At 40.2% G+C, this 118,084-nt stretch overlaps 10 protein-coding genes across 18 annotated transcripts; 2 read left to right on the top strand and 8 right to left on the bottom strand.

Annotated features, from left to right (window-relative positions):
• Positions 1-26,559: 26,559 nt before the first annotated feature.
• On the bottom strand, positions 26,560-30,309 carry kcns3b (potassium voltage-gated channel, delayed-rectifier, subfamily S, member 3b). Its single transcript, XM_086263727.1, has 2 exons — positions 30,106-30,309; positions 26,560-29,634 (listed from the first exon to the last, which is right to left on the bottom strand). Exon 2 carries the CDS (start codon positions 29,628-29,630, stop codon positions 28,134-28,136), a length of 1,497 nt encoding a protein of 498 aa, XP_086119853.1. The 5' UTR covers positions 29,631-29,634; positions 30,106-30,309; the 3' UTR covers positions 26,560-28,133.
• Positions 30,310-31,851: 1,542 nt separating this feature from the next.
• Positions 31,852-37,980, top strand: LOC147312778 (uncharacterized). The gene is made up of 21 exons (XM_086264447.1): positions 31,852-32,001; positions 32,081-32,139; positions 32,224-32,310; positions 32,429-32,550; positions 32,703-32,846; positions 32,991-33,089; positions 33,173-33,343; positions 33,644-33,746; positions 34,055-34,269; positions 34,544-34,694; positions 34,782-34,993; positions 35,074-35,188; positions 35,279-35,478; positions 35,553-35,667; positions 35,737-35,906; positions 35,994-36,088; positions 36,293-36,423; positions 37,086-37,275; positions 37,389-37,527; positions 37,627-37,720; positions 37,884-37,980. Exons 1-21 carry the CDS (start codon positions 31,979-31,981, stop codon positions 37,952-37,954), a joined length of 2,706 nt encoding a protein of 901 aa, XP_086120573.1. The 5' UTR covers positions 31,852-31,978; the 3' UTR covers positions 37,955-37,980.
• A 4,613-nt stretch (positions 37,981-42,593) lies between these two features.
• zpax1 (zona pellucida protein AX 1) lies at positions 42,594-47,296 on the bottom strand. The gene is made up of 21 exons (XM_086264445.1): positions 47,142-47,296; positions 46,982-47,058; positions 46,814-46,909; positions 46,610-46,734; positions 46,265-46,408; positions 46,104-46,184; positions 45,864-46,028; positions 45,678-45,774; positions 45,388-45,605; positions 45,156-45,312; positions 44,872-45,080; positions 44,668-44,785; positions 44,401-44,600; positions 44,175-44,289; positions 43,936-44,105; positions 43,771-43,859; positions 43,551-43,681; positions 43,261-43,450; positions 42,976-43,111; positions 42,766-42,895; positions 42,594-42,689 (listed from the first exon to the last, which is right to left on the bottom strand). Exons 1-21 carry the CDS (start codon positions 47,159-47,161, stop codon positions 42,622-42,624), a joined length of 2,736 nt encoding a protein of 911 aa, XP_086120571.1. The 5' UTR covers positions 47,162-47,296; the 3' UTR covers positions 42,594-42,621.
• Positions 47,297-47,413: 117 nt separating this feature from the next.
• Positions 47,414-50,078, bottom strand: ttc32 (tetratricopeptide repeat domain 32). The gene is made up of 3 exons (XM_086264446.1): positions 49,912-50,078; positions 49,536-49,702; positions 47,414-48,266 (listed from the first exon to the last, which is right to left on the bottom strand). Exons 1-3 carry the CDS (start codon positions 50,025-50,027, stop codon positions 48,139-48,141), a joined length of 411 nt encoding a protein of 136 aa, XP_086120572.1. The 5' UTR covers positions 50,028-50,078; the 3' UTR covers positions 47,414-48,138.
• Positions 50,079-53,996: 3,918 nt separating this feature from the next.
• Positions 53,997-59,029, bottom strand: matn3a (matrilin 3a). Of its 2 annotated transcripts, XM_086264018.1 has the most exons (6): positions 58,864-59,029; positions 57,825-58,262; positions 56,762-57,337; positions 55,711-55,836; positions 55,279-55,377; positions 53,997-55,130 (listed from the first exon to the last, which is right to left on the bottom strand). In XM_086264018.1, the coding sequence occupies exons 1-6, from the start codon at positions 59,027-59,029 to the stop codon at positions 55,075-55,077; spliced, it is 1,461 nt and encodes a 486-aa protein (XP_086120144.1). In that variant the 3' UTR covers positions 53,997-55,074. The 2 variants fall into 2 exon arrangements, with proteins under 2 accessions (XP_086120144.1, XP_086120145.1); XM_086264019.1 differs by lacking the exon at positions 57,825-58,262.
• A 698-nt stretch (positions 59,030-59,727) lies between these two features.
• On the bottom strand, positions 59,728-69,636 carry laptm4a (lysosomal protein transmembrane 4 alpha). Its single transcript, XM_086264444.1, has 7 exons — positions 69,408-69,636; positions 65,203-65,323; positions 63,686-63,762; positions 62,555-62,677; positions 61,557-61,652; positions 61,319-61,417; positions 59,728-60,651 (listed from the first exon to the last, which is right to left on the bottom strand). The coding sequence occupies exons 1-7, from the start codon at positions 69,573-69,575 to the stop codon at positions 60,577-60,579; spliced, it is 759 nt and encodes a 252-aa protein (XP_086120570.1). The 5' UTR covers positions 69,576-69,636; the 3' UTR covers positions 59,728-60,576.
• A 1,187-nt stretch (positions 69,637-70,823) lies between these two features.
• LOC147312773 (uncharacterized) lies at positions 70,824-74,789 on the bottom strand. The gene is made up of 5 exons (XM_086263825.1): positions 74,608-74,789; positions 72,365-72,449; positions 72,193-72,272; positions 71,979-72,093; positions 70,824-71,900 (listed from the first exon to the last, which is right to left on the bottom strand). Exons 1-5 carry the CDS (start codon positions 74,671-74,673, stop codon positions 71,731-71,733), a joined length of 516 nt encoding a protein of 171 aa, XP_086119951.1. The 5' UTR covers positions 74,674-74,789; the 3' UTR covers positions 70,824-71,730.
• Positions 74,790-77,847: 3,058 nt separating this feature from the next.
• pum2 (pumilio RNA-binding family member 2) lies at positions 77,848-96,982 on the bottom strand. Of its 8 annotated transcripts, none has more exons than XM_086264436.1 (24): positions 96,703-96,982; positions 94,914-95,277; positions 94,378-94,416; positions 93,207-93,275; positions 91,747-91,852; positions 89,565-89,752; positions 89,300-89,472; positions 88,756-89,053; positions 88,575-88,668; positions 88,350-88,457; positions 88,047-88,192; positions 87,478-87,598; positions 87,105-87,245; positions 85,763-86,068; positions 85,437-85,664; positions 84,966-85,233; positions 84,626-84,755; positions 84,357-84,485; positions 84,101-84,238; positions 83,768-83,893; positions 83,415-83,486; positions 82,367-82,488; positions 79,998-80,190; positions 77,848-79,152 (listed from the first exon to the last, which is right to left on the bottom strand). In XM_086264436.1, exons 2-24 carry the CDS (start codon positions 95,262-95,264, stop codon positions 79,021-79,023), a joined length of 3,678 nt encoding a protein of 1,225 aa, XP_086120562.1. In that variant the 5' UTR covers positions 95,265-95,277; positions 96,703-96,982; the 3' UTR covers positions 77,848-79,020. The 8 variants fall into 8 exon arrangements, with proteins under 8 accessions (XP_086120562.1, XP_086120561.1, XP_086120565.1 ...); XM_086264435.1 differs by having other exon boundaries at positions 84,351-84,485; positions 85,763-86,065; XM_086264439.1 differs by having other exon boundaries at positions 84,351-84,485; positions 89,565-89,656.
• Positions 96,983-97,276: 294 nt separating this feature from the next.
• Positions 97,277-98,759, top strand: LOC147312771 (rho-related GTP-binding protein RhoB). Its single transcript, XM_086264443.1, has one exon. It carries the CDS (start codon positions 97,553-97,555, stop codon positions 98,141-98,143), a length of 591 nt encoding a protein of 196 aa, XP_086120569.1. The 5' UTR covers positions 97,277-97,552; the 3' UTR covers positions 98,144-98,759.
• Positions 98,760-101,849: 3,090 nt separating this feature from the next.
• LOC147312770 (apolipoprotein B-100-like) lies at positions 101,850-116,485 on the bottom strand. The gene is made up of 26 exons (XM_086264433.1): positions 116,336-116,485; positions 115,682-115,726; positions 115,281-115,393; positions 115,031-115,176; positions 114,748-114,895; positions 114,192-114,344; positions 113,791-113,915; positions 113,604-113,689; positions 113,020-113,470; positions 112,788-112,902; positions 112,467-112,613; positions 112,133-112,344; positions 111,799-112,018; positions 111,471-111,644; positions 111,162-111,365; positions 110,899-111,066; positions 110,505-110,707; positions 110,132-110,302; positions 109,702-109,823; positions 109,379-109,580; positions 109,101-109,273; positions 108,844-109,019; positions 108,637-108,752; positions 108,136-108,509; positions 103,328-108,024; positions 101,850-103,214 (listed from the first exon to the last, which is right to left on the bottom strand). The coding sequence occupies exons 1-26, from the start codon at positions 116,391-116,393 to the stop codon at positions 102,096-102,098; spliced, it is 9,918 nt and encodes a 3,305-aa protein (XP_086120559.1). The 5' UTR covers positions 116,394-116,485; the 3' UTR covers positions 101,850-102,095.
• Positions 116,486-118,084: the final 1,599 nt, after the last annotated feature.

The following is a 118,084-nucleotide window of genomic DNA, read 5'->3' as shown; positions in this document are numbered from 1 at the left end:
CACATCATCTGCTCCATGTGGATCACCTGTGGCATAAGCATAAATTTTGCACTGTGATGATGGGACATAAAAAGTAAGCAGTTAATTTCTTGTAGATGAATAATTTCTGAGACCACTTTGGATTCTGAAAGACAGACAAAATATGAAACATGAAGGATACACTAAGTAACATATTTCCTTATAAAACACTAAAACGTTTCTTCTTAAGATCATTAAGCTTTTTAAAGTGTGCAACTTAGGAAACATTAACAGTTTAAAAAGTGTGGCTATGTGTGTGTGTGTGTATATGCAATGAAATGCAGCTGACAGTGTGGTGTACTCACTGTCCTGAGGACTTGTTTTGCCGTGCAAGTGACAGAGTATTACTGGGTTTACAGTGAGGATCAAATGTCTTCCCTGAGCACAGGGCCTGCTAATAAAGCCCCATTAGAAACCCAGTTATATGGATGCAATAAAATAGATTGGGGCGTAGAAGATGAAGATATTACAATTCAGACTGGAGTGGCACAGTGGAGACAAAGGCTAAATGCTAAATCAATGTCATTAAATGTCTGGAAGACGAATGCGGGGATCTGTGGCTCTCAACCAGCAGGGCCAAGGTTAAATCTGATGCAAAGCAGAGAGATTATTAATGTTCAGCCAGTGAGCAAGAAAATATTTTCACGGTTTGACCTGTGCGGCTGCAGGTCAGTTTCATTCTTGTGGTAGCTATATGGAAGGAAACCAAGGCCAAAGTGTATAGCATGCTCAAAAAGAAACTCCTTATAGATGACGCACCATGCAGCAGGCAGTATTTCAAATTGTGGTTCCTTAACAGGCAAAAGCATTCAATATTCATGATATGATTTTTCATCATTAAAAGACATCAAATCTTGTTTGCTGTCTGTGATAACAGTGCTCATTATGACAAATATTTAATCAGCCACTTAAAAAGCACTGAACTATGAAACAAATGGACTACAGCAGCAGAAGACCACACCTGCAGCCTCAACTAAGAACAGGAAGCTGAGGTGATAATTCACACAAGTTCACCAAAATTTGACGTTTTTCTAAAAGATTATTGGAAAAATGTTACCTCGTCTGACGAGTCAGAGTTTCTGCTCTCACATTTAGAGGGTAAGGTCAAAATCTGGCTTAAAAAAAATGAAAGTATGGATCCATCCTGTCTTGTATCAAAGGTGTATCAAAGTTTAGGCACCTTACTATCAACCGAGCTTTATTTAAAGTGAAACTGGTTTCTCAGATGTGACACTGAGTTCACTGTACTCAAATGACCTCCACAGTCACCAGATCTGAGTCCAGTAGACAGACCTGTTTGGGATGTGGTGGAATAGGAGATTTGCATCATGGATGTGCGGCTAACAAATCTGCAGCAACTGTGTGATGCTGTCATGGCGATATGGACCGAAGTCTCTGAGGAATGCTTGCAGCACTTTATTGAATCTATGCCATGAAGATTCGTGTCAGCTCTGACTGCAAAAGTGGGCCCAATTTAATAGTGACCAGCGAATATATAAAGTGAAAATAATGCAAATAAAGTTATGAAAGTAAATATATTAGTTGACAAAGATGGGTAACAATGAGGAGGGTAAGATAGGTATGAAAAATAAAAGTACAGGCTCCACTTCCCTCACTGTCACTCTGATCAATCAATGAAAGGACAGATGAATGACTGACAGCTTTTGTGTTCCTGTCTGTCTGTTTCTGAGTTTCGTTATTGTGAAACTCAGAATCTCTGGCTGTCTGAGAATTTTATGTCCATAAAAATGGAGGAGAATCACATGTTCCAAGGTGACAGTCCATGCAAATGGTTTTAAATATATATGCACAGCAAAAGCGAACTGAAGCATCCTCCCTTTGAGGGGTTAAGGTACCTGACACGAACCTCACTCTCCCTGGATTGTGTCTTCCTCGGCACATTTGTAGAACAGGGGACACGGTGTCTACTGTTTCTCTGTTCTCTACTGCTCCTTTTAAATGAAGGCAAAAAGGTAAAAAGAAAAGATAATCTGTACGTGCAAAATTTTGGCTACACATTTAAAACCTGTTCCCTCAAAAAAATCAGCATTCAGTTTCAATGCATTGTTGAAGACAAGTTATTCGGATTATCGTGATTATGTTTTACCTAAAAAGCCAAGCCGTTGGTTAGTGTTAACAGACTTTATAAAATTACAGTTTGCTTCAAAACTTTCCAAACCAGAATCCAATTTATCTCTTGCGCGTTTCAATAGCACATGCATGCGTCTGGGGCTGGAGCCTATCGCACAGATAGTTGCTTAAATGATTTATGACTCAATTCATTAGTTACAACTTACACATTTGGTAAACAGAGCATCTCATCAGAAAATGGACCAAAAAAAGTTAAGTTGGAAGTGCATGTTATTAAGCAGAAAGCTGTAGACTACATTGATTTATTGTATTTTGCTTGAAAACACCCCGAAAAATTCCATTAAATAATTTGAAGCATTTATAAATCAGCTTGTTCATGATGATGGAGCGTGTGCCTCCAGCTTCCTCTGAAGCTATGATCTATGTACTACACATAATCTCTGCAGCATTGCTTACATCCAGCTGCCCTTGATGCTGAAACGAAATCGCTTCATTTAATGACCGTATTGACCATATAACTGACAAACCACTCGGCGGAAATTTGGTCAGTGGCCTTGAGAGATGTAATCTGCTTAGCTGACCTCCTGCCACGTGTCATCTCTTACTTTGATTGCCTGCACCCGTGTCATCTCCACCTAAAGCTCGGCTTCGTTTTACAGTCTAGAGCCTAGATCAGCTGCTACTCTACTCTCACACAGTAGCTCACTTAATGGAATTAAACCCATCTGTCTGTATTTTAGCAAGAGTCAGCAGCATTACTCACTCGGTTATGTAAATGGTCTTTGACTGGACTCCATTCCTCTCCAGTGCAACTGAGATCTGGTGCATTAAAGCTATGAGGTGTCTGTGACTGATTAATAGAAAAGATAGACTGTACCTTCAAACAGCATCGTGTGTTGTTGCTTCTGTTGCTCGAGGCCCTTCTTATTTTCATATTTTTACATTTTAATCCTTATATTTCATGCTTATATCTATAACAAAAAGCTCTGTATTTGTAAATATGTGAATTTACTTTCTTGTGAGAAGTTAGATGGAAAGATTGGAAACACCAGCCATAAATAAAGAGAAGGAAATGGTAAGGCTTGGTGTTCTGAGAGTATACTAACCACATTAAACCTTCTAGACTTTCACAAGCGTACTAATACACTCTATAAATATCTATAAATAGTGAGTTCTCAAGGTTCTGATGGAGTAATTCTTAACCTTGTGGCAGAGCCAGGCTAGCTATTTATACTATGATTTCACTCATTATGCTAAGCAAAATAAATAAATTTAAAAAAATTGATTCCCAGTCAGAAAGCTCCACCTTCTCTCTAGAGAATAGCCACAGTGCTGATTGTCAGCTGGCTGCTCTCCCCTGAACTCCCTCTGTCTAAGACTTTGGCAGCTTGTGTTCATGTTAAATACACACAAAGACCCAATATTTGACAAGTTAGTATTTAATGACGATATGTGCTCTATCCCCCCAGTCAAGCCAAAGCAGCTTACTTTACCCCAAGTGCAGGCGGGCTTTAAACCGCCAGTATAAACTAGTGCAAACCATAGACTGTATATGAAAGATGGGCAAAGCTATTATAATGCCACAAACAAACTAACTAACATAAAGTTACACCATAAGTAAGAAAGTAATTTTTACTTCTTATTATAGTTGGATTTTATCTATGATGAAGAGATTCAAGTAAAGTATTACAAATTCAAATCAAATCTTTTAAAAATCTTAAAAAAAATCAGGGGGTCAGCAACCTTTAACACCCAAAGAGCCATTTGGACCCGGTTTTCACGCAAAAGAAAACACTGGGAGCCGCAAATACTTTTTGACATCTAAAATGAAGATAACACTATACATATTGTTTTTTACCTTTATGCTTTGTGTGAACAACTAAGGTGTGTTGCTTGTGAAATCCATGAAGTGCTACAGAGAAAATTACATTTATGTAATGAACACATTTTAAACTCTTAAAGAAATATAACCAAAGGTACGGAGCCCCGCAGGGGACATGGGAGAAAAAAAATTAAGACGGACTTTTGCGAGATCTCGCAAAACGTTTAGCCACATTCTTCGGACGCCGGCTCGAAGCCGACCGGGAGGTCGAGGCACGATGTGCCGGGAAAGCGGTGTTCCTCCCGGCTGTAGTAGGTCTCGACCTCCCGTTAGCTTCGAGCTAACGGGAAGAATGCGGCTAAAACTTTTGTGAGATCTTTTGCCAGCATTCTTCCCGTTAGCTTCGAGCTAACGGGAAGAATGCGGCTAAAACTTTTGTGAGATCTTTTGCGAGCAAAACTTTTGCGAGATCTCGCAAAAGTTTTGGTCGAGACCTCCCGTTAGCAAAACTTTTGCGAGATCTCGCAAAAGTTTTGCGAGATCCCGAGATAGTTTTGCGAGATCTCGCAAAAGTCCGTCTTAATTTTTTTTCCTCCCATGTCCCCTGCGGGGCTCCGTACAAAGGAACGATACCCAGCTGGACTAAAATGATCAATGTAGCAAACAAAAACTATTGTGAGCCGCCACCCTTATATCGGCTTTGGGCTTTTGGAGCCTTGACCTGACTTTTAAAAGATAATTGGAAAAAAAAGCACTATGCTGCTGAAAAATTAAAAAGACATATTTGCAAAATTCTGCCTAAATATGTATTTTACCTGGTTAATGTGTGTGGCGGGGCGTGGTCTGCAGGGGAGGCGGACGCACCTGAGCGGCACCCACAATCACACCTCGCCACCCTAACGTCTGTGCTATATATGCTATTGTGTTGTTGTTGGTATGTGTCGGGCTGTGAGCTGCAAAGCTACAGCCAGCTTTATGCGTCAGCAACCGTGTGTGAAAAGTGGTCAATAAAGAGATGCTGAAAAGCATGTTCATGTGAACATCGTGGGGTCTGCAGTGGTATGTTTACAATGGGACTTCTGCTCCTGAACCTCTGCGCATAGCGTCTGCAAATCGGGGCTGTATGAAGTCACTGTCATCTTTATGCAGCACTGTAAGCTGTCATCTGTGAGGCGTGAGCGGTGTTTGTTTTTAACATAGTTCACGGTGGAGAACAGCTGCTGACATAATGTGGATCCGAAGATCCATAATTGACCTACCTGGGGTTGAAAGTCTCGATAAATGCACGGCGTTTCGGCGGGTACACCGGCTTCCGCGAGTATGACGCTTATTTTGAGCGATGAAAAAATAATAAAATATAATTTTTTTTAAATATTTCAATATCACAATAATCTTCCAATTTAGAACTACAAGTTAAAAAAGAACTAACATAAATAAATTACACTTCAGCTAAATACTTCTAATTTATTTTCCCAAACCACGCAGAGCCGCACTATAAGGACTAAAGAGCCGCATGCGGCTCCAAAGCGCAGGTTGCCGACCCCTGGGTTAAACAAATGGAGTAAACAGATGTAGATGTAGAGGAGCACATGTACTTACTGTAAGTGTAGCATGACAGTCTCTCTGGAGATTTTCTTTTCCCCAGACTTTAAACACGTTTAATAGTTCATAAATACACTAAGACATATTTACAAAGTAGTTCCTTGTCTTTCTAAGAGCCTTGATGCTTTCTGAAACCCTGTGCAGTAACCTACTGTATGCAGTCATTGCAGCCTGCAGGTATAGATGCTGGCAACAGTTCAGGCTGCATCATAAGCTCTACAAACATTGACTGTAGAAATAAATGAACCATAAATCATCATAGGTGCCAATCGTAACCTTACTCCTGCCCCGACCCTCTATTCTGGAGAAGGCCAAATCAGAATTTTTTGCACATCAAATATTCTTTGATGTGTGTGAGTGAAAATGATGATTTTCTTTGTTCCCTAATTGCCAAGACTTGATAGAACAGTTTAATGAAAGCAAAAATTACACCCTCGCTTAGGGTTAATAATAATGCAGGATTTTAAAAGCAATTTTAGGGCACTGTAGACTTACTCCTTTATTCTTGTTCTAAAAGGGACCATAAGGTTTTAGCCCAGCAACTAGAACATAAACTACTTATGACAACAGTTACTAAGGTCATAGATTAGGTGAACAGCCTTTTAAATTCTTGTACATCACCTTCACTTTTAAGGTCTAGAAGCTAAATGCATCTTTTATACTGTCTCTATAAACCAGTCAGTGACATCACACCTTGTTATGTCCATCTTTATCTATGTGCTAAGCTTAACTACCCCATCGCTATTAAAGTGGCATCAATTTCCTGACCTACCTCTTTGGGATAAAAAAGGAAATAGGGCTGTTTTATAAAAATGTCAGAATAATCCATTAAATATGACATCGCTGAGGTAGACAGTGGCAATAAAAGGTGAAGATATGCAGATCTTACAGGGAAATGGAAATTTAATCTAGCCTGAATAGTGGGGCACATTTAAAAAGGAGTGATTTGCTATAAATTGCTGCTGTAATAATACGAAGAAGGGGCTGCCTTTTTGCGCTGTACTCTTCAATAAAGCCATTTCTTGTTTATTACTGAGTCTTCCATCAGCCTGACTCTGCAAAAAGGATCAGCTTGGGAGGCCACCTTGCTGAAATTTGAAATGATCTGTGAGTAAAGTGGCAGCTGTAGTCCTGCCAAATTCACTCACTCAGTGTAAGTGCTCTTGATTCAGTCCTCATTTCCCGACTCCTGCCAGTCTCCCCATGAGAGAACAAGAGGTTTTGGCCCATCCTCAGAAAGTCCAGGCTTTAACAATGACAGCCTTTTAGGGCGCTATTTATCGCTCATGCTGCAATAAAACACCATTACTTCTCTTGAAATGAGTAAAAAAATACCAATAATCCCATAAAGTATAGTGACCTTGCAGTATATTTTGTTATAGTGCTTTGAGCTGCTTAAGGTAGAGAATCTTTCTAATAAGGAAATCCCAAAAACTCAGATGTGACTTTATATGTGACACAAAAAAGGAACTGTATTTCCTTAAGAAATTGTAACTGGAGGGGTGATTTAGATTTGTTTATGAAATACATTGAAAGAAATAGGCTTTCTTGTCATCTTAATCTTCCTCCCACTGATGATTACTGATGGATCACCACTGTGATGCCATAAAAACATTCTCCTTGAAGCTACTGTTAAATTGCTAATAAAACTCTGGAAGCCTGAAAATTGAAATGCTGGTTGGGCAGAATTCAGGTGGTTTATGTGTTGTCAAAATTTAATGTATGGCGAATGAACCTCTGCTTCCAGGGGCGTTTACGTCCTATTCTATTTTAAAGATGTTTGTCAAATGAGAAATATGAAAAAAAAAAAAATCCTCCAAGAAAGCCCGATGCTCCACTGAACTCACAGTTAATATGCGCAAACCGCATCAGCATGTTTTCCTTCTGCATGGCGACGTTTCCCTCAAACCCCTGAGCTGACAGTTTTAGTGTGGCCAACGACCTGTTCAGTCTGGCTGTGATCCATCATCGGATCCGATGGCTCCTGAATCAGTCATCCATCAGAAAGTCATCAACATTCAGCCTTCTCCTCTCACAGCGGAGGTGATGTAGTAGCCAAGATGTTCAGATTTATGTCAGTGACGCATGCATTGCGTGATTCCCTGTCCTGTCCATCTCGCCTGCACCTGTCCTGCACCACCCCCACCCCACAGCAACCATGATTAAGCAGTTCTTCTGCATCCTGAGTGCTGGAGTGTCAGCAGGACATAAACTGGAGGATGGGTCCCGATTTGTCGAAATCAGGACATCTTCAGCATTGCGGTCTTGTGATCGATCAAGGCATCCAGCCAAAGCTCCATTAGTGGGCATGCTGTACTAAGAGCTACATGATGGGATTTAAATCAGGCACCACTGCTGTTTCAGAGGGACTTTCCTCAATTTGACAATAACGTCTGCATCATTGTTTATATAAGTATAAGCACAGTACAGTATTCTACTGTAGCATTATGCCTTTATTAAATTATATATGGGCTTTTCCTGTTTTATTAAAAGGTAAAAATTCCAATAGGATAGTACATGCATTTATAAAATCTAGCCACAGCATTAAGTAGCTGCATTAATATTGCATAGATCTGCCTTGTTTCACTGAAACTGCTCTGACCTTTTGAAGGATGAACTCAAAGGGGTGGTGCAGGATACCTGCAGACTGGTATACCTGCAGGCCCTCCATGAATCAAACTTGTTTTTCAGTGACAGCCCACAAATGCTTGACAGACAATTTTAAGGGCAATGTACCCTTTGTTGTGTTTTCTGAAACTGTTGCTGGAAACTTATGCTGAACTAATTTCTCATGACAGGGCTGGAAAGGTTTACAACACTGCAGCACAGAGTTGTCAGTTTGTAGCTTCACTAAGGTAAAAAGAAGAGCTGCACTGGATGAAAAATCAATAAACACCCCAAGTAACGGATAACATTTTGACAGGAGTTTACTGATTGCCCACCATTCCACTCATAAGCACTGTTGATCTCTTTATTTTTGCCACATTTGCATGCAGAAATGAAGAAAACATCACATAAATCTTCTTTTGGTTGCACTTTATTGTGCAATCGATCAATAGGAACATTCTCTCTGGTGTCTGGGAACGATCTAAATCAGACTTATCGTCTCTTAATGACTCTGCATAAGGCTGTTATTTCACTCTCTGGGTGGTGGCTACATTTTGCACCCTGTGTGTTATTAAACAAGACAATTGCTTCGGCCAAGACTGCTTTCTCTGTTTACATATTCAGGTAAATACACTGTCGCTGTCCATTACACACAGAGATTGTTCTTCAGCTCCTTGGGCACTTATTTAAATTGAACTGACAACTCCGGTAACGTCCACATCTGCTCGCCAACATAAACAATGATGCTCCTTCTCCGCAGCTATCACAGATTTGTGCTTGTATCTTTGTATAGATTTCTGCAAACATGTTATGTAACACGCTATTAATGCTGTGAGGATGACATGAAGCGATCTGCACAATTCCAGCAACATCTTTAACTGTCTTCATGATTAAATGCCTGACACATTTCATTATAATAAACAACAGTAAGAGGCTGTCTACTATAGGAAGTTCTTGAAGATATGGTAAACTCAAATTTTATGGGGTAAAAAGTTCATTCTTGTTCATTTCAGTTACACTTTCCTCAAATCTGGCTGTAAGTTTTTTATTGGAAACTTTTATAAATTGATCAGATTACCCAAGAAGATGCGGGCTAGATGCTTTAAATTTCAGGCTCTATCTTTAAAAAAAATGCAGGACCTCTCTGATTAATCACTCGGGCAAGATCTCCCAAAATAATTTAATGGATCATCAGGCCAGAAAAGGAGTCTACGAAGCCCATGCTTTGGTTTAAATGACATTGCTGTTTTCATTACCTTAGGCTAAAAGATTAAATCTACTAAAAAAAAAAAAAAAATTACAAATATCTTTAAAGTGCACAAAAGTAAAGAGAGCTACATTTAAAAGAGACAATTTCTCACCAGCATTAAGATGAACTTTCTACTTTGTAAGACAATTAATATTTGCATTAATCTTTCTACAATAAGTAAATCAATTATCCACAGGGTCATCTTCGGCTAATCAGAGCAATCACTTGGGCACAATTCTACTTGGCAATGCAGCAGCCAATTATTCGCTGAATAATGTCTTCCGTGTTTGGTAAGTGCTTTGGGTCTCACAGCACGGCACAATCGATTTCCATTTTAATGCCAAATTGACAACGCAAAGATACTGATACTACTGACACACCGAAACCTGAAACGAGCAAAGGGCTGTGTGGTAACAATCAGCACAAAAGGAAGCGAGAGGAAAGGAGATTGTAATTCAGAGGCTAATCTGATTCTAAACTTTTTGGAAATGATGGGACATTTCACCCCCATTCACCCTTTTTTTTAATGTGGTAAGTGCATGGGGCGATGCAGCAGATGTATCATATAGTTTGTCACCATTAAAATGGTCAGGTAAATGAACTTTTGCATTGGTGCTGTGTAATTTGTAGGGTGTTTTTTTCATTGTGCAACATTTATCATTCAGTAACAGTAGAGCTGTGTTTTTCCATGGAATAAACTTACCGTACACTTGTCAGCCACTTTTTTCTTTTTTAGCTATGCCTTGCTATTACTGCCTTAATTCTTCATGGACTGACTAAAAAGGCTTCTGGAAACATTCGTCAGGGTGTTGGTCCATATTCACATGATAGCATCACAGAGTTCCTGCACATTTGATGGATGCAAATCTCCTGTTACACCAACTCCCAAAGGTATTTATTGGATTGAGATCTAGTGACTGTAGGGCCATTTAGGCACAGTAAACTCATTGTCACATTCAAGAAACTTGAGCTTTGTGATATGATGTTTTTCAGAAGATGAATACACTGTGGTTATAAAGGGATGGACATGGTCAGCAACAATACTCGTGTAGGCTCAGGCAATTGAATAATGCTCAGCTGGTACTTAAAGGCCCTCAGTGTGCCAAGAAAATATCCCCCACACCATTACACCACCACCGGCAACCTGAGTCATTGATACAAGGCAGGATGGATCCATGTTTTTATGTTCTTCACATCAAATTACTCTACCATCCAAATGTGGCAGCAAGAATGAAGCCCCATCAGACGAGGCAACATTTTCACAGCGTTCTGTTGTCTAATTTGGTGAGTTTGTGTGACTTATAGCCTCAGTTTCCTGTTCTTAGCTAACAGGAGTCGCAACCTGTGTGGTCTTCTGCTCCTGCAGCCCATCTGCTTCAAGGCTGGAAGTAATTTGTGTGTTCAGAGATGCTCCTCCGCATGTCTTGGTTGTAACAAGAGGTTATTTGAGTTTCTGTTAAAGGTATTTAAGGCCAGAGAAAGGTGAGCTCTAGTGCCAGAGAGCCATGTTGGTAACATGTTACTTTCCCTCATCTCCTGGACCCTTTCAGGGGAACGTAACCAGTGGGGGCTTGTCCGGGATGATTGAGAAGGGAGTTTGGAATTAGTGGCGTTTGTTTTGTTTTTTTTTTGCTTTTCTGTAGCGGTCATGTTCCCTTTTGAGAAGAAAGGAAATACACCTTCCCAGCTAAGTTAGGTGAGTGTCCATCTGAGCTTTTTAAGTTCTTCCTTCAGGCACCCGTTTATTATTTTGCCTTTCTTGTTTTTGGAGTAATCCTGGATGGGGATTAGTGAAGAATATAGACAATATTTTGTCTTCTTCATTCTCTGTAAATGCTAAATATAAGAAAATCAGAGTACATGAGCAGTTTCTGAAATACTCAGACCAACCCATTGGCACCAACTGCCATATCTTAAACTTCACCAGGTCATCTCGGCCACTTCAACATGCCTAAATGCACAGACATCCTGCTATGTGATTGGCTGATCAGATACTTGCATTAACAAGAAACTGAACAGATATGTATAATTTAACTTTGCCTCCATTCAAAACTAATCTTTTAGATTTTCTTTTCAGTGAGGGCAGTTGCTAAGTACTAAACGTTAATAGGCTAAATGTTAAAATCCATCAGGTTAACTGCCTTTATTAAAAAGTTAAAGAATTGTTAAGACTTTGTTTGGAAGCTGTAACAGCTGTACAACTGCCAAAAAGGTTCCAAAGACATTTGCCAAGGATGCTGCTGCAATACAGACAAATACAAATGCAAATATAGAGCTCAATAAATAACACAGGTGATTAGAAAGAGATTAAACTTAACTCTAAACTCAGCAAAAGCTACAATAGAATTCTATTAAGGTATAGGTTTCCATTGATTTTTAATTTTCAGACATTTATTGATGTGCTGAAAGGCTGAGTAGACATAATTATATAGCACTTGCATTGTATAAGTCCAGGCAGCTGGCTTCAACAGTCATGGGAAAGAATATCACACTGCAGTAACTTTCAGCCTCAGTCCTGAGAGATTTTAGTAGTGCATCGTTGCGTTTTATGATTATGGGCTACAAGTAATAAAATTATAAATTCATGTGTGGGCAGATTCCTCAGTACTTTAGCTGGATTTATTTTTATATCATGTGAAATTGGTACTGTGGATTTTCTGTGTTTTAAATGCTGTTTATATGTATTTGTTCAGAAAATCTGAGCAAAGTTTCACAGCTGGAACTTAAATTTATCAAGTTGGGTGAATATGCATAAAACTAAAACAAAGCACTAAACTGTAAACGCATTGCCGTACCGGTTGCATACAATTAATACTGAGGAAGAAATTGTAGTGTAGACTTTAATGAATCGGGTGTCCTTGCAGAAATAGTCACTGTGATATGCAACGGGATACAAGAATGGGAATGCAAGGGACACAGACTTGGAGCATTTCAGCCTCCACATCTAGCTGTACATGTTTCTACAGTAGTAGTATATTTCTTTCATTGAGTAATGAGTCAAACACTGGGAACCAAAGATCAGCAACAAAATGAAAGAACAAATCATTTCCTGTGTGGACACACAGCTGGAAAACAGTTTAAACAGGTAAGTTTTGTACAAATATACAAACTCTGGCTTTTTGTACCAGATTGTAGTAGACTGAGGATCAGTTCATCTCTGCAGAACTTGCTTTCATGTCTTTCATCACATGAAACTAAAAGTTCTGGGTATTTCGGGTGAAAATGCTGCTCTTCTCTCCCTCTCTCTTCCACTGATTCATTACCATAACTCTCACCTGCTTTCTTTTACTGCCTCCAATAAATCCTCACTCTCCTCATTGCAGCTCTCCACCGATCGCGAGTGGATCACTTCATCATCCAGGCAAAGCGCTGCAGCCACGTTGTTGACATTTTCATCCTCACTTTATCTTTGCTGGGGCCTGGCCCAGCTCGTCCCGGCTCGGCTCTCTGTCGCGCTGGAGCGCATAAATGGAATGTAAATTTAATTCTTATAATGCTCGTGAGCCCGTGATTAACAGCACAAGAAATACACTATGTCCTAAACTCATAAGTACGCCTGTTTTTCCTGCAGTAGAAGAAAATCAGAGAAAGAAATATTTGTTTAAAAGGGCACTTTTTTTTTTTTTTACTAGAGTAATTAATGAAGTTAGACCACTGGTAATAGTGCCCCATAAAAACAAATTCAGGAGTAATTGTGCATTGTTGCAGAGCTAGTTTCAACTGCTGTGAGTGATTAGCGGTGGGACATTCATGAGCACACCGACCAGTCGTTTAAACCCTAAGCAGAAGCAAGGCAGAGTAGCTGATTGGGAGGATGACAAAATGCAAAGCACAGTGAGAGTAAAACTGCATTTTAGATGAGTAACAATTTTCTCAACTCGATTTTGGCTAAAAAAAAACTTAGTATAATAATCAGCATTACAACCTTATGCTGTGCGGACAAACCTTTATCAGTCACATGAGGTCAAGTGTTGGTCTAAAATATTGTGTTCTGTTATAATTATATTCTCTTATCAAAGGACCTAAACAAGCCAAATGCAGAATAAATGTATTACATTGGCAGACAATGTGGAACAAGATTACTTGAACAGTCTTGAAATCTCAAAAGTTGAAATAAAAAAGGGAAATCTGCAACCTATGGTTAGATTGAAATTGCAATCTGTTCTGTGCATCTGAGCATCACGGTGATTCAAGCTATGGAGCAACCCTGCAGCGTTTAGGTTTTGACCTCAGGTAACTCGTCTAAACAAACAGAAATTGTATCTGCGTGCAAAGGCAAATACCACAGGTCCTGGAGGAGCAAATACTGTCACTGCGAGGGCTAAACTGGAGCTGAGGACTGAGGTCAGGCCCCTCTGAGACGAACAGCAGGCTGCACATGGGACTCTGGATTATCTGCTTATCTCTGCATTCGTAATTACTGAGGGTTTCCTGTGAGTGAAAGGGTAGAGAAGTCGAGGCATGACCAAAAAGGCTTACTGAAATGCTTCAGTCTCCTCGACCTCTAAATAGGATAAGTCACACTGCAGTGATTGAGATGAGGTGAAGGGGAGTTTGGCTGTGGCTAAGAATCCATATATTTTTTTAATGATTAAATTCAGTTCAGTCATGACACAGGAAGATAATATCTTAGTCACTTGTTTTATATTTAACTCAATATTCTTCTTATTGATATTAGGTCATGCTGAGTGCAATAATAAAAGTTCTGTTTTGTGATACAAAATGCTACAGATGCTTCTGTTTGCATACAAGTTACAAGTCTGCTGGTGTGTAAAAGCTCTATATTGAGTGATTTTCCTCCAAAGCTCAGCCAATATCAAAGTATTGTAAGTTTAAAAAATCTATATTAGAAAATGAGGAAACAACACATTAGGTTTTGGATAGATTTGCCATCCACAATGTAAAAAAGAAACAGGAAAAAGTAGTGAACAGAGTGGGAAAAGCATCCTAATGATAGTGTAGAACCCAAATGTAGAACACAGGAAACAAGTATAACAGACAAAGCAAGCCTACATTGGATATACTATATTTTAATAAGGATAAATTACTTGGAAGAATTGAAAATTACTTATTGAGATACAGAAATCCATGTATTTGGCAATTAGACTCCAGGCATTTTTAAGATTTAGGACAGTACACCCCGGAGTCTAAAAGCTGGTGGTGGTGAAGGTAAAGATTGAAGCTTGGATGGAGCTCTAACTGAGGTGTCTGCAAGGTTGAGTTTCACGAATGAGTATTTGAAATGGAGAATGTCAGCAAGCACAGATTTAAACCACACAAAGTGGAGGCTTTTTGGCTCAAAGAAGGGGTGCAGGAAGATTATTGGACTAGAGTAACGATGACAGCATTGAGATTGACAGCGTGGGAAAGTGGTAGTGATGTAAAGAACAGAATAGCAACCTAACACCCAGGAAAGCAGGCAGATGGCTGATTGCAGATTTTCCTTATTGAACGTTCGTATATAAAACATAAATAAATCAATAAAATGGGACAGGAGCCCAAAATAAGCATGAATTGATCTGAAGTGGTATATTACATCAAGAGCAGGTTATGTTCCGAATTTTGCTTTAAAATAATCAACCATAAAAAACATCAAATGAATGCTGTAAAGTTACAGCAGCACAAACTATGCGCACATTGTCACAGGAATGTACTCAAATGGTCTGTAAAATAAAAGTTTTTGTTCGGCTCCCTTCTTCTGCCAAACACCCTGTTTTTATATGACTGCAATTGCAGCTACTGTATTGGATTAAACACTTAATCAGTTAATCATTATGATTAATTCCACTTTGATCTGGTGACAAACTTAAGTGATGTCCACATCTCCTTTATTAGGCTATGTGAGTGTCACACCTTAACACACTGAGTAATTTTTAATGTTTAAATGTATCAAAATGTTTCAGATCTCTAATGTGAAGCCGCACAGAGAGTGCCCAAAGCCCTAAAAAAATGTAACGTGAGATAATATCTTTCTTTTTTTTTCTTGCTGTGCTTGTGATGATCATGAATTCACAAGATTAATGATTTTCTACAGAACTGCTCTTGTCTTCTTGGCAGCAAAAGTAATACATTATACTGCAATATTTTTCTTTATGCTCTCTAAAGATCTTTCTCACCTGGTCATCTAATAATGTTTCGGACTTAAGTAAGGATTGCTCAATTGATCCATTTCCTGTTTAAGAAGAGTCAAATGGCATGTTCAGCACCCCCTTTCATGAGAGCACAGAGTCTGAAGCAGAACGCCTGAGTTAACAAAGACAGGTGAGAACCACTATCATGATACCCATTATCTCTGACTGGGGTTTTAAGCATTGATAGACTTATGCAGAACTTATTTCATCATACCTCTCAGGAGAGTACAAACAGTAGATGTGACAAAGAGCTGGGGAGAGGACACAGATGGAAACTATTAATAGCAGATGAGAAGACAGTGGATGTGACAGACAAAGACAAAGAAAAGGGTTAAACAAAAACAACACATCAGAAAACCAACAATCAATTAGCTATTAGTCATTATTAATCTCTGGCTCTATTCCATAGCGTGTCTTTGTCCTGTCTGCTTCCCTCTCTCCAACTGGTCACAGCAGATGGCCGCCCATCCCTGAACCTGGTTCTTCTGGAGGTTCTTCGTGTTAAAAGAGAGTTTTTCCTTCCCAGTGTTGCCAAAGTGCTTACTCATAGGGGATCATATGATTGTCAGGTTTTTCTCTGTTTTCCTTGTATTATTGGAGGGTCTTTACCTTAAAATATAAAGCATCTTGAGGTAACTGTTGTTCTGATTTGGAGCTATATAAATAAATTTTAATTGAATTGAATTGAAACAGAAACAGAAGTTAGCCAGAAGACAAAATAGTAACACTGGGACATGCAGACATAAACAAGACAGGAATACCAGGAACAAGAAAACGTTAAAAACATTAAAGAAAATATCAATAAAATTTAAAGAGAAACTAAACAAGAACCCAGAACCATGTGAAATACAATTTTACATGCCTGATGATTAAAAAATACGTTTTGTTCACATTTGCTTACAAGTTTAATATAGCTGTTAAGGTAGCTTGTTGAGTCATGAAGATCTTCTACTTCACCATTTGCAGCTTCCTTAGCATTATTATTATTGTTAGTAGTAGCAGTAGTATTTCTTGTCAGAAGCTGTCTAGTCCTGTGGAGTTCCACAGGGAACAATTTTGGGACCCATAAACTTTAACCTAGATATCGTATATCTTTAACTTTCAATTGCTTTTTTTTTCCTTTTTGTAAAAAAACATGTTTTACTATTTTTATGCAGATGACGTTCAGCTTTCTGTTTGACTGGCATCTAGTCTTGGTTGAATGCAAATGTTCTACACTCTGACAAAACAGAAACTCTTATCATTTTCAAAGCACTGGAAGAAGATTTGAAGTTTTTCATGGATGGAACCCACATACTCAATTCTGCTGCTCAACCCACAAATGCATTTCCTTACAAATGTGGTACTATTTGAGGGGAAATAAATAGGCTTTTTTAACAAAATAAGATTTATTGCCAGGAAGCATTGTAACAACAAAGAAAAAATCGACCAAACACTAATTTCTTTACATTTTATGCTAGGTTTATGTAAACAGTACTCACTTACTTACTTATAAAACCTTCCAGTGAAATAATAAAAAAGCACTCATTCTATATTTAGACAGGAAACTATTTGAACCCAGTGTAAGAGGTGCCACTTGTGCAAAAGAGAATTTTAACAAACAATAGTGCAAATGGCATCGATAAATAACACGTACCCTATACATGTGAGAAACAGCAACAAGAAGGTATGATAGAGAAATGTCTAAGTCTATGTGGAAACTTATGACGTGACAGGTGAGTTTACTTGTCACCAAAAGAAGAGCTGACTGAGGAAAATGTCAGCTTTGCAGAGAGCCCAGTATATACTTTCAGCTGCCCATAACATTACTCCACATTGGTCTCAAACCGAGTCTAGTATTCAGACAGAGCTCAAAGTATTTATAATGCTCAACAATTTCAAATTCATGTAGGGTTTGAATATGGACATTAGGCTGAATTATTAATGGCGACTAAATTAATAATGACTGACCTCAAAGTCATCATCTTCATGTCAGCTTAGCATACTACATCCGCCAATGGTATTAACATAACAGCACTGATTGCTTCGAGGAACTGCAGCACTAAGTGAATAAAGCATGAATCTAACTATTGGCTGAGGGAATGTGTCGAAGAATTCATTTTTTAAAACTAATCAGGAGATCAGCAGAAAGAATCTGTAACCCAAATCGCTTGGATTATTTTACACTTTATTTAAAAGAGATTTGTCAGGTGGTGACTAATAAATTTATAATAAAAGATGGAAAAGAGACATGCTATGGAAACTCTTTAAATAATAATCAAGTAAAAATGTTTGTTTTTGTGGTTTACAATAAAGGTTTTCTAACTCTGGAATTAAGTGGTTTTAGGAAACTATGGTTATTTATGTAACTGAAGATAAAAAAAAATTAAAAAAAACCCCCCAAAAAACCCTCAGTTGTTTTTTGAATAAACTGCTGAAGATTTATGGGTCTTGGTGTTAAAAACTAAACCTCTGTCAGTGTAATAAATGATTATAGACTTACATAATAACAACTTTCACTCAGTCTCAGTATCCCTGCACAAGAGGGGAAAAGCAGGAGAGAAATATAAACAAAATTGTTTCTGTGACCTTAGCAGAAACCACTGCTGCCGCAGAGTGAATGTGATGTGGCTGTACTCTGTGGCTGGCTGTACTATGTAATGATTGATCAAAACATTATATATACATTTAAGTGCAAGGGCTAATGGAAGTATTAAAACAGTTTCTCCAAGCTGTCGTCTCTGCAGTTTCTGATTCACACGAGGAACTGAAAAAGAAAAAAAACTCTTCTACTTCTCTCTTCATTTCTCACTTGACAAAATCATGTTCCGGCTCATTAACATTTCACAAATGTGGAAACATTAAAGTTATATATTTATTTTAGAGTTGGCTCATTATGGTGTTGTTGCCCAAGTTACTGCATTAAACTATACCGCCGAATTCTTCTTCTCTCGGCTTCTCTCGCCACGGTGGATCACCTGCCTCCATTTCATCCTATCGCTGGCTTTCACTCCATCCCTCTCTGCATGTCCACTTGTGGTCTTTCTCTTTTACTCCTGCCTTACAGCTCCATCGTCAACACTCTTTCTCCAATGTATTCACCATCTCTCCTCTGCACATGTCCCAACCACCTCAGCTTTGCCTCTCTAATATCTCTTTCCCAATATAGATTTTTATAATTGGCCATCGACCTGCAGGGTAAACAGCATTCAAGCTGATTTTTTGTTAGTAAACACTACCAATTACAAATGTTCTTAAACAGATTTAAACGTAATGTTTTCGTCAGTAAATGCAGAAATGTATCAGTGAATCCAGTTTGTGAAGAGCTGTTCCTCGGTTTTAGAAGGCCAGTAACAACCTAAGTGGATAATTCGTTGTAACTTTGGGACATGGTTTATTACTGCAATTGTTTTTCTTAAATTTTAATTTCTTTTAGTACACTCCCATTCAAATTAAAAAAATTCATGTATGAGAGTGTAATCAAATGTATTACAGATCACTTTTGGCTAAATCAGCCAACATAAACCTGCAATTTGAAATTTAAGCTGTTTGATAGAACATTGAATGAATATGGAGGACCAGAAATAAAACCCCTTTCCCCCTATGTAGCCCATCTTTTGGCACAATTTATAAAGCTTTGGAAACTAAAGCTTGGCTTGAATTTTTATATAAGGTACAACAGGTGTAAGACCTTTATATGAGAGACACAAAATTAATGTAAGATCAATATAAAAAACTATTTTTGTTGACTATTTTAACACTTTAGATGGGTCAGATAAGATAATGCATGGATGAATGTGTCACAGTCTGGAGGAGGTAGACTGTACAGAGTGACGAAGAGGACCCAAAATGCAGACACCAAGGAACGTGGAACAAAACTTGAATGTTAACAGAAAGCGAGCCGTTTATTAAGGCTGGTAAAAACATTACAAAACAAAAGGCAGAGGTGAAGCTTAAAAAATAACCTAAACTGGGGAAACTGAAGGTAAACATAAAAAAGACCCAAAACATGAAACCTGATGTGGGACCATGGAACCGTGGCACAAAGGACAACAGACGACATGACACTAAGCAAAGGAGGACAGAGGACTTAAGTACACCGAGAGATAATGAGGGGATTGGGAACAGGTGGGAACACAGCTGGGACAAATCAGACCTAATGAGACAAGGGGAAGCAAAACTAGACACACTGCACATAGGACAGGGAATTTCACAATAAAACAGGAAACAGAATGGAATGCAGACATGACAACACAAACTTGACAGCATAAGACACGCAGCATGAAACACATAAAAGGTGAGGGAAACTTAAATACAGGGGTAGAAAAGACAAATGGGAATCTAATAAACAAATTAGATTAGCTAACCTAAAGAAGTTAAACATAAACATAAACATCCAAATAAACTAAAACTTAAAATGCTGGGTCAACAGACCCAGGAACGTGACATAATGGATGTTCTGTCACATTGTCAGAGCATTTTGTCACTATATAAGGTTTATTAATGTGCTTATAACTAAACTGACTCGATATGAATAAATAATTTACTGATATTAGCTGCACAACAGTTAACATTCCTACCACAGGACTCCTAACCTCTACAAAAGACCCCATTTGTGTGCATTAATATAATATATATATATAATGTCATAATGTCAGGGAGGGTAAGAAGATCTTGGATTCAAATCCACCAACTGGCCTGGTTGATACTAAGGTTTCCAAAGACAGCGGAGTTAGGTTAACTGGTGATTCTTAATTGTGAGTATGACTGGTTGTCTGTCTCTCTATGTTAGCCCTAAGACAAACTGGCGACCTGTTGCCTTATGGCAGTTGGGATAGGAAGAAAATAATAAAATCAAGAAACAATTATATCATAGAAAAACAAGCTCAGAACTAGAATAACTACAACAAAACAATCAATAATATTAAAAAAGTTTCTGGAAGACAAGAACAAGCCCTGGGACCATGAAATATAATAGCAACTTGATGAATTTATCTAATAGCTACAACCATAATGATTACAGTTTGTGCACTACTTTTATTTTCCTGTGAATTGTAGTGTAAAGTCATTGTTAACCTTGCTACGAGCAGCACTTTGGTAAAGTGACAAAATAAAGAAGGGATGACAAATGGGAAAGCAAGAACCCTCGACGCCTAAACTGAGGAAATTCAGTGGCTCTTTTATGCTTTGAGGGACATTTTGCTGCCGTGATTAGAATCCAGTTAGATCCCTACAGGAACAGGTCACTGAAAAGTTTCTTTAGAATTTTCTAGTTTTTTACTTTCAGGCTTTTCTTTAATTTAATAATTTCTCCATATTTAGTCTTCTTAAGATACGATAAGATAAGATAAGCTTTTTTAGTCCCACACGTGGGAAATTTGTTTTGTCACAGCAGAAAGTGGACAGTGCAAAGTTATGTAGCAAAAATTAGAGAACACTGGAATACAATAATAATAATATACTGTACACAACTGTACAGAATATAATATAATAAAATAAAATAATATATACATCAAAATAAAATAAAATATATACAATAGGATATAAATAGAATACAAATGCTATATACAACTGAGTAAAAATACAACTTTGCACGTATTGCACTTAGTCTTATTGCACATGTGTGAGTTTGTGTGTGTTTGATCAGCTGCAAAAGTCTTTGTTGAAGAGTCTGACAGCAGTGGGAAGGAAAGTCCTGTGAAATCTCTCTGTCCCACAGCGTGGGTGCTGCAGCCTGCTACTGAAGGAGCTGCTCAGTGCTGTCAGAGTCTCCTGCATGGGGTGGGAGATGTTGTCCAACAGGGATGACAGCTTAGCCACCATTCTCCTGTCACTCACCACCTCCACTGGGTCCAGAGGGCATCCTAGAACAGAGTGGATCAGCCTGTTCTGTCTCTTCCTGTCCCCGGCAGAGATGTTGCCGCTCCAGCAGACCACATCATAAAAGATGGCTGAGGCCACCACAGAGTCATAGGCTGTATCCCAATTCAGGGTCTGCAGCCTTAAAGGCCGCATTTTAAGGCCGATTACGTCACAGCGACACGACGAAGGCTGTCCCAATTCGAAGGCTGCTCGAAATGCGGCCCTCAAATGCGTCCTTCATTTCCCTGAATTTTAAGGATGTGGCGGTGTAGACTTCGTGGCCCAACATATCCCAGAATGCATAGCGCAGCGGTGGGTGTGGATAATTTTGCCGCCCGAAGAGTAAACTTTAAGTAAGTACTGAATATTACGTCACTTATTTATGTGCAAATGTTTAATAACGAAGAACATTAGTGACATTAGAGACAGTAGTGACGTTTGTACTAACTTGGTTTTAAAGCCTTTACTTTAAAATATACGCCGTTCAATAGCTGACCTTAATCTTACAGAGAATGATCAAAGCTCATGTAGAAACAAACAAACAAATGAACAAAAGATTTCCTCCTTCATTTCTGTCAAGCAATGCTGTATGAAACGTTTCCAGCTGTTAGTATCATGGTTGCTAGGCAACCTGGGCAGCGCAACAGAGGCTAGACCGTCCCATTTCACAAGCCTCGCACTTCCGGCCCTAGCGGTCTTTAAGTACGCAGCCCTTGAGGATCGTTGAGGCTGCGCACTTTAGGGCTGCAGACCCTGAATTGGGATACAGCCATAGAAGGTCTTCAGGAGTGGGCCCTTCACTCCAAAAGACCTGAGTCTCCGCAGCAGGTACAGTCTCCTCTGCCCTTTCCTGTAGAGGGCGTCTGAATTATGAGTCCAATCCAGTTTGTTGTTCAGATGAACACCAAGGTACCTGTAGCTGTCCACAGCATCAATGTCCATACCTTGGATGTTCAGTGGTTGCAGTGGAGGATGTTTGTGCCTGTGGAAGTCTACCACCAGCTCCTTGGTTTTATTAGTGTTGATCTGGAGGTAGTTCAGCTGGCACCTATTACTATGGTTTGTTTTGTTTTTTTACCTGGTTTCCGTTAGTGTTTGATATTGTTTATATTTTTGATCCCTTGTACTTTAATAGTCGTCCCAGTGTCTTCCACAAAATTTTAAGTATTCGTCTCTTCCCGTTTTATTTTGACAGTCACTGTGTCATGTAGTTTTACTTTCCCTAGCTCACTGTTTTCGATTAGTTTTAGCTGTTTTCTGTTATCTAGGTGTTTCCACTCCTCTCTGATTGCCCTCTGTGTTTCTATGTGTATTTAAAACTTCAGTTTTTATTTGTTTTCTTTATTGCATTGTACTGTTTCCTCGTGTGTTTCATGAGCCACCTGGATTTTGTTACTCTGTATTTCGGGGATCTCTTTGTCTCTGTTTTGTATTTGTATTTTGGGACTTATATCAGCCAAATAAGCAGCTCGTGTTTTGTTATTATCATACAGAAAATGATTACTTCAAGTTATTCCTGTTAAAGGTGGTTCTATGAACTACTGAATTACAGGATGTACTTAATTTTTTAAGGACATCACCTGTGAACATGTTAGGATCTACAAATCTGGACTTTCTTTTTCATTTGGAGCCCACATGCACGTCTACCATCTTTCATTAAGTCTTAACTCACTGTTATTTATATTATAACACTGTTATATATATTATAACACTTCTATACTAGGCTAACTTTAATGCATGGTGGGCTGGTGCAGCATGCCTCAGCAGAATTTCACACCACATAAAAAGTCCCCTTTGCCTCTTGCACATTCATCACTGCATGCAGTGACCTTTTCCTCATGTGAGAGGTTCACTGACAGATGCTGTTATAGACCCAGAGGGTTTTTAAATATACAGATTTAAACTCATACCTAAAAACAAATGTCAGATATTTCAAGTGTAGATTTCTGTTTTTCTCTTTGAAATATCAAAACACAATGAAGCCACACAGATGGATAAGTGTGAAAGCCTGCAATGCTTCTTTCCGCCCTCCATCATTCTTTTCGGTGACTTTTGTTTAACATTAATGTCCACCAGACACTGCTGAAGTATCCCCTCCTGACAGCACTGCCAGCTGAAAGACATCACTGTCTCTACTGCGCACAAACAACTCACTTCAAATTAACATCAAAGTGCTGACTGGCGATTATGGACATAAATCCAGAGGAGGGGGGGAAGCTCCTTAAATACATTTTATTGATTTGCTTTTATTTTTCAGCTAATGAAAGTAGTCACAGAGTTTCTGACAGGAGTTCAATTGTCCAGTGACACCTTTTATCCCAGTACTTTAATACTCTACATTAACTCGGATTAAGATTTTCTTTGGCCCAACAGAAGTATTGTAGTAAGCAGTTTCACTTCAGCCTTAATGTAATGAAGGTGGTTGTTTCATTTAAAATTAAAAAAAGAAAAGCCTAACGGGAAAGTCTGGAACTCCCTGAAACTCACTGTGACATTTCTGCTGACACATTCGATGTGACCTTAACAGGTAAGTGCATTTATTATTTACACCTGCCCAACGTCACCCTGTCCTGCAAAATGACATGTTCCTGTAGTAAATGCATTTACATGCAGTGGAGAATTTCAGTACCTGTTAGAGAGTTCTGCTGGAGTGAAAGTAACACAGTTACATCTATTCAAGGTTTACTTAATGGCTGGATGCAGTGCCAGTTATAAAAAAACCTGCCGAGGCGGTTTAAAATAAATGAGCTGTAGGCATATTTAAATACCAAAATAAAGTTGTATTGATTTATTTGATTCCATGAGAAAAACAGATCACCATAGATTGTTCCTGTAAATGGTAAATGGACTGCTTCTTCTGTAGTTTTTTGTACCCTGCTTGATCACTTAAAGGACTCTATGCAACATGTCTTATTCACCCACTTACACACACATATTCATACAAGCACTTTCCCCCTATGCCTAAGTGCTTTCTATCTAACATTCACACGCATTCACGCAATGTAATGAAAGCATTGGGTTCAGTATCTTGCCCAAGAATACTTTGGCACACCGACTAGAGCACGCAGGGATCGAATCACAGCCGAAGATTAACTAACAAAACAGACAGAGTGAGAGCCGCAAGTTTCAGAAATGAGGGCTCATATTCTAACCAACCCCCCCCCCCCAAACAAACCTTTTAACAGGCTAAAAAATATGTTTTGCGTTGTCAGCCTATAGCTCTGTCCATTTTTAAAGTGCTCATCATCATATATCATAAAGCCACTAATGAACATCAACTTCAACTCTAATGTTCAGCACGCCATCATATGTCAATCAATGGTTCTCCTTACTCCCAGTGCTAGTAGTTTCACCAGCTCACCTCACAGTATAGGCAGCATAAACGACCACCAACCAACAGGCTAAAATGACCCATTTGTAGCTTCTAAGCATGTACTATAGTCATAACACTAACATCTAATTTATATCCACAAAATTTGAAATATGCACGACGTATTATCATCACGTTGCTGAGCAACCACCTAACAATGGCCAGAAGAGTTTAACTGCTCTGATTGCAGAAAGACTTCCACTTGTATAGACGTCTGCAGCTCTCTTGCTCTGTGATATAACTTTACAGGCTCAGTCGCTACCTTCAGGTCATACTGAATAAACCATGATGTTCATTTTGTAAATCATGACGAGTCAGAAAGGAGGAATAGCCAGGGTTAGCGCTCATTAATCCATCCTTTGGTTTCAAAACATCTAAAGCACTCAGGTCAGGGCTTCATGACAGGTCTGCACTAACCGATGGCTGATATATCCACCTTATACTAAGTCTGTCGGTCAGTTGTTTTGTCTGTCATTGCTATAAGTTGCTGAATTTCATTGAAATTTCTCATCACCACATTGCTGCCACTCTGTTTACACCCTTCATATATAGTTAGCTGACATCCAACTATATATATGAAACCTATTATTACTACTGTAGTTAACTAAGGCACTTTTAACAAATTTTCATTTTTGGCTTATTGAGGATAAAATGCTTTCTGCTACACAATCAGTAGCAATCCAGTAGATCAGAATCCCTCTGAATCCCACCTGAAAATCACCCGATGTCACCTCATGAAAGGCTTCATTTTTCAGCTTATAAACAATTAATTCCAGTTGATCTCACCACACAGAAGTTTTGAGGTATCCATCATTTTTACGAGCACATGCAATTTTCTCCTCCAGTAGAAGCCATGACTCCACTGCACTCTGTCTCTATAACTATTCATCTTTACTGTGTTGACCTTTGAGGGAAGGAGTCCAAATAGTAATACAGAAGTATAAAGGTCTGCATAAAAAAATGGAAGCATCTGCAAACAGTTATGAGACAGGTGCTGAATAATAAACTGTTTGGCTTCTGGCAGCCGGTTCTTTCTTGTGAAACTTTCTGGCATCCAGGCATTTACACTAAAATAAAAAACTGTAATATTTGAATTATTTGAGGACTGGAAATGGAAATGCTTGCAGAAATATGTGCAACCTAAGAGCAACATCAACTAAACATTTGAACCTAGGTGCAACTGTTGTCATGCTACAGTGCAAACTTAATAAATAGATAAGAGACACCACCTGCTATGGGAAATGGGCTATATAGGAAGCCTATACAAGATATTGAAATCCACTTCCCTCTTCAAAACCAAAGCCCAAGAAGCCACAGGGCTGTGAGTAATGGTGAGGAACAGATATCTGTGCAGTTATCTGTTGCCAACTGTGTTGCATTGTCAGCTGAATGTCCTGGGGCAGATTTCTTAACACATACAGAGATATACATGCTCACACATACATTGAATAAAGATTACAGATTTGGTTTTCAATTAAATATTGTCCTCACCGACTAAGTGTAAAGACATATATGAGTGTGTACAGGTTTTTCAGTCGTATAAAAAGTCTTTTTTACAAAAACTTTTAGTGTTCTTTTGATGTTTATTTTTGTCTGCATCAAGAAGTCATAAGAAATTGTATCGTGGCCGAATAACGGAACCTCGACTTTAGTATTTTACTCTGTTGAGAGGTGTTGTGCCTTATTATTATCACTGCGCAATATTCACAGCAATCTACATTTCAGAAAAGCAGCACTACCATTTTATTGTAACCATTATTCTAACAGTGCCTCAAATGTATGAGATCGTTACTTCCTTTCATTTTGTTGCAGCGGATGCTTCGGGGCTTTAACGTGAATGATGTTTAACTGTGACCTCTCAGTGAAGGGCATGAGGTGTGAGCAGTTCAAACAAGAATTGAACGGAGAGCAGAAATCGTCCAATATTTCCCTTTATTCATGTGGTGACTCCTCACATGGTTTTTTTTGTTTGTTTTTTAGAAAGATATCCTGACAAATACGGACAGTCGTGCCTATGGAAGGATGCACACTGCATGCATGCCTGCAAAATCACTGTCACGTACTGTATGCCATCAACTGTGCTCTTCACTTGTGCATGTAAATTTATTGATAATCAGTAGGTGTCTGCGCCAGTTCTGTCATTACAATAAAATGCAACTGACAAAGGCAATAAACCCAAAGTGTGGAATAAGCAATATGCTAATCTGGTTACTGAGCACACCTGATACACGAAACCAAGTGATCGAAACTCATTTGTTACTTCTAAGGAATAATCAGACGGTAATGGCGTTTATCTGTTCAGGTTAAGCCTCAGTTAGTCTGTGTGTTTGAACAGAAACCGGCTTCTCGTGCAGCCTTTTAAGGTGCTTTTAAATGTTTTTTCCTCAACCGCCATCAAATTCATGTTTGAATTGTTTCCGTTCAGCTGCATGAGCACCTTTAGACGCCTGCAGAGAAAAGTTTGGTAGGGCAGCGTCCATCCAAGCAGAAATTATAACAGGGGACAGGAGATCAATACATTCAGGGAGAGATAAGGCTGAAGAATACCACAAAAAAGAAGGTTTCTTTGCATTTTCAAAGTGTTGCACTCCTCAAAAATTAAATTCGACACATTGATTACCTGATGTGAGTTTAAACTCGCGAGAAGAAATAAATGCAAACGCCTGAATCTTAAGCTTATCTGAACAGGCACAAATGAGCAGCACCTGTCTTGTGAGTTTTATTTCATGTCCACATGAGTTCCCCTTTCACCGAGATGCCAGAACTGTCCAAAACGAACAAAAACGAAATAAAAACCCGGCACATCAGCGACTTCCACGGTGCTCTGAGAGGAATGTGACACCTCTCTTCATCAATTTTTGTGCCTAATTCTACTATTTTTATTACTCTCTTTCAAAATGCACTTATTTTTGGTCATGCAGCCAACGTTGAGATCTATAACGCCATTTTTAAACATCAAACTGTGCTGTTGTCATCCTAGACTTTTGCATTTGGAAAACTCTCTGTCTGAACTTTTCAGCAAGCAGGAAATCAATAAAGGACATTACTTTGAAAAACATTAACATTATGGCCTCCTACATGCATCATTGCAGTTTTCTCAAGCAGAAAATGGGCTTTCAAACCTCTGAGCAAGGTTCAGATAATTCCCTTTAGATTTCCCGGTTTTAGCGACGCTGTATATTTCAGCCACAGCTATTCCCCTGTAGACAGAGAGCGGGAGAGAGAGAGAGAGAGAGAGAGATAGAGGAGGGAAAAAACTTCATGGCCACAATATTTCTCTGTCAAATTGCAGGGGGAAGACAGTGCAGGAAGGCAGGGTCAGTGATGGAGCACTCTGCCCAGAGAGGCAGAGACTGACTCGCAGTCATAAAGGGAGTGATGCTCGGTGAAATGGCAGGAATCTCATTTGGCTGCTCCATTTTCACAAGCGTCATTATCGTACACCTCGATGTCCTGGAGACTGGAGGCGTCCGTATCGTCCCCTCCGCTGCTCCCACTGTTCCTAAAGGCGATGCTTCCTATAAAGGGGTACACGCTTCCCGTTAACAGTTCCCTGATGTTGTAATGAGGGAGTTCTGGGTCTTGTCTTTCGGGCTTGGTGATGCACTGTCCCTCCATGGCTTTGTTTCTTTGATAGTACTTTGAAAACTTGTTAAAGATGATGGTGATGGGAAGAGCCACCACTAGCAGGCCACAGATGATACACACGGTGGCCACAATCTTCCCCGCCACCGTCACGGGGCAGGTGTCCCCGTAGCCGACTGTGGTCATGGTGATTGTGGCCCACCACCAACCTGAAGGTATTGTCCCCAAATCGGTGTCCTCTTCCTTCTCTGCGAAGTAGATGAGAGCAGAAAAGATGGAGATTCCCACTGAGAGGAAGAGAAGGAGCAGGCCCACCTCCTGGTAGCTGTGGCGGACGGTGGCCCCCAGCGCTCGCAGTCCGATGGAGTGGCGAGCCAGTTTGAGGATTCTGAGAATCCGCATGAGGCGCAGAACCTGCACCACTTTCCCCACGTTTTCTATGTCCTCGTTCTCCTCTACGCTATCCTCGTCGGCGGTCTCCAGAGCTAAAGTGGCATAAAACGGCAAAATCGAAGCGGCGTCGATTATGTTCAAGGGGTTTCCGAGAAACTTCCGTCGGGAGGGCGCGACAATTAACCTGATTATGAACTCTGCGGAGAAGCAGACGATGCAAACCGCCTCCAGTCTAGTGAGCACGGGGTCCTCGATGGGCCTGTCACTGTCATCCACACGCTGAAACTCTGGCATGCTGTGAACACACATGGCAACGATGGAGGTCAACACCACGCTGAGGGAAGCCACAGCAATGATCTTCGAGGCTCTCGAGTGACCCGGATCCTCCAGTCTGAGCCACATGTAGCTGCGAATTTCTGCACACCAGGCCCCTTTGAACTTGGCGAGGTCTTTATCGAGAGCAGAGAGCTCCTCAAACGAGGAGTCGAAGCTCGGCTCCTGCTGGTCTTCGCTCCTGATGTCCCAGTCTCTGTCCTCGATGTACTCCTTCCTCTCGTGGTACCAGTTGCTGCAGCAGGGGCTGAGGTGGAGCTCCTTGATACCCCAGTACTCAATCTCTTGACAGAAAGAAAAAACGCACAACTCCTCCATCATGTGGATTTGTCCCGTGTGGTAAAAGTTAAGCACGCACAGGAAAACCCGAGGATTCCTGTCAAAGTAGTACTCCTTCTCAGCCGGGCTGTAGTCGTCACACAGCTCCAGGATTGCCGCCTCGCTCTGGCAGCACAGCAGACGAGCCAAACGCGTGTGAGGAAAGCGGAGCACCATATCAGGATCCAGTTCATGCCGTACCCCTCCCACATTGAGGTGGACCTGGTCCTCCTCATCCCCTCGCCGGTGGAGGATTTGCCCATACCCCATGATCCTGAAAAGACATTTACAGTGAAGTCAGTTCATTCTAGCAGACTTTTTGTGTCTTTTTTTTATGACAACTAAAATGCCCACAAGGATTCCCCAGTGAAGACTAACTGTAACGTTTAAATGGATGGTTTCTATCAAGACACATTTGACTGCACTGTTTGTAGAATACATTAGTCTTCGGAAGGAGGGAGGGGGATCAATACAGCACACACAGGAAATGGCTTATACTGAGAGAGCAGAGAGGCATGCGGTGCTGTCACATGTACAGGATTACCACTAGAAAAATATCATTTTACAAACTGATTTCCAGCCCTCGTCTACATTTTTGTGTAGATATTTTTAAACAGTTGAATTCTAGACACTTAAGTGAAGCTGAGTTTTTCAAATTAAAGTTTTTTGTTTTTTTAAATTGGTTAATAAGGACCTGATAAGTCTGTTAATTATAGGGTCTTAATGCAAAGGTAGAAAAACATACCTGTATTCGGAGCGTTTCTTTCCATGAAAAAGAACTTTTATCCTCCCGTTTTGCTTTTCATCTTCTCCTGAAATGCCGCACAGAGCAGGTCAGCGAGGGAGTGAGGCGCCGCTGCTCCCCGGACGGGACAAGAAGAGCTGGAGGCGGGACAGAAGCACGGAGGCAGTTTGTTCCCTTTTCTAGGGAACAGGGAGGGGCGAGGGAGGAGAGGAGAGGGCAGCGAGAGACTGGGAACACCTCTTGAGAAATTTATAACGTATGTAACCTAGTCGCTTTATTTTAAAAGAGCCTCCAAAATTATTATGTTTCTGTCCTGGGCTATCACTTACTCTTTAAATGTCACTTCAGATGTTCTCAATGTCCCTTACAAACCCCACTTGTTCTGTATTTGAGTGAAACAGCTGCAGTTGAACCAACGCGGAGACAGCGCACTGGCTGCAGAGAGCGAAGTAACTAATAAATGACATTTGAATCCACTTTGAGAAACCAGACTCTAAAACGCTACTCATCAAACAGCTGCTGTTCAACGTTTATAAATCAGGTTTTATAACTTACCAAACTCCGTGTTTTTTATCCCCTCAAAGAAAGAAACCTCAGCATCTCCCACAACTTCTGTATGCGATACGGAAGACCAAAACGGCCAAGGTTAAGAAGCACAAAAAATTTGACACAATAAATGCATATGCTATAAAAAAAAAAAATTAAAATAAATTAATGCAGGCATTAAAAAAAACTGATATAATTTATTTTGTTTGCTTTTATTGCTGGATTGTATAAGTATTTACTTAAGGTATTTTTTTTTTAATTTAATTAATAATGTTTTAGTGGAGGAAAATAAATAATAAAATAAAATGAACTAAACAATAAATAGGGGGATTGATGAAAACCTAAATAATACAGAAATATGAAATTACTTCATGCTTTCTAAATTAACTATAATAATATTTTATGGTGCATTTGATGATAATTTGTCTGAAGTATCTTTGTTTGTTTTAATTTTTGATTTTTAGCAGTGAAATCATAACCATAAAATCAATTTCTTCACTTCCTAAAAGCACAGGGGATTTCCTGAGTGCTTCCTGCTCTTTAGGACTTAAAAACTCAATTTGCCATTTTAATATCCATGCTTTCTGAATAAATTTGTTTACAACAGTTCAGGGCTACAGAAGTTTATAGTTATTCTGCTCTTCTGTGGCGCAACCATCATGAACTCACAACCTGCACAAGGACAATCTTCTGACCTCAGTGGCACCTCTCAAGACCCCAACTTCATTTAGACTTTTTCTAATTGGTTTTAGAAAAAGTCAAAATGAATTTGTGACATTTTTGAATTTGCACCACTCATTTCAACTTCGGCAGGTTATTGGAAGATTGTATGAAAAATCTCACACCTTCATTTTTATTTTACTTTATTCACATAGACTTGCTCCCTCAACTGAAGAACGTAAAACCAGCAATTATTAGCAATAGTACAAAACACTGCTGCCTTTTTAAAATTCATTTCTGCTTTGGTTTTGTACTATAACTTTTAATTTTTAAATGCTGTTCAGAGTTTGGATGAATTCTCAGTATATAAGAAAACAAAACAAACACACATGCTTCATTTTATTAATTATTTACTTTACAACAGTTCATTTGGTTGGACAAGCATATTTGAATTTAATTCCAGTACAAGTGCCGTCAGCATTTTTGCAGCTCTGGTTAAAACTCACTTCCACCCAATCAACCTCATCAGGCTCCAACGAGATCCACCTGTGTGTGGCTGCAACCTCCCTCATCTTACCCAAAGAGGTGCCTTTAGGTCCCCTACAAACTTCTTTAAAAACGGCAAAAACAGAGACGCTAAGATTACCACTTCCCCACCTCTTGTGCCATGGGTCACTCATTAGGATTGGGGTTTGTAGCTTTATTTTTCTAAGAACCTTTTTAGTCAAACTTTCAGATTTTTGTCTTTAACTGACTAAGTTTTTTTCAGGTGGTTCATTCTTTTGGTAGTTGTTATGAACACACAGGCTCAAAAGAGGCCCCCTTTAAGTAAGTTTTATTTATTTTTTTAATTTTTCCTAAAAATGTCACTTAAACTACTGCCTACTTACTCACGTCAATGTTTATTTCCAGATATCACCGCTCAGTGTCTGGGGAATGTGATGCGTGTGGATGTTGGTCCACTTGGAGGAAATCTTATGAAAATTACTGCCGTCATGAGTAAGCTTTTTTTTTTTTTTTTTTTTTTAAAAAAAAAAAAAATTCTTTGGCTTCTTGCCTCTTAAAGCTTAATTTTTCCCACTTTTTTTTTTTTTTGTGTTCCTTATCCTCTCCTCAGATAACACTGCAATTCCTCTTACGCCAAGTTTAGCCTCGCAGTGTGGCATCAGTGTGAAGATTGATCTGCTGGGAAACGCCTTGATTTATGCTTCTCTTCAAAACTGTTTTGCTCACAATGTGGTAACGTAACAAAGATAAAGACAGAATTATTAGAGGTTGTTTGTTTGTTTGTTTGTTTGTTTGTTTTTGTTTTCTTCTTTTTTTCAAAGCACCCAATGTGTCCTATGCTTCTAGTATTAACTTTTTTTTTAAAAATATTTATTTTTTTGTAGGACGATAAAGAATTCACCACTGCTTTGCATGTTCGACTGCATGGAAACCAGTTGTTTGAAGACGAGGTGTACCAGGTGGTTAAAACTTGCCGCTACACTCCCTGGGCCTTCAGGGAAATCGTCTGTGACCACAGCTATATGGAGGCAAGTGACTGCAGCAAAACCTTCTGTGGTCATGTTCCCATCTATATGACAGTGGTGCTATAGCCCATAAGAGCATCAAGGCTAAAACAGTTCCTAGAGAGGTGAGAGATGGTTTATCATTGACTCGAAGGGTCTTGTTTCTAGGTGTCCGTGAAGAGGGCAGCTGCAGATGATTATGGCCTTCCTGCATATTCAGAGCAACAGGGCAGTCCAGAGTTTGCTTCTACTCGACAAGCCGCAAAGGTTGGAGGAGCTCGTTTGGCCTCTAGTCTATTCTCAGACCCCATCTCTGCATGTAAAGTCACGATTTGGTGTTTGCCTTACAGAAACGCCCCATAGACGCAGGATACATAATCACAACAGTTGTGTTCTACACACCTGAGGAGAGGATCATGAAGGCGACTGAGGCCCACCAAAGGGGGTACGGGGTAGGAAACACTCCCACCAGGGTGATTCTCCGGAGTTCAAAGTCTGCACTGGCAACGTACACCCAGACTGTGAGTAAACTGCAGATCGCATGCTTTTCACACATGCCTGACATGACCTGGCATCTTGTTCTACAGACAGACTCTGGTTAAAGTACTTGTAGCCCATTAGATGGCTCACACTTGCAGTCAGTAACCAATTGGATTTAGATTCATTATATGATCAGACTACCTTTTTAAACTTGTTACGGTCTGACATTTGACAAGATAAAGTACATATGGCCCATTAGCCTACATTTCCATGTTCTAACGAACTGCTCTTTTGCACACATGCTTTATCTTCAATGTATTAAATGTTATCTCACCCTGCAGGTAGCAGGGGTGCCCATGAAGGTGTTCAAAACCTCGACTATCTTTGAGAAGCAGTGGCTGACTGCTCGAGTTGATGCTGTAGCTGCTTGTCCAGTGCTGGACGGTAATTAAACTCTAACCATGTGAAAGCTGCAGGGAGCCTGTGTCATCTTGTGTTTAAAACCTGAAGGCTTTAGCAGTTAAATCTGCAAAATTTTTTTTTCTAGTCTTCATTATTCCTAGGGTGGTGATGCATTTGGACGTTTAGAAATATTAACTTGCTGTCTGTCCCAGGTTTAATATGAAGACTTGTATGCATGTGTGGTTTAGAAATGCTAAGCTGTTAGCAAAGTTGTCTGCCAGCAGACCTTGTAGCCTCTAAATCCTCTATAGTAGTGTCTGTTTTGGCCTCATATTATGCCTTATGTGCAGGTCATAGTGTTTCCTTCACGCCCACCATGATCACTTGGCGCCTGCCCCAACGCATTGACCCCTTAATGTCCTCTGGGCGGGTTCAGCTCTTGGAGGTGTACTTAGGAATCAACGGTCAGACGCTTGATCCTACTCAGATGCCGGCCAAGCTGTCTACCGACGACTCGTACATCATTGTTCAGCTTCCTGTTGGGGCCGACGGTGGATACTTTAAGGTGAAAGGCAGTTGTTTTTATAAGAAATCAAGATTTGCATCAAGTATATACTGATAAATGGCTTCCTTGGCCTTTTAAGATGGCAAAGTAGTAAAAGCCACTTCTCACTGTGAAATGAGGGCCCATTTCCAAAGCTGAGCCTCCAAAAGAGTTGCTCTACAAGCATTAAAGCAGGAATCTTATAAAGAATTATTACAGCTTTTGTTCTGCTTTTAAATATGTTCCATTAGGAGTAGTTATAATGACAAATTCTTGGTTTTAAAATGATAAACAGAGCCATATCCAGGGAAATCGGTATCTCCTCTCCTATACAATCGAACCCATGCTGGAGTTGCTCTGGACTGAAGATGGAGAAGACACAAGATACAAAGTCTTGTTTCCCATCACGACGCCTTTGTTGTCACTGAATCTTCAAGTTTTTGACGGCGAGTCTCTCCATTCCACTTATCATATATTATGATTATTTGTGTAAAGTGCAAGCTCACTGAATTCCTCTTCTCTCGTCCCTACAGAGACTGTTCCGAAACAGCAAGTGTTTAAGCTGGTGCTTGGGCATTTTGCTCCTGACGTGGCGCTGATGAACATCACCTTCCCCTCTGAGGTTTTGACTATAGCACAGTGCCATGACAGAGGCTTTAACATCAGAGAGCATGTGTCCCCTAACAGCAGCTTGAAAGTCTTTACACTTGAAGTGCCCTTCACAGACCCTGCCGTGCTACAATCGGTAAGATGTAATTTCTGCTTGTGGGGGCAGAATATTAATGCATATTTAATTTGACTGCTAATCTTTCCATTTCCCTACAGAGAGGAATGGGATTTATAGTCTACTCTCTTCACCTGACCTTTGGTTTGCTGGTGCTGAATGAGTTTGCTCCATTTTCTCACACGGTTTACCTGGAAGCCACACTGGAAGAAAAGGGTCTGTATGGCTGTTTATATACAAATGTTTGTCATGACCTTGCACCAGCTGCAGGCCAGGGTTCTTGATGCCTTTTTAATCTACCTGCAGTTCCTCCTTCCGTCTCTGGAAGCTGTGATTACCAGAACTTTTATGTCCTTGTGGAACATGGAACCTCAGACTTCAACTTTCATACCATGGTGGGAAAGCGACTGCTGACACCAGGTTTGGCTCAGCAGTATGGCTACATGGAGAATGGAACTCACTTCAATCTTGTTGTGCCGTTTGCAGCCCCTGATGTTGAGTTTGAGGTATTTTGTGCTTTGCTGTAGATGAGAATCTTCTGTTTAATGTCCTGCTTGCTCTAACTTGAACAATGTTTCAGGCTATTACACCAACTTCCATTAGGACCAGAATTGACGTGATCCTGAAGGATCCAGAATCTAACGTGCCCATCAGTGACTTCTCGATGGCTTGCAATTTCTTCTCACCGCTTACTGGTTGGTTTGGGTTTCTTGTTTAAATTTCATTGGAGAGTTCGAGTCGAGTTTTTAAACTTTTCTTTTCAGAGTGTTTCCCTAATGGTACCATAACCACTCTGGCTGTGAAAATGGAGTCTGTTCCCAGCCTGAACCCCAGTGAGCTCACGCTGCTCGACCCCACCTGCGGTCCAGTCTACAGTGATGACCGCTACGCTTACTTTGTCTTCACTGCTAACTCCTGTGGGACTACCAGAAAGGTACTGTCACTGCACAACTTCATGACTAATACAGACTATTAATGGTGAGGCTGATCTGATGTATTGTCTTTAACTTTGTTCCCTTAGTTTTTGCCCAATGCGATGCTCTACGAAAATGACATCTCTGTGCCACATGACCTCGAAACAAAAAGTACATCAGACTCTGAGGAAGCAGAATTTGCGTGAGTGGCTGATCGTTATTAGGAAAATTAGGAGACTAAAGTTTTTAAAAGTAACTTGAATCTCTGGATTAAATGGACTCCTTCAGCTTTGCGTTATCCCTTATTCAATCTTTGATCCTGAGACAAAGATGAGTGTCTGTAGGAATTTTTCTCTCTGGTCTTTGCACTTCTGACTGCATTCAAATCTCATGGCTTGTCTTCTAGGCTAAAGGTTTCATGTTACTACGACCTCAACACAACCCACGCTGTGTCCTTCCACACCAGACCTCGCAGGAGTGAACCATATGCTGAAAATGCAAAAGGCCAGCTGCAAGTGGCAATGAGACTTTCTTTGGGTATGAAGTTGGCATAATTTCATTTTTCCACAACACAAATACAACTCCAGCACTGGAGAGATTTAAGATTGTTCTCCCTTAAACTGGAAGTCATCCTCAAATCATTAAGCAATTTTAAATTAATCTTTAACTGCCTTTACTAACTAAACCTTACTGCTTTATCTCTAGAAGATCTAATAGTTTTTGAAAACATTTTAAAATTTCTGGCAACTAGATGGTTCAGACTTTAAAGGTTGCTGTCATCAGCATGTGGCTAATTTTTCCTGCTTAATGTTGACAATCAGCTTCAATGGTTTTTACTCCAGGAGCTCCTATAATCTAAAATGCCTTGTCTATTGCGTGTAAGGAGTTGGTATTAGTTTTCGTCATTCTACTTTGAATTTATCCCTAGGCGCAGCTCTCATTAAAGTAGCTAAGCCTTAACTAATCTTAGTTTTTATTCTAACATCCCAGAAAATTTGGATATTGAGCTTTATGCAAGAAGCAAATCAGGAATTTGTTCTGGGAGCTGGCAGCTCCCAAGTAAGTAGGTCCGTGCATGGCCATAATTGGCGGGTGTATATGCAGCATTTGTGAGAGGAAAAACCTCAATGTCCTGAGCTGATTATATTGTTCAAAGCCTCCTGTCATTATGTCATTTCATGCTGTCTCTCTGCACTTAGACGACTCCTTCAGAGAGTTTTACAGACTCGAGGACTCTCCCATCATGAAACATCTCCAGCAGCCGCTGTATTTTGAGGTGGAGCTCATGAGTGCAATAAATCCTCAAGTATCACTGGAGCTGGAGAACTGCTGGGCGACATTGGATGAGGACAAGATGTCCCAACCCAGATGGGATCTGATCATAAACGGGTAACGCTCAGGCTGGTGTTTGCGTATTAGCATAAGCTCTTCCTTCATACTGATGCAAGGATGGGGTAGGGGGACAAAATTTAACTTTTTAATGTATCTTTGAAATTGTCCAGCTGTCCACACACAGACCCACACCATGTGGTCTTCCATCCAGTGTGGACTGATGCTAGGGTTCAGTATCCCTCTCACTTAAAGCGCTTTGAGGTCCAGATGTTTGCCTTTACTGAAAATGAAGAGGATCTAAGTCCTCAGGTAACTCAGCCTGTTAAAAAAATATATATATAAAAAAATCCATGGTTCAGAAAACTGCACATGCAAATCTGTACTCATAAAAACACTTGCATCTTCTAGGTCTTTGTCCACTGTGACGTTGTGATCTGTGATACCAGAAATCCATTAGGTGGCATTTGTAATGGGCAATGTTCAGACCCAGAGTACAGAAGAGGTATAGTATGAGGTCTTTTATAATGGAACCTTTTGTTTCAAGGGTTTGACCCAGAAAAAGAAGAGAACATGGTGTGCCATAGTACTTCTGTCTCAGACTAATTTTCTTCTCAGCCTGGTGAAATTGGTTACTGTTAACTTTCCTCATTCTCTTCTCTCCACAGGTAAAAGACATATCTCAGAGGAACAAAGTTCAAAATCATTTGTGACATTTGGACCAGTAATTATGAGTTGATACAATAAAGATTTTTTTTAAATTCACCTTTATTGTCTGTTCTTTCCTATGCTTTGCTACATGTGGAAATTTGATTTTCCACCTGTAATTCTGAGTATGTAGTCAGTTGTGTTGCCTCACCTATCAAATTATGTGAAAAGTCATAATTCAATGTACCTCTTTGGGTTAAGGACTCTTGCAGAGGTGAGTGTGCATTCACAAGAGGAATACTAGTGACCATGTGTCTTAAAAGACAAATGAAAGGTTTATGATATGGAGAGACGTGTGGTTTTGAGATGGTGGCACTCACGAAAACTCCAGTCAAAGCTGGAGAAATGAAGGTGCCAATATTTTCATTGGGGGGTGCCAGACGAGACATGATTGGAGGACAGCTTAGCTTGGAGACAAATTGCTCTGTCAGGCAGGAGGAAGACCAGAATGTTAGTGTATGACAGAGGATGCAAATGAAAGATCTAATGTGGTGCCTAAAGTAGCCAAAAGACTGATTAGAATCTTAATAATTTAAAGTTGCTTTTGTACTTTAGAAAGCCCAATAAATATTTGTAGTTGTTTTCGAAATGCATCAGTATAAAGTGACTCATTTTACAGCCCACAGGAACAATTTCCACACATATTTTCAGAGGCATTAACTAGGATTTCTGTAGTGTGGTGGGTGCATTTTTCCACTTCAAAATATTTCTTCATAAATAGATACTCTGGAATTTATTTTTTTTAAATGACATTCAGCAGCTCCTGAATGGTAAATGAAGCTAATTAAATCAAACGGAGTACTCTGCTTTCTTGAGCAGTCGACCAGTGCATCTTTCCATAGTAGTGTAGTTCCAATGAGGCCACTTTCGCCATCCTCTGCACATCTTTCTGATCTTGTGCTATCAGGAGGCTCTCAATGGTGGAACAACAGGATTGGAGTTAATTCAGTGTTATTGATACAGTGCCAAATCACAACAGTAGCCTTAAGGTGCTGTATATTGTAAGGTAAAGACCTACAACAATACAGAGAAAACCCAACAGTCAAACAATCCCCTTTTAACTGGAAGAAACCCCTGGCAGAACCAGCCTTAGGGGAGTGGCAGCCATCTGTCGTTACCAGGGGGGTCAGAGGGGAGGGAGACGGGATGAAAGACGCACTGTGGAAGAGGGCCAGAGATTAATAACTAATGATTAAATGCAAAGTGTCGTATAGATGTTGTATAGATCTTCAACACTTCACTGTCCCAGTCCTGCATCCCGCCGTGCCTAAAGTCAGCCACAATTGTCCCACTGCCAAAACGTACTAACATTAGCAGCCTGAACTACCGACCAGTTGCTCTAACACCTGTTATAATGAAGTGCTTCGAGAAACTGGTCCGACGTCACATCATGTCCTGCTTGCCACCCAACCTCGACCCGCTCCAGTTCGCATACAGAGCTAACACATCAACTGAAGATGCCATTGCTACAACGCTCCACACCACCATCTCTCACCTGGAAGTGCAGGGCCGTTACGCCAGGCTGCGCTTTGTTGACTTTAGCTCTGCTTTCAATACAATACTCTCGGACAGACTAATAGTTAAACTGCTGGAAATTGGACTTCCTTCTACCACCTGCCGCTGGATCAGAGACTTCCTCTCAGACCGTGTACAGAGAGTTAGAGTGGGGCATCATCTTTCCTCAGCCCTCAGCCTTAACACCGGCTCTCCACAAGGCTGTGTACTGAGTCCCCTACTGTACACTCTGTACACACATGACTGTGTTAGTTCCCACCCAGACAACACAGTCATCAAGTTTGCAGATGATACCACTGTGGTGGGGCTCATCTCAGGGGGAGATGAGACGGCGTACAGAGCTGAAGTTCAGAGGCTGTCAGATTGGTGTGTCGATAACAACCTAGACCTCAATACCAACAAGACAAAAGAACTGGTAGTTGATTTCAGAAGGAGGAAGTCTGAGCTGCAGCCTGTCAGCATCAACGGGGAGTGCATGGAAAGGGTCTCCAGTTTCAAGTTTCTGGGTGTGCACATAGACACAGACCTCCAATGGAGCTCTAACACCTCTGCGGTTTTAAAGAAAGCCCAACAGCGTCTCCACTTTCTGAGAATCCTCAGAAAAATGGACCTGAAGAAGGAGCTGCTGACCGTCTTCTACCGCTGCTCCATTGAAAGTGTGCTGACATATTGCATCGGTGTGTGGTTCTCCAGCTGCACCACAGCACACAGAAAGGCACTCCAGAAGGTCATCAATATGGCCCAAAAAATCATTGGACATCCTCTTCCCTCCCTGAAGGACCTGTACAGCACTCGCTGTCTCAAGAGGGCACGCAGCATTCTACGGGACGGTACACACCCAGGACACGGGGTGTTTAAGCTGCTGCCGTCTGGCAGGAGGTTCAGGCTGCTGAGGTCCCAAACAAATAGACTCAAGGACAGCTTTTAGAACAGGGCAATAGCCCTGATCAATGCAAATAGCTGACCTGACTGGCTACCTACCTGGACTTTTTTTTGGGGGGGGGGTTAGGGTTAATAATAATAATAATAATATTTATATTTATAACAAGGTGCAATAATAATTAATGTGCAATAATAACAGTGTGCAATACACATACACTTCTTCTTCTTTTTTATTACTAAGTTATTATACTGTGTTGTGTTGTTTGTGTTGCGTTGTGATGTGTCGTATCGTGTCGTGTTGTGTTACATGTAGTGCCGACAAAGGACAGTTTTCCAATTTCATTGTACTATTGTACTATGTATGACTGTGCAATGACAATAAAGAGTTATCTTATCTTATCTTAAACACACAGAGCGAAGAACAAATACTCAGAGCATCATGGGATGCCCCCAGAAGCCCAGGTCATTAGCAGTGTAACTAATGGAGGATTCGGGGTCACCTGAACCCATCCTAACTATATGCTTTAAAAGAAAGTTTTAAACCCAATCTTAAAAGTAGAGAGAGCATTCCACAGAAGAGAAAAGCTGGAAAGCTGAAGGATCAATTAATAAGAGCTAATATGAGAGAAATATGCTCTCACAGAAGCATTTGGAATCAACCAAAGGCTTTTCTGTTAGTTTTTAGCCTTGTAATATCAATTACAGTAGTCCCGCCTACTGTCATAAATGTTTCTAATTTTAGAGATATTGCACAAATGCAAGAAAGCAGTCCTACATATTTGTTTGATATGCATGTTGAAGGACATATCTGGTTAAAGAAGATGCTTTCCGTCAGCACTCATTCATTATTATTTGTATTTGTATTCTATTTTTATCTTATTGTATATTTATTTTATTTTATTCTACTGTATATAGTATTTTATTTTATTCTATTCTGTACAGTTGTGTACTGTATTTATTCTTATTGTATTCTAATTTTTGCCTCATAACTTTTGCACTGTCCACTTCCTGCTGTGACAAAACAAATTTCCCACGTGTGGGACTAATAAAGGTTATCTTATCTTATCTCCATCTGCTCAAGCCACTTCTGTGCGGGGGCGTCTGAGCCGGTGTTGCTGTAAATGTGTCGTCTCCTTCTTCCCTGGAAGCACAAGATGGATGCTGACTCCACTTTCTGGCAGTCAGAGCAAGCGAAGTACTTTAGTTTGTCCATAAAAGTTTTGTCAAAGCAATTTATGGCTTTCCCTGTAGCCAGTGATTGTCCTTATTCCACATGCATTTTGAGTTGTGCTCTATACACTTACATTTCAATTAGAAGTTTATGGGTGAGGGTGTGATTTTATGGCGCATCTATACAAGACTACATAAATTAAAGGACTATGACAACATCTGATCTGTGGCAACCATAAGCTGCCTTTTGTGAAAACTGGATTATAAAAATGAAACCAATTTGATTTGCGGTGCAATTTTAACCCTTGACGAGTTGATTCTCAAATTAGTGAATATCAAGAGCAATTTTATTTCATTAAGATCTGATTAAAGACTTTTTACCCCTCCAAGCCACTTAAACTATAGGATTAAACAGAATTATCAAACCACAAAATTGTAGCTTAATTGCCATCATAATTTACAGGTGATTAGTTTAAAGTATAGAAGTTTGCACAGACAAATTAAAAGCTATGAAGGTGCACAAATGCATTGTCACTAAAATATGATTATGATGAGAAGCAATTCTGTTAGATGAACTTGCTCAACTACAGAAGTTCTGTAATATGCCATAGTAGCACAATTGAATACTTTGTTCTGCATTAACCACAGTCTGTACCATTTTCACAGTCACTAAGAATCACTCAGCATTTACGAGCCATGGGAAACCGCAAGATGTCAGCTAGAAAGACGAAGTTGACTCAGCCACACTGGGTTGTGAATTGAGCACCCCATCCACAGAGTATTGCATTTATGAACAGTTACTACACCCTTTGGAAAGTTTTAGCAATGCTGTACAAGTAATTTAAGCCTAATGCTTCATGTGAAGCTCAGCCCATGACACTACACCATGCAGTTTACTTCACATTTCAATGCCCTTTTGTCTGAACACTGAGTTCAGACAAGTGCAATATGCAAATTCAAGCGGCATCGTTTTAATTAAACTGATACGTTTACATTTGAGGCCTTGTTATAGCCAGTTAAAGATGTCAGACCAGTTTAGAACTTGAGGCCTGCATCTACAACAGTCATGACCCAGCTTACAAATTGAAAAGCTTGACACCATATAGCTTAAGATTTATTTTTATTGAAATATCAATTTGAAAGTAGGATGGGTCCAGAGGAGAGCTGCCATTGGTGGGTTGACTCTGTACTTCTTTGCTCTGCAAATGGGAAAGAAAAAAGTCACCAACTGCACTTCAAGTTTGTCCCAGTCTTACTTACACCATTAACACTTACCCCTTTTAGCACCTTTGAGTCCTTGAAATTTAGTGCCCTTTGTGCCTGTGGGATGCACACACTGGCCTCTGCAGATGCCATCTGGTGGGCCATTTGTATTACAAATCACTGCATCACAGTGCACATAGATCTGTGGGGAGACTGAAAGGTTAAGCACACATTGATACAGTATTGCATTAGACAGCCCTATGACTAGATTGCCTGAATCACCTGATCTCTCAGAACTTCGTTGTTATTGGTGAAGGTGAACATCCTCATAGAGAAGCGTTTGACGTGGGATGGCATGGCAATATTATCCTTAACTGGATGGAAGACTGTCACATGGGTGTCATCGCGATTCTCACAACTAGTGAGAAGAATATATAATTTAAATGTACCATGAAGACTCATTTTCCAAGTGAATTAACCACCCACTCTAGACTATGGCAAAGTTAGCTGGACTACATAGTTGAAGTAGTGGAGATTTTCCACTTTGGCATTTACTTATGCCATCACCTGTTCACAATGATGTCCCATTGGGGTACAGATGTCCTGTCTTCTTGAAGAGTAGCCCAGCAGTTTTCCACGATGAGCTCCAACTGGGGGTCTGTTGACTGCATCAGCACCACCTCAAAAAACAGGGGGTCTCTCAGGTATTTCTTCAGTGGATAATCTTCAGCTTTGTAAAAGTGCTGATAAGCAGCATCTGGAAGAGAAGCTCAATTAGAACTCTAAGGCAGTGTATACACCTAAAGAGAACAGATGTCAAATTCTCCACCTTGTAGCAAACCGACTGTTAGACTTACCCTGGGCTTGCCTCATTTGCACCATTAGCAGCCCTGTCCCAATTTCTGCTCTAGGATCATCGCTCCTTGGTTTGTGACTGAATGCGACAGTTTGTGTTTTGTTGACCATGTAGTAGCAGTAGATGGTTTGCCTAAACAGGATGGGGGGAAAAAAACCCACCACATTTTAAACTTTGAATCAGCAGTTCATCGGGATAACTCACTGGTCAGGTCTACCTACCTGTACCCAGGTTCAGCAGGTGAGGTTTTTGCTGTCACCTTATGATACAGGCTGATCTCATTTTGATAAACCATGTAGTTGTCAAAGAACTTAAAACAAAAAACACAAGTTGATTAACACATTTCCCAAAAGGCACTTTCAACTGATAAAGGTCTGTAAACGTACTGTTCTACTTGTTCCACATGAATCTGCAGAGAAAGAAAAGTGGGCAAAGCGATCGTTGCTGAAAACTGGTCTACAAGACCGGTCCTTCAATGTTAGCTGACTTGGGACGAGACTGGGCACAGATTCCAGCTTCACAGCCACTGCTGTTATTGTTCCATTAGGATAGCATTCTGAAGAAAGTAGACATTATTATGATTGTGTTTGTTATTTTAATGAGTAGTTTAAGTGATCAATCTTACTAGTTGTCATCAAGGGAAAGCTGCAGGCCAGGGAGAGGTCACCAAGCACCCACTGATTGTTTGGTTCCCAGAGCACGATGTCAAGTCTGGCTTGGATGGAAACTGAGGAAACCAGCTGCAAGAAAATGTTCAGAGCACATTTAATTAGGATCCTAAGGAGACTGGCATTTACAGGGCTTTTCCGGTCTGTGCTTTGAAGGTTTTCAAAGAGTCATGTTATATACACCTCAAAGTTTGAGTCTTGGGCATTGTAGGGCACTCTGAGGATCAAGTGTGTGCGGTTTTCCTGCAGCTTGTAGGCTTTAGCCAGGTCGGGGGTTAGCTGTCGCATTCCAACCGCGGTCTCAAAATTACGGTCTTGACTGCCATATTTCACCCTGACGTAAAAGTGCTTCTGATCACAGGTGCCAGTAAGTGCAGGCAGCACTGCAAGGGAAAGAAAAGTCAATCTGGAGTTCAAAGCTCAATGTGCAATTCTAGAAAAGAGTCTCACCAACATCCTGCAGAGACGCCTGCAGTGTCACCTCATGAGCAAAGGAAGTTCCATCAGGCAGGATGATCAGGCCAACGGTCAAAGGGAGAGAGTAGGTTGTAACCAAGGGTTCGGGATTCTTAAGGGGGGGAGGAAAAAAAAAAAAAGTTATGTTGGCAGTTGGAATATAATCTTTAGTGCAATTTCCAATAGTTGGCCACATACGGTCTTCAGGACAACATCGGCATTGAAGGACACTTGTAAAGAGAAGCCCTTTGTGCCATTGGTGTAGATGTGCTCCTGGACAATCAGGCCTCTGGCATTGCTCTCCTCCACAGTGAGAACACCAGTAACAAAGGTGATGTTCTTCAGCTCCACATCATGAAAGAAGCCCCCCAACATGACGCTAAACACACCGTCCTCTGGAACCGTATCTGAGGAACAAGCCACACGTTTAGGCTTTTTCTGCAGGCTCGACTTTCAGTTCTTTACTTTTAAGTGGGACTTACAATCTTCCACTTGGGGAGGTCTGGGCATCAGAGGCGTTGTAATGGGGAACAAAACCTTGTATTTTATATCATCTTGGGTCCCATCCGCCCTCCAGAGTACCTCGAGCATTGGCTCCACAGTGTAGGTGACATAGTACTGGTATTCTGGGGCATGACTCTGCAATTATTTATAGCATTTTAATAAAACGCACATACAAACACACAAGTCGCATGTTGAGGTAGATTTCCAGACCTTGTAGTAACCATCGGGTGAGCCCACTGGGATCTCGGCAACAATGTGAAAGTCTGTGGTGGATAGTGTGTACCCTCTCGCAGCCATCTGAGACCTATCCAGCCTCTGCCCATTGATGCCCATGTGCATCTCTACAATTCTGAATGTGCCGTCCATTAGAGGGGTCATGCGGCGAGGGATGTACCAAGAGATCACACTCTCAGTGAAGAGTACGCCCCCTAGAAGAGAGGAAGCAACTTCTTGACAATTCTACACTTTAATGCTTACTGTGAAGAAGGTTTGATGCTCACCTGTGGGACAAGCTGCTGCCAAGTTCACGATACCCAGACCACTTTCTGCCTTGTTGTAGACGCTCACCTTGAAGACTTCCATGGGGATTCCAGCCACCTTAAGGAAAAATAATTAAAAAAAATATATGGACTTTACTGTCAGTTTTAATTACCAGAAATAATTATCCATTATGAAGTAATCCTTACATCCTCTGAGAAGGTCTCTGGTGTATTGTAAGGGCTTCGCATAATCAGTCTGTTAGAGGTAGTCATTGCACTGTAGCCAGCTTGTTCAGCCTCCCTTGGCACCATTACCACTGGTTCAGGGGTGAAAAATGTCATCTTCCAGATACCATGTGATGCACCAGAGTCCTGCAGCAAAATGGAACATTTTGAGCCTTCATTGGATTGCATTTAGTAATTTTCTTAACTCTATAATCTAGGCACCTCAAGCAGATATGAGTCAACATTTTGATCCTGAGCCGGCCGCTTAGTTTGTGGATTAGCTTTCATCAAGTAGTTTGACACCTAGAAGACAAGACAAAGCTAATTGAAGAGTTTGAAGGGCATAAGTATTAAAGTAAACCTGGCAGTGTTACGTAACCCACTTCCATGTAGTTCCTGTCACAGAGAATCTCTTTAGGGGCCCAGCGAGTGTAGCTGCACGTTTGATTCACTTCATGAGTTACCACATCTGATGGCCTCTGGCTGTACATTTGGAGTTTCAAGCCAATTTTAAATGTTGCATCATCCTATAAGAGAAGTGTAAGCAGTTAGTTCCCCCTGAAAGTCTGTTCCTGATACACTATTACCTGTACTCATTTGCAAAATTGCAAAACTTGCAGACCTAAACTTTTAAGGTTTCTATTAAATGGAAGGTTGGAGTAAAATCTAGGTGATATTTAAATTTGTAATGTTTGGAAAGAAAAAAGTTCCACCTCAGCTCAACATACCTTGTTGTCCACAAAGCAGCCCATCAGAGACATGTAGATTCTTGTGTTACCCCAGGGGTCAGACTCCATGCTGTACCCACACTGAGCAGCCAAGGTGGGTGTCAACAAGACACACTGGGTGCCATCTGGAGATGACATGCAAACATGAGGGATCTCTTCTCAAAGCAATGACACAGCCTGTTCCCAATTAGCCCTTTAACTCACTGATGGCTTCCACTACAAGCTGGTTCCCCACTGCTAAAGCCTCATCCATTGACAGCCTCATTAGATTTCCTAAACAGTCTGCCTTTAAACCACTGCCTGTGAAAGAAGACGATGGTCAGGTAGTGTAGCCTCAATTTGATCTGGAGCAGTTTAACGAGTTAGTCTTACTTGACTGTGAAGCGAGCTTCGTATTTGGCCATGCTTGACCTAAAACAATTACTGCAGCCATCAAGTTCCATAATAAACTTGAAGGGGGAGAAAAAAATGCACATTTTAGAAAAATTAGAGTAACTGTCAGAAAACTAAACAAGACTTAACTTAAACTTACATGTTTTTAAGCCGCCACATGTCGCAGTGTCAATGTAACCATGCAAAAACAAAAATTTACTGAAACCAACCACAACCAGAGCTTGGCATTGAAACCCCAAGCAAGACCTACCACCAACAAACCAGCTCTGACGCAAAAGAGCTGACTGCTTCATTCAGGCGTCAGCAGCTGTTTTATACAGCAGGTAATCACCTCTGCACAGGTGAAACGCATCAGTGATGCTTCCTGCCTCACTCACTGTGGGGAGGCTCCACTTATGATGCCTTTGCTTCTCGTAGGACATCACAAAATCTGTATTTGTGTGAATAAGCAAGCGCGAGACAGACATGTGTCATTAAAAAATTTATTGTCATTGATTTGTGATTCTATTTACATTTGTCTATATTATATTTATATTGTCTTCTGTGTATGTTTGTTGTTTCTATATTTGCTGACTTCCTTCCTTTAAAACCACATCACCTTGTATTAAAACTTAAGCTGTGTCTGAGCTTCAATTTAGGACACAAAGTGTGCTTTATGCAGCTGAGACATTCCTCATTATTATTTTATGTCAGCTTCTGATTAGGGTTCATTTAAAGTCACAAAGCCTCTCCTACAACCTTCAACAGGGGGCTTCAACATTTATCAAGCTTTCACCTGATGGGTTGATAAGTCTGCAGTGTCCAGTCTCAGTCTTATACGGCCCTTTATAAAGGGATATCAATTTTTCACTAACTGAGAGGAGCTTGAGTCGGTGTGAAAAAGGAATATTAATGCTCTTCTTAAAAAAAAATCCATCATCTGTGACCCCTGATCCAGTGGGACGTCTGCTTCATCAGATCAATTATCCTCTGATTTTCAGCTCTGTCTTTCTTTGTGCAAATGATTTTATATTTAAAAACAAAAAAATGACAAGCGAATAAAAACAGTTGGACAATTAGTGATATTAAGTGCACTGGTGTACATTTTGTTATCAGCAGGATTAGAGGTTACACGTGACATGTAGGTTCAGAAGCTGTCAGTATCCCCTGTTTATCTTGTGCTCCTGGTCCAGAAGTGTCTGTTGAAGGCTCACTTTGGCATCTTCAAAATCCGGGTTGAGCTTTAATGCCTGCTGGAAATCACTCTTGGCATCGTCAAAAAAGCCTGTAAGATAATAAAAATTGTAAATACATATTAAATATAAGGGTATCTTTTATAATAAACTTCTAGGCTGGATTTTAAAGAGTCAGCAGTAAAAGCACAAGGGTTGTGGCAACTTGCAAATACACAGCTCCATCTAGTGTCATAGAAAAGAAAGCACCAAACAGTTACAGGATAACAGTTGACGATTTCAGAAGCCTTTACTGTTTCTACTGTCTTGCATTTATTCGTATATACAATGTCTTTTGCCTTTGCTGTCTTTGTCCTTTCTTGTAATCATCTTTAGTTTTCAGTGGAGGTGCAGCCATCCACAGATCATCACATCTCTTTTTAAGCCACATTTTGTGACAATATGTTAAAATTTGTGTATACGTGTAAGTGTTCTGGCTGCCAGATTCTGAAAGAGTTTATGTTGTCCTACTAATGATTTGGATAATCCTACAAATAGAGCGTTATAGTAGTCTAACCTACTCGATATGAATGCACGGACCCATTTCTAAGAGTCAGTTTGAGATGATATTTTTCTAACTATTGATATATATTTAAACGTAGAAAGCACATTATGCTAATTAGCGATCGAAACTGAGATCAAAATGATAACATGGCTCCTGTCTTTTTCAAAGTGTTTCAGAGAAAAGGGTGATAAATAGGTAGGTACAGCTGTGTATCATATGCATAAAAGTGATAGGATATATAATGATCCTTCATGATAGTACCAAGCAGGAGCATGTCAGAATAATGGACCAAGAACGGAGGAACCTCCGAGCTTTTATTTTTGCAGATCTAAATGTACTACCTGAAACACAAAACTCTCTGTGAGTCTTTGATAACAGCTGTTTCTGTGCTATGATTGGATCTAAAAACCTGACTTGTACTTGTATCATAAATACTGTCTAGCCAAAATAGTTTAAAACACCTTTTCAACGCAATTGGAAGGAGTAATGTCATTCTTCTAATAGACGTAGTGTCATCTGTGTTTCAGATGATGATTATGAGGAAACACAGGCAAGTCTGCTATAATGGAGATGTTCAACCTATATGTTGACCTCACACATATAAATACACAGTGTGTGCTTATATTTCTTTATATGGTATACAATGTTAGTGGACTGTTTTCAAGTAGGACCTACAGAGGTTAATAAAAACGAAGCAGAGAAAAAGACATTTATTTTGAAGGTAATGGGCGGAAGCTGAGGTGGGGTTTTTTGGCTGTTGATGTGAACTGGCTTGCTGCTGCGAGCTGTCTGTCGCTTAATTGTTGCTTCTTCTTACCTAATCTATAATGAATTAGTCCTCTGTTGTAGAAAGGCACTTCAAACTGGCTGTCAGCTTGTGTCGCAGAGGTGTAGTCATCCACCGCTTCACGAAAGTCCACCCGGAGGTACTTTATCTGCCCGCGGTTGTTATAAGCAGTTGCTAAACTGCTTGCTTCACATTCCCTGTTCAAATATAACACAGTTAAAACCCCCTTTTAAAATCATGGCTACAGTTAAATGTGAACATGAGAGAGAGGAAGGGAACTGAAATTAGCTAGCAGTTAGCGACAACGGGTCACAAAATTTAATGTGTAACAGAATGTGTCGTAACACCACCATGTTATAAACGACAACAGCTAGCCTTTAGCGTCTCCAGAATAAAATGACGATACCTGGACTGTAAGCAGGAAGAAATAAACTTTGTGTACAGCTCTTCTGCCATTTTAAAATTCTCCCTTTTAAACTCAGCGTGGGCGTTTTCGAGTATCTGGGAATTATTCTCCTCCATGTGTGCGAAAGGTTTTCTTGTTTTTCACCTGCGGATGTGACGTTGCACTACAAACTGTCCAATCATAGCGTGGTTCACATGTCGGCGTAGATCAGTGAGGGTTCATGGTACTAAACACGAATAAAGTTTTAAAACCTTTATTAGTAAGAAAAAATAAAATAAAAAATCGTTTTTATTGTTTTGAATACTACGAAGCACCATTCTCTATGCTCTTCCTCTTTCCCTCCTGCCTGGCAGCTCCTTATAAAGCCAACATCCTTCATCTAATCTCTATCTTCTATACATGTCCAAACCATCAACTTTGTCTGTCTTGTGCACTAATCATTGCTTTGGACGGTTGATCCAAGGTATAGAAACTCATTTACTTTCGCTGTCTCTACTCTATCATTCACAAACAGGTCTTCTGCTTGACTTTCATTCCTCTTCTTCTTCCCTACTCTCACTACAGATTTGACATCTACAAACAGCATTGTCCACAGAGACTCCTGCCTGACCTCATCTGTCAGCCTGTCCGTCACCACTTTCTGAAGCTTCTCAGAGCATCTCCCTCATGTAATACCACCCCCACCTTGAACCTGTCTGTCCTACTGCACACCCCACCACAGTCTCGCTGTCCTCATACATGTCCTGTACCACTCTGACATATTTATCTGTCACTCCTGAATTCCTCATCTAGTACCGCAGCTCATCTCTTGGCGCCCCATGACATGCTTTCTTTAGAGCCACAAAGCCACAGTGAAGCACCATCTCTGTATGTCTCCATCACATTCTCAAAGCAAACGTTGCATCCGTAGTGCTCTTTCACATTATGAAACCAGCTCACTGATTGTCACCTGTCCTCTTAACATACCTTTAATAATACTTTGCCATGTCTTCATGGTATGGCTCATGTATCCCTCTGTTGTTACTACAGCTCTACACATCATCCCTGTTCTTGAAAACTGGTCCCAGTACACCTTCCTCATTCCTCAGGCATCCGATCGCTCCCAATAATCGCATTAAACAACCTGTTAAAAATCCACTGGTGTGCCATCAGGACCACCTGCCTGTCCCCTTTCCATCCTCTTCATAGATGCCCTCACCCCCTCCTTACTAACCTTTCTCCATCTGTTCTCCTCTCTCTCCCATTTTCTTCATTTAGTTGTCGTAGAAATGCACCTTTCCTATATTATTTTCTTTGCTCATAATAACTACTAAACTACAGCTTTCTCTGTTTTTCTTGATTTTTCATGTGTACACACATTTGTGGAAGAGAGATTATCTTCTTATTGTTTTACTGTGCCTCTCAGGGGGCAAACTATCTACCTGCACCATCACCTAATAACAAGAAGGTCCTGGGTTTGAATCCACCAGCTGGCTGTGTGGAGTTTCCATGTTCTCTGTGTCTCCATGACTTCTCTACAGGAACTCTGGCTTTCTGTAGGTGTGAGTGGTTGTCTGTCTCTATGTATTAGCTCTGCGATAGATTTGAAACCTGTCCTGGATACACCCCGCCTCTTCCGTGATGTCAGCTGGGATAGACTCGAGCCCTAATGTGAACCTAAATTGGATATGTTGTGGAAAATGGATGGATGTTACAGAAGACAAAACACCATGTGAGTGAAAACCAAACTGTGCTTTCTTTTTCTAACAGCAGGTGTCAGACTCAACTTAGATTTGATTTAAAAAGTAAATGATGCAGTTAGTGCAAATAATATTGATTATATCTATAAAAAGCATCTGAGTAGGAAATCCAACAAGAGGCTTCATATCTTTAAAGACGTTTTTTTTTATATTTTAAAGAAAAAAACTGCTTATTAATCACCCCAAACACCAGTAACAAGACAATGGGAACTCTCACTGCAGTGAACAACAAGAAGGGAATTCTGTAAGGAAGAATGTCCAGGGTGAAGAAGTCAACTGTCCCGCTGAAAACAAATTACACCCTAAGAGCTAAAGGTCATTCAGAGGCTGTGCACTTCCCTTTTACAGCCCATTTATCTCCAGACTGTGTGGACGAGTTGAAACGGATCAAACAGAAACAGTTTGGACCAGAGGAAGGACATGTAGGCCACTGTCTGTTGACACTACTGAGAAAACGGATATAATATACTAATTTTCACGTCAGTGTGACTGTAAATTATTACATGACAGGAATCCAAGAGGAAGAAGTTGGCTTTGCGGTTATGTGTTAAATTGTCACATTTTATTTAAGATTTAACCGTTTTATTTCGACGGCGATATCATGAAGAAAACATAATGTTCAGAAATCTCAGCACCGCCGAGTCTCATCACCCAAAATGTTGCTGTTTGCTGAGAGAATTAACACAAAACATCCAAGATCACTGTGAACTGACAGAACCAGGAAAGACACACCTTCAATAAGAGGGTCCTATTGAAGGTGAACTACAGCACAGAGTCACTCTGAAGGTAAAACATATGTGCCATTCGTACATATAGCTGTCTACACTTTTATGAGTATTTTGGCAGATTTTTAAATTAAGTAGAAATGAATGCAACCGTGGCAACAAACAACATAAAAATAAACCTTTCTGTGCGTGCATCATACAACACAAACATGATATAGAAATGTAGATTTAAAATAAATTGTCTGATGAAAAACGCTGACAATGTGGAGCTCGTGTGAAGTGCAACTGATGTAAAACTCTCAGTCTGCACTGTGATACATTCAGATACATCGATCGCAATTACAGAACAGACTGTTTATCATGAGATTTGGCTGTTACACAAGTCAAAGTCCATTTTTTATGTTATTGCTCTAATGACAAAACAGTTATTGTCTGGATTAGTGATTACAAGAGGCTGAGGCTGATCCATGAGGCTGATTTGATTTCTGGAGCCTGAGACAGATGGCAAATTTTTTCGGTCATGAAAATTATGGTCATTTTCACTTCTCTTCCTGTTTCCAGGTTTTATACTAAGCTGTTTAATATTTAGTGTGTAGATATGAGAGTGGCCTCACACTTCCCTTCCCAAAATAAAAACCTAGCAGGGAGTTCACTGCTTTGCACCTCTGACGAGCACATATGGTTACTTTAAACCATCCCCAGCTTAACACTTGTGAGAAACGGTAAACGGTTTATTATAAGGAGACACGAGAAAAGCATTTCAATGAGGACATGTGCAGCTGTTAAAGTAACAGAGTAATCAATGAATGTAAGCAGAGGATTCTGCTATTTAAACCTCCTGAAGAGACATCCGTTGTAGTGTCTTTTCCTTTTCTCGGTTGCATGTGAGTCCCATTCATCTTTTCCCCCCCGAAACACTGGTGGGCTCACCTCTGTGTGCCTGTGTGTGTGTGTGTGGGGTGGGTAACTATGAACTGAAATACCAAACAAACCAAAAACAGCTGTCTGCTTAAAGGAGGGAGGGAGAGGATCCAGAGCAGACCTGAGGTAAACGTTGGCATGTTGACTCACACAGACAGCGCAGACAGAGAAGCTCTGTTGTCTGTGCTGCAGAGTCATTCCAGAGGTGACACGGTAACCTCTGTCTGTTGTTTTTCTGGCACCAGCCAAAGCGTAAAAGATAGCAGGGTACAAAACCAGAAAGTTTTCAACTCAGAGCAGTCAGAGAAGTAAACTGTAGACTTTAATCCTGCTATATGTTATGTTACTATCAAAGATGTTTCTGAGTGAAAAAAAATAGAGGTTTAAAAACTATTTTCCCCCTGACCCCACACATCTTTACCGTTCTGTGAAGCCAAACAGTGTTACAGCGCACTGTAAACAGAAATGTTAGCGCTTTACCTTCATATTTGCCTTTCTAAGTTGACATAGAAATATGTGTATGCCATAAAAATGTACAGTTATGTAAGAGACTCTTTTGTATCTACATGTTTTCCCAAATACCTTCAAGTTTTTGAAGATAGATGTTCATTGAGAGGACTTGGAATGAATTTTAGAAGAGTTACAGAGACAGTTTGATACATTTAATTTTAATTTTGATTTTTAATCATTGAGCGCCAGGCTTCATTTACAGTAATCTTTTTGGGTAAGCAGTGAGCAGTGAGGCTTAAACAGACATGTTTAATTAAGATACCTGCTTTCAAAGAAATTCTGGGTTTTTTTGGTAACATTTGTGTTCATTTTCCTACATCTAGCATATTTCCTCCATACAGTAACATCTACAAAAGACTAAAACTAACATTAAAACCAATGAAACTAATCATTTCCAAACAATAAAAGCTTCGCTTAAACAAGGAAAAATACACTGAAAAGTAAATACAATTAAACTAAACTAAAAAAAAATATTACAAAAACTGTAACAATTCTGGAATGCAGAGTTATAATCCTAAATATTTTCACAAAATAAATGCCATCTTTCAGTCAATCAGCTAGAATTTTACTACTTAAAGAATTTACTATAACGCTGTTACATCTTTAGATAGTAATTGTATTTTTTTAAATATGTATTTTATAGAGTGCATCATGTAATATTATTTCAAAAATAATACAACAACAAATGTACAAATATGAGATTAGATTTTAATGGAATTTTTTACTATATATATGGTATGATACATGTTTGTGTCACCACCTGATAAATGGGAAAATATTCATTATTCCGTATTTTTAGTTGAATTCAAGTTGCACATTTATTAAGGCTACGTGTAATTCAGCACCAGGCTAATATATACAATATTCATTTATACAAAATAGAAAAAAAAGATTAAAGAAATGTTAGATTACTATATATTTTAATATGCTCCTGGGGGTTTAGTTTAAGTAACATTTACAGTAGATTTGGGGGGAAAAAAATCATCAATAAAAAGTTAAAATAAAGTTTATTTGTAGACATTGTTGCTCAACAGTCAGTAACCTGGGGGGTTGATTTGTGAGTCATTGCTTCTCTCAGTCTGTGGTTGAAGTTAGAGTGGATCGCAGGAAGTTCCTCCCCATGATGCAGTAGTCTGTGGGAGCAACAAAAGTCATCTGGCTCTGCGGAATATAAATAATCAGGAGGTCAGATTGCTCCCAGTGGGTGGGAACCTTTTACTACCAATCATGGAGGAAAAAGCCGCTGACTCTTACTTACGTGCAAAGTTTCAGGCACGGCCCACCGTGTTCTCAAGACGCTCTATTCTCCCAGTCACGTCAGCAAGTTTGAGGAGTCAAGGACTTTTTTTTTGACAATTATACAATGGAGCAATAACACCAGTAACAATAATAACACGAAGAAACCATCAGCTGTCAGCTGCAGAGACTGTTTATAATAAACTGTCATCCATCTGAAACAACAGACTGGATATGCTTGGCTGCGAGCTGTTGGATGGCTGCCTGCATCTGCTTCTGGAAAGCCAGTCTAGCCTCGCATTTGCAGGGATCCTCCACCACCTCGACCTTCACCTCTTTGCCGGGAGAAAGCAAATTTCACATCAGGGTAACAGATCACGCAGAGAGTGAAAAAGCACACAGAGCACCACCCACGCCACTTTCCCCCACTAGACTGCTGATGGAGAACAAAACAAAGCTTAAATGAATGGAAGCTTTTTAAGGCAGAAAAGTACCAATTTCATGTAAACTGTCCAAAAAAACAAAACCATCTGCTACAGATTCAGGATTTTTGTAGTGTTATGAAGCCCTGATCAGAATCCAAGCTGGGTATCTACACGTCTTTAAACTGTTGAGGAGCATTAGTATGACACCAAAGAGCTGCAGGAATCCACACAGTATGATCTTACGTTTCAGGGAACATGTTTTCTTGTCCGCATTCAAGATATAACCTTTCCGGCACTTGCAGTAATACGAGGCGTTGCTGTTGACACAAATGTGTTCGCAGTCGTGTCCCATGGAGCAGGGGTCCACACCTAGAATAAGCCAGGATTAAGGGATGGCAGCATGGGTACAGTTTTTTGCGTGCAAGCAAGGTGGGTAGCTTGTGAAACGTAAGACTATGCTAAAAAAAGATAGAAGCTATTTTTTACTTCACATTTTGGAATTTTATGATTTTTTTCTGCATGCACGAGTTAAAAAAGTATGACTGGAAACTTTTCGAAGATATTTGTAGTTGACCACACATGTGGCGGAAACACCTTCACCGCATCTGTGAACTGCTGTGTGTTGGACAACTGAGGTAACATAACAAAGCACATCAGTTTGGACAGTTAACGAACAGACGCACACAAATTCACACATATGGAGAAACAATACAGCAAAAACATCCATTTCAAACCTTCAACATCTGTCTTTTAGTACACGAATGTAATTGAAGAGCAGTCACACAAGTTAGCAAACTGTTTTTGATAGTTGATCATTGTGTCTGATAAATTTACTTTGAAAATTCGATGTTTCTTATGTTTCAAAAAGAATAAAATCAGCTTATATGGATGGATTTCACTTATCATGTTATGTTCATCTGAATGCTTTCTAATCAGTTTTCCAAATGTTTAAAAGTTTTGTAGAGAGGTTTTACTCTACGTTTTAATTCTTTTCAACACAGACTAAGGAAAAATTCAGAGAACCGGGACGCTTTGATTGCAAAAATAATCAATCTATGATCACCATATAAACGTTTCACTTTTTAAAGAGAAGCTGACAGTCTTAAGACTTTCCGTGGGTTTAAATTGGCGACTACAAGCACGTTCTAGAGCCGACATCTGCAGTCCATACGGGGGCTGAGACCATCTGTTCTAATACTTTTTTCACATTTTTACCAATAACTGTCAATGACCCATAAAAGCCTCCCCCAGACTTAATGATGGAAAAAGGTCTTGCAGGCCGGCTTTGTCCTACCACACAGGGTCTCTCTGAACTTGGACGTGAGCTTCTCGATGACGCCGTAGGTCTCCACGTAGAAGACGTGGTCCTCCAGAGGGGTGCTGGCCATCAGCTGAAGGGATCGCATGTCTGCACGGTCCACCCCGACAGCGTAGATCTCGATACCCTTTCCCCGGGCTGCAGCAGACACTTCTTCCACCTGGTCTTGAGGTCTCCCGTCTGTCACGATGATGGCCACCTTGGAGATATTCCTAGAACGAGGCCGGGCTCCAGACTGCTCGGTGAAAGCTTCATTCGCTGCAGTTTTGATGGCGAGGCCGGTCATGGTGCCAGTCGCCAAAGGCTCAATGCGGGAGATGGCTTTCTTCAAGTCTAGTTTGCTAAAATAGTCTTTGAGCAGGAACTCTGTCTTGACCGTGCTGGCGTAGTTGACCACAGCCACCCTGGTGGAATCTGAGCCCACTTCAAGGGTGTCGACTATGTTGGCCAGAAAGATTTTAACCTTCTCAAACTCTCCTCGACGCACGCTGCGAGAGCTGTCAATGATGAAGACCAGGTCCAGGGAACGGCTTCTGCACTGAGAGTCTGTCTCTGTGATCAAACCATGGCAGGATTAAATCGATATAATACAAAAAAAATTCAGTTCGTTATTCAGACAAACATTTGTACTTTCTCTGAGGTCATTATGTAGTTATTCATCCACAAAAGAAGAAAGAATACTTTGGGATGCACTCAATGAAACAATTGAGCATCGCCGCGGTGGTTCCTCTAAAATGATATTGTATGCTATTTTACATACTATGCATCATTTCAGGGATTCAACAGTCCATCAGAGACATGCTTTATCCTTTCATGTCATTTTCCTGACTGAAAAGGATGCCCAACACATGAAAAATGGCATGTCAATGGCAGTTAGAATCCCTGCCAGTCCAGTTTTACACACATACATTAAACTAGATCATTTCTGGAGTGTTTACCTCTTTACATAAACATCACTGATGAAATGGAACTAAAATATCTGACCTGAAAAAAGAGCATTGGTTGGTTTGGAAAGCAAACCTGACTGGTAATATTCTACCTGTCGGCACAGGACTGACGGTGGTGATGAAGCCGCTTTGGGTACTGACCGGTAGCGTCACAGGAGTGGTGGTCTTCCCTGGCGGCACAGCGGTCACCGGTGGCACTGTACTCGCTGGCAGGGTTGGTAGAATTGCCGGTTCTGGTTCAGTTGGAGGGCGTACCACAGGTGAGGGGCAGAGACCTTTCACTTTGTAAGGGAACGGGTCTTTGATCCCATGTTGGGGATGACGAACCAGTGGTGGTGAGAGAGCTTTGTGTATGTGATGCATATGTGGGCCTTTGAATGTGTGGTGAAAAGGTGATATAGGGACTGGGGGTCTGTGGTAAGTCACTGGTGGAGATAGAGGAAAGGGGTGATACACTACCGGTGGAGGGATCCTTGGTGGCTGGTAGTGGTAGTGATACCTTTCTCTATACGTGTAGTCACTTCTGTGAACTACGAGGCCACCAGAAAGGAAAAGTGATGAGAACATTAGTAGGTTGGTAGAAGGTAAACAGGAAAGTTGTGTAAGTTGACATTGTGTAGTAAGTAAAACATACTGTGCAATAATCTCTTTTGTTTACTTTGGATCACAGACAAATTATTAGTATGTGCATTCAGCCATCCGGGCTGTTTCAGACAAGCCTCTACTATAGTCTGCACAGAGCTTGTGAAACCCCCAGCCAAGATCTGAGAATTCATGCAGGATGTGTTTGAGAAGAGTGTAAAATTTATTTGTTAGAATGAATTTTTATGAATGAAATATCTGTAATATTAAAAATGAATGATTTTTACTACAAAAAATGTGCATTAATCTTTTGTGGAAAAAAGCAAAATAATACTGCTAGAAAGGAGCGGTGGACAAAGTATGCTCACTCAAGTATCTTGTACTTTGTCAACTCCACTAAACTTGGGAGTCAAATTCTAGATGCTCTGCTCTCTGATATTTTAAATGTCTTACATGTTTGTAAGCTGCTGTATTTCTTTTCCTAGCCTACCTATTCCACCACTGCTAGACTTTTGTGTAAAACCAGAATACTAAAAATTAAAGACTTACTTGCTGGATTCAGGGTCCTGAGCGGTGGGTGCCCATTATTTCTGGTTTGAGCGTAACTCTGAGCAGCCATTAGCTCGGGATCCCCTGCCATGAGGTGGTATGTGCCCTGTACATCAGACAGCAGGGGTGCAGCGCAGTACAGGAGGATCCAGTGAAAAGCCTTCATCCTTTCAGTGTGCAGAGCGCCTTCTGTGGTCTGACCTCTCTGAACACTTTGTCTGTGAGGATCAGGGGGTCAAACCGCCACTGAGTAGGAGGAGACCTGAGTGAGACACGTCAAACTGTCTGCCCCAAAAAGGTGGGTCATGAACTTCAGGAGGTGTATAGAAGAGCCAAAAATGTTTCTTTGTTCTTACTTTTTCAATGTTTTGCAACAGTGCTGCAAATATGCAAATCTTGTTTTAGCATAATGAAAAACATTTGGGACAATAAAGTGGTAAATATGTGATTTTGTTGATCTAAACATGCTGTCTGAAATACACTCTACCAACAAAGTCCAGAGTTTGAATAACTTACTATAAAACCTGTGGAGCTATAGACAATAACACATTAGCTTAAAAAATTCTGAAGAATTACTGTTTAAGACCACTTTCAAAAATTAAAAGAAAGTCTGGCTACTTGGAAACAAAATAAACAAATAAGGGCTGGGTTGAGGACGTCCCTAAACACTGTATTACTACCTGCTGACACTAGATGGCGTATGAGTATTATCAATCACCAGCATATGAGTCTATGAGACCATGTGGTTGTTTTTTTTGTCCTTAACGCTATTTCAAGACTTGTAGTGAGAGCTCCTTTTTAATATCTCTCGATTTTCCTTCAGTTTATTTATGATGAGAAAAAAAGACGAGAACTAAGATGTAATAGTTTTGAAAGGTTTATTGAAGTCAAATGTATTTCTACTAGGATAAATCATATGACCAATATAGGAACGAGGGTAAGGTTTGCCGATAAGCATGCAACAACTAATTTTCACAAGACTAGCCGTTTTCTACAGGTACCAGGTAAAAGTTAAAAAGAAAAAGCAGAGAAAATGATCCACCATCAGTGCCCTCTGCCCCCACACGTTTATCTTAGCTGGAACACAGTTTACTACCTTAGCCAACACATAGGGGCAGCAGAGAGTGGTGATGATGTCTAAGGTGGGGGTAAAACTTAATTACAGTGAAGCTAAATAAATAACAGACAAAAAATGCTACAGACTCCATTCAAGACTGAGATAGAATCATTTACTTCTTAATGATTGAGGGGAAAACTGTAACACAATGCAACAATAAGTGCTATAGTAAGTGGATTGTCAGTTTGTTTTTCTTTTAAACTTCATATATCAATCTATTAATGGGATGTGCTGGATTGATAAGAGCATTTCAAGCAGTTTAACTTTCACATATATCCCTTTTACTAAGACAACAAAAAAAAATGTTGGCAGAAGATGGGGTGGGACAGGGATACACTTGTGCCTCTTTTTAAACACATTCATTCATTCATTTTCAGTCATGCTCTCATTTGCCACCTTTCTCCTCTCATCTCCAGAACGCTCTATAGACACTATAGAAATACAGCGGCTGAGGGCAGGTGGGAGGGTTGAACTAAACATCTTCAGGGGTCTTACACTTACACAACAGGTCAGAGGGGTCGGGGATCAGGTGAGGGCAAGAAGGAATGCATATGATGGCTGTGTGTGCGTGTGTGTTTTGGCAACAGGGCTGGTGTTTAGGCTGGCATGTAAGGAGGAGGCGGCTCCTTCTCTGGCATCTTCATGGCCATCTCGTAAGTAGGCAAGATGTACTAAAGAAGAGAGAGAAACATTTAAAGAGTAGTGAGGGCTCATTGTACAGGGAGGGGGAAAAAAGACAACATGAAACCAAAAACCCAACCAAGCATGTCTCTGAAAAAAGGAATTGAGAGTCATGTTCTGTGACTCTCAGTTCCTTTGTTGAATTCAACATCAATAAATGAAATTAAGCTGCGATGACATCAGAACTCTGGCCCATCTGCAGTATTCAGCACATTCTGAGCAGAGCAGCATCAGTGAAGTTAAAATTAGTTTGAAATTATTCTGAAACTCGATTAAAAATAAAGGAAAATGCACAAAGTGAATCGGAGCTTTTTAAATGTGAATGCTGGCAACTTCTGTTTGTCTACAGACACATTTTCAGTCTAATAACTGAGAAGATAACCGGCAAACTAAATCATTTATATTGTCGATTTTAGCCTGAGTTATGAATTAATTTTACCATAGTAGAAGCATGTTTTAGTGCAACCTAAATAATAACTACCGGTAATATTAAATGTTTCTTTAAAGATGGCGTAAAGAATATCTGGAGTGAGACTATCCTCTCAGCAGGTCAGCTTTCAGTGTGGAGACACCGTGTCGCCTGCTGCCTCAACTACAGCATCACGGTGCCAGTGCCTCAATACTTTCTGTTCATAGATGCTGAGGTGGCTTGCATACCTGGGGAGGGGTTTCAAAGGCAGGGTACACAGCGATTTCTGGCATGTTCCTGTTGTTAATATACTTGTAGCAGTTCCACACACAGTTGATCAAATAAGCCTGGAAAGCAGAGGGAAAAATATTTGTATCGTTACAGTCGACAGCTTCCTGTCTCCTCCTCCTAAATGAACACATATGCCAAAACCAAACAAACATCCTAATATAACTGTGTCTGACTGTGAATAATTGATAGATTCACCTTGAGGATGATGAGGAAGGCAAAGAAGACCAGCACAACGAGCAGCAGGCAGCTGGAGTTCATATAGAGGAGGTTATCCTTGTATGGGAAATCCGGCTGAGGAGGAAAAGGAGACAAAATGTTGATTCTTACTCACTTTACTGTCAGCATTTCCACACTCGAAATGTAAAAAGACTACTATCGTTTTCTTTTTTTTCTTCTGGAAGCACCCTTACTGAAAGAATAACAATGAGCTCATCTGTTTTCTTACATTTTTTTTCCCTCTAGGAAATAATCTCTGTACGTGTAGAGATAAATCGTATGGTAAAATCAGAATTCTCTCTCTTATTATCGTTAGAAGCATGAAAAGCTTAGGTTGTGGATACGGCGACTGTTGACTGTTGCTTCATTGGTCATGGCTGCATCTGAAAGGACTCCCTATAAATACTGACTGTTTAGTAATTGAGTGTTTGATGTATAAATGTGCACATTTACTCAGTTTTATTTATATAGCACCAAATCACAAAAACAGATGCCTCAAGGCACTTTATATGGTAAGGTAAAGACGCTACAATAATGGAGAGAAAATCGAACAACGCTCTTTGAAGAGGCACTTGGCGACAGTGGGGAGGAAAACTCCCTCCCCTCATGGAGCGACAGCCATCTGCCGCGACCGGTTGGGGGTGATGGGAGGAAGACAGGTTAAAAGACAGACTGTGGAAGAGAGCCAGTTACATTTATACGCTGTAGTGTCCATGAGACTTCCAGTGTGACACAAAAGTACACTACCTCCTTAACAACCTTTGCATTTATGCAACAGCACTTATGGAAAATGTTGACTAATAAGTGTCCGAAATCTCAGTTTCCAACTGGGCATGGTGTGAATCACTAAATCTTTAGAGAGAGCAAAGAGGGCGATACTGGATGAGGGCCAAGTGAGAAGTTGTAAAGATACTGTCATGGAAAGGGTGTAGTCAGATTGAGATATTGTGAAAAATAACATCGGACTTTGAACTGACCAGCTGGTCCAGGTAGTCTCTGATCCTGGGTAGGTACGTGAGAGAACTGATGGCCACCAGGCAGCTCAGAGCAAAGTCAAACAGCTGGTAGCAGAAAAATGGGATGAGCCAGCCCTCACGGTGCTAAAACAAAAAAAAAAAAAAAAAAAAAAGAAAGAAAGAAAGAAAGAAAGATGATTAAAAGAATGAATCACTTGGGCAGATCTTTTATAATTTTGGAAGAACTATAGTGCAGATTCAAACCTTATCTCTAAACACTTGTCTTAGTTAAGATAAACCCTAAACATATTAATGTTATTTAGATCTACAAATCTTACAGCTGTGGGTGCACTACTCATTTCTTAAGAAGTCTTCTTCCAAGTTCTAAACGTAACGATTCTGAGATTTTCCACTGCTCAGATTGAAATATCAGATGTGCTTTGAGGTAAACAAACAGCTAACAATAAGCACCCATGGATATAAACAGGCATTATCATAAATATATACAGAGAAGGTTTAAATCAGCAAAACAGTCCTTTCTGATACATTTTCTTTCTACCAAAGCACAGTGTACTCAGGTTCTGACGAAAATCTTCTTCACTGCTAACATTAAGTAGGAATTTGGATTTGGTACACTATAATTAAATACTTATTACAATGGGGAGGGTGGAATCTAAAAGGGGTACCTGGTATACTACAGTGGAAAAGGGTATCTGCCACATTTGTCTCTGGGTTTCTACCTGCACAGTAACCAGCATGCACAGTATACCCAGCCTGCAGATGGGTGTCATACTTTTTACTGTGCAGTCATCCATACTAGCAGCTAAATACAGGTCCACGTCAAAACGCTATCAAACCTGTCAGTCTTGATGCCATCAGGCAAGCCTGTGAGGTAAAGACGACAGGCAATAAGATCACAGTATTGTGTGCTTCAGCCCCATGACATCAGGGTTATTTGGCATGTTTTTCTCCTTTGGTTACCTCTTATCCTGCTTCTTTTTCTTTCACACTTTTAAACACGACATTTGGGATTACATTTTTGCATTAAAAAACAAAAAACAAAAAAAACAAACCACGACAACACTTTAAATATATTACACGCTGTCAAAGAGATTTAAAAAGAAAAAAAATTTATTTACAGTGCACACTTACAGTAATAGCTCCGTACACCATCATGGCACTGATAGTGAGCATCAAGAGAGAGATGGCAAATCCAACACAGGCATTTTCTGTATGAGAAAAAGACAGAAGGAATACACTGAATGAATACAGTTAAAGATTTTACTACATTTTACTACAGCACTGGCTTTATTGTTAAACATTTTGCCTGTGGTCTTTGAGGCAGCTGCATTCAGGGTTAAGTGAACAGTCTCCAGGGATTCTCTCTTTCCAGCTCACTCCATTTTAAAGGCCAGCTCTGGGGAGCATTAAGCCTCTCGCTTTCAGTCAGTAAAGACGTAATGAAACTCAGTCTGGGATAATTAAAAGGTCTGCCTTTCATATCCTCCTCTCTCTCCTCATCACTTACTCAGTCTCTCTCATACTGAACTGTTCTGCCTGTTGCACTGGAGATGCCTGTGAGTGAGCAACTACAGAAATGCGGTCCAGACAAAATCTTCCGTTATTCAGTAGCTCAGGCAGAACAACATGTTCACTGATGCATGAACCTGACAGGGGACTGCCGCTCAAGAAAAATAAATTTGATAGGGGCAAACGCACACACCGCAATAATATATTATAATATATTTTTTAAAGCAGGAAGACGAACAGCTAAAATTTCATCAACTCATAATTCTGATATTATTAACACAGGATTTCCTATTTATACCAGCATATCTAAAAGGAGTATTTAAAGAAATGACCTTAACCTCAAACCCACAGAGCCACTTTCACCCCTTCTTTCTATCAGCTGCACAACGTTTTAAAATGACTTCAACTGCTGAATGAGTGGAGGCTGATGAAGCTGCCCTAATGGCCACGACTTTTAACAACTTAACCCATCTGAATATTAAGATTGCCTTTGCAAGCAGTGGACATCCTCCAATGTCCTGTGTGCTGGCACAAGCCTGTTATGGGAAGGTCACCACATGGCCGATGTGGCCCCTCCTCTCTCGCTGAGTCACTGTTTTATTAAAATGAAGAGGCCTTCACCAAGCCAACCAACAAAACAACTGCCAGCTAAACAGAACACGCACTCAGTCCTGCCAGCCCTGCCCCGTCGCGCACACACAAATATCTAAACAAACATAAATCCTCAAGGAATCACAAAGGAAGTAGCACCAGTGGCACCACACCCCAAACTACATTTTAAGATGACACGTAAACAACTTAACAGTGTTCTGCTGTCCTTGTAAATTTTGTTTTGCAGTGAGTGTGGAGCTGATCTCCCAGTGGAAAATGAATCACACGATCAACCACAGAATAACAGCGACTCATGAGTTAGTGAAAAGCACTGAAAAGAAAAGGCATGGCTCCACTATTTATTCCAATGGAGTGAACTAATGTTTCACTCATTCTACCTCAGAGCACAAGCCCTTACTGTCATAGGACACAGTACAATTCAAAGACCAACCTTTGAAAGTTAATACTGGTGTATGATCCACTAACCAGAATACAATCCAGTTTTTTTTGTTATGAAATTAGTTTTATGACAATTTGTTTTTACTTACCAGACATCCGGTCAGAAGCAAAATAGTGGTCAATGACCTCATACTGCAGGTCGATAGTGGGGACGTTCTCTGGGTGGGTCACAGCGACAGTGAGCAGGATGCCCATCAACAGGTTCACTACCTGAGTGGAGGAAAGAGAAGGTTAAAATGGGCTTTAAAATACATAGATATGTATTCCTTCACCAAAAGTAGATGAACATACAATTACCAGGACACATTTTAGATTCCAGAAACATGCCAACACTGAAGCTGAAAGGCACAGCAACAAGTATATTGTTGAAAAAGATCAACTGAAACCACTGGTTACGTAAAAGGGAGAGAAGTAAACTTGTATGATCAGATAAAGATCACAACAAGATTGCAAAACCTCCTTCTTTGCCTTATCTGGGTATTCGTCTTTTTCCATGATTCAAGAAGGCACAACAATATCTTTCAGAAACTGTTCTGTTTTTGTTTTCTTTGAATGCTTTCAAAATTAGGAGTCTAGCACATACTGTTTAAGCCCAAAGATATTAAGTGAAGTAGATGAACATACAATGTGGGGCGATCGTGGCTCAAGAGTTGAGAGTTCGCCTTGTAATCGGAAGGTTGCCGGTTCGAGCCCCGGCTTGGACAGTCTCGGTCGTTGTGTCCTTGGGCAAGACACTTCACCCGTTGCCTACTGGTGGTGGTCAGAGGGCCCGGTGGCGCCAGTGTCCGGCAGCCTCGCCTCTGTCAGTGCGCCCCAGGGTGGCTGTGGCTACAATGTAGCTGCCATCACCTGTGTGTGAATGGGTGGATGACTGGATGTGTAAAACGCTTTGGGGTCTTTTGGGACTAGTAAAGCGCTATATAAATACAGGCCATTTTAACCCAATCTGGAAGCCCCCTTACACCTGTGCCCTTCAACTTATGCTCCAATTACTCACTGACATAAATAAAACCTACACTGGGTCTCTGTTATGTAGCCTTCAAATTCTCCTTTGATATCATCTGCTTGAAAAATCATTTTTATGCCAAATGTGGATGCCCGAATTAATCACTGCTACACACCATTATCGACTTCCCACAAATGAGCCACGGGACCAGTTCTGACCCGGTGCCTTTGAAAAACCAGCCCACATACTGACAGGTTAAACCAAACACCATTTTAAAAATGTTTTTGGTGACTCATTTGTGGACAGTGAAACAGGAAAACACTCTCCTTATCTTAAAGTGATCAAAGTCACTTTCAACTAGTTTGACTTTATCATGGACCTCCATGGACTCCACCTGCTATTTGACAACTGGGAGCCCCAGCTGGATAAGCACTTGAGAAAACTGTAGCTTGAAAGTAAACAAAACATCCCCAAACATTTTAAAGTAGCACAATTTAAGCAGAAACAGTTCAAAATTGTTAAAAAAGAAACACTACAAAAAACTAAGTACACCTTTCAATAATTAAAATCTGTAATGTATGACACTAGCTTACCAATTAGTACTACCAGCTATCTTTACTTGCAGCTAATGTTTCTTTACTGAATGTGACCACATATGTATTGGTAAGACTAAGTGACTCCGACACATCTGAGACACAATATTTAAATTTTCTAGATCAAAATTACTGACAAAGAGGTGAATATTTAGTTTAAATCATTCTATCATTGCTGACACCAGCATGCATGCAATTTAGGATCCGTTAACCTAACGTGCATGACTGTAGGAGGAAGTCTGTACACCTGGAGAAAATCCAAACGAGCAAAAGGACAACTTGCAGACTAAACACAGAAAAGCCCCAGCTGGCCAGCAGATTCAGAACAGGAACTTTCTGGCTGAAGCAACACTGTTAACTGCTGCACCACTATGCTGCATCAACTATAATAAAGTCCCCAGCTAGTAGGTACGTCTTCATGTCGCCTCTCTCAGTAACTCTACTTCCGCTTTTTACATTAATGGTAACAACAAACAAGCCTGAGACGCCGAAACCACATTAAAGACCATGTTAGTACATACTCTGTATAGAAAATTACAGAGCCTGCTGTTGTGTAGCGCTGTCTGAATGCACAGTGAGTAGAGCTGTGCCATATTATAACAGCCATGATCATTTTTACCACGTGTTATAAAAGTGTCATATCACAATAGCACTGCTACAGCAACATCATGTGTTAAAGTTCCCCAGTGTGCAACAAGGATACAAGCTTGAACATGAAAGCAAGAGCCACGGGTCCAATGATAATTTATTACTTAAAAAGGAAGCTACTTCAACATCCTCCAACAAAGTGCAGTACTTGCAGTACTAAAATATGCTAGAAAAATGGTCCCGCTAAAGGTGGAAACAACACACTTGTTTCAAAAGAAAAAAATAAAATAAATAAAAAATACACAGTCGAGTACAACCAGGCTACAAGGCAGGATATATGTCTTGATGCAAGCTTAATCATCCAGGTAAGGATGAATAATATCCACTCACTTGGATGAGTGACTAAACAGTTCACCTACTAAAATCCAAATGAACAGAATCAAATTTCTGGAAAGGAGGAGATACTAACAGCTGATGAAGTTCAATGTAAATATAAACAAATGACTCCACCAAGCAGCACTGCAACTTGTTAGATGCACTACACATTACAGGAAGAGCAAACAGTGGCTGGAAATTACTCGTGTGGTTACCTTGTAGTAGGGCTTCAACAGCTGGTTAAAAAGCTCACAAGATACAACATCTCAGGTAGATTTTTTTTGCTGACAATATTGTACAGCTCCTGTAGTATTACAGGGTTAAACTACTTTATCTAAACTAAAGTGTTAAGCAGACATTTTCTATTTTTACTTGAAATATCCCAAGAGAAAACTACCTAAGCTACTTTTGTGCTGACATTTGATTTATGCTGTCACTAGACATATTACAACTGTTGAACTATAATCCTGCTGTTTGCGTCTTGTTTTATTTGATTCACACCTAAAATTAGGAACTGGGTCATCAACTTACAAATGCAGCCGCCTGCAAATATAAAAAACACACTGTTTAGTATTTTTTTCTATATTGTCAGAAATATAATTATTGCAAATTTTCTTGAAATGCTGCGACGTAATATTGAGGCTATATCACCCACCCGAAATAGTGAGCAATACCAAACATATAAATATACGGCTTGAGCTGGGCTAAAAAAACAAAAACAAAAAAACAATAACAAAACAACAAAGGAAAGAGTGGAGGGCGTAACTTTATAAACTCCATCGAAGTATTTATGGATATTAATTTGAGACAATAAGCTTGGTATAATGTGTTTAACTGCTAGTATTTATTTATCTACCAGACATTGATCTGATACGTTGTAACGGTGGGATTTAATAATGTAAAAATGACACCCCGGTCGATTACGACTGTTATTCATTTATCCGACTGCAGTAGAGAGCATTATGGACACGACCGAGTGATTTGGGAGTCGCAGTTCACGTGATTAAACCAGGCAAATTTTGTGCAGCTGCAGAGGGATAAAAAAAAGCAAAACGGGATTTACATAAGCAACCAAAGCATGCAACATCTGCTACGTGGTGTGGGCAAAGGAAAATGGGATTAATTCAGTGAGCGATTTAACTCTAACCAGCCAGCAGAGCTGCAGCAACAAGATGCGCAAAAAACAGTTGGCTAACCTTAGCTACGTGGGCATGCCCAATTACTTTACTTTTGACTACTTTAATACAACTGCCATCACCACATATGTGAGACACAATAATTAGTTATTGTGTTAAATGCGCGTTTTTGCTTTTTTGGGTTGCTATTATGGCCACTATTTGATAAACGCCATGTTAGCAAGTTAGCGAAATGTCAGCTACGCAAGTCAAATTTCATGTATTTTAATACGCATAATAACCAACCAGCTGCTGATGACTTCGAAAAAATGATGAACCACTACGTCTTCTCTGTTTTAATTTACTAAGCGATTTTTTTTTCAAACTTGTGCGAGTTTGAGACTAACAGAAAGCAAAATCCGACATGACAGCGGTAGCGGGTTATTGCTAACCCTAGCTTTCTGTTAACATTAACTCGACGAATAAAGAGTCCAGAGTAACAGCTACTTCATATTTTAGTCCCTAAAAACTACTGCAACAAATTCTCAGAGCCATTTGCACCTTGTATTAACATCCTTCGTTGCATAACTTCCTACTTTGGGGAACTTAACGGAACTGGTAAAGTGCTAGCTAACGTTAGCTTACTGACCCCTATCATTGCGAACCACAGTACGTACCATGTACCATGTTCCCAGGATGATCGTCCCCGTTCGGACGTGGCAACATCCGCAACACCTAGTGGTGTACAGTCTGTCTCGACTGGGTTTAAAATGATGCATGTCCTCTACAAGCGTAGGGAGAAACATCTGAAGAGCTGATTGCGGAGGAGAAATTCTTCTCAGCATCAACAGTCAACGAGCGAATGAAGAGGAACGCCCACCACTTCCCTGACGGCCTGCGCGCAGCGCGCATGAAAACAAACCCTCTGACGGGCAGGAAAAGGCAGAGACACCAGGGTTTGATTGACAGAGGATTCAACCATTGGCCGCAAAGAAATAATAAAAAAAAAGGCCTAAATAGATTTACTTTACTGAATATTCCGCAACGCAAAAATGTTCATAAATTGTTATTTGTATTTCATCTGCACACACCTCACTTTTTCCCCTTGCATCCTCCTCTGCCATACCAACCCCTGCATATCCTCGTTCACTACATCCATAAACCTCCTACCCGCCAGCTCTATCTTCAAGATCCAATAACTTTCCTCTGTACATTTCCAACCCATCTCAGTCTTACCTCTCTAACTTTGTCTCCAAACTCCTCGACCTGAGCTGTCCCTCAGATGCGCATATTTCCGATCCTGCCCATCCTCGTCACTCACAGTGAAATTCTCAGCATGTTCAACTCTGCCACCTCCAGCTCTACCTCACGTGTTTTTTGTCAGTCCTACCACTGTCTCAAAACCATACATGATAGCGGGTTTCACTAACATCTTGTAAACCTTACCTTTTAGACTTGCTGCTATCCCTAACGCACATCTTCATCCGCTCCATTCTGCCTGCGTTCTTTTCTTCACTTTGGAAGGTTGACCACAGGTTTTTAAACTCATCTACCTTCATCTTCCCCCTCCAAAGACATATTCTGACTTTCCTCTACTGTCATTCTTCTTTTCTCCTGAGCAAATCCCCACCTTCCCACGCTCTCTTTTACCTGGTCTATGTCATCTGAAAACATCATAGTCCACAGTCCATCTCCATTGTAAATTAAATCACTACTACTGCACACCACACTACTGTCATTGTCGCTCTTATATCTCCGATGATAATAATAATAACAAAAAAATAATAATAATGCCATGCTGCAAATAATCAAGCTCACTAACACAAAATATCTTACAGATGATATTTACCCATTAGGGTATTACAATTTAAAGCCTTTCAGTTCATATTGAGCCTACAGGATGCAGTGTATAAAACCACCTTCTACTTAAACAAGGCTCTGCAGTTCTGATCATCTTTGAGTAGTAACACATGCCATGCAATAAAATGCACAAACTCTCAGTCATATGCACGTATAAGCAAACTGTGTGGTTCAAAGAAACCACCTCTGCACAGAAAACATTAAAAAAAAAAATCAGATTTTAATTGTTACAAAGTTATTTTATTATTGATTATTACATGCAAAAATAGACATACATATACGCAACATAAAACATGTTGCATTACAGCAGCTATAGCGGTGTTATGCACTCTTAAATGAGCTGCCCCTTCAATTCATATCTATCACATGGGTCACATAGCTTAAAGTAATGGTGAATGACAGAGATTTTCCTGCCTATCAATGGTCACCACATTACAGAAATTTTGATTATCACTCTCTGGCAACTTAACAATGATTCTCATTTATTCACCCGTCCCTGTAAAACATGACAGAGTAGCCAAGTTTCTACAAAAAATGTTAATTTGCCTGTTTTTTTGTGTTTTATTATTGCATTATGATTTGTCAGAATGTCTGGTGGACAGGCCTGCTTCACTCCATTTTCTTTAGAAGTGCAGTAGATATTTTTTTTTGCCCATTTAAAGGCAAATATAAATGCTACAATAAGCTACCTCTTCAAAACAATTAAACAGAAACTTTCATATAATGATAACTAATTACATATTAAACGGTGCATCTTTGCTTTACCTTCATTCAACCAAACACACTGAAGGCAATTAAAATTACACATCGTAACAAAATCCCACATCACCCAAAACTCAGAGGATACGACCCCAGTGCTACAGCTACTCAGTGTACGACGAAGGAATCACAATTATTTTTAAAAGACGGACACCTGGAAGATCATCGACTACAAAAATCTTTCATGTTTTATCTTAAATATAAATACATTCAACAACAATAGACATATTTCACTTTAAGTGCATAAGAAATATGAACCCCACCTTCCTTCCAGAGACCACGAGTAAAGTATGCATTTACAGTAGATTTTGAGGTACATAAATTGCCAAGTAGCATCAACTTTTCAAACAACAGCTTTACAGTTATCAGATGCAGGTGTGGTTAAACAAGGAATACTTTTTCCCTGTTTGGTTTCTGATAATTATGATCTAAAGCCTTCTCTGGGCCCAGACTGTATCGGTCCTCCTCCTCTTTCTTCTGCCATTTGTAGATTAATATTCCTGCCACAGTTGCTGCGAGAGCCAATCCCGTTACTCCCCCTGCAATAACACCTGTAAACATAAACCTAGGTGAGCTATATTAGAAAGTCGCAGCTTATAGCTTTCTCATTGTGCCATATTGCAAAGTACCTGCAAGGAATTCACTATTCTCAAAGTAGCTCCTGCTGTTTGCTATAGCAACATATCCAGAGTCATCGTCTGCTGCTGACCTGTGCATGTTGCCAAACGTCTTGTCTGAAAAGCCCTAAAGCAAAAGACAAGACAGTTACACACGATCACTTCCTGTTACACCACCAACATCAACAGGTGAAGAAATCATGGGACTGATTGAAGTAAGTCATACATGGAAAGTAATCTTGGTCTCGTCTCTGGTTTCTGCCAGAATTCTGCCGTCTTTGCTGTTGTGCTGATCTTCAGTTACACCTGGCAAGAGTGCAGTTAGAGAGGATGAAACATACAGTGGTCATGTACATTATGTAAAATGGGTCATTAACATTTTATAGATGAAGAATTACCCTCCTCTGACCCATCTCCAGAACCGGAACCAGAACCATCCAGGTCATAGCCGGATCCCTCCAATTCCTCTGGAGGGACAGAAAGCTAATCATGGGGGGAAAAAAAACACAAGAGGGTATTTAAACATGCTGACTGCTTCCTGTTATATTGTTAGATATGAAAACATACAAGAGGTGAAGGAAGCTAACGAAGGTACTTTCCTTAAGAAGCCAATAAACACATGAATCATGTCCAGGATACAAAGTCCCACAACAAAATAAATAACCTGAAACACACACACTGTGGCTGACAAGCCCATAATGGCACAAGTGATTAGACTGTTACTGGCATGTAGTGTCAAGTAGATGACTTTAAGCGGGAATACAACTCCACCCATTTGGAAAGTAATTAAACTTAACAAAATACAACTTCAGGGAGTAATAATAAATACAGGTGACATCTTTAGCTAGAACAATCAGATGGGAATCAGATGGGAATGTCTAGTCCTCATAATCAGTGAATTCAGAACCCAAAGTACAATAAAACATATACAATCTGTTGTTTATGTGTAATGAACAGATACAGGCCTCATAAGGAAGCCATTCTACAGCTGCAAGAAAGAGTTTGTGTACTCTTTGACCAGTATTCTGCATTATCACAAATAAAATGTGCTCTGTTACAGTTACAGGCAAACACAGTCATACTAAGCCAATAAACAGAGGCTCCACTGAGTCATAGCACAGCCTCCAAAAGCTACTTGAATTCATGTGTTCCAGTTTTAGAGATGAGATATGGAACGTGGGTTGTAAACATGACCCACCATACAGAGTCTGTACTGGGAAAGTTTGCTTTTCTCAAGAAAATTGGTTGAACCATGAACAACATTCACTGAATAAACCATTTTCAATGACTTGAGTATGACAGACAGTATTATTATGGATGGAATCAGAACCCTTGATGCTCTCCCAGATTGTGGATGCCCTCCAAGAAGGCGGTAAACAGAACCCGAGGTTATGAGAAAAATACTTGTTGAAGCCTCTACACCACCATTATGACAATGCTCATGAAGAAATGACACTAAAGTTTAACATTTTGGCAAAAAGTGAGAGGGGGGGGGGGGGGGGGGGGGGACTCCACAACAACATAACATCTTTTCTGGCTGTGGCTCAGGAAGTGGAGCTGTTTACTAATCAGAAGGTTAATGGTTTGATCCCTGTCTGCATGATCGGGCAAGATACTGAACCCTAAAGTGCTCCGACGCTTGCATACACCTAAACATAGAAGGAAGTGCTTTGAGTGCTCAACCGGAGTAGGAAGGCACTGTATAAGAACCAGTCTTACAATCCTGCTATAGGTGCTCAGGGCCTGGAGGGCTTTCAGTCACTGAGATCATAATTAATTTTAAGACCGCATCAAAATATTTTTTCAGTCATGTGTCACAGCAGGTGTATATGCCCTGAGGTAAGGAGAGGCTGGATGTTGAAACCAGACATAATGAACACAAGTAAATCAACAACAGAATGGTTGAACGAGAAGAAAACTAATGCTATGGAGGCCAAATCAGAGTCGTGACGCTAACCCAACTTAAGCTTATAGCCTTAGTAATAACAGGCCTCATACATCATGTACGTTTCAGGGAGGATTAAAGGCTCCAATCGAAACCCTGAAGAAGACACAAGTTTGCCTTTTAACGAGGCTTACATGAAAAGATCAAACCATATCTCATAAAGAAATTTCGACTGATTCAAAAACGGTTTCTTGTATAAATAATTAATATTTTCGGATTCTTAGGTTTGAACAATTTATTGAAACCTGCTTTCCAGATACAATAATCTGATTTTACGGCCTTTACATTACACCATGCATCGTTATAAACAAGCGAGAAGCCTCCTTATACTTTTGATTATTTCTATGTTATTTTTTATAGTTAAGAATTTCAGCTTTGATTAATAGAATTAGACTACTTCATCACTGCTACCGATAACAATATGGTGGATAATAGGTGTGTGTTATTGTTTTTTGCAGTCACGTGACTCTACAAAAGCCAGAAACTGGTCTTTAATTGGTATTATCTTCAGTTGACTTTTCCTAAAAATAAAAACAAACCACAAGACACTCTTAGCTGAAAATGTACACATTAACATCTCTTGCTCGAAAGTCTAATGCAGCCCGGTTAACTTCAGGAAGTGAGAAAGGTGAGCGCGAGATCTTTAGCGTCACGTATGGCTTTTTAAAAGTGTTGAACAAGATAAAAATGACTTACCGACGTCCACACCGGATGTATTAATCCCAGAGAGAGAAATAAAGAAGCTGCCAAAGATAGCCGCATGCTTTAGCTGAGCTGGTGTCCGCTTTGCTCTTCTCCGGAGCTGCCTGCGAAGGTGTTTTTATTGAACTTCCAGCTTCTCCCGGTGTCACTGTGTCCAAATCCCGCCCACCAATAAAACACACGTTAACTGTAGCTGATAACAGGTGGCAGGGCTCATACGCTGGAGTCTGTACATAAGACAGACCCCTGGGTAAGAGCAAATAAATGAATAAAAAGTTAATTAATAAATTAACCTACCGTAGGAGGAAATAAAAGCAAAACTGTAATTTGTTTATTTGTGCTGTAGTTTGACCCTTAAAACTATCTTTTTATCTATATCATATCGCGTGAGGATCCTGTTGGCTTTGTATAAAAATAAAATATCTATTTAACCAAAACTAAACTTAAAACTAAAACTAGATGTAAAAAACGAAAAAACAAAAAACATTTTAGTTAACTAAAATGGTAGTAATAAGAAATCTGAAAAAAAAATTAACTAAAATGATTTTTTGAACTCGAAAAACGAACTAAAATGAAATAAAAATGTAAGGGAAACATCGCTACTTTCCCTATCTGTCTGTTTGTTAAAAACATTGATTACAATGAGTCCTAATAAGTCATTGAAAAACATGTTTGCTGTAAATACTATGACACACTATGAGTCACCTGCTTTCAGAAGACTTTTACAGTAATACCTGTACTTTACCTGAAATTTTCTTAGACTTTTTTTTTTTTACACCGAGTTTCGGCTCAGATTCCTTTCTGAGAAACTCTCCGTTGATTGATTTTTATACTCAATCATGTAACTGACATGTTTCCAGTTAACCTAATTAGTTGAAAAATGTTCTCTTTTTCAGTATTTTTCAAGCATTTTGTGCACCGCGAACCAACTTTTTTGAGATGTGTTCCTGCCGTCAAATTCAAAATGAGCAAATATTTTTCACGAAATAATAAAATGTGTCATTATAAACATTTGATGTTTTCTTTGTTTGATTATTAATAACACATGGCTTTATGAGTTTTACAAACCATTGCATTCTACTTTAATTTACACAACATCTAAACATTTTGGGGCCTGGGGTTGTACTTCCACGCATCATTTATTCTGTTATTTCATGCCTAAACTCCTTCTCAAACATTCATGTGCTCTTAAATGATGAATGCATTGAGTGTCCAGCCCAAGGACACTAAATAGTAGTCTCTTATCTACCTAGCTACGGCTGCCCCAGCATCAAGCCACCTCAGAAAAGAAGTGCTCAGTGCTTCATAGGAAGTCCATAAGCAATTTGAGACTATAGCAGCATAACTAAGGGACTGTTCAGGGTCACCGGATTCAGAGTGGGAGCTGTTCTACATAAAAAGGACCTGAAGACTTGTAACTGTAGTAACTAAGACCAAGGCTGGAAACTGAGATAAATGCCACGATATCTTTAAGTCATTCAGCATTTCATACGTGAGGAGGAATATAAATGTAACTTTTGATTTACCACAAAGCTGATGAAGAACAATACAGGAGAGGTACAAGTTCCCTTTTAACTTCTGCAGCTGCTGCGTTTTCAGTGAAGTGAAGGCTTTTTAATTGTTTTGGAAAGCAGAAATTAATGTTAATCTTTCCAACGCAGTCTGGCACATACTGATACAAGTGGATGAGGACGTACCCCGCCTCTCGCCCTATGAAAGCTGGGATAGGCTCCAGCAACCCCCGCTACCCTGAAAAGGATAAGCGGAAGCAAATGGATGGATGGATGGATGTAAACCAACTTTTAGGCACTTATTTCACCATTAGTTTAGAATCCAGTGTCTTGAAATGATTATAAAATCATTAACATATAAGGAGGAAAAAAACCCCAAAAAAAAAACAACTCGGCAATAATTAAGGTCAAATGTTAGAAGAACAGTTTAATCATACAATGTCACAATTCTGCTTCGAAAAAGGAGTTCGTTTTCTTCATCTAACATCTGGAAATGTACATAAGGCCACCTGAAAATGTACATGACTTTGACAGTGTGACAAAACTCATATGTTCATATTTATATAATTGACAATATTTTACATTGCTTTTGCTTACAAGGTAGTAGCTGTTTCAAAATACAGCACTCTTCTGTACAAAAATAATTCTCGTCATATCCTGTGAAGTTTCCATGGTAGCAGAGAGGACTAAATGCAGCCTCGATTTTAGTACAGAGTGTTTCTTTTTTTCCTTTTTCTATTTTTTTTAAACTGTCACACATCAGAAAGACTATCAACAGTGGATGTTACAGCTTCAGTACAAATAGAGGCTGGCCCAGAACAGATTTAAAAACAAAAACCATGCCAGATTGTGAAGCTATTAAGTTTTCATTTCCTTTAAAATAACACTTGATCAAATAAAACCTGTATACATTATATTCAAGGGGAAAGGAGTGATGAATATACACACATCTAAATGCACATTAGCCTTTTTCTCCCCCCTCCAAAGAAAAAAGAAAAAAAAAAAAAAAGAAAAAGTGTAAAAGACATCCCATTTACAGCATAAACGTTTACAAATGTACAACTGTACAGACAAATAAAAGCATCACTACAAATTTAGAGCAAGGCCTGTCAAACACCACAACTAGACTTTTTTTTAGTGAAACTAATAATCTTACACTTATTAACTGCACATATACTACATTTATTCTACAATTCATATGAAGCAAAGAAGCCGTCACTACGAGCGTTACAGGTGAATTGTATAGCTTTTGATGGCCCCACCGGCCTCCGCCAATCCACTTACATACCCAAAGAAAAAAAGAAAAAGGTTCTTTAAGCATCCCTTTCTTCAGCTACGTCTAATTTATTTCACCTCAAATGTACAAAACTGACCAAATTCCAGAAATAAAATAATAATAATCTTTTGGACTGCTCTGACCTTCAGGCGGTGGGGGTTCCCATCACTGCTGCAAGCCCCTCAACCAAAAAAAGAGCAACAATTTTCTCATACATAAAGATGCTATACATTGCTCAACTACTTCTACACACACGAGATGATTATTCAGTACATAAAGATACTGTTTTCTAGGGCAGTGTTCATCTCAAACTACAAGACAGATAAGATGTTACACAAAACATAAAGGAAAAAAAAAAAATCATTCTAAGGATTAAAACCTATTACAGCATGCCAACGCGTACCCCACTCCCACCCTGCTATCCCTGCAAAAAGCCCCACCCCACCCCACCCAAAGCTATGGTCATTTTATGTTAATATTAAACCAGGTCATACGCCCGCTGTACAACCAAACCTCATGCTCTGCTTCTTTAAGTTAAATGGTAGCGTTTTACTTCCTCCTGCATAAAAAAAAATAAATCAAGTGATCGCCTGCATGAGGGGAGAGTAAGACGGCTCAAATGGTGCTCGGTGGATGTAGCAGCTCAGTCTGTCAGTACCAAAACATAATGCAGGCCACGAGCTGCTGGAGTAACCAAACACGCACACACTCCCGCAAAGGGTGGGGAAAAAACAAAAGAAACAAACAAAAGAAAAAACGAGGCAAGAAAAAAAACAAACAAAAAAAAACACCACTGGCAAACGCTACCCTAGAGTAAAGCACCAATCTCCAAACCCCGAGCTGGCAAAGCGGCCTCAAAGACCTCTGGGTGACTGTGGCACGTGACGCATAGTACTCGCTTGTGGATGGAAGGATTTCTGTCCATCCATACTATGTGATGCTATTTGAAAACTAATCCATCAGCTGCTTTGGCATGGGAAAACACTTTTTTTTCCTTTTTCTTTTTTCTTTAAACTGTGTGTGGGATAATATACAAATATTATAATAAATTGCCTAAGCTTAATAAGAACAGCTGTCTGTTTACAAAAACAAATGGAATCGTGTTTTAAAAGGATCACTCAGTTTAGCCTTTATAAAGTCACTTGCTGGTGTTAATTGTAAGAACTGTAAATTTCAGCAAATGTGTAATAATTTCTTTTTCTACAGAGAATTTACAAGGTAAAAAACTAAATGTACAAGATAATATGAAAACCAGTCAAATACATCAATTACATCATTAACAGTGGGCTTGTGCTTTACCCAGGGAAAAAAAAGAAAAGAAAAAAGGAGGAAAACAAAAGAAAAACAAAAAGAATAAACAGCCTGCTGACTGTGCACCCCCTGGGGGCCATGCTGGGGACCTGCACCAGGGGTGGCAGAGTGGCAGGGGTCAGTTGTCACAGCGTTCTTAGGTGAAGTTGACTTGTCTTGTTTTTTTTGGTAACTTGCCCCCCCACTTGATGGGATAACAGAGGGTGTCAAAGGCTAACCCCTATGGCTAAGGAGCACATCTCAGACAGAACAGGGGGTTTGGGGCTCCTACTCCTCCACTTGTTCAGGGGACCTGGGATGTGTACGTGACTACAGCAGACCATTCGCGGGACCGCCGATTGGACCCAGTTCAGATCCACTCTTCATGTAGTACTTCTCTAGCTTAGCTAGAATGTGCTTCCCGTAGGTGTACTTACGCAAAGTGGCAATGTGAGGCCGGATCTAAATAAAGAAGAGAAGAAGATAAAGGCATTTAAAATCTGAAGAAGCTCAAATGAGTTTAAATCTGGAAGTAGGGGTAAAGAATGGGCATGCTTTTTAATAATGGGTAGCATAATTTACAAAATGCATATCATGTTACATTAAGTAAGTCTTGAAACTGCTGATGGAGATTGTGTATGTAAAAGGGTTACTGAATTCATGAGTTAAGTGATTTTCTTGCAGTAATCTACAAAAATTTCTTAATTTTGGAACCACAGGAGTCGCCACCTGTTGGCCAGCAGAAAGAATGCAGATATTTTGGCAAATTTTTGGCACCCAAGCTATATTGTTCTTTAAAAAACAAAAACAGCATTAACTAGTTTGATGTCAACACAAGAGCCTTGACAAAAGCCTGCACTGATGTACACAAAGAGTAACGTAAAATATGTAAACAATGGACACAATGCTGGCAGATAGATACGGAAGTGCACACCCTAGTTATTACTTTGTTTTCATGCAAAATACAATCGCTGTACACATAATGGCACTGATAACATGACTAAAAACAGGTCTTTCTGGTCATATTTCACATATCAAGGGTCCTTGAAAGCACCAACACAGGCACTTGTTTGAACTTGGGCTGTTTCATGATCTGAATGAGCTGTCAACCCCCTGGATACCACTGATAAAACTTCACAGCTAAACTTTTACCAGCCAAGTCGATTTGACCACTTGTCAGAAACAGATTAGACTTTTTAAGCTTTGCTAAACCTTACAGAACACTGATAGAATTCACTGGATCAAATGGACCACGATCCACCCACTATCATTAACACTAACATGAGCACATTTAGTAGGCGACTCACCTTGTGCATGATGATTTTACGCTGAGCAGGTTCTGCCATGTCGATCATTCTTTGGACAACGTAGTTGGCGTACTGGTCTTTCATCATGGTGTACAAAGCGCTGTGGGGCCCGTCTTTCTGGCAGCACACTTCATCTATCAGCAGAGCTCTCTCTGCACGCGAGGAGTGGATCACACACTTCTCCACCACATTACTGGGGGAAAAATAAGCTACTGTTACTCAAGTTTATAACTGAACAGATGGAAGCAGAGAGATGCCAGCATATTAGAATCATTTTCTTTTGTTTTTGGCATCACGTGGTATGTATGCATGTGTGTTAGCAAACTGTAATTATTGGGCACAGTGGACTGGATAAGTGTTCAAACAGCTCAATTCGTTTAAGGTTTTGCTGACCCCAACTGTGAGGCAAGGGCTGGTTGTTAATGGGGTAAACTTGAATTTGGGAAATATAAAGGAGGATTACTATGACCTAGTTTTACACCTGACACGTGCAGGAACAGGTTATGTTTGATAAGAAAACAACATGTACAACATTACCACCTACTGACTATAGAAAATTCCAGTTAATCCTCCACTGGACCATCCCAATAACAGCATCTAGTTGTTAGAGTGTCTAAGCCCTTTGTCTATCAGCTTACAATCTACCAGAGACAGGTTTTTAGGAGAGGGGACCACTATTCCAAGCTTAATTTTTTTTCCCCCTGTTGGCTAACAGGATCAGTTTTACACAGCAATTTATTCTTAAAGCTGAGAACATTTATTGATTAGAATTCCAAACTTTTTCCAAAGAAATGAAACATGAAACACAAAACTCTAAACATATGCAATGATGGCCCACTGAGTCAGTCTTACCCACTGCTCCATGTTACACTAAAGAGGATATTAGTCATTTACACATTCTTACAGCACTTTTCTACAAGTTACAAGGATCATTTTTCCCATCAAACACTCATACACTTGTATAGTGCTGTTTAATTGCAGCAGTTATGTTAAGTTTGTGAGCATCTTATTTTTTCCTAATATTACAGCTCATCTTTTAAATGTATAAAATATACCACTCTGCTGCCAGCAGACATGTATTTTTACAAATTGGCGGCACACACCACCAATTTTAATGGTAGCAAGACTGGAAAACCTTGTATTACGAAACAAGTAGACAACCACTTTTGTTTAACTACAGGAACTGAACGTGGAAGTCATTTTGTAGTACTGGCTACCAGTAGAGGATTTGCCCTCATCTTTTGGCACCTCCCTTTAAAGATCCCCACAGTGGATCATCTGCCTCCATCTCGCCTACTTAGCCAACATCCTTTGCCCCGCATATTCACAATTATCGTGAGCCATGTAATTAAATTACTCAAACTAATATAAATTAAAGGTCCAAAGTCGGCCTAAAGTCATGTTTGCTCACTGACAAACACATCACATCCACAAGAGCGAAAACCAACATGACCGCCATAACAACTCGTGCAGACACATTTAGTTCAACATAGACTTGTCTTTTAAAATATCTACTTGCCTAATGTACTCACATTAAGAAAGCACTTTTCTATTCTTATGGACCACTCAAGGCACTTCACTGCATATCTCATCTTAACCAAGCATTCAATCATAATTTTATGCTATACACTTCAAGCACTGTACCTGCCTAAAATGAATATCTTCAGAGTGTGAGAGGAAGCTCAAGGAAACCCATGTAAGCACAAGGTGAACTTACAAACTCCATACAGCAAGGCCTGAGCCAGACCGGAGATTCACTTGTTGTGAGGTGATAGCAGTAACCACTGTACCATCATGCCACCGCCTATACATTACAAAAGAATTTACTCCAAGCTAAGCAAATGGACACTTGCCCTGGACAATCTCTGCTTTGAAAACAAAGAAACCTAAAATTCAGCATTCCCATCCTACTCGACTCAAGAAAGATCTAGGTTATGAACTTCCTGCTATTGTTACCACATGGTTACTGATAAATTATCTCTTATCAGGTCCAAACGTGAGTCGTTAAACTGCATGTTATAAACCTACTATTAACCGGTTTTTACAAATGTAAACACTCGAAAGATGTAGCAGAACAACAACAGCGTATCGACTGATCTTCAGATGATATGCATCAACTTATGTTCCTTAGTTATGCTAGTGCAAATCACTCACATCTCTGTCCTCACACCAGCAGAAGTGTGAAGAAACACAGCTGCTCTAATATTGACAGTAATGTGAGTGCTTTCCCTCCCACAACAGAATATTTATTTATTTTCACAATCATTTCACGAAATGAACTTTAGAATATTCACGGTCTGCCCTGTTAATGTCAAAATCCGCAAACAATATACAGCCCACTCTTAATCCATACAGACTGCTTAGCTTACCTTGCAAATTTATGCTGGCTCAGGACAAGAACCTTCCCGCGCACCTCTGCCACTATCTTGCTCTTATCTTCTGGTCTGCCATGCTCCAAAACATGCTGAATGACGTAGTTACCGTACTGATCCTGCAGGAGGCAACAGAGGTGTAAGGGCAAGGCAAAGTCATCCCAACAAGATTAATCACAACAACAAAAAACAAACAAACTGTGAGATACAACTGAACATGATTGATACTCATGCACTACTTTTTCACCCCCATTGGCCTCGATTGATAGGGTAATCATGCAACTCTACAATGATTGGCCGATGAATGAGCGACACCTCCATTTGTAGTATTTCGAATACCCTTACGTCATCACTGCGGAAGGTCAGACAAAACAGATGCTGCTGGTTTGTGTTGCTGACCAGGTAACACAACCAATAGCATCTTTGCCCCTTCAGAAACGGGTGATAGACAGTTACGGGTGTAATTTTAGTGCGGCAAGATGGAGACAAAAAATGAAGTGACCAAACAACAAATAACACCACTCAACTGCCAAGCTTGTTAAAGTGGTAATTTGTTGAGTAGGTAATGCGAACTCCACCTTTAAATTTGAAGTATTTGCCTCCCAAACCATTTTCTGTCAATCTGTTTTAACATGAACTTGCATTATGTTGGTTTTAAAACACCATTTGTGAACTCTTTGGTTATAAGAGTTTCAAACTCCTAGATTTGAATCAAACAATTATAATTTTAGCAAAATGAGAATTTAAAAAAAAGAAAAAAAAAAGAAAAAAGGGAAAAACAGACTGATCAAAAAATGCTGTAGGCAAAAGAGGGATCATCAGACAGCAGATTAGCATGTCCCTAAATCCTTTGGCATAAAGCAAGAAGGGAGGAAAAAGGAAGAACAGGCAGCTCAGTGGGTTAGGAAAGGACCATAAGGGTTGGGAGTTGGAAAACTATTTAAATGTTAAATTAGATTCTTTACAGAAGAAAAGATTAAAAAAATAAAGAGGGAAAAAGGAAGTGAGCACAGGGACATCCGCGATAGAGGCAAATTGCTCTGACCTTGAACAGTGCATCACGGGACACTGTATAATATGTTTTGGGTGTCATCTCCAATGAAACGCCTTGATATTTCTAGATGGAATAAGTGAGGGGGGCAGGTGGATGTTTAAATAATCACATATGTCAGATGTAATGTCAGCTAACAGCACAATTACATTCATCCTTACACTTAGCAGACCACAACTACACAGGAACAATGACAGGCTAAAAATATGAAATGTTCAAACATGAAGGACGCATGCAAATACGCGACATAAAATGATAAATGTCAACAACGATCAGTCGCAGCTAGCAAAAATAAGGTAGTCAGCGTGAAGTTTAAAATGGGACAGAGAGGAAACTGATGTGCACACCTGGCCCAGCTGTTCAGAGTGCTGATGAAGCTCTTCCAGGATGGGCAGAGTTTGCTCCTGGGTGCAGTGCTCCAAGATCCTTTGGATAACTCTGCAGCCATAGGGGTGTGTGGAAAGTACAAAAACCTAGAAAATAAAAACAGTGCTTATTGTACCATGTAGTGAAAGAACATCAGAGGATTTAGATATTAATGCAACCCTACAGCTCACATGAGTCTACAAAAAATAAATTATACTGAATGGTAGTTACGTTATAAGGCAGCTTATTGTATGGCAGCTATTCTAAAAAACAACAAACAACAAACACTAAAAAACAAAAAAATAAAAACCCACCTGTCCTTGGAAGGCATCAATAATGAACTGAAGAGCCTGAGGCTGGACACATTCAATGCACTTCTGTACCACATGGTTCCCATTCTGGTCTTTCACACACTTCAGCACATGGCCGTCAAGCTCACGGACAATGTCGCTCTAAATGGAAGAAAATGATATCAAATTAAATCAAAGCCTTTAATATGAAGGACGAATAAAATGCTTTTCAATAGAAAATAAAACTGTTATAAAGAAGTGAAATCTCACTTACAATTACCTGCTGGTCTGAGGAAATTGACTCCAGGGCTTTCTGAATGACCCTGCAACCATACATCTGCAACGCCAGGGGAAGGACGTGTCCGCGGATACGGGTCGCTAAAGCAAGTTTCTGTTCTGCACTTCCAAACTGAGACAACATAAAAAATATATTATATATATGCCGGAATCTATTACAATATGAGAGTAATTTATTATAAATGGAATCGAGTTTAGTTTATACTGTGCAGTTACTCAAAAGACACATGGATGAACTTTAACACTCCCAACCTCAAAGAACTTTTGGATGACATAATTCCCAAATACATCAGTCATCAGTTGGTATGCTGCTTGCAAAATCTCTCCAAACACCATCTGTCTCTCAGCAGGAGTGGCCCTCTCTAGCTTCTGCTGGATAAATCTAGATTGGAGAAAGCAGGGAACGATTAAAAAGACACTTCAAAGAGTGGACTCATTATAAAAAGTGTAACACTGCAATGTAGTTTTTTGCACGTTTTCTTTTTTGGCTAAGGCTTAAATTTACGAGACCTAAAAGAAATGCATTATTTCCCAAAAGCCTATATATTTAATTGTGCGGTGGCATTTTCAAGCATTAAATTAGGTCCGTCACCTGGATCCGTGCTGGTCTTGAGAGAACTCCACCATGTGTCCAGGCAAGTCACGGAGCTGGAGGTTTGGAAAACGGTTGTTCCTGAAGTCTTCCAATAGGCGGCTGCGTCCAGATGGCATGACATCAGAGCGGCTGTAGCGGGGCCGTGAGGGAGGGAACAACTGGCTGCTGGAATTGAACAGACTGGACGTGCTGCCTGTGCTCCGGTATTTGGCCTCGGCTCCGGGAGCTGCAGAAATGTAACGGCCACTGCCATTTGTCAGGCCACCTAGGATTAAATAAGACAATTTTTAATATTTCATTTACAAGCATCAATTTCACTGAAGGTGCCCCTAACAGGGGATGACAACTTAAAGTTCTATTCTATTCAAGTCACATCCTCACTTACGAACAGGATCAAATGCTTCTTTATTTTCTACCTCAAAAGCAACAGTCGACCAAAAGGTAAACATCCCTTCTTTAGAGGCTTACCTAGGTGAAGGCTTGAAGAGGATCCATGGGAAGAGGGCAAAGATGGCGGAGGAGTGAGTGGGGAATGACCTGGTGTAAGGCCAATGGGGCTGGGTGAAGAGGAGTAACCCAGGCTGTTATAAAACGGCTGCCCAATGGGAGTTAAACTGCTGCCACCTCGTTTGTATAGGTCAGAACTTGCCAACAGGGAATCCCTGCGGGATACACTGCTACTGGTCGAGCTGGATACTGAAAAAAATCATAAACAAAGCACTTTTAGAACACAAAACTTAAATTTAACACAAGACCATTTTCCTCTCCAAGCAGCACGTTGTTTAGCCACTGACCAGAAGAGCCGAAACCCCCAAGAGCAGAGCCCAGGCCAACGCCAAGAGATCCGCCGGTGCTGCTGAAGCCCAGGGAGGAGCTTGGGGGTGGTGGGGCAGCAGAGGTGTGAGAGAAAAGAGAGCTGCTCTGAGAGGTGTTGGGGACTGATCCAGATCCGTAGAATGAGCTGGAGGGCAGGCCGCTGCTGGGTGGAGGAGCCTGCTGCTGCTGTGGCTGAGGTTGAGGCTGAGGCATGGAGCGGTACAGTCCGTTGGCTGGAGGACCAGACATGTTGTTACCGGAGCCAGATGCAGACACTGCTGCTGCTGATGGAGAGAGATTATTGTGAGAGGTCAAAAGTGAGGAAAGATCACATGAGTGGTACTAATCAAGTAAGAATAGAAAGAAGTGGGTGTGCGGGACAGACATTATAGTAGGCATATCTAAGAAGAAAAAAAAAATCCCATCTCTATTAATAATACACACACACATCATTTGCACAACACACCACACAGAAGCGCTCATTAAGTTATCATTTTGAGAAGAGGACATCTATACAAATCAGATCGCTACATGTGTGCATGCAACTGTGCCTACTCAAAACAGCAGATCTGGCAGATTGCTAGAGAACTGCTAAGTGGGTGAAGTCGTTTTACCATAGATAAACACAAATGACAAGCTCAAATATAAACAAATAATAAAAAGCAGAATTAAACATAAACATATTCAGCTATTTTTGGGAGAGCCACTTTTGCATTTTAAACCATCAGCGTGAACACACTTTGTAGAAGCTGGGACTTCTTGGCTGAATCATTTTTTCCACCTATATTTAAAGGTTACTGCTTATGTGTGGTGATTAAACTCGGGGTAAGAGGCTTGGGAACATATTAAAGTAATGAATTTATTCACTAAAATAGCTAAATGAAACATTGCTCGGTGTGTGTCCTCCCCACACGCAGAGTAGAGACAGCAGTGGTAACTGCAGGAGACAAACACTGCGAACAGACCAAATTTAAACCAAACTATGTGATCTGCTTATCTGATCAACGTCACATTTGGTTTTGTGAAGGTGTCAGTGGACAAAATAGGAGACATAGTCCACAGGAGATGGAGAGTGATCTTTTTAGAGATTTGAATCAGATAAAATACAGTCACCGAATTCCAAATAATCATCTCTAATGCAATTAGATTAGCTAAATGTGAGTTATATAGTGCCAAATCACAACAGTTACCCCAAGGCACTTGAATGCAATGTAAAAACCCTACAACAAACCATCCACAGATCCCCTCTGAGCAAACAGTTGGTGACACAGGAGAGGAAAGAATTCCTTAATTAAAACAAATGTTTTAAAAAATTCCTACCAGCTTGTGCCGCTGCATGGTTGATAAGAAGTGGGGTTTGGACTAGACGAACAGGCCCACCCAGACCGGTGCGGGCACCAGGGCCCATTACCAAAGCTCCAGTCTGGTCATAGTAAGCTGCAGGGGCCAAAACCTGATAACCTGAGGAAGAAACAAGACACACAAAGAGGAGAGAGTTAGTAATTACAGTTTACTACTACTACACAACATACTTGGAGTGTTGTTAGAAACAGTGTTTCAGTATTTTGTAACTACTACTCACACACTGTATACACTTAATGTGAACCAATAAGGGAAAAAAAAAAAAAGTATTTGCTTGTGAGTGTCTTTGGCTACATTGCAGTATAGCATAAGTATGAAATGGTAGACCAACCAGGCATTCCTGTGTATGCCAACGCAGGGTTTGCAGCAGCTGCTGCAGCTAGGGATTCCTGCTGGCTTTGCTGGCCTTGCCCAGGTGTAAGAGGTCGCTGGTTGGTTCCAGTGCGCATCACCTGGCAGAAACGGTTAAAAATACTGTTACTGGCTTTGTACTGAAAGGGAAGCAATCTCAACTTGTTGTCACGACAAAAAATAAACAAGTGACTAAATGAGGAACAGCTAAAATATAGCTAACGTGTTTTACCACGACTGTGTGGTTTGATCAGACGTCACGAGTTGCTTGGAAACATATACAACCAACCCCAGGACAGTTCTGAATCAAATGCACAACTGATGGATCTACGCCGCAGAAGCCCCGCCCACTTTTAACTTTTCTAAATTTTAACAGCAGGTCTTCATGGATGACTCATTTTCAGGGTCATCCTGTCATCATAAACATTCTGCACATGATAACTGGTCACAGACAGATGACTGAAACCAAATCCTGACGCACATTTTTCATACAATCATACGAGGCCAATGAAGTAGGGAATTAATACTGGTTAGAGAAATTATTCCTACCTGTGGTTGCCCTGGCCCTGGCCCTTGACTGGATGCTTGCTGATTGGCCGAGTGATTGGCAGTAGATGCAGGCTGCTGCTGGAAAAGATTAGCTGGGTACACACCCCAAGGGACGCCGTAGTACTGTGGTGGAACAACTGTGGGGCCTGGAGGAGGGGAGAGAAAAAACAAAAAAAAACAAAACACATCTGAAGTTATACATTGGATCTGGGCAGAAGATAATCAAGAGTAAAAGAAATAAAATAATAATGATCTGTTGGATTTCAATGAGAACTTGCGGATGAACATGTGCCATGTGATCACCTGCAAGCGTTGCTGCTGCTGCCAACCCAGCAGCAGTGTAGGGATCAGCTCCAGGTGGGGCAGCATTAATGATGTAAGGGTTTGGCACAAACGCAGGAGCAAGGCCAGCTGAGTAACATGAGGAAGAACAACAATATAATTCTCATTCAAAAGTCTACGCAACTCAAACAGAGACAACCTGAGAGACAAAGCAGTTAAACAATACTGCAAAAGAATCTGTCTCACCAAGATGCTGCTGCTGGGCTGCAGCCAGTGCATATTGTTGCTGCTGAGCTGCAGTGAGCTGTTGAACAGTCAATGGATTAGACCTCTGGAACAACTGGAAAAAAATAAATAAATAAAAATCAACAAACTGCTCACAACCTGCAGAGCAAACTACCAAACAGACTTTGTGCATTTAACAGACCTGCTGCTGAGAGTTGTAGTCAAACAATCCAACTGGAGTCCCTGAAGAGTCCACCTGAATCTGATTACCAGCATAGTCAAATTGTAAGGACTCCACACCAGCTTGCTGCTCCATACCGCCCATGTTCTGGGCCTCCTGGTTCTGGAAATCCTCAGCTTGGACCTTGTTTTGGGAGGGGTTCTGCTGTTGGAGAGCATGAGGGTGGTGGTGCTGCCCCATCATCTCCAAACCTGTCTGACTGGGACCCATCCTCTCCACAGCCTCAGTGGGAGAAGCTTGACGGCTTCCAGGAGTTGGGCTAAAAGAACAAAAAAACAAAAACAAAAAACGAGTTTAAAAAGGACCACCATATTTATACACAACTGTTATTTGGGGGCGAAACAAAAGTCTAAAAACCCTCAAATCAACTTATAAATGTTCATATTTACACAGTCTGATATTTTATATTTAGTTTTTAACTGAAAAGCTATATACACTATATTAGAGATAACCAGTAGAAAATGGAAAAAATGTTAACTTGTACCATTGTAAAAGGAAAACCTACTTGAAGTCTTTACAGTCTCTGTCCATGCCGTTCAGCAGACCTCTTCCATTGGCTTTAGTAGGATCACTCTCCTCTCCCACCTTCATCTCAGGGCTTTTGTCGTCTTCAAAAGGCGACACCTTCTCTTGCGCATCACTTTTCTCTCTCCCATCTTGGTCAGCATCTCCTGCACCCTGTGTAAATACGAAAGACAGAAAAACATTTAGACAAAGAAATGCAATCTCCACTTTTGGTAAGATCGATGAGATGCATGAGTTTGGCTTACATAGCCTCCATTCCTGTAGCGGCCATCCATCTTGTCACCAGGGGACGAACTCAGGACGTACTCCACCATGCTCACGCCGAGACCTCCGCCTTCTGAGCGAGGTGAAAGCACAGAATTGGCATCACCATTGCCATGGAAACCCTGGCCTGGCCGTCGCTGCACCATGATTGGCTGAGACACTGAATGATCTGAACGAAAAGTCGTAATCAAATACAGTGGCAAGCGAAGTGAACCCGTGGAATTACATGTTCTTCTGCGTTCACTGGTCAGAAAATCTGATTTGATCTTCATCTGAGTCACAAGTAAACACAAACGTGATGTTTGACCCAAACAATCTCTTATGTCCTTCTTAGAAGGACATAAGAGGTTTTTCCCTATGTTAATACTGTCCATATGTACATAGCGCTGCAGAACTGTACCACCCCCCCCAGCATGTTTACACTGAGTAGGAGATGCTCTGTATCTCATTGTACAACTGTATAGTGACAATAAAGGCATTCTATTCTATTCTATTAAAACTTTAGATTGCTGGTAGAAAAAGTAAGGGAACCCTTGGATTTGACAAGTGACTGAACCTCCTGTGGCAGCAGTGATTTCAAAGGTTTTCTGCAGCCACAATCAGGAGGAAGTTTGAGTCATTCTTCTAGAATTGTCTCACTTCAGCCATGTTGTCAGGAATGAATCTCTAGCGTGAATTATCCTCGAGGTCATTCTTCAGCACCTCTATTAGATTAAGAAACTGGGCTCTGACTGAACCGTTAGACCTTCTTCTTGTAAAAGGAACCTATTATACTTTAGCTCATTTTCAGCCATATGTGAATGGGCACAATGGTCAGTGCTCATAATAAACATGCCTATTTCAAATAATCAGCTACGGTTAGTAAGTAATCCCTTAATGCCATACGCTCAGGATTCAGACTGTTCTAAATGGTTAATTTCATTTTCCCCCCACTCTTAGCTCTGTGTGAGGTCACTTAGAGCAGATGTGCTTAATATGGTCATCTCATGCACACATATCTGGCTGCAAGCTCAGCAGCTCCACTCACCTGCTGTTCTAACCATCCGTTTACGAGGGACAACCAATCAGATAAATGTTGGATAAAAAGGGACAAATGAGATAAATGAAGAATAATTTGAACTCAGGCAAAGGAAGCGCAGGCTTTACTTTGCAGTTTAGCTACATCATTCAGTACTGCAGTAGTGCTGTAAAGGATCAAAGTACTCCTTTAGCAAATATCAGGCAAGGTTTTATGGACAGCAGTGGCGTTCTAACCAGCGATTTAACTACCCATCATGTCCACGCAACGATTGTGATTGGCCTGTTCAGTACTGCCGATTCTTCCTGTGCATGTCCAGCTGCTTTTTTGCTGTAGTTTCTTAATTCATCAGTGAGAGAATAACTGTCATCACTTCAATATAAGGAATAATGATCATAGCATCAATGTAAGGATTCACAAATGTCTGCAAATTCCTGCAGGCAGGTTGTTGAACCTATCAGAATAGATGTGAGGGAATGCAGCAGGTGAAAAAAAAAAAAAAAAAAAAAAACTTGAGTGGGAATTAAAGACGGGACAAAAAGCCCCACCATTTTATTGGTTTCTATTGGATGACTCCGCATACAAATGACTAGGACATAACCATGAGGTAATCCGCACAGAATGTATTTTGCACAAGTGTAAATGCCGCCAATGAAGTCAGGCACTTACACAGGCTACACCACAGGCTCTACAAACACTCACTGCAGATCAGAATCAGTCCTTACTGTCCTAACCAGGAATGATTTATAGATGGTATTCGTGAAGGGAGATGTTTACCATTTTCTAACATAGCCTAGTCAAAATGCACCATGATATATAATTGAAAATAATTGTGTGTGTGTGTGCAATTTCAACAAAAAATAAAAAAGCAGAAAAAAAAAAAAAACACCCTGGTTTGTTTATAATTGTAACTCAGATGAAGATCTGACCTGATTTTAAGACAAATTCCAAAGGGTTCACTTGCTTTTTCTTGCCACTGTATTTATATCATTCTAATAGTATTTATATCAAAACGTTATAGCTGGCAGGCACCTGTGAAAACTGAGATATTCCATTCCCAAACACATGACTGGAACAGATATCTTAACCACATATGTAATAATTAATTAATTAATTAGAGAAAAGACATTTTAGAAGACACTCACGAGATGATCCCCATGCATTGTCTCTCCACTCTTCTCCAAGAAGCATTCCTTTCCTGCCATCTTTGGCCAGCTCATCAGAATCCCAGAGCTTTTTTGCTGGCAAAAGCTAAGAAAAAACATAAACAGCGTTTCTGAATGGTGTAGAAAACCATTTGCATTTATGATTCCAAACTGCGAGTGCAAAGGGAGACGTATTTTCGACTCCATATGTGAATGAGATGTTTGAGAACAGAATGTTTTGAGGACAAGTTAAACTCACTAATAATTAATTGGCATAATTGGAAGATATCAGGAGAAATCACTTAATTGAACAATCTAAGCTTCAATTAGACTGTATTTGTACACAGACATGGGGAGTCACTGACTACTAATTCATAAGAATTTTTTATTGACATAGGATTCAAATGTTTATTATTTAGTGTAAGTTGGACTAATTACCTATTATAGACACTAATTACCTATAATTGGGGCTATTACACTCAAGACCTTTGAGCAACTCTCAGTTAACTTCAAGTCAGTTCAATAATGCTTTTCTAAAGAATCCGTACAGGTTTTCTGCTTCAGACTCCTCTTAAAACAGATTAAATTCTAACTGGAATCTTTTTCCCCCTAGAGTGCTCTGGCGAGGCAAACAAGTCAATGACCCAATCCACACTGCCAGGAAAAAAGGCTGGTTGAGCTTGAAGATTTCTAGGAAAGTCGTGCCAAGTTTTATGACCATTGTTAACAAGATTTGTCATTAGTAAGAAAGTCAATGCTGCAATTGATGCTTTAACCAAACACCAAGTAAACAATTTATTTGCTTAAGCGAACCGGCTATTTTAGTCTTCTTGTTTCATAAAATGAGAAAAACACTCCTATACAACACAGTTTTACCATCACTGTACACTGCACATAGATTTACATGCAGCAGCCTGGGGGGTGGGGGGGTCTGAGACATAAAATATGAGAAAATGTAACTACATCAGTGTAGCACACAGAGGAGCACAAGGTGTTTATCGTTTATAAAAAATTATTTGTAATAGCGTTAAGTCAAAAAGCTTTCAGAAAACCCTTTATTAGGAAAACAAACATTTAGTGTTGTTCAGTTGTTTCTGTATTGTGCATATGCTTGCTAACAATAAAACAGGGACAGGTGAGGGTTTAATGGATTTCAATCAAAGGTAAGATGAACTAGTTTACAATAAATCTGTATTTTAAAGACTCTGTGGTGGTGGTGGTGCAAACATTGAAGCTTTAAAACTAGTTCAGCATTTCTATAGTTTCTCTAGACGTGGTTTCACAGGACTGAAGAAAGCCATACTTAAATCTGGCCTCTGTAAAATAGCAACCTGCGGATGTGTACAGTCACTTTTCAATTCTAGAGCGGCGGGGAAAGAAGAAAATAATTAAATAATAATCACAGAAAACTGTATAAGAGTGAGGAGAGTGAACGATATGCAGACAAAAACTGTTCTTACCTCTCCCATCCCCCTCGACTCCAAAGCAAGAGCTTGAAAATCATAGTTCATTTCATCCACTGCACGGACCTGAGACAGATTTAAAAAAAAAAGGTTTTTCATGAACATTTTAAATTAAACAGCAATGATTTAACAAAATGTAAACTGTAAAATTGTACCTGCAATGCTAAAGAGTGCTTGTTGTAAGAATATGTGACAATTCAATAGAATACATAAACATTCATAGCAAAAAACTAACATTTATTCTTTAATCTGTGCAATTGTTTTTACATTACATAACATTCTGGTTTTGTGAAATAAGCCAGACATGAATTATGACTTATACAGCATTTTGAATATGCTGTTAAGCCAATAAGAGAATGTTGTTTAATTCTCTTACATGAAATCCCAAAGCAAATAGTCCTGACTGTTCGACTTATGTTAAGGTATCTGACACGATCATTTAGCTTTGGTTATTGCATGACCGCCCCCCGGCCCACTATACACGATGTGTTAAGGAAAAATGAAAATGAAAATAAAAATCTGAGAAGGACCTTTTTAAAAAAACATTTTTAGACTAGGACCTATGCAGAGCTAAATACAAAAAAAACATCTGCACAGACTACACATGATGATTTATAAAGAGAGGCGATTACACTCGTTCTTCTGCAGAGTACAATAACTTGCTTGTATGAAACAGAATAGTTTGAATGAAGTTTGAAAGAAAAAAAAAATGAAATAACCTAAACACGAGACGGGGCTTTGTATGTAGCAACAAAAAAAGCTGCAGAGCAGCTTAAACTACTGTTGAGACAGAATGTGAGGTGTGGCTATTAAATGACAACACAAAGACAGGTTTTGAAATTAAAAGAGGATTGGTTTCCAGTGCACCATTGGCTTAACATTACTACAGACAGATTATAGACATTTCTCAATATATGGTCAGCAAAAAAGAAGCCACAGCTGTGGGAAAATATCTCCATCCATATCAGTATGCTGAGCTGTCCTAGTGAAGCCATTTCTGGCCAACTACATGTCAATCCTCCTTATTAATCTGATCCAAGTACCACGCAACTTTATTTATTTTCCTTCAAAATCACATTTGCGTTTAAGAGAAGCACTTCCAAGTCTGATCCAACAGTGTAGAATAAAACCATGAAGCCTCTTAGACCACTAATGGAAGAAGACTTACTACGCTGCTTTGATCACTGAAAGCCCCGAGTGCAGCAGTCTGTAGGTGCAGAAGGGGAATAATTTGAAGGGGAACAGAATTAAAAGACAAGCTTTCTTCATTAAAGTTTAATTGCAGCATTTATTTCATTATTTAATAACCACACTTTCTATTACAACTCTGGCTCAGTCAACATGGTGAGACTCACACCCCTGTTGTGCTGACACAATGGCCAAAACTATAATCTTGCTGATGTCTGTTGTAAATCAGAAGCAGTGCTATGGCTTTTTAATACTTGTAGTAACAGACTGGTGATCTCTGAAATCTGCACTCCAACCTTCACCTCACGTTTGACTGGGCAAACGGCTGTGGACAGACCTGTCTGTAACTCCAATAATGACAAAGTACTACATTTAAACAACAGATTGTTTACTTGCTGTTTATACCAATATAACAATCAGTGAAAATTGAGGACTTGTTCTGTCTGGTAATTATACTAAACTGCACATCACCGCATGCCTTAGCTCAGTAAAACAAAAAACAAACCAACTCTTTACCTGATCGATATGATTGGCATCCCCAGTAGGCCAGCGATGCTTGCTAGGTGTGCAACTTACAAGCTGCTCCCCAGGCTGCCTCTGAAAGAAGTACCCTACTGTGGCGTCATCCTGAGACCTCCCGCTCAGCGGGGGCTGTGGGGTACCTGGGGTAGGGTTAGGAACCCTGTCCATGCCCTGTATGTGTGGCCCTCCAGGAGCCTGACCAGCTCCGCCAACTGTGGCTAGGGGCCCTCCGCCATGAACTCGGACACCCCCAGACTCAGGAGCACCATTTGCATGCAGCATCCCACCTCTCGTCTCCTGCCAGGCCACGTCATTCATACCTAGGATGCTGCATGGAATGCTCATTCCACGGGAAAGCCTAAAAAACAACAACAACAAAAAAAACAACAGACAAAGTAAGATTTACTCACTGAAATGTATATTTTCTTATTTCAATTTCACTTGCATAAAATTGAAAGAAATCTTATTAGAGGATATAGTATCTCTGTGTGTCCTGTACAATTACATATAAATGACCAATAAGAAACACTAGGCTATAAAAGACTCAGATGTAATTTTAATTTCATTATACAATGTAATGTAGCACCCATTACAATTTGGTGTTTACGGCATCATAATTGGCTTTTATGAAAGCCCATGCTATTATAATGCGACCATCGTGGACTTATTAAATCCTCCTTGAGCCTTCAGACAAAAATCAGCTTTTACATCCCATTAAAGATGTTCATCCAAAAGAATAATAAAATGATAACTAATGCTTTTAATTTTCCTCGCTGGGACAAGACTAATTCCCGAGCTGCTAACAACACGCCAGGGATATAGTTGTCTAATTCTGCTTAACTATTTGTGCTACAACAGGTTAGTAATGTTTTGTTAAATTAAAAAGATCGGGCCAAGAACGAAACAAGCGACTGACATCGATGTTGGTGGCTTATAAGAGCAACACCGCTCGGTAACGTTGTCGTTAGCCAAATTCTAGCTGGTGACCATACGACTGGGGATACCAGCAATAAAGCTTCGACTACCACACAGACATACACGCATAAATGCAAATATTCAGCGATAGCCACGACTGATTCCTGAGATGATGTAACGAGCTTGCAACAACGTATTCAAATTTGAAACTGTTCATTGTGGCACACCAATTAGCAGCTTGGCTAGCTAGCCTAGCCTAGCCAGCAGCAAGCAAGCCGCTGTAATAATAAGGAAGCTACCTTAACGACTTTCAGCGGGGATTTGCGTAAATGTTTATTTATTTATTTATTAGATTGTGTTTGCTTTGTGGTTTGTTGCCTCGCTTCTTTTTATTGTTTACTTTTTCCCCCTCATGTATTTCTGCTAGCGGAAATCGAACATGATTAAAGCTAACCATTGGTTCTCTGGAGCTAACTAGCTAGTGCTAACCGCAAAGGGCCTGTTGTGTTTATTATTGGTGAGACATCAAAGAAATTCGCTTAATTCACTGCTGTTTTATAGTCAGCGGTTGGCTTTGCATGTTAAATAGAACACATTTTCTCGACTTATTATCCGATATTCACTGTACACAACACGTTACGGCCATCTCCGAGAGCTAACAAACGCTAATAGCCATGTTGCTGTTGTTAGCTAAAACATCAGCCAAACACTGAGTGGCTAAACAACATGGCCCCCCTTCAAGTTCCAAACAGAGGGGCCTTAACCGCTAAACAAAAGGGGAAATACTCGCACGGCGGCAACCGCTTCCAAAGCAGTCCCCTTACACAGCTTTGGATTCGGTTGTGAACAGATGTGAGGGCATACTCACGCGTTGTCGTGTCGAGAGAGGATCTGTGCTTGTTGCACGCCGTCAACCCGATTCTATATTGTTTTGTTTCCTTGGAGAGAGAGCGGTGATTTAGCAAAGCTTGGTAGTCAAAGCTAACAGTTTGTCTACGCTAGTGCCCCCTCCCTGTAAATAGCGTGAACTACGTAGACATGCGTATAACAATGTCAGTATCAATTTGCCTTCCCAGCGTGCCTTTTGAGCACCAAACCCCCCTGTGTTAGGCAACCTAATATGTGGTATCATAGAAATTAGTCTCAGAGACACTTCCCCACCCAAAATCACTCTCACATTTCATAGGATAAACTGGCTTAGTCTGAATGAATCCTCATTAGACAGCCGGCTCATGTCATTTTGTGAACAAAATGCTGACTCAGTAATAAAAGTAGCAAGCCAATGTGTCCGGGAAGCTTATTTGAAAGGGAGGTTTCAAAGAAGAAGTACGTGTATATTTATCGTCATCGTGCTGTGACTTTAGTTGATTTCGCCTGATTCTCAGTCGGGTGGATCCTCGTGGTCAGTGACCCCTCCCTCCTCCAACGCGAGAAAAACCCGACGGGACCCAATCACCTTTTCCTTTACAGACGGTGATCTCACCTCCCCATTTCCGATTGGATTGCTATATTTAGGAAAACGCCTTACGCTTTATAAAGAGATTGCTGTAGTTTGTGGCAAAAGGTTCCGGAGTTAGTGGAAAGGACTGACTTGAGGGACGAGTTTGACCAGTATCTGCTTAGAGTTTAAAAGCTACTGGACTTGACACGACTAAATATTTACAACTGCCGACTTTGGACTGAGCCGCGTTTGAGAGCGAGAACTGGGAGAGGCAGCAATGGCAGACATACGAAAGAAACTTGTCGTGGTGGGCGACGGTGCATGTGGGAAAACATGTCTACTGATAGTATTCAGCAAAGACGAGTTTCCAGAAGTGTATGTCCCGACTGTGTTTGAGACGTACGTGGCGGACATAGAAGTGGATAACAAGCAAGTCCAGCTGGCTTTGTGGGACACAGCCGGACAAGAGGACTACGACCGGCTGCGGCCGCTCTCCTATCCGGACACCGACGTCATTCTGATGTGCTTCTCGGTGGACAGCCCGGACTCGTTGGAAAACATCCCTGAAAAGTGGGTCCCTGAAGTGAAACACTTTTGCCCGAACGTACCCATCATATTAGTGGCCAACAAGAGGGATCTCCGCAACGACGAGAACGTGAAGAATGAGCTGTCTCGGTTGAAGCTGGAGCCAGTGAAAACAGAGGATGGCCGGGCCATGGCCACGCGCATTGGCGCATATGACTATTTGGAGTGCTCAGCTAAAACCAAGGAGGGGATCTGGGAAGTATTTGAAACGGCAACACGGGCAGCTTTACAGAAACGACAAACAACCACAGGTGGCTGTTTCAAATGCTGTGTTTTAATGTGAACTGACTCTGGCTTGGGCGGGGGGCTACTGGGACGCGCAAGAACAGACGTTTCCTGCGTTGGGGTCTGTGTCTGGGCATGTGAGGGCAGTGACCATTGTTCGGACACTCCCTCGAAGTCGGATGCCTTTGCTTGAACCAAAACCGATGACTGCAAACGGAGCTGATTGGAACACACACGAATATCTGATGGCGGGTGTAATGTGGGGGGGAAATACACTGGTTATGGCATGTTGGCATGTTCTTTTTGGGGTCACATGATCCCAGTCTGACTGGAAAAAAAAAATCACAAAGCGTTTGATTTCAGTGGGCGACTTTTCAATCCCCTTCTGCATCTTCTCGTGTAGACGAGAAGGCCTGCTGGAGAGTCGAGATGACTCTGCTCTCTTTTTTTGTGTTTTAAAGTTTGCATAGGCCACAAGCTTTATTGCCAAGGTTATACTGTGTAACAAGTAAAGCAAAAAGAACAAATGCACTGTAATTTTTAATATGAGGTAATTGAAGTTTGATCTTGCACAAGACCAGGATGCTACAGCAACTCATAGAAAGAAAGCTTGTTAAAACTACAAGTATTGCCAACTTGTTGTTGTTGGTTTTTTGTTGTTTTTTTTTTTGGGGGGGGGGGGTTGTGATATTTTAGGGCACTTTTGCAAAGACATTTCATAGATAAAGGTTGTAATTGGTTATTTATGTTTTTAGAGTTTGTTAGTTTGGAGCACAGCTAAAAATAACGTATAATTTTGATTCCACAGTATTAAATGTCTTTTTCCCTTTCAAATTATGCAGCAGGTTAGATTTGATTCAAGGTTGACAAGACTACACCTGGACCAGTCTTGAAAAGGGCTAACCACAATGTCCTGTAGTTTTGCAGGTTTTCAGACAGAAACTCTGTCAGTATTAAGTGGGAGTCATGTTTTACAACTTTAGTTTTTTATGTTGCTAAGCATGCTTTTACACAAGTTTTAACTCATTTTGGCTAATTTATACAAACACATTGTCTTCTGTACAGCACATCTGAACAGCATCTTTTGAAGCACATACAGTATATAGTCCCATTTCCATCCAGCTGTCTCTGTTCTATCAAACACATGGGGGGGGAAACAGCTTGAAGTTTTCTGTTTGGGCACAGCATCATTTAGAGTGGCACGGAGGATATTTCCCAGACACAATTAAGCACTTGAGACGGTGTGGCATGTGATGGTCTTGCTCGGTGAAGGGCGTTTTCTCAAAGTGTCATGAAACTGCTGTTTATGACCCAACAGCACACGCTCATGTGGGATTAAGCCATCTGATGGCAACACTTTATTGAAAGTGTTTCATGCAATTCTATTAGTAGAACACTTATGTAATAGTGACACACACTTAAACTAAAGGGCTTCCCTTTGATTATTAAAACATGAGAAAACGGTAAATGTGAAGTACTAATGGTTATAGAGCTGTTAAACTGAATTAAATACAATTGAGAAAGAGTTTTTTTTTTTTTTTCCCTTTTTCTTAAAATCTCAATGTCTTCCATTATGACAGTGAATGTACCTTAAATTTATGTTGTCAAAAAATGTTACTGAAAGCTAAAATCAGTGTATTTTGAGCTGACTTTTTTTTTTTTTCATTCTTGTGAAAAGGATTCAGATTTTCTTTTTTTCTTTCAGTGTCAACATAAGTGTTGTGTAACTGTCCTCTTGCTTGATAGTGGGAGTGTTTGTTCATATGACTGTGAACATCAGTTACAGAGACTGTTGTTAAGGGTGAAACTCTTACTGTTCATGTTTTGCTCTTTTTACTTGTTATTGGAAACAAAAAAAGATGGATTTTTTTTGCTTTAAACACTTACTTTGTGTTTTACTAAGAAACTGCGCTGCAGGCACATCTGTGTTTAAAAATACTTTCCAGCCGAAGTTACAGTGGCATTTAAAAGTCACATTCCTCCTGTCTGCTGTCTGTTGCTGTCTTTTTTTTTTTTTTTTTTGCTGACATACAGCACAGGAATGCATTGTGCTGGACTGGTTAATTTCCCACACCGGCCCCCCTCATGTGCCTCTGATTTGCAATGATTTTAGGTTAGTATTTGTGATAAGATGGTACAGTTTGCGTCTCCTCATACAAAAGGAAATTGTGGAATATGCCAAACATATCTCTTTGTAAGAGTTTATTTGATGCCATTGGTGTAATTACACAATGCTTTCTGTGGAAGAATGGTACAATTAAAAGAGGGGGGAAAAAAACAGAATGTAAGGGAACAAGTGGTACTGTTCTGGGAAAGTCAATAAAAAAAAATCAATGTGTTTCACTAACTGCACTTTTTTCCACTCTTGTCGCATTTTCCTGACACACAACTTTCTTTCCTTTTATCGTACAAAGAAACATTACGTATACTGATAAAATAGTTGGAACCTGCTGGTAAATTTAGAAAATTCACTCTATTAGTATTTCTTTCTTTATTTGCTTTAATCAGGATCCACTGAACCATCACTTTGATTCAGGCCTTTGAAACAAGAGTAAATCTAATGTACTTGTGTATTTGCAGTTAACTTTTGTATGTTTTGCTGAAAGAAATTTATGCTAGTTCAAAATACCTGCTCTTCAACAAGTGACAACATTAAATAACACTTATACGAAAATGAATAATTCTACCCCACTATACAGATTTATGACCTAAATGCCCAAAATGAACAGTACTGGTAATTGTAAAAATCCTTTTTTGTTAATATTACAATATGTTAAAAATAAATATTTTAACTGCTAAAATATAATTATTGTTGTTAGCCATGAATTTCCACTTTTACCATTTTACAGAAAAGCTGAAAAAATATTTAAAGCACATTATTATTATTTTTACTACAGTTATTTACAAACATTCCTGAATAGAAAAATCAATTTTAGTGTTTGAATGTTATGTTTGGTTCATATTTGAGATCTCAGAGAAGTCCAGTGTACTTGTTCATATTTGGGTAAGAAAACATTGGATTCAGTTTTTCATTTGCCTAATAAATAATAAATAACAGCATCATTTGTTTTAGTTATAAATATATTTTTGATAGATTTAAAAAATATTTGCATTTTCTTGTTTTTATGACAGACAGTCTGATAAATTTGTCGTCGTTCCCATTATTATGAATATGTTTACTTTTAAGAGTCTCATAGTTTACTCGTTCTCATATTATTTGCAAACCCTTTAAAGATTTAAGTTTGTTTATACTTCTAATGACTTATTTATCACGTTATACGAGTCAATAAGCTGTATACTTATTTCACCACTTCTCATGATGACACATAGCCTGTAGCTGTCCCCAGACAAAATAATCCTATTATTCCAAAGGGGCAGTACATTTTGAGACTTGACTTCTAACTATTGTTATAACCCTGGTCAAAATGACTCTGTTTCTATATTGTGATTGTTTTATTATAAGAAATGTGTGTGTGTGTGTGTGTGTGTGTGTGTGTGTGTGTGTGTGTGTGTGTGTGTGTGTGTGTGTGTGTGTGTGTGTGTGTGTATCACAGAAACTATTTGTGTCCGATCTAAAATTAGACCAGAGGATAAAAATTACTAGCAAGGGTGTATTGCTGTGATCTTTAGGGAGTAAGCTTTTTATTGTTTTAAATCGGTACAGGAAAACATAAAACTAGATGAAGAAATATTTATAGTCCATTAGCTTCCAATCTTTTTAACCAGTCAAGGTAAACTTTATGTAAAGAATGCACAGACATGAATGCAGTACAAACTGTATTTATTGATACCCAGACAGGGCTTTTGTTTTAAATAGTACAAGACACAAAGGGAGCACTGGGCGTCTGTTGTGAAATAATAAACAAAGGAACAAACATTATACAGGCATAATTTTTATTGCTCAGTTTGGTTTGCTGTTATGAAAATAGATTCACTATTACACCGTTGGTTACAAAACACAGAAAGTCAATACAGACACTATATCCTATATCATTGTTAGCTATGGTTGCTTAGTTGAATTTGGCAACAAATGGCAAAGGGATGTCAACCTCTACTTTTTGGTCACTTACTCTAACATATTTTTCAACATTTTTGCTTTTTTCCTTCAGGGATGTAATGGCATTGTTGTGCAGAGTATTAATGCCTTTCACCATTGAATTAATCCAGGACTGGATGTCAGCTGTGAGTTGTTTACTAGATATGTCAGCCAAAATATTTTGGAGTTTAGCAGTCACAGCTTTTAGATATTCCATTACAACTCTGCAGACCTCTTCAACCGGCTTGATAACGCCAGCCATAACAGGAGAGTTCATGGCATCGTTGTATGCAGTACTCACAAAGTCAGAAAGTGTCTCCAGATTCTGGGATTTCAGAGTTTGGAGAAGCTTCTCACTCTGTTGGATGGTAAACTGCATGATTGCTGATAATTTCTTTACAATGTCCTCCAGCCGGATATCTCTAAATTTTCTCACAGTAACAACCACTTGGTCCTGGATTTTCTTTAAAGCTACCAACATATCGTCAAGAATTTCCTTTCCACTGACGATGCGATTAGAACCTGGGAAGGTGAATTCAGTGGCTTGGAAATAATCAAGTGCCGTTGCAAACATGGAAGAAAGGTACTCTGGAATCTTATGGATTGCTTCTTCAGATACATCAGCAACAAAAGCAGTACATTTCTGATAGACCTCAAGCCCAGACAGCTTCTCTTTATAGCCAGGAATCTGGAACCTAGTCGCTCTCAGAAATTTAACAACAGCATCAAGGAACTTTTCAACTTTCTTCTGGTAGTTTTCGAGGATTAAAACAGTATTATCTGTGACAGTGGTCACAATCTTGCAAGATTTTACTGATTCAAGACTGTTAATAGCCCTCTTGAACACCACATTACCCTGCTTTTTAGCCTGTGCAAAGGAACCTTCGAGTCTTCTAACTTGTTTGTTGACCGCCTTGTATGTTATGACAGCAGATTCAGACACTATTTCCATGACCGCAGGCACCTGTTTCTTTGCTCCGAGCATCATCTCGTATGGTATTTCCATATTCCAGGTTGTTTGAAGGTTCAGCTTCTCAGAGTTGATCACAGACATCTTCAGACCCAAGATATCAATGTCTGTGGATGGCTCAGACTAAACAGGACACATAAAAACCAATAAGTTAATTATTTAAATAATACATCACTTAGGTTGGAAAAAAATCAGCTTTTATTAGAAAGTGCATCGATAGTAGACTATCATCTTACCGGGTAACGACCATAGAGTCTTGCTTTCACTTGTGCCGGTCGCTTAGCCTGCATCTGAACTGCAATGAGTCCTGCAGATGGATTGGAAACTGAGACAATAAGGCCTTCTTCTGGATTTCCAGTAATCTCCTCATAGATTTCCATGGTCAGGTCAAGAATGTTGACCTTTGCTGTGTTTGTGATGGCGATAGCTACATTTTCAGTAGTTAAGAAGATGGTGCTGTCATGATGTCCCTCTAGCATTGAATGTTTCACATTGAGGAGAGAGGCCATTTTAAATCCACCCATCACGTTCACATTGGTGTTGCCCTCAATCATTCCATTCAGGATCTCAAATTCAGATGTTGAAGAAGCATCTAGTTTGATGGCGATGCTGTCCTGCTTTAGGATGCTTGCGTTAGTCTTGAGAGTGATCATTGGTGTCTTCATGGAGATCTCATAGGTCATATCACCCATAACTGGGATCTTGATGCTCTGAATTTTGGGCAGGGTGATTTTTGGAAGAGTTACCTTGCGCAGGGCAGAGGGCACACGCAGAGTGGGCATTGTGATGAGGGTGAAGTCAGGCAGGGGAATTGTGAATGTTGATGTCTCAATGTTCATCATGGGAACCTTATAGGCAGGGACAGTAATAGTTTTAGGCAACTCAGTGCTATATTTTTCATACTCTTCCTTTGCTTTGTCATATGATGTAGCGAGTATGGCAGCAGCCTTATCCTTGCCATTCATCATTTTCTTGTGCAGTGTCTTGAAATTGGTGTTAAACGCATTGATGACTGGATCCATATTGATGTTAATGGCGATCAACTCATGGTTCTTAGTGTACTTCAGCTTGGAGCTCATATCAAATGTTTGCTCTGTTGTGATTAGTAGATTGCCCAGACCAGTGTCTTCCCACAGTGAGTAGTCCTCCACTTTTGGTGTCTTCATGTCAACAAATGGCAAGGTAATTTCAGGAATGGTGATAGGCTGCTTCAATACATCAAGATTGGCATCTCCTTTGATTTGGGAATACAGGTTAATTTCTGTTTCTCTGTTGTCCACAGCAAAGTAATGGGAGTATTTGTACTGGTTGAATCTAGCCAGACCTGTCCAACTAGCCTGCTGCACTTCGGTGTTCACGGTGAAAGCAATGTCATTCTGGAGATCTATCTTTCCAGACAGCTTTAATGGAAGGGCAATTTTGGTATTTGCTGTGTTCTTGGTATCAAGCTTAAGCTCATTAGGTGTGACCAGAGCAAGGGCTGAGTTTGAGAGAGTTCCTTCAACCTGACCAACCAGCTGTGCACTGTGAGAGGCAGAGAAATCAATTTTCATGTCTTCAACCTTTGCCTCGAACTTGAGTTCTGCAACGCTGTTTTTAATGAAAGGTGTTTCAGTCTCAGCCTTGGCATCAACAACTACGTGGCTGAAAATGCATATTTCAGCACCAACATTCTGATTCGTTTTCACAAAGTTGCTGTCTGTTGTTCCAGTGAAACTCACTTTGGCTTTATGGAAATCCATGACCACTGACAAGTCGCTCTTGTGGCGTGCCTCATCTGAGAAGTCCCGAATTGCATATTTTTCTCTGGCCACATTGTTAAAGGTCAGTTGGATGGAGCCATCTTTAAGCAGGAAAACTACATTTTCTTTAATCTCCATTTCACTAAAGATGTTAAGGGCAGGCATGTTGATGCCATGTACGTACGTAGTGACTACGGTGGTTGAAATTCCATTTTCCATGTTTAAGACTGCATTGTTAACAAGGGTTGCAGAGTAGAGCTCAGTTTTTGCTGCTGCAATAGTATCAGCAGAAGCTTCAGCTGTCAGACCATAGAAGGTCATTTGACCCTTGTGGTCAAGTTCAAAAGACGACTGATCAACCTTGATGAGCTCAGAGATGGACACATGACTCATCTTGGGCACAGATAAATGTGCACTGGCTTCCACAGTGAAGTCAAGGATTCGCAAAGTAGATGTAGTCTTTGAGATGAGGTTCATTTTGAACTCTGGTGTATCAGAAATTGTTGTGGTGTTCTCCAGGTCAGCAGTGGTTGTGAGTTTATAATGAGGTGAAATAACTCTGAACTCTCCATAAAGTTTTCCAAAACAGGGGATCTTGCTCATTTCTGCCACTTTCTCTTTCAGCTCCATGGTGAGGGTGTCATAATCAAAGGACCTTACTTTCTGGATCATTCTGATGAAATAGTCACTCATGTCATCAATTAGCTGTTTGAAGTCAAAGGCATATAGCTCATTCAACAGCTCCTGAACAGGTACCATTATGTTTTTCATCACAGGCTGAATGTCAATTGACCTGAGAGCATCAAATGCACGCTGAATCTTTTCTCTGACCTGATACTGCTTCATCATTTTAACAATCTCATCCATGAAGGCTCCAATCGTTTTTTCAACTTCAAAGCTGGAGAGAATCTCTTCAATTTTGGTATAAATCACTTGGAACTTGTTTTCAATGTCATGTTTCTTCATCCAAACCATTATGGTGTCTTTGATAGATTTCAGTATGTTCATAACTTTTTCAGTTGGGAGCTTGGGTGTCAGGTTGGTGATGTAGTTTTCCATTGAGCTGATGAATTTTCTCAGGTCTTGGACAAACAGGTTGAAGTCAAAGTTGTTAATGGCCTCCTTTAGTTCTGCCACCTTGAGCTGGAACTTGGCACTGATCTCATACCTGTTGTTGATGTCTTTTAGCATCTCAATGCTGTTGTCCATCAGTACCACCACTGTGCTCTTCATCTTTTCAATGAATGCAGGCAGATGCTCAATAAATGGGATCTGGAGAGAGTGACTGTCACTGCTCTTGTCATATTTCACAAATCCAGAGATGGCATAATTTTGACTGGACTCACTGAAGAGGAGAGTGGAGACTGCTCCTGCCATTTCAACACCCATTCTTTCTGCATTGTTGTAGGCACTCATTTCCTGTTCAAAGGCATGCTCATTTACTTTAGATGTCACCTTCAGTGCGACACTTTGCTCTTGGAGGTTCAGCATGCTGCTGAACTTGTTGTCCATATTTGTTGTAATGGTTGGTCTGCCTTCTAGTTCATGTGTGGTTGAAGCTCTGTACTCAAATGACTGTGTGAAAAACATGGGTTGTGCTCTCAGGAGGAATTTGCTGTATAATTCGCCACTCTGCTTTCCATACAGATTCACTGCACCATTTGAATTGAAAATGGAATCAATGTTCAGGGTGAAGGGTGCAGCCACAGTTGCAACTTTGCTGTCCAGATGAAGAGATGGGGAGTTGAAGTTAGCCACATTGTTGAACTTCATGGTCAGGCCAGCAACCTCGATATCAGTGGTATGCGTCATTTGAGTTCCCAGGAGTTTACCGTTGGTGTTATACTTTGCAGACAGGACCATGTCAATAAACTTGATTTCATAGGTGTGTCTGAGCTCTTCCTCTGAGAAAGCTCCCATCACTGTTCCAGTCAGCTCCAGGTTGTAGGGCTCTGCCTTGAACTGGGCATCATTCACGAAGCTAACCTCCATTATCTTCAGGTCATTTTTCACAATAACTGAGGCAGCAGAACGGCCCATGTTGACTGTGATGTCATGCTTGTAAGAGTTGCTGCTGTCAAGCAAGTTGTCAGTCTTGGACTGCAGGGTAAAAGATCTCAGTGTAAGAGACAGTGCATTTGTGTTTTCAGTCCTCATCTCCTTGAAAGATCCAACCATGTTGTTAGAGAGAGTCAAGCCATCTTCATTCACTCTGAAGTTCACTCTGTTCCTGCTGTTAATATCAAAGAGGTTAGCCTCAAAGTTGCTGTTAAAGTAGACTTCTGTGGTTGCAATCTTGCCTCCAATGGTGAGCTCTGCTTTGTTTTCTTTAATGCCTCCTTTTGTTGTGAGAGACATGGTGGCACTTGAAGTGTCAACTGTACCATGGAAAATATTCTCAAATGTGAATGGACTGTGCTGGGCGGTTGTTGTACAGCTGGTGGTCAGGCCATTGGTGTTCAGGGAAAAGGCGGCCTTGTGAGAGGCGATGCTTGAAAAGATGTTCATGGAGGCCTCAGTGTTGACCTCCATGCCAGAGGGATTAAGGGAACCGGTAAGCAGTGAGTAGATACGGTTGCTTGTATCATCGGCTAGATTCTCTATTCTGAGACTGGCCTGTCCTCTAGAGGCAGCAAAATCTATCTGGCTCCGAAGCATCCTCTCGTCAGCCTGTGTCTCAGAGCTGGACTGGATGGTAAACTTGAGATCCTTGTACCTAAGGTTAATTTTGGTGTTGTGCACAATGGGGTCGCTGTTCACTTTAGTGTTAGAGTCAAACAGAAGCTCTTCCTCTGCATATGATGCCTTCATCTTGTTTTCAAGCTTCAGGTCTTCAGACTTCACATTCAGTGAACTCTGCATTATTGCTTCTTTCTTCGCTGGGTCGACCGAGAAGGTGTAGAGATAGGTGGTGGAAGCGGTCATGGGTCCAACAGTGACACTTCCATTTGTGTTAACATTTCCAAAAAACTTTTTAGAGTCAAGGGTCATCTGGGTAGTAATAGTCAGGGAGGTGTCCAGACCCACAGGGGCAACAGCATGCACGTTGTAGCGGCCAGTTGACATCAAACTGTCTGTGACTGCAATGGTTTCCTGAACATTAAAACCTGTGGTGATCAGCATGTGTTTCAGGGAACCATCAAGAGTGAATTCCATAGTTTCCACTTCTGTGTCAGTGATTTTGGTTGCTCCTTTAGAACAGACAAATAAAAAAAATTAACAATTCGTCTCAGCGTCTATGTTTTTTCTGCACTGTTCAATAACAAATGTATAGTTTATAAGAATAAAGAATAAAGAATTACCCTCAGCTGAAAATGAGAGGAATTTGATTGGACTGTCAGCCACAATGTTGAATTTGGCCACATAGTTAGGAGACTCTGCAGTGTTGTTACCAGCAGACGCTGTTGCCTCCCACTTATAATAGTTGGTGTCGACCTTGGCAGCCATTTCCACCATGCCCATCAGAGGCAGGGTGAGATCATAGTCAGATGGGATGTTAAAAGTTGGGATTTGGATTCCTCGTGAGGCAAAATCTATGCCCAACTTCGGCATGGAAATGGGTGGAGTGGTGACCATTTGAGGTATCCTCAGCTCCTCAGATGATTTGCCCCCAAAAGGAACTGGGATGGTGATAGTCAGACGGTCCTGGTTGAACTGGTATATCAGTGTGCTTTCACTGTTGAAATGGTGAGAGTAGGGAACTTGTTAAAATGTTGTATTTATTCAGTATAAGGTTTGAAAGGTTTTTTTTTTATTATAATAACAATTGTGAAGATACTAGTTAATGTTTTTGCTTCACTTACAGGTTCATGAACAGGTTTTCAGGCACAGATGGCATTTCCATCATAGCTAAGCTGTTCCTCAGTCTCGCCATATAGGGACAATCAGCTGAGACTTTGTCCATCCAGATATTGCTGGCCTGATTAAAACACATCATATTTCTTATGATTCAGTCTGGACAGACTAAAAACTACGAAATAAACATTCAGTTAGTATAAAATTCTTTTTACCTCAATTCCTTTGTTGAGGATGTGTCGTAGTTTCATATCAGTCTCGATAACCCGCTGGTCCATAACATCCTCTGCAGTCTTCCTCAGCCAGGCCTGGACGACCTTAGTGTAATGCACTGGGACTTTTGTTTCAGCATTCATGTTGGACATCAGCTGAACCTCAGCCTGCTCTTCGCCTGTGACAGTAAAAAGACAGTGTTTTAAACTGTGCCTGCCATTCTTTGAGCTCCATTGCCACTCTTCTTGAGCAAAATTACCATATTTGAAGGTGACTGCCTGAATGGAGGAGATCTCTGGGAGCTTGACATCACTTCTGATCTCCATGGTGAGTCCGTCGGCTTTGCTCATGGTAGCAGTGACTGTGGCATCTGTCCTGAGTGAGGGGACTAACAGCTGAAGCTGCAGCATGCCATCAGTCATAGCCTGAAGCCTATAATTAATAATAAAAAAAGCAGTTAATTTCTGCAATGAGGTCAGTGGAATTATAGTAAAGTAACAGAACAGTTTAGGAAAATATTTTGCTGGGTTTACTCACTTGGCACGGCCAGTCAGAGTGAGTTGAGGCACGTTCTTGTTGGAGATCTCGAGGGTAATAGATTTGCCTCCGGCATTGCTATCTGTCATGCCGAGCTTGACGCCCGCCTCAACATCAAAGTCAGGTATGTTGATCTGAGTGCTGAAGACATTTCTGTTCCTGTTGTATGTCATGGTGACTGTAGCCTCAGTAGGCTGAGCACCTGACGTCACAGAGTCAGAAAAAGGTTAATCACTTATCTGTATAACTCAAAAAAAGAAAAAGAAAAGAAAGAGGCAGCACATGTAATAAAATTCTTGATTAAAAAAAAGCAATATTCATACCTTCGGCTCTCAGGGTCATCTTCACAGAATTAACCTTGTGGTGTCCGTCCTTTTCTTCGCCATAGGTGATACTGGCTGTGTACTCAGAGACCTCTTTAGTAGGCTCGATGTCCAGAGCAAACCTTGGGTAAAAATAAAGTCTTTAGTACATTTTTATTTCTTCTAATGCAATTTGGTACTGTGCAGCAATAAAATCTATAATCTCATGTGCATATATCCAGCTAAAACCACCATCTGAGATGAGCTAAAATCTTTTCATCTTGACCTATTCTTATCTGTATTTAACCATCTTCTTTTCAACTGTACCACAATATACTAAACAATATTTAGCATTAAATGGAAATATGTTACATGATCATATTTAAGGCATTTCCATTTCTTATTTAACAAAGAAACAAAGCAAAACCTGACTTTTTAAAGGACATCTTACTCAGTCTCTCCGTTCAGAGGGAAGTAAGGAGCAGCCGTTTTGCCAGGAGCGTCACCATGAAGTGTTTTTGTGCAGTATTTGACTCCAGAGAAGAGAGGGCTGCAGCTGGAGTCGGCTAGTCTGTGTGGGATCACTGTAGCGTGTCCAGCACCCACAATCATAACTTTGTTGCTATTTCAAACAAAGAACAGCAAAATTACTTTACAACTTCTAACAACATTATTAAAAACACAGAATATATGAAATGCAATACGCTCCCTGTTGGTAGTGTTCTTTATAATTAATATTTATATGATATTGATTGAATAATCAATATCAATTAATACCATTTACTTGTATTACACAAAGTAAGTTATCAGATTTTTTTTTTTACCTGATTCTTAAGAATTTCATGGTGCCCTGTGGAGCAGGGATGGAAAGTTTGACCTGGTTTTGCTCCATGGTGATCTTGGCATTGAAAGAGCTCTCATGGTACATGTTGGTGTGCATCTCAACTGAAGAGACAACAAATTCAGGCACATGGATTCCCATCTGAGTCATGAACTCAATTCCAATTGCGGGCATGAACACCAGCTCCTGGAAACAAAGGGGATCACAGAAAAATTGAAGTGTGTGGGGAAAAAATGACCAACAGTCAGGATTAATATGACTGAGAATTCTACGTACATGTCACAGAAACAAACAATTAAAACAGCAACATTGTAATAACAATTGCTGTTTTAGTATGGTGCTAAACACAGGTTAAATACAGTAGATGGAAACCTTACCATGTTTGGAGTCATGCGAAGACCTCCTTTTGCACCAGGAGCAAAGGTGCCAGACAGAGCAAATGTCAGAGGCAAGCCAGATGCTGTTGACATCATGAATTTGTTGTCCATGAAGATGTAATGGGCAAAAATCTCATTGCGAGTGCTTGAAATCAGGTTAGACATGACCTGACAGGGAGAAATACAGTTAACAAATAGAGTTTTTCAGCTGCAAATAAAAATAAATCTATATAGACACTATATTAATGACTGCAGAACACTACCTTTGTAGGTACTATCCTCATGAAAATGTCTGCATACATCATTGCATTTTCAGCAATAGACTTCAGTTCATTGCTCTTGATGTAGCCAAGCTCAGCTCCCATTAGCCTCAGGTAGGCCATGGCCTCTGGGGACTCTCGGTTCTGCAGGTCTTTTACCAGCTTGTTGAGGTTGCGGACAATTTCTGTTGCAAGGTTTTCAGGAGCCTTAAGAAAAAGGGACCAATATGTTAGATACGTTGGTGTGAGTGACAATGATACGTTCATTAAGAATAAGAGTGTTTAACAGAAACAGTTATGCGAGTGATATACCTTTTGCCCCTCTATTTTCAGTGGAGCAACCCATTTCTCCAGAACTTCCTTGATCTTTGGTGACATCTGTTCTTCAGCCCAGTACAGAGCCTTGGACACTGTGTCAGGGAAGAATCCATTCTTGCCAAACAGAGCCTCAATGGTTGGCTCAAAGCCTTTTCCTTCCATGCCAACCTGCCAAAAAGAATTTAATAATATGAATACAAAAATGAACCAGGAGTTGTTGGGGTTAGGTCCCATCAAATAAAATGAATCCCCATGAATAAAGTTCAGCGTTAAAGGTGTAAAAATGGCATAAATAATTGTGCGTGAGAAGCACTGTACATACCTCCCAAATATCCATGCTGTAACCAAAAGCATTCAGGGTAGTTTCCAGCAAGACTTCTCTTGGCAACGTGCTGCTGGGATCGAAAATGACATTGCCTTGAATTTTGGCCGCCATGCTCTCATGTGCCATTCCCAGCTCATAGTTGCGAGATTTTGTGGTGTAGTCGCTGTGTGTAGAAACTTCTGTGTCCTGCAGGGCATCCATTATTTTCTCCCCAAGCCTGGAGTGAAGATTAAAAGTAAAACTATTAGCTGAGTGTAAATAGATGGGTGCCCAAATCGGCGCTATATTAGTATAGAACAACACATTAAGCTGAAAAATGCTTCATTCTTACTTTTTGGTCTCTGAATCAGTTGAGGAAATGATGTTGTAGATGTGGGAGGACACAAAAGCCCTGATCTGCTCGTTCTGCTCTTGGTTAAGCAGCTTCTTCACCACCTCAATGTCGCTGTCCTCGGGGTTTCTCATCAGTATCAGATAAGCTGCCAGACGTTTCTGCACAGCGCCCTTGGGATACTGGCTGACCCTCTGGAGGTTGGCACGAATCTGGACAGGAAAACAATTTGAAAAAACAGTGACTTAATGGTCTTTGTAGCTGCAGTTTGTCTCCACTATAAAACCGGGAAGCAAGGAGACTCCTCATGTAGAAGAGGAATGTGGTTAGTTACCTCATCTGTCACAGACATGCGCCTGAAAGCCTGGATGGCGGCCAGCTGCACGGACAAAGTGGTTGCGGGCTGTCTCATGCACTTGAGCAGGGTGGTCTTAATAGCAGGATCGGTGGCCTCCATTGCGTCTCCCATGTTGCCAACAACCTGGACAGAATATGAAAGCAAATCATAAATCATGCAATTAAATGTTCCCTTTAAAACTTTTCTATCTTTGTCCTCAGGAAATGTGGGATCATGTGTTTTTTCCCCTCTGTATTGTCTTGATATAATAAAGTTTCTTGAATGAAAATGTAGTCTTATTCACGTCTTGTTACCTACCCTTAAAGTCAGGAAAGTCAGGTCTTTGTCACCAGCGCAGTCTGCACCCAGAAGAGAAGCAATATAGTTGTAGACAGCTGTGATCTCTGGAGTGACTCCCTCAGATTTATACAGTCTAGAGGAAAAGACAGACATTAGGGATTATGTATTAATTTACAACAGGTACCACAATTCAGTGTTACTGCATCGAGGAGAGCGTCCTTCAGAATGTCATATATTTATGTTCACTTACTTCCTGGCTGCATTGCTCAAAGCATACATGATGGGTTTGCTCTGCTTGTACTGAGCCATTGCCAACAAGTCTTTCACCATCTGCTGTGAAGGGTTGGGCAGCAGCCCCAGGGCGTAGACAACAGCATCAACCTCAACAGCAGCTTCATGAAAGGTCCTGAGAAGCTTGAGCATGGCGCTAGTGCATTCTGGTGTACCACACTGAGCCAGAGCTTGCCACGTCAGAGAGGGTGAAATGTCTGTCATCTCAACAATAGCCGAGTTCAGGGTGTCCCCCTTCAGGCCACGAAACTCTGACACCAGCTGGCGGAAAAGGCCGGCGCGCTTCTCGCCCTCGTTGGTCTCTGACAGAGAGTTCAGCTTCTGCATCGTGGCAGCGACAGCATCCATGGTTTGCACTGGGGATTTGTCGTCAACAACATCCATGGGCAAGTACCTGACATTGTCCTCATCTGTACAGAAATAAATCACAAGCAGTGGAAAATCTATTAGAATCTGGATGTTAGAGACACACGTAAAATATTTATATTGTTTTTTCCCCCCTATTTTTTACTAAATTTGTTTTCACACAACAGAAGCACTCACTGTGATCAAAGATTCTGTCATTGATCTTGGCAGTCGCTCTCAGAGTCACAGTCTGCTTCACCATAGCAGAAATTCCATATTGGTTTCTTTTTTCAGAAGAGAGAAATCCCCAAATGTGCGTTAGATTTCAAAGAGAATTCACAAAATTATTCATGAAAAATATACAAAAAGTCAAAATAAAACTTACTCATGGGACAAGGGCAGGAAGATGTGTTTCTCTGTGCAGGTTCCACTGGTCATGTGTTTCTTCTGGTTGTCAAACCTGTAGTTACAGCTCTGAGTGCTCCTGATCAGCTTGGACAGGCCGTATTTCTGACAGGCAATAAATAAATAAATAAATAAAAATTAATGTTTTGTCAGAAGTTTGGAGAATGTAGAATGCTGGGAAATGTAGATGTACTTTGTGGCTTGACGTTGGAAGAAAAAAGGGATGGATGTTTGCTTTGTGGTTTTATACTATGGAAATATAGCTTGGGTTCATTTAATAATGCAATTAGACCATATTTTTTTCCTGATGATTGAGTGCTGATATTTTGACTCTTGGCCTGAGTTTGTGATGGCAGTGTCAGATTTTTGTTGAACTCTTACCATCCCAGAGACGAGAGCCAGGGGACTGGTGTCCTGTCTGCGGGCAGTGAACCAGTCACATCTGGACAGATCCCTGCTGACTGTCACATCAGTAGCAATGTCCTGTTTGTTGTTGACGGTGAAGTCGGTGGAGCACACTCCGTGCACGGTGGGCTGGAAATGATTAGGATGTTCAAAACAATTCAATATTCAAGCTGTAAGAACTGGACCTATGGACGTGCATTCCTTCCTTTAACTTATCTCTTAAATCAGGTAATCAATCATTCTTAAAGATTACCTCCATTATGAGAGCAGCGCATGTCAATAACAAGATAAAGTTATCTAGGACTTTGACCTGTTGCTGAAAATTGTCATTGTTGGAACATGCTGTTACAACAGTGTATTTATCTCCTTTGACTGGGCCAGCTTATCTGCACCTTGTGCAACTTATCTATGCATGACTAAACAACAAACTGAATCAGGCTCTACTTGGTGTGATTTAATTGCCAACTATGAAGCTATGAAAATTTTCCCAAAAAAGAAAAAAATCAAGTAATAAACAAGTGAGGGGAGCTACCATTTCATTGTTCTTCTCCTCTTCCATCACAGGCACCATGAGAGCTGAGACAATTCCTCTCTTGATGTTGAGGATGTTGACGGGCTCATTGTCCTCAGGGTACAGCCTGACATCTGTCTGTCCTTCAACTGTGATCTTTAGAGTGTTTCTGTTGACGTGGACAGATCATCATTTACAGCCTGCCATTCAGGTCACTCTTTGATTTCCTCAGTTACCCTGGATCCTAATTTCTGAGAGCAATTAACAAAATACATAAATCTTTCCTACAAACAAGATGACTCACTTCTCCATGGCAGCTTTGAAAGCCTCAGCTCCAGCAGCAGGACGATACAGTGGATTCCCCTCATCGTCAACGCCAACAACCTCGCTCAGAGAGCAGTCTGTTGTGCGGAGGATGAAGCTACAGGTCTGGGGCACATCAACCTCAACCTGTGCAGCAGAATAAACAGTTTGTTTGGACTTCTTGTTTTACATTCAGGGTCATGAGATTGCTGTTATTTTTCCTCAGCAATGATCTAAGCTCGAAGACTTACTGTGCAGGAGACTTTGGGGCTGCTTTTATTGTCTGTAGCTCCATTCACAGTGTTAAAGGTCTCAGCTTCGTAGTCATACACAAATCTTCTGAAGTGCCTGTATCTTTTGGCCACTGAAAAGTATTTAAAGCATTTACAGCAATAGTTAGAACAACAACAGCCAGTTTATCAAATGCTAAACTAAAATAAAAACTTCAAGGCTAGCTCCACTCAAACCAAAGTTTTACATCCAGGACTTATGGAACTGAAGCCAAATATTTAATGCGTAGTTCTCTATATACATTCTAGGTATAATGGAAATTAAATATTTCAAGCTTCCCATTTTGATTTTCCCGTTTTATAATATTAAATTACACATTGTAAAATATTTACTTTTAAACAATGACAACAAAGACACTCACAAAAGCAGGCTGGAGATGGTTCCTCAACACTTCCAACATCTTGCTCTGAAAAACAAAAAAACCCCAAACAAACGCACAAGCTGCCATTACAGTGCAACAACACAATTGCAAATGATTGAATACAGTAATTATGCCACATTTGGCCGCTCTCTTATTCCAAGCGTGAGTCTCTGCGCATTTGATTTGGCAGATTTTATGCCAAATACGCTGTCTTATGCAAGCCCTAAGGAATTTGAGTCTCCAACCCGAGGGGAAACCGGGGATTTTTGTTTGGTGAATGTTTAAGCTACATGTTAAATACAGTAATAAATACTACTAATAAAAAAAACATAGTAATTTTATTTGTCAGTGCCTTGCAAAACACTTAACACAAACTAACAATATTTACTGTAAATTTTTACATGTCGAAGTCTAATTAAATAGCTACACATTTGTTTTGCTCTATTTTAAAAACGTAAGAGACATAAACAGTATCAAATATCATCGTCTCAAATTTGTAAAATATGTGTTCCATTTCAGAGCAAGTTGCCAACTTTTCACAAAGCTAAAAAAAAAGCATTCGTTACATATTTTTAAACAAACAGATTTAATTCACATACAGGTCTAAGTTTTAAAAATCCACTGCCTTTAAATGGAAAAAAATATTGTACTCACGGGCTAGTGTGCATGTGCCCAGAAACAGCACAAGGCAGAGCTTGTAACCCAACATCATGGGTTGAGCTCCTGGAAGCCTTAAGGTAAGAAGAGTCCCCCTCTTTCTCTGAAGACTAATTCTTGTGCTTTCGCCTTTTGGCTTTTATAGCTTTCAAGACATACTGTATGTGATTGCAGGGACTTGCAAATGTGTTGCCCTGGTTCCAAAGTCTGAGCAGTCCTTGTGGCAGGTCAAAGGTAAAAAGACTGTCTGTCAGCACTGGGTGGGGGTGGCCAGTGATTATTCTAAATGACTGTTGTTTTATTATTTCTGGTTTGAGATCATCCTGAGGTCATTAATATAGAATGCTAATGCTAATGCTTATTGTTAAAAAAACAAAAAACACCCCCCCCCCTCCCCCTGACAATTTGTATCTAGCAGATAATTTATTATTTAGTGCTGTACTACTTTATGTGTTAGTAAGTAATATAGTGCAGTACAACATAGATTTTGTGGTACTAGGATAATACTAATGTTTATGTGTTATCATATATCATTCTATTTTATTACAACATTAATATACTCTTGCTAGCTAATATTTTTAATAACCATCATCAGTGTTGTGTAAGTACTAATCCTCATGGATCAATAACTTTGTTTGTATGTTGCATTCAAAGCTCAGGTCACAAAAACATTTGGTAGTATCAGGATTTTATTGACTTTCATTTCAACGCTGTGTGCCATTATTCTAAGAGGCAATCAGTTCAAACCGAGAAAGGTTTCAGTTTTGATTTTACAGAATTTCCTTTGGGATTAATAAAGTTTTTCTGAGTATTATTTCTTTGTTTCAAACTTATGACTGCATGAACGTTCATACGATTCAAAATATAGCTTATAACACAATTGTGGCACTATGATGTACTGCAAGTATGCGAACGCCTTCACATACGCTCACCTTTGCCTCATAGATGACTCAAGCATGTGAACCTATATCGCCTGCTGCTAGTGTGCTCCTGCTTAAAGTTTGTTATCAGCATATATTAAAGCACGTCTCAAAGCATTAGGTGCTTTATGACATGCACATGGTAGATAGGACTCTAATGGGCCTAACCAGTCATCAGAAGTGCAGTGCATCTGCAGGGATCTCTAGGGTGGCACTTGGACATCCAGGGAAAAAATACATAGTGAAAGTGATTATAATGAGTAATTTCACTTATAGAATAAAATTAAAATGAAACCTTGAAATACCTGAATGGAAAACTCAAACCATATCTTCCTGAACAGGAAATATTCAGCCCAACTCCAATAGTTATGTCTTGCATTTGGGTGTAACATCATTTTAGGATCCACCCTAGACTCTTGTAGTCTTGTAATAGCCTTAAACCTCAACCGTGGCTTTTTAAACTGTTTATTCACAAAATAAGAAGAGTTTAGTTTTAGCTAATTCTAATTTGACTGAAATGACTTATACTGCAATGTGCACTATGCAATATAATTATTATAATATGACAAATGGCCTGAAGTAGTAAAGTGCAGAAGCTGCTAAATGAATGATAACCAGTGCCTCTCAGATCGCTAAAGGTCCAGTAATCCATAAACCTGCCCTTTGATTTCTCATTTGCTGTGGTGCATTCAGAATAACAGGGTGAAAGATGTAACTATGGCAAGGTTTCATAGCTTCCTGTAGGCCAGAGCCCCCTGGAGCTTTAGTCACTCCCAGTGGGAACCAGACTGGATGCAAATAAATCTCAGCAGTGGTGTCTCAGTAT

The sequence above is a fragment of the Aulonocara sp. 'chitande type north' Nkhata Bay genome, linkage group LG15 (assembly GCF_057382095.1).
Source record: "Aulonocara sp. 'chitande type north' Nkhata Bay isolate Kocher_YH1m ecotype deep benthic linkage group LG15, A_spYH_male_GT1.1, whole genome shotgun sequence".
Taxonomy (NCBI): Eukaryota; Metazoa; Chordata; class Actinopteri; order Cichliformes; family Cichlidae; genus Aulonocara; species Aulonocara sp. 'chitande type north' Nkhata Bay.
This window is presented reverse-complemented; position numbering and strand designations above follow the sequence as displayed.

What these genes read in the sequence shown, in the direction of transcription:
- kcns3b (XM_086263727.1), bottom strand. Translation starts at nt 29,630, where the DNA reads ATGGGGTATGGGCAAATCCTCCACCGGCGAGGGGATGAGGAGGACCAG.
- LOC147312778 (XM_086264447.1), top strand. Translation starts at nt 31,979, where the DNA reads ATGGGTCACTCATTAGGATTGGG. An exon ending in TCAAAAGAGGCCCCCTTTAA is followed by an intron (nt 32,140 to 32,223) that starts GTAAGTTTTATT and finishes GTTTATTTCCAG; the next exon opens with ATATCACCGCTCAGTGTCTG. An exon ending in CCCCTGATGTTGAGTTTGAG is followed by an intron (nt 35,479 to 35,552) that starts GTATTTTGTGCT and finishes ACAATGTTTCAG; the next exon opens with GCTATTACACCAACTTCCAT.
- zpax1 (XM_086264445.1), bottom strand. Translation starts at nt 47,161, where the DNA reads ATGTGGCGGCTTAAAAACAT. An exon ending in GCTTGTAGTGGAAGCCATCA is followed by an intron (nt 46,735 to 46,813) that starts GTGAGTTAAAGG and finishes TGTCATCTCCAG; the next exon opens with ATGGCACCCAGTGTGTCTTG. An exon ending in CTTTCCCTTGATGACAACTA is followed by an intron (nt 44,106 to 44,174) that starts GTAAGATTGATC and finishes TACTTTCTTCAG; the next exon opens with AATGCTATCCTAATGGAACA.
- ttc32 (XM_086264446.1), bottom strand. Translation starts at nt 50,027, where the DNA reads ATGGAGGAGAATAATTCCCAGATACTCGAAAACGCCCACGCTGAGTTT. An exon ending in TCTTCCTGCTTACAGTCCAG is followed by an intron (nt 49,703 to 49,911) that starts GTATCGTCATTT and finishes ATATTTGAACAG; the next exon opens with GGAATGTGAAGCAAGCAGTT. An exon ending in ACTAATTCATTATAGATTAG is followed by an intron (nt 48,267 to 49,535) that starts GTAAGAAGAAGC and finishes ATTATCTTACAG; the next exon opens with GCTTTTTTGACGATGCCAAG.
- matn3a (XM_086264018.1), bottom strand. Translation starts at nt 59,029, where the DNA reads ATGAAGGCTTTTCACTGGATCCTCCTGTACTGCGCTGCACCCCTGCTG. An exon ending in CAGGACCCTGAATCCAGCAA is followed by an intron (nt 58,263 to 58,863) that starts GTAAGTCTTTAA and finishes GTGGCCTCGTAG; the next exon opens with TTCACAGAAGTGACTACACG. An exon ending in CCAACAGCTCGCAGCCAAGC is followed by an intron (nt 55,131 to 55,278) that starts ATATCCAGTCTG and finishes GACTCCTCAAAC; the next exon opens with TTGCTGACGTGACTGGGAGA.
- laptm4a (XM_086264444.1), bottom strand. Translation starts at nt 69,575, where the DNA reads ATGCTGAGAAGAATTTCTCCTCCGCAATCAGCTCTTCAGATGTTTCTC. An exon ending in TGGTGTACGGAGCTATTACT is followed by an intron (nt 62,678 to 63,685) that starts GTAAGTGTGCAC and finishes TTTTTGTTTTAG; the next exon opens with CACCGTGAGGGCTGGCTCAT. An exon ending in CCTTTGAAACCCCTCCCCAG is followed by an intron (nt 60,652 to 61,318) that starts GTATGCAAGCCA and finishes TCTCTTCTTTAG; the next exon opens with TACATCTTGCCTACTTACGA.
- LOC147312773 (XM_086263825.1), bottom strand. Translation starts at nt 74,673, where the DNA reads ATGCGGCTATCTTTGGCAGCTTCTTTATTTCTCTCTCTGGGATTAATA. An exon ending in TGGAGATGGGTCAGAGGAGG is followed by an intron (nt 72,273 to 72,364) that starts GTAATTCTTCAT and finishes CACTCTTGCCAG; the next exon opens with GTGTAACTGAAGATCAGCAC. An exon ending in GAATAGTGAATTCCTTGCAG is followed by an intron (nt 71,901 to 71,978) that starts GTACTTTGCAAT and finishes TTATGTTTACAG; the next exon opens with GTGTTATTGCAGGGGGAGTA.
- pum2 (XM_086264434.1), bottom strand. Translation starts at nt 95,264, where the DNA reads ATGAGCATTCCATGCAGCATCCTAGGTATGAATGACGTGGCCTGGCAG. An exon ending in ACTACAACTCTCAGCAGCAG is followed by an intron (nt 88,669 to 88,755) that starts GTCTGTTAAATG and finishes ATTTTTTTCCAG; the next exon opens with TTGTTCCAGAGGTCTAATCC. An exon ending in GGCATACACAGGAATGCCTG is followed by an intron (nt 87,246 to 87,477) that starts GTTGGTCTACCA and finishes TTTCTTCCTCAG; the next exon opens with GTTATCAGGTTTTGGCCCCT.
- LOC147312771 (XM_086264443.1), top strand. Translation starts at nt 97,553, where the DNA reads ATGGCAGACATACGAAAGAAACTTGTCGTGGTGGGCGACGGTGCATGT.
- LOC147312770 (XM_086264433.1), bottom strand. Translation starts at nt 116,393, where the DNA reads ATGATGTTGGGTTACAAGCTCTGCCTTGTGCTGTTTCTGGGCACATGC. An exon ending in AGGAGAAGAACAATGAAATG is followed by an intron (nt 114,345 to 114,747) that starts GTAGCTCCCCTC and finishes AATCATTTCCAG; the next exon opens with CCCACCGTGCACGGAGTGTG. An exon ending in TGAGGATAGTACCTACAAAG is followed by an intron (nt 111,067 to 111,161) that starts GTAGTGTTCTGC and finishes TCTCCCTGTCAG; the next exon opens with GTCATGTCTAACCTGATTTC.